Here is a 144179-nt window from a genome sequence, read left to right as displayed (position 1 = left end):
AGGAATGCAAAACTGTTTCTGTCTTCATTCTCCCACTGTTTTTCTGGATCCCTAGTCTCCCCTCCCAGCCGGAGGGAGGAGAAAGAGGGCTGGAAATCTCCCTTTAGAATGTTTCCTAGGAATTAATTGGCAGAGGGAACAAGGAGTTCCAGCTTCCCACGTCCGTCAGCTCACCACCTGCTGCAGCGTCAATTATGTCTCAGCCCACGCCACGCCCGAAGGTGGAGAGCTACTGTGTGGTGCGTGTTGATGTGGGTCCGCAGCCTGGAGACACCTTCCAACGAGCCAGGGATGAGAGGTGAGCAGCCAGGGAGGGCCAGTGCTCCATGCTATCAGCTGCCTACGAGCCCAGGGCGCTGTGTAACCCCACAGGAACTCCTAGGCTGAGTCTCTACCTCTGACAGCTCCCTGAAATCACAAGAATGCCTACGGATATTTGTTCTAACTCTTCCAATCGGTATTGAAATACTTTCCAAATGAGGAATAATGCTGTCAGCTATTACTCTGAAAATTAGCATATGCCCGCCTGCCCGTTCGCTTCTTTCACCAATGAAGTCAGTTACATGTCTCTCATATAGAAGGCTTTCCAGATCCCAGAGAATAGTATTAGTAATGGTCCGCCTCCCCTCCTCACACATACAGGTTTTCCTTGAATATTAGAGCTGAACATGAATAACCTACTTTAAAGAGAATTTATTCTGCAATACTGGTCAGTAGACAAGGAAGTAGAAATCCTTAAATAATTGAGATTAGTCCTCAAACTGCAAGATGTTTATTAAGAGCCCAGAGATCCTTTTGTTGTTATTGTTCATTAAGGATGAACCAAACTAGCAGCTAGTATAACAGAGGTTTCTCTTGTTTAGATAAAGCTTACTTTGCAGAACGCTAAATGCATAGCTCTGAGCAGGCAAGGCAACCGGTCACATCACAGACGTTAGGCCCTTCTGCTGCTCTGCCTTTGTCTGAAGGACATTGTAGCCACTGCCTGGCTTTCCCTTTCCTTTCAAGGAACCTACATTTAAATGTCACAGCAGGCTCTTCTTCCAGGTGAAATCCTTAAATTCTGGTGTTCCTTGAGGTTCCCGTGGAATCCTCCACCTTTCCCCGTACGTTCGTTCTCCGGAGGTGACGTCAGCACTCCTTTGCAGTCAGTTGCTGTTTGGAATCAGTCTCTTTGATGATGCATGCCAAATCCGTCTTCAGCCCTATGTGTCTGTGTCGAGTGAGTCTAGGCTTGGGTGGTGGGAAGAGCAGGGCTGAGGTTGGATGGTGACTATTGTCTTTGTGGGTTGAATGTGTGTCGCTGGGTAGGAGTCTGATCTCTTTTCCCACATCCTGAGTCCTGTCAAGCCCTGTGCTCTCTCAAGATTTAGCACAGCACCCAACAACTTCAAACAGGAGGAGTGAGTAAAGAAGGGGACTTGAGAGGTGTGGCGTTCCCACAAAATGCTTCCAGCACAACCAGATAATGGCTCCAACTATAGCAACTGCAGTTATTTACCATCCATCCAGGGCACTCCCAGTCTTGGTTGTACAGTAGAATAATCTAGAGGCTTTTTATAGCCAAAGAGGTTCAGTGTTTCTGAACCAAGATATCAGGATGATGTAGGAAGGCCTGCCATTGGCTTTGTTGGTTGCCTGTCCGAAAAACTAATAGCTTGTGAGGAATCAACTAGTTGGTTTGTTTTTCTGTTAGATCACATCTCTAGCATTCAGTAGGAAAACTGCGTCATTCGTGTAGTCACTGGTTTAGTACCACTGTCACAATGGCAGGTGACTGCTGTGTGATAAGGTTAGTCACTGCCTGCTGTATGAACCCAATTCCTACATTTTTTGGTTTGTTTGTTTGGTTGGTTTTTTTTTCCAAGACAGAGTTTCTCTGTGTAGCCTTGGCTGTCCTGGACTCATTTTGTAGACCAGACCAGACTGGCCTCGAACTCACAGAGATCTGCCTGCTTTTGCCTCCCTGAGTGCTGGGATTACACATGTGCACCACCACACCTGGCTGTCATATGTATTTTCTGCTAAATTTCAAAATGTGTGTGTGTGTGTGTGTGTGTGTGTGTGTGTGTGTGTGTGTGTGTGTGGTAGATTTTTGCTGATCTACTAATATGTGTGTATGTCTTGGATACCCACTTCATTCATTATTTAAAACAGAAAGCATGATTTATTTAACTGCGTTGAGGTTGAGGAGGAGCACAGTGATGAACAAAATGGATGAATGTCCTTGCCCTCACAGAATTCAGTCCTTGGAGGAGACGGTCCATAGACGGGATGGATAAGTAAGATTTAGGATATGGCCAGATGGCAGCAGGGCTATCCTAGCTATGCTAAGTACCTATTGCTGTGTAACAAATCTCCTCCAAACAGAAAGCCTTAGAAGAATAATAACATATTTGTTCACAGCTTCTGTGGGCTGTAAGTCAGAGGGTTGCTCAGCTGGGTGTGTATGGTTCAGACTTTGTCATGAGATGGAGTAAAACCTGGCTCTGTGCTAACATGACTTGCTAACATGACTTCCTGGGGCTGGAAGATGCTTCTGTAGGAGGGCCTCAGTTCTTCTGCAGATGCTGGCTTCCAGGAAGGAGGAGAAAGCCACACCCCTGTACGTGCAGCAGTCGTTCCTGTACATTCTATTAAAAGAAGAGTCCTTTTTTTTTTTTTTTTTAGTCACACAAAAGTTAGAGACTATAACACAGCAGAGGGATGAGAAGTGAATAGCTGGTGAAGGCTGGGTGACATTGGTGGCAGGGTGACAAGGAGAGAATTTACCAAGAAGGCCAGACTGGAGTGGAAGTTTAGGAGAGGCTGACATGGTTGGCCTTGGGGTACAGGTTAAGTCAGGAAGGTAGCTAGGGGCCATGGGAGGACCAAGAGCAGGTCTTCAGAACTCTTGTCGGGACCTTGGTTTTTCCTCTGAGGGAATAGGAGTTAATAGAAGCTTTTGAGGGTGATAATTTTATGTTCCATGCAGTATAAGGTATAGGGAGCAAAGCAAAACCAAAGAGACCAGTCGTCAGCTGGTGGCAGTTAAGAGCGAGTGGTGGCGTGGGTGTGGTGACTGTATGGGCACAGGAGACATGGAGGGTGGTGGCTGATTTGAAATGTAGGCTTCAAGATTTGGTGGGTGTGGGCTGTGAGGATAGAAAGGAAACCGAGGACCACTGCAAGGGCTGTACACACTTGGCGTATGCTGTGGTGCTGAGGGAGTACTGTCTGTCTCCAGACGCTGAAAGCACAAAGCAAATGCAAATCGACTGTGAGGATGGACTTGTTTTTTTTTTTCTCGAATCCTTATAAACCAGAAAATAGACACCAAAGCAAACATGCACTCCTTGGCTTCTCGTCTATTTATTTATTGTCTATTATCATCCAGAAAAATTTAGAGAAAGAATTGGGCCCCAGAATTTTCCCTGGCCATTACGGCTGGTGACCTAACAGGGCCAACAAGGATAGTTCCTAAAAGTGCCTATAAATGACTAAATGTCTATGACATCAGAGAGCAGAACTTCAAAGAGGGCCTAGAAGGTGACCTCCTGCATGAAAAAGGTGTTGTAAAAACGTTATAAAAAAGAAATCTATACCACACTGTCCTCTGTGCCAGACAAAGTAGGATGGTCTTGGTCATTCAGTCAAATGTTTCCCTTTTTAATGCTTGAAAATTAATTTATTTACTAGGTACACCTATTTATTAATAGCCTGATATGTTCTAGGTGTGTGCTGGCTAGTTTTAAATATCAGCTTGTCAGAACTGTGAAGAGAGCCTGAATGAGGCTTAGGTAAGATTGGCCTCTGGATATGTCTATGGGGGATTGTTTTGATAGATGCACCCAGCCCACTGTGGGTGGCACCATTCCTTGGGCTTGCAGGCAGGTGTGTGTATGTGTGTGTGTGTGTGCGCATGCATGTGCCTGTGTGTGTGCGCGCACACGTGTGTGTGTGTATGTGTGTGTGTGCATGTATGTGTGTGTGAGTGTGCACATGCATGTGCCTGAGTGTGTGTGTGTGTGCATGTATGAGTGTGAGTGTGCACATGCATGTGCCTGAGTGTGTGTGTGAGTGTGTGTGAGTGTGTGTGAGTGTGTATGTGAGTGTGTGTGTGTGTGTGTGTGTGTGTGTGTATGTGTGTGTGAGTGTGTGTATGTGCATGTGTGTGAGTATTGTACTGTGCTGGGAAGGAGAAAGCTAGATGAAACAAGCAAGTAGCATGGGTCTGCTTTTTAACTGTGATTATGTCACCAGCTGCTTCACCATGACTTCCCTGCTGTGCTGGACTTTCACATGGAACTGTAACTGAATGAACCCCTTTGTCTCTCCTGCAGTGGCTTTTGGTCAGGGTGTTTGATCACAGCACCAGAAATGAAACAAGGAGAGATGCTATCCAAGATTCTGACTTGAGGCAGGCATAGAATTAGGTTGAACCACATGAAATTGCTGACTTTGACCACTTGGGGTCTACTAAAATGCTACTTTCGTATTGTTCAAGATTCTATTTTATAAAAAATGCATGTGCAGGCTGCCTGCGCTATACGCCGCTGACGCACATACTCGCACCCAATGATTGAAGGTCCCTCCGCCTTCAGTCTGTAATCATGCTGCTCTGCTTAATGACACCGTTGTTCTTATTTCTGTACTAATGCTTGCCACCCCTGCCTGTTTTAATTTCGGCTCCCTTCCCTCTTTTCCGGTCCTCTGTGTAAATGGAACACAGCTGTTTCCTGTCACCTGTGTGCCCGGTGTCCCTTCATGTACTTGAAGCTATCTGTGAGGTCGGGTTATGAGGTAGGACTCGGCCTGAGGATGTCCTTTGTCACTATGCACACCAGAGCTCAGCCGGTTAGAGAAGCCGGGTCTGAGCCAGATGAGCCAGCCATAGTGCGACGCTGGGCCCCAGCTGTGGGGATCTTGCAGGACCACTCCATCTAACACGTTTGTGACAAGCATAAGCTGCTGGTAATGGTGCCTCGGCCTTCAGGGCAGCTTGAGGCAAGGCCAGTTTCCTAGTGGCGGCCATCATTTGATAATGCTCTACAATTTCTTACTTCAGAACCCAAGGTCTGTGCGCCCACCAAACTGTCTCTAGGCGCACCGGCAATTTTGCTTAAGACTGCAGCAAGACGCGGTGTGTTTTCCTCCCTCCCTTGAATTCACCTGCATTAAAAAAATAAAAATAAAAATTCCAATACAACATATGCTCAGCTCTGCACTGCTCGCAGACGTAACATCTTATCACTCCGCTGGGAAGTTCCTCTCCCCCTATTCTGCAGCCTTTTTTTCATGCTCTCCAACTTCATTTTACATTATCTTCTTCTAGACAACAGCATTCTCGAAGCTTCTCCTGAGTTAAGTAACACAGTTACACCGGAATAGCTGCAGGATGTGTCCGGACTGGAAACACAATGATCGCGCTGTGGGAAACAAGGAGGCCATTATTTTTGCTGTCTTACTTAATTAGTATTACGCACAGCACGACTTGGGTCTGATCCATACCCAGTTTATTGGGGAGAAACACTATGAGGTAGAAAGAATATGTGCAGATATTGAGAAAAAAAAAAGCAAAGAGATTTTTAGGGTTGGTGGTGGTGGTACATAACCAGCTAACTGAACGGAGGGGGCATTACCTCGCACCTGCATGCTCAGAGACTCATCAGATGGCCTCAAAACCCATTAGACTGTGCTTTCACTCTTTCTTTATTACATTTGGCGACAGGAGCAGTGGCTGATTCTTACAATCTCTATTGTTTGATTGCATCCAGTGCCTCTCAGAAATCTGGGTCCCTGAGTCCAGTTCCAACTCCAAATGGAACTGGTGCAAAGGGAAGGACGGAGCTGGCAGGTCCTTGCCAGGCAGGGAATGTACTCCATTCAAAGCGCATCTCCCTTTAATGAGGATCCTGATGTGGCTCTCATTCCTCTGCAAGTACCAGGCTGCATCCGGAGTGATGGCTGCACTTGATGGATAATTTATGCAAACAGAACACAAACAAGAAGTCATTAAGCCACCCAACAAGGGTCCTTGACTTTTGCAAAACCAAACAGTTATTCTGATCCTGATGAGTTTAATTTTACTTTGGGTTGAGTACCGATGAATACATTATATTTAAAATAAATATAATATTATCAATATTCATGATCAAACTGAATGTCATTTGGTGTGTTTCTTTTTAAGTTATAAGCAGAGCTTGATGCTCGTAGAATCACAAAATGTGCATATCTGGGCCTTTAATCCTATGCTAAGCCTGTTTCTCATACATCCTAGGGTAGCCAGAGGAGACAGGAGAAGGAGGGTGATGCTTTATTTGCACATCTGTAACAACTTGATTTCCCCTAATTTTCTATTGTCTTCTCTAGAATATATATAAATGTAAATTTGATATAAGGAAACAATAACCCAATGTACAATGTAAAGAAAATTGATGTTGAATGTGATTTGGCTATCTAGTGATTAAAAGCTACTTACAAGGAAATTAAAATGTAAAAAGAAAAAAAAAACCGGCATAATGCCTTTGTTGTAATTCAAGGACCATGTAGGTGTACAATATTTGGATGTCAGTTTACATAATAGGCTGTGTTTCCCCATGCTTTCCAGATGCCTGGCAGTTTATTTTAGTAATTTTAATTTTATTAGAACAGCATCCTATGATTCGGTTGCTTGTGTGGCAATTCTAGAAGCATTCACGTGAAAATCATTAAAGCCTAAATGGTCCTGGCAGGTAATCTCACCGTCTTTTCATCTTCTATCCCCAGGAAGGTGGCCTCTGTTGATTGTTTAAAAGAAAAGAAACGCTGTTATCCTAGGTGCAAATAAAAATGATGCACCCCAGTCCTTTCCCAGAAGAAAGGGACCTGCAAGCCTCAGACGTGAAAGCTTCCCTGGGAAGGACTTTTGCCTCCAAAACAACAGGAGCCCTCAGGTCCTTCAGGTTCAGTCAACCCTTGAAGGAACAAGGCCCCACCAGCTGTGATGAGCAAGCCTCCCTCACTGAGGGCTAGGGCAGCTGTGCCCTGTACAGGCACTTCTTCTGTCACTTGAGAGGGACACAAGAGGCAAGAGAATCTGGCAACTCAGACCCTCATTTCAGGGATGGACTCTCCTGTGGATCCCTGTGTGAGGCAGAAGAGGCAGAGAGCTGGGGAGGATTTAGTGATGAAGGGAGGCAAGCCATCACTTCCGGGGTTTTCTCCAGGGAAGGGGAATAAAGGAAAGTATTATTAATACATAGTCTAAGAGGTGGAATGGATTTCCAAGAACACACTGGGCAATGGACAGGGATTCTCGTGGATCACCAAACAGCAGCGGACCCTTGATGGATGTAGATGACGTGGATCACTGAGGCTATCCCTGATTTAGAAGAAGGAGTGCCAACGCCTGAGCATCGATGCTAAGGTTGATGTTTACCGCCTTATTCATAACATGCCTTAGAGACTATCTAAAATACCATGTGCAGATTCAATGTCTAGATTTTTGTCATTCTTGTGAGTTTAAATGTTTAGCCAAAGTCTCAAAGTAGTTTGCCTGCAGATAGATAGCCAGGGCCAGGCATTGAAATTTGTCTTATTAAACCATTGACTTAATACCGAGTCAAATATGCCATCATATAGCTTCAGGAGTATCTCCCATCTACCACTTTAAAGACATTTTCATTTAACTTATGGCCCCCCCCCCGCCCCGGGAGAGCTAATATTCATGGGCTATCCTCTCTGCCAGTTTCTCTTTCATCTGTGTGTCTTAAGCCTTCGTATGAAAGTTGGAGGGGACAGGTCTGGAGGATGTCTTTACGGTGGCTCAGAATTTCCATCAAGACTTTTCTATAACAACCGGTGCCCCTTGACCCTGAAGCTAGAGGCAAGAATCTCAGATGGAAGAAGGAAAGGACCCTACCCTTCTCCATTAAAGAGAGGAATAATGTACTACTAGGAATAAGTTAATGAATTAGAGAGAAAAAAGATAGGTCTACCAGAAGATGTGGATGTAGTTTGCTTTTAAATTCATGGCCTGATATCCTATGTATATCTACTTATCTGGCAATATATTACTTCATCTCTGCTTGACGTTCCTTGCAAGTATATGGCTACGTTTCCTGGGCTTCCTTGGCAAATGCCATCTGAGTGCATTTGGTCGATGAGAATACTGACCAAACTCTGGGCCCTTTCTTTCTACCACTTGCAAAAGGCCTGTAGTTAAGTCAGGATCACAGCATTTCTGGCATTCATTTCCAGAGTTCTAGCTTGTCATGGCTTCTCTGTCAATAGTGTCAACACTTGCCGGGCAGCTTCTGAAATGGTGACTCGTCACCCTCTCCCTGTGCCCTTTCAGGGAAGGACAATTGCCTCTTTCCGCTGTGACTCACCATCCCTGAGTTTCTGCACCTGTTTTGTTTCTTACATTTTCAGTTATCTATGCAACCAGTTTCACAATTGAACTTATTCTTCTTGAAATACGGAGAGATGGGGGATTGGTTCTTCTCTGTGGGGGGCTCTGCCTGGCTGATTTGTTGGGCGTGGATGGGTGTACCATTTCATGGCACTTGAGTGATGGTGTGTGCAGCTCATTATGTTAACGGATCTGGACTTACAATGCTGAGTTTTGAGTTCTGATCGTACACCAAATGCATTTTGTGGATGCTCTTTCTTTGGTGGTGAAACCCCACAGTACACTACACCAAGCCTAACTTCTCTCTTTGTCCCTGTAATAGTGCTTCCCACATATGGAATAGGGTTTAGACTTTAATAGACTTATTGAGCGCAGTGCAAATATCATGTATGATCTGTTTCATGTTATGACTTATTTTAATTACTCATCATAAATGCTCCCTATATATAAATACTCATTATAAATATAAGCACTCTTTTATGCCGAGTCCAGGCACAGCTTCACCAATGTTTTTCAACATAATGATCCTGGCAAGGGATAAAATTTGGCAAGCAAGTCAAAACTCATTTTCCACCCATGATTCCAAGTCCTAACTTCTTTTTTAAACTCAGAGAGTAAAGTCTGAGAGGCAAAATCTGTGTACGATGCAAGGGAACAGACATCTGTATCTTAGAATGATGCCAGCATGTCAGCATGCTTCTTCATAGGTATGTCTACGCTCACATATATGTGCACATATATACATGAAATTATGTTTTTATATTTAGATATCGCTATATATCTACTATATAAGTATATACATATTTATATGTAATTATCCTTGAGCATATATAAATAAAGATTAGGTGCATACATCTGCACTTAAGCTTATAGAATTTGGTTGGGAAACTCTGCTGAAGAGTCGACTACTCCAATATTTTCATTTTAAGGGTGGGAACAAATGGGCTTCATTTTCTGAATAAAATGCTAAGTGTGAAAATTCTATGGCAAAATGGGAGAAAAAAAATCATCTTGACCTTTTAGAAGATGCTTGTTTTGGTTGGAGAGGGGCCATCACCCATTGACATGCTAGTTTTGAATGTCTATTTGGCTGATTATTGCACTTAGCATCTTTTTCTTTCCCACTCACGGAGTTTGGAGAATGGAAAAAAAATGAGCCTGCCAGTTGTCATGGAAGATAGAGAGAATAAGAAACTCATGGGTGACTCTGAGTTTCTCTTAAAATGTGCCTCTCTGGAGTCTGATAACATCAGCTGCTTGTGTTGGTCTGACTTGTATTCTTCGCTACCTGGGCCTAAGTGGAGGTTAGGAAACCGAGGGTGGCATACAAAGAGAAAGTCCTGACCTTTGCTGCTAGTAGTCTGCCTACCTGTTGGTTTAAAAAAAAAAAAAAAGAAAGAAAGAAAGAAAGAAAGAAAGAAAGAAGGAAAGCTGTAGCGGTCGATTGCCACACATTTCCCATGTGCTGTAAAAATGAAAGTGTTTGAAATGGGGAGCAGGAGAGTTGATCTGTTTGGTTACATTTCCCAGGGACAGGCCATGGCGATGGATGCGATCCAGATGTTGCTAAGAGGAAGAGCTCCTCAGAAACCAAGGTCCAGATTTCCCCCTAAAGCCGTGTCCGGTGCGTTACTTGCACTCCATATGTCCTGGTGAGTCTACCCCTCTGCTCTGCCAATTAAAGGCATCATTGCCTTCTCTTTTCGTTGTTGCTGTTGCTAAGTTTTGACTCCCTCTGTCCTGAAGCACTTCCATTTAAGTGCTTCTTGTTCACGGTGTAGGGCGGCTCCTGAGCCGTGCGCGATGGAGGGGCATCAGTCTCACCAGCTTCGTTGTCTGCTCTGGTTTGGTGAGATGGTATGGGAGACAGACATTGCTAGGAGGTAAACGTGTCCTTTGAAATGCTACTCTTTGCTTTTGTGACAAGCTAGAGAAGAAAAAAAAATCTGTGGTAGATTTTGTACTGGGATGGGGGAGAAAAAAGCCAGGGGTGACTTTTTGGCAGAGCTCTGGTTTTCTCCTTCTTCTACAAGCTAACTTTCAGGAAAGGAATACCCCGGACAAGAGCGCCAACAAACCTCCTTTATGTCTGTTCAGCCCAATAGACGGTTTGGCTGTTAGTGGAGGCACGTCAGAACCTCATTCGGACAGAAGGGGCAGCCTCAGAGGCTCGGTGCTTCACCAGGAGCTCACTGGCCAAGCAGCTCAAACCACCATGACCTCCAAGTACTGGTCCTCATTCTGAGAGTCCACTTGCCCCTCTACTTCTTGATCATGATCTCACTCATGGACCAGTTTAGCACTAACTTGCCTCAGGGAGAAGAGGACACGTCAGGGTAACCCTAACCCTTGCTCATGCTCACTTTTGCTCTCACTGGACGTGGTATGTCTTTGGAACTGGGATCAGCACCAGGAGATGTAGCGATGAACCAAGCAGAAGCCAGCATTTTTGTTACCAAGCACCAGACCCGCTGTATCTTTCAAGATGATGACTATCAATTCCTTCCCTTCTTTTCACACACAGGTTTGGGCAGACCCCACAGATCTGATTTCAAACAATCCCCCAATGACAATCCCCTTCTCCCTTTACTCCCACTAACCAGGCCTTTCAGTGGTTCCGAATTAGCTGAGCACATGCATTCTTGGAGGTCTACCTTTAGAAGCTGAGCGCGCCTTGGATCCAAGTTCTGTATCATCTGTTAGAGTCTTAGTCGAGTAGAAGCACCCTGGAATCCTCAAACCAGATCCTTGGCTCTGGGCGTGGCTGTGACTCTCAGACCCCACAGTTGATGCCTAGCTTATCTCTTGCAACAACTTTCATGAGCCCATGCCAGGCCAGCTGATGGCTGTGCACCTTCTCGGTCTCCCCAACTTTCTGAGACCCCCCCTCTATGTACAGTTCTGCCACCCTCGGGAATTCCATCATGGCTTCCCTGAGGGGATTCCTGTATATTCAGTACTCAACTCAGTGACATCTGCTTTGTTTTCCCTATCCGTCTTTCCTTCCCCACAGACAGGACTCTTCTGGAGCCCCCTCCCCAGAGTATGAGCAGTGAGCTCATGTCAGGTGCAGCTATCCGCTCTGCTTGCAGAATCGCTAAGTAGCTAATCTGTTAAACTCCTGATATCCGAAGTGTTAACAGTTGATAAAAACTTGATAGGTTTTGCTTTCCAGATGACAGTAACATTTTAATAGGAGACCTTGTTACTCAGATATAGAGGGGAAAGATACTGACATTTCAGTGGCATAATTATAGCTGATAGAGAGTGCTGGTGGGGACAGTGGGGGGGGGGTGGCTTCTAGTGAACACAAGATCTCTTCCTACCTGTTAAATATGAAATATGTGCCACACAACAAACATGGTATAAGATTTATTGTAGAAATGTGAGAAAGGAGGAAATGGGAAAGGGGCACCCCAGTGGGACAGAAAGCGAGAGAGCAAGAGAGAGAGAGAGAGAGAGAGAGAGAGAGAGAGAGAGAGAGAGAGAGAGAGAGAGACGAGGTGGGTTTGCCCTTTTATATCCTAAGCAGGGGCATACACACTTGGCGGTCGGCAGCCTGTGATGACATCATAGGTTGCTAGGCAGCCTGGAGGCAGGTATGTGAAGCTGTTTACATGCTAACACTACCCAGAGTACAGCTGGAGCTGTGTGGAGCATTAATTTGCCGTATATTTGTGTAGTGGCTTGATTTATACAAGCACCTCGATATTCTAGGTGGATGGTGATGGTAACATTCAGACTGTGTCTGTGTCTATATGACACCTGGAGCTACAGCTTTCATCTGACCTAGCCATGTTGTTTGTCTTTGCATTAATTGTTAACAAGCAAAACAACAAGAGCTAACTTGCTTTTAGTTTATGCCAAGGAATTTTGCTGTTTGTTCATTTTCTTTCTCCACAAGTCCCCTTCCCACACCCCAAGCGGGCAATTAGAGCCCACTTTGCACACAAAGAAACTAAGGCTTAGAATAGCAGTGTGCCTTGTCTTGGGTCACATGGCAACAGTCAGGAATGTTGGCTTTCACATGTTCTACCTTCATGTGACTAGAGAGCAGAACTCTTTGTTTCCGAGCACCCCGCCCCCTGCTCCCTGCCCTCCCCCCCCCCCCCGCTCCCTGCCCCCCTCCACTCCCCGCCTGCCCCCCCCCCCCATTTTCAAATGTAAAGCCAAGATTTCTTGAGCTACCCAAGTTCATTCAGAGCTTATAGAACCAGGAGGCAAATAACACCAGGCTCTTCCTCCCAAGTACACCTGCTGGGCTCCCCTTTAGGCTTCTCTCATTTTTCTTTCTTGATCTGTCTCTAGCTCTTTCTCTGCCTTTGTCCCTCCTTCTGGGGACTTTCTCACTTTCTCCAGGAAAGTCTCCATTTATCTTCCCACTGTTGTAAAAGTTCACAATGCTATGGGACTGGAGATAGTGAGTGAGGAAGAACATTCACCATTCAAACATGGCAACCTGAGTTCGGATCCCTAGCACCTACATAAAACCCGAGGTTGGCCATACAGGTGTGCCCATAACAACACTGGTGTGGGGAAGAGGAGGAGGAGGAGGAGGAAGAGACAGACGGGCCCTTGGAGATCACGCCTAGCCAGCCTACTGGAAACAAAACATCAAGACCAGGTTCAGTGAGAAACCCTTTCTCAAGGCTGTGAGACTGACAGAGGAGGATACCTCTGCATGTGTGGGCTGAAGGGCATGCATACACCATACACACACACACACACACACACACACACACACACACACACACACACACAGTGTTCACAAAGGCCATTGACACCCATTTCTTCCCATACTTTGCTCACATGATCATCCTTCAATCCTACGAGGCTGATGTTCTGCCCTCTACTCTACTGCCACAATGAGTCTTAGCAAGGACAGTCTGGAAGATGGGCAGATGTTGTCAGCGCAGCCTGGTGGCATGAAGCAAGCCCAGGATGCTTTGGGATGAAGGAACACCATTGAAATCCCGGCTAGGGGGGCTGGAGAGATGGCTCAGCAGTTAAGAGCACCATCTGCTCTTCCAGAGGTCCTGAGTTCAATTTCCAGCAACCACATGGTGGCTAACAACCATCTATAATGTAATCTGATGCCCTCTTCTGGCCTGTAGGCGCACACATGCAGGTAGAACACTGTGTAGGTAATAAATAAATCTTGGAAAAAAAGAAAGAAAGAAAAAAGAAAAGAAAAGAAATCCTGCCTAGGAAACCTGGTGATTCTTCGCTTTGGGCCAAGCATAAAGCTATTCTACAATTAGGATTGCTAGGACTCCTCTCTATTTCCTGAAGGCTCATTTCTCTTTAAAGACCATCTTAGACTCTTCTGTGCGCTCACTTGGTGCAAGGCCCCCGCCCCAGCCCATCTGATTAAAGCTTGTGCAAGTACACAGCTCCCACTACTGCTTGTGCCTGTGGTCACTGAGGTCTGTCTGCACTTTAGGCATCCGAGCATGGCCATGAGGGCTGCTGGCTGACTGTGACCTCGCTGTGCACGAGAGGCTGCTCAGCCTTCGACAGATCAGCTGGAGCCCAAGCCTGTCCTTTGCTCAAAGTGGGCCAACCGTCTCCAGACAGATCCTCTTCTCTTCAGCTTCTCCATCTCCTACAGAGCTCCTGGCTGTTATCCCTCATCTGCACTCTGACGCAGTGCACGTGGCTCCTAAGACCACCCCCTTCCCCTTTACTTCCTGTAAACTTAGTGTCTTGGATTTTGTTCTTCCCAGGATCTTAGAACATATAATGATAGATGAACCAAAGGGGGTTTGACACTTGTTGGTGCATTATCTCTCTTCTTATCCCTGCTCCCCCTTTCCTTCCATTATATATATATATATATATATATATATATATATATATATATATATATATATATATATATATATATATATAATTTTTTTATTGGAGTTGGGTAGCTAACTCCAGGGCCTTGGGCTTGCTTAGGCAAGTGCCCTACGACTGAACTAAACCCCAACTCCTTATCTGTGGGTTTTTTTGAGTTCCAACTGGCTTCGTAGTTTTGTAGTCCACACTGAGAAAACCTGTTATAGGGGCCTTCACTATAATCACCCACAGGATTCATTACCACCAGCCTAACGTGTGAAAATTGGTGATGGCTGGGTTGAGTTCTGGTTGCCAACTTGCTCAACCATAGGGTTCTGCATGGTGCTTGCTGCTTTGTGTCAACATAGGACCCGGATCACTGGCCTCACTCGCTCCCTGCGTGATCCCTCTTCCTCCTCCAGGCTTTGCGTGGGACTTCTGCATCCGTCTCAAGCCCTCCATGCTAGTAGTCTGCTGGGCTTGGATGCCTCCTGCACACTGTCTGCCCTTTCACAAGGTCTTTGCTTTGGTCCCTTCCTTGTGGTCTCCACTCCCAGGCCATGGCAGATATGCTCAAGGGCTTCTTGTTTTCATGGATAACATACCCCCTCCCCCTCTCTGGGTTGTCTCTTTGCTCCCCTGGGCTCATGTAAAGGGAAGTGTGGCTTCCTCTTTCTGCTTGAACATTCTTGGATTGTCTCCAACTCCCACATCTCTCTGACCTTTTGGATGCCCCTAATCCTCCCTGCATACCTGTTTGGCATTTACTCACTTGATGGCTCGGGATGCTTCCCGCACTGCACTGAGGTTTGATCATTTGTGTGTCCCTTTGCTTTTGCTAGGTCCACACCTTACCTCTTTCTTTAGTAGCATTGGTTCCTCAAGACTTTTAAGCCAGACAGAACTATCATCAGTCTTTCTTGAGTAGTGGGTGGGGGAGGGGCAGTGATTATCCATTTTGATACAAAAGTGCCTTTGGATGCCATTCAAGTCCTCGGATATAACTATGACAGAACCTTCTAGTACACCCTACAAAGCCCTCTAGTTTTTCACTTAAGTCTTAGCAAAGTCCTATGGAAATAATCACTACTGCAATACCAATTTTACATGTTAGGAAAACAAAGTGCAGAGAAATGACATAATATTATGGAGATCCATATTTTTTGCAAGTGGGGTGCCGAGATTTTTAGTTCAGTAGTATGTCAGAGTATGACATTTTAATTACTACCCATGTATGGTTCAACATAACCACAAGCGACCTCCTTGCTAGCCCATAGATTTGTATACTGTTATCCTATTTATAAGCCACTTCCATAATTTATATCTTATTTAATTGTCTCAATAGCCCTCTTGTTTTTATGACTTGGATCACATGCCCTCTACTGCTCCCTGAGATGAAGACTGAAGAAATCATGTTACTTTCATTTTTTGTTCCTGTTCATGTATGTGTGTGTGTGTGTGTGTGTGTGTGTGTGTGTGTGTATGTATGTATGTGTATGTATATATATATATATATATATATATATATATATATATGATACATAATGCCATCTTCTTTTACAGTCTTGGTTATTTTATGCAGCTTCGGATTCTTCCTCTTTCTTGGAAAGTGAACATCTCTAGCTTGACTTTTTCCTGGCACAGAGTAAGCATTTATGTTAGTGTGGAATGAACCTAGCTGTTAGCAACAAAATACTCCACAGTAGCTTAAACTAACAGAGATTTATATTTCGTAATAACGTTAAGAATTCGGGAGGCAGGCAGCTGCTGGTATTTGTTTAGCAGCTGAACAACATGTGGCCTGGCCTCTGCAGCTCCCTTAGCCTTGCCACTTGACGTTGGCAAACTAGCTGCCGTGGTGGTTCCAGACGTCTTATCCTTTCAAGGCAACGACAAAAGGCGGCATCGCCTCTTCCTCCCAGCCCATGTCTCATTAGCCATATTATCTTGCTTTTTGTTGTTGTTGTTGTTTTTTTTTTGTTTGTTTGAGCTTTGAGAGAGGCTAGGGAAGCAAATTTTCAGCTTGTAATATTTCAGTATAGCTGGGCACGGTGGTGCATGGCTTTAATCCTACCACTCAGGGAGGCAGAGGCAAGGGGAAATTGAGGACGGCCTGGTCTACAAAGAAAGTCCAGGACAGCCAAGGCTACACAGGCTACAACCCTGCCTTGAAAGAAACAAACAAAAACAAAACAAACCAACAACAAAAGAAAATTCATTATAAGGGCAATAGGGGGGGGGGCGGAGGGGATGGGTACCCGGGAAAAGGATAGCGGACAGCCAACAATTCTATGATAGCACGTGCTGGGTCTTTTTAAATGAAGAGCTATCTCTCTATCCCCCGAGTCTTGAAGAAGTGAGTTAATCAACTTAGGTTTTTGTTTTTTTTTAAATTTTCAAGTCACACATTGTCCTAGTTAGTTTTGTGTCATTTTGACACAGGCTAGAGTCATCAGAGAGGAGGGCACCTCAACTGAGAAAAGCCTTCATAAAGACTGAGCTGTGGACTAGCCTGTGGGGGCATTTTATTAATTAGTGATTGATGGGGAAGGGTCCAGGCCATTCTGGGTGGCACCACCCCTCCCTGAGCTAGCGGTCCTGGGTTCTATAAAGAAAGCAGGCTGAGCAAGTCATGAGGAGCAAGCCAGTAAGCAGCATCCCTTCGTGGCCTCTGCATCAGTTCGTGCCTCCAGATTGCTGACCTGCCTGGCTCCTATCCTGACTTCCTTTGAAAATGAGCAGTAATATGGAAGTGTAAGCCACACCCTTTCCTCCTCAACTTCCTTTGGCTGCGGTGTTTCATCACAGCAATAGTAAGCCTAACTAAGACAGGCATATAGTGCTCCCTCATCGTAGAAAATAAAGAACACTGGATAAAGAGAAGATTCTGGCCTCTCTGTACCTCAGCCACTGAGGAACAATTCATACCGTGGCAGTATGGTGCGTAGGTGCACTTTTGCAGGTAATTCTAAGAGTGGAGAGGTATGTTACACACACACATTTATAGTTATTTACCCATGAACATATAGCAATTCTCAGTTCACACTTCTCCATGGATCTGCCTTAACAATAGGTTGGAATGGCTTTTCATTGTGGCTTCTGTGATTTGCTCCTTTTCCATTTACAGTGGCCAGTGTGACTTAGGGATCATGCTATGCCAGCCCCAGTAACCTTCTCTCATTTGTTATCCCAACCCCAGTATAGTCCCTAATTGGATGCTCGTCTCTCTGAGGCTCTTTTGTCTTTGAATGTGTTGCTAATGTTGTTTGGACTGATAGCTTCATTTTCAAATGAGGGGAGTGCAGAAGGGCAGAGTGTCAAGGACTGACATTGATCACACACTTAGTAAAGTGGTGTGCTGCTGAGCCAGGTGTCAGGACCTCGCATTTACCCATTTCCCAAAGCTTCCCGGGGCTATGACAAGCCATATAGTGGGACTCCACAAGGAAGCTGAAGTCAACTGATGCTGCTCTCCTGGAAGTATTAGCTGGCATCATGATCACATATCAAGGACTTCTAACCAAATAGCTGCCGTAGATGTGGTCATCAGTTTCACAGGAAAACAACAACAAAGACCTCACCTACTTCTGAAGTTATTTTTCCATGGCTTCTCAGAAGGAAGTAGTAGTTTTGATTTTGTTTGGGAGTCAGTTTCCTAGGTAAAGTGTGACAGCAAAGCCAGATCCTCAGGGTTTTCTACTCTCCTGAAGACGAGCGTGGGAGCTGTCAGGTAGGGAGCAGGTTCAAACCAGTGTTCACATCTGACAGCGCACATGTTAACACATGTAAAAGGCAACACGATCGCATAATGGTGTACGGAAGCCTCCAGAATATCAAATCAAAGCTCAGCAGATCCGTCATTTCTGGGGGATTGACAAGAAAGAGCCACCTGCTGTAGCAACAGCCTCGTGCCAGTGCTCCATGGGCATCGCTGAAAATGAATGTGAGAGCGATACCCTCTCCTGGGCAGGTGGCTCATTCTCATATACAGAGTAAGATGGAGGTCATCAGAGCACAGTTGTTAGCTGATTCAGACATTAACCAATGCCAAGCCAAGGTGACTGATGTGAGGCTGTAGGAGAACTTTCCCTTGACCAGAGCTGCTGCTTACTAACCAGAAGGAGACAAATTCTGTTGCAGGGGGAAAAAGAATTTCCCTTCTGTTTCTTTCCAAGGCAAAGATTATTTACATAGACTGAAATGTTAATTTCTCTCAGAAATCAAAGCCACGGGCAGACTGTTAAGCAACATCCAAGCGTGTTATTAATATTGGATGCCCTCTTGTTCTGGTAGAGCCATTTTCTTCCAGGAAACATATGGAAAGCATTCATGCTTGTATTAACATGTATCTGTGTGTTCACAATCAAACATATAGATGTTTGACTTTGTGTTCAGTGAATTGTCAAATTTCCTTTTACAACAGATTCAGAAGAGAAAATGCTGCCGAGAGCAGAATGCTGTACAAGGGAAATGAATGAGAGTGTGGCTACCGAAGCAAGGATGACAAAAGTGACTAGCTAGGTCATGGGCCCTACGGGAAGACCTACCACTATTGTTTGGCCAAAGAAGCATAATAATGTCGCTGCCAATGTCATATTGCTATACTCTTAGATCAGGGCCAACTTAGATTAGGGCATTGATCAACCTTCATCAGACAAGCTGCTCCTTGCAGGAAACATAATTAAGAGACCCACAACTCAACAATGTGTGAGAACGAGAGACTTTGGAGTGCTCAGCTCTGAACGGATGCCTTTATTACACCCCCCTCCACAGGGCTCAGGAACAGGAAGCAGAAAGATTGTCAGAGCCAGAGGTGCTGGACGACCCCGAGGAAATAGTGCTTCCTAGACACTGGTGCACGTATGAATGAACTCACAGAGGCTGTGATAGCACACATAAGACCTACACACACTCAAGCTGATTCCAGTATGGAGAAGGAGAAGTAGACATGAAATCCCATACTTAGCCAAGAACCTATTTGAAATTCGTAGGTGCCGGAATGGGGGAAATTCGTTTTCTTCTATGGAGTGGCACTGGGTATATCAAACAAACTCCAAGCTGACCTCATCATCAGGAGTAGTTGGCCAATTCACACTGGATTCCATGTAATCTTTGTGTGTGCTGTTTTGGTCTCTCTCGCCCTCCCTCCCTCCCTTCCTCCCTTTCTCCTTCCCTCCCTTACTCTTTTTTTAAGAGAGAGAAAGAACCTGAAGTTGGGGAGGGAGGGAGGGAAGGAGTGAGGGATGAAGCAAGGGTGGGGCTGGGGGAGGGGGAGGATCTGTGAGGAGTTGGGGAAAAAGAAAAAATATGAACAGAACATATTGTATGAAAAATTTTAAATTAAAAAAATAATTTATTCAGATTACATCTCAATTGCTATCCCCTCACCTGTATCTTCCCATTCCCTCTCCTTCCCTTTTTCACCCTATTCCCCTCCCCTAGACCTGTGACAGAAGGGGGACCCCACCTTCTGACCACAGCCTATCAGGTCTCATCCAGATAGCCTGCTTCCCCTTCCTCTGAGTGCCACAGGCCTCCCCACCAAGGGGAAATGGTCAAATCAGGGGCACCAGAATTCATGTCAAAGGCAGTGCCTGCTCTCCACACAACTGTGGAGAATGCTGTCTATTGGCTAGATCTGAATAGGTTTACTGCATGTATTGTCCTTGGTTGGTACAACAGTTTGTTCAGCGCCCCACCCCTGGGTCCAGATCCACCAGCCTTGATGGTCTTCTTGTGGTGTTCTGGGACCCTCTCAGTCCTTCTATCTTTCCATTTTTCCATACAACTCTCACCTTGAGTCCAATAGCGAATCCTGATCCCCCACTGAGTGAAGACTCTAAGAGGATATATTCACGTTGAGCTAATATCCAATTATAAGTGAGTATATACCATGTATGTCTTTTGGGGTCTGGGTTATCTCACTCAGGGTGATCTTTTCTAGTTCCACCCATTTGCCTACAAATTTCAAGATTTTCTTGTTTTTAATAGTGGAGTAGTATTCCATTGCGTAAATGTACTGCAGTTTCTTTACCCATTCTTTGACTGAGGGACAGCTAGATTGTTTCCAGATTCTGGCTATTATGAATAAAGCTTCTATGAACATAGTTGAGTAAATGTCCTTGTTGTGTGGTGGAGCTTCTTTTGGGTATATGCTAAGGAATGGAAAAGCTGGGTCTTGAGGTAGCACTATTCCCAATTTTCTGAGAAAGCGCCAGATTGATTTCCAAAGTGGTTGTGCAAATTTGCACTCCCACCAGCAATGAAGGAGTGTTCCCTTTTCTCCACGTCCTCGCTTGCGTGTGCTGTCACTTGAGTTTTTGATGTATGAAATTCTTAAGAACAAGAGCAAGAACAGTGAAATCTATCTAAGTATGAATGTATGGAAAGATTGGATTATGTCATAATTTTGACACATCTTTGTATTTGTTGCATATTGTTCTACCTACATTTAACTAAAATCATTAAATAAAATAATTCTCCTGCAGCCCAAAAAAAAAAAAAAAAAAAACAACAAAAAAAAAAAAACAAGAACAAGAACAACCCGACAAAAGTGACCTGGGGAATGACATTTTCAGACTGGAAAGAAAGCTAGACACCAGCTAGGAAGGAAGGGAGATGTTTTAGAAATGGGACTACACTATTAGTCACATGATAGTCTCTGGGGTACTTTGGTTTGGTCTGAGCATCCCCTTGGGATGGTTGATGAGCGTGGACCAGCTCCTCACCTTGTTAATGCATGAGCCCACAAAAGTAAACAAAGAGGACAGTCTTTGTTTCTAGCATCTCCTGAAAGCACTCATTTCTGTTCCTCGGGACAGTAGAATTCCTGGATTACACAGTTTTTCTGATTTTAGTTTTCTTGAGAAACCCCCATACTGTTTTCCAAATTGGCTGCACCAATGTACGCCGCCCTCAACTCTGAGTAGAGTGCCCCCTTCCCCATGTTCTCAGCACCACGTTTTATCTCTCATATCTTCAATATTAACAGATCTACCATGTGCAGTTTCAATCTCTCCTATCCTTACATATGCTGAGCGGGTTCTAAGGATATCTGCCAGTCAATTGACTGTTCTCTTTTGAGAACTGTCCAAACCCTTCACCCAACTTTTCAAAACTGTGGTCATTTGCATTTGATTATACAGATGTTTCTTTCTGGAACTCTCCTTACCCTTGTCCTTAGGATCTAGCAGCACAATAGTCCTCCTTCTTTTACTCCTCTGTGTAGGTAGGTATCCCTGTTCTGCCTAAGCCAACCTACCTTCCTCTGTGTAATTGAAGTTTTAAAGAATCTCCCTGAATGCACTGCAATGATTGATTTACATATCTGACTCCTTTACAACATTTGACTCCCTCAAATGCGTAGGTATTTTGTTCACGTCTATCTTCAGCGTCTTGTGCACTGACATTGAATAGCTTTTTACAAATCTTGGGTGGGTGAGTAGCTATACACGTACGTGACAAGCTGAGAACGTGGAGGCCTGCTTTAAGATACCTTTCCTATGACAGGGGCTGAGGGTAAGGTAAGGTATAGATTAAGAAAACATGCAAACTGCTGAGGTACAGGGATACACTCACATTTTAGAAATCAAGTGAAATAGAAATACAACCAGGCGGAGAAAGGGGGCAGCATGGAGAAGCAGAGACCCCCTAAGAGGATTATATCCAAGAGGATGGCTGCTTGCCTTTGGCCTCTTTATGGCTCCTGATGGTGTGGCTGGCTTTTGTCCCATGGATGAGTGCAGGAAGCACTTTCCTGCTGGAGGGTAAACCAAAGGCCGCTGGGTCTCTACCGTGATTCCAAGTGATGTGTGGCAGATGCCTGAGGCTGGGGAGGCAGCTTCTAACTGCTGTCATTTTGGAGGCCCTGGGCTACTCTGGCTTAGAAAGAGAATTGCAAATGATTTTTAATTCAAATGAAATAATGGAGGGGCATTCCCCTGCAGAGCAGCACCTCCTGGGCCGACATCAATGACCATAGACCTCTAATCACACCAGGCTTATCATCAAACTAGAGGCTGACCAGTCAGTGCTGAGAGTGAAATCTGAGAAGGCCCTGCAGGGGTTTGTTGAAATGACAGGACTTGGGTCCATTCTCAACAGATCACTGACCTTCTACCTTGCTATGAGAAGCACTGGTCTGGAAGAAAACCAGCTTAATTGAAAGCTTCATTTTCCTTTAACCCATAGGAATGAAGTAGAATAATAATTACAAGAGAGATGAGTTCAGCGGTGCGAATATCCTGTTCTGTTAAGTGCTTTTAACCCATGGATGTGCGCATGGCCACAGAACATAGGTTCAGATCCTAACCAGGGTATCTTACATGTCTGTGGTTTTTTTTTTTTTTTCTTTCTGATGTCTGGCTGATGGACAGTGTGCAGTGGATCACGATGCTAAGACTGGGTCTTTAAGAGGAAAACTGGTCAAGGAATGAGAAATTCACCAGAACACACGTACTGGGATGCACCGTGGGAAATCAGAGCAAAGGGGCAAGATCTTTGTAACTTTTATCTTGTAGATTTCTGTGGAACTCAGAATCTTTTAAGGGTTTTTCACTATGGCCCATAGAATGGGTATGTGAGAATGGCTTCATAGTGTTCTAGAAGCCAAGGAAACTAGAAGCCGGAGTCAGCTGAAGGCACGGGGTTTTGAAGTGAGCATCTTTGTTTATATACCGTGTCCTTGGTGCACGCTAAGCAAACAGTACAGAGTGCCCCTGTACCCCAGTTTCTCCTTACAAGATTGGCTTAGTAATAATGCCTAGCTCATCAATTAAAGGTGGATCTCTAAAGGATTGGTTTTGATACTTGATGATGAGCTAATTTGAAAGAATAGCATTGGGCTTGATTTCCATAGAATAGCAAGTATACTCTTTGTGTGTGTGTGTGTGTGTATATGTGTGTGTGTGTGTGTGTGTGTGTGTGTGTATGTGTGTGTGTGTGTGTGTGTGTGTGTGTGTGAGAGAGAGAGAGAGAGAGAGAGAGAGAGAGAGAGAGAGAGAGAGAGAGCCACATTCCCTTTGAATAGGCCCTCACAAAGCCTCAGATGTGTCAAGTGCTAGAAGGAAGACCTTTATTTGGCTGCAGAATGAAAGGTCTTTATGGAGAAGGTCTAAGCCAGGCCTCGCTGTTCTTTCATCTGAGACAGAGCTCCAGGGCAATCTCCTGACCACTGGGAGCAGACCTGAAAAAGTGCTGGAATTTTTCTCTGCTAACGGACTTGCCAGCTTTGGGAACATGTGCCAGGACTTCTCCCAGGGCTCATGACAGGAATTTCCTTATTTGTACTGAACTTCACAGTTTGTGAGCAACCCTGAGTACTGAACTCCCTCAGGTAACTTTCAGTTCCCCATCACATGGTGGGTAGGTATTTTGCCCTCCGCTGAAAAGACATGGCGGTGAGTGCATAGGAGGCTGGGAGACTCTAAGAGACCGTGCCTTAGAGTGAGTGTTGAAGTCCAGCTATACTGTGAAAATCTTCGGTCTTGATTACTTCTGGGGCTGTCCACTAAAGATAGACCCAATGCAACATGCTTACAGCTAATGTCATTGTCTAAGGTACAGGTAATGGCCAACCCACGCCCTATGGGCCACATGCAGGCCAGGCCAGCTATGAATGTGGCTCAACACAAAATGGTGATGTTACTTGAGGGATGAGACTTTTATTCCAGGGTGTCTGTTTCCTTCTTGGTGTTGCTGTTTTGTTTTGCTTTTTTGGTAACTTGATTGGGCAGTTACTCCGGGGCGTGGTGATGACAAGAGGCTGAATGTCTCTGGAAAGATGTTCAACCCTTGACTCATGAGGTGAAGCATCCCTCCCAATTTAAGCTTGATATTCCTGGATCCCTTTGGGTCTGTACGTTAGCTAAGCTTCCTGATGTTGCTCTAGTATAACAGACGCTGAAGAGGAAGGGTAGGAAGAGGCACATGCAGATGGACCCACCCATTCACTCCCAGGGCAGCTGTAGTGAAGAGAAGCAGGGTGAACAGGCTGGTGGGGGTGAGGGTGGTGGTGGTGAATTCAGCAGCATTAGAGGGATTGGATGTAATAGTTACTTGTCAATAGTTCAAACATTAGCGGTAGCTTGGAAAGGTCTCCCTATGCCTTCTCAATTCCCATGAAAAAGAATTGAGGCTATCGATAGGCTCACAAGAATATTATTATTTATCGGAGTGACCTTTGTTGCTAAGTAACAGCATGATGTTCAGACTGTATTAAAAATTATAATTGGCATGAGCTTAAAATAATGTGCGCGGGCATCGTAGACATTAAGCCTCATGGCAGGGATGTAAATTAGCTGGAAAGGTTCATGGGGGGGGGTCAGTGCAATTGTCAGATAATGCTGAACCAAGTCAAATTAATTTCTAATAACTTGTGGAAGGTAGGCAGCTGAGAACCAGGAAGCTCTGGAAACTGTAGGAACTGCAAAGCCTGGGTGTCAGGCTGGAAAATATGGAAGCTCACCCGTGCCAAAAAGCATTAAGACTTAGAGTTGGAATTCAAGGAGTGACGTTTCCTAGGTTCAGATGTAATCTAGTTACAAATCCCATTTTCTTGACTTTGCTGGGCAGAAAATTAAGTCATGTCAGAGGGCTAGAGAGGATCCAGTACCCCCAGGCTGCCTGGCTGAGCACCGTCCCTGAATTTTAACCAGGGCTGGAATACATTCCGGTGTCAGCAACAGGTTAAGTGTTGAACTGATCATTAAGAAAGAGCAATTCCTTCTCAGCAGGCTGGGAAACTAAATAAGCTAGATAGGCAGAACAGCAGGTAAATTAAGATACATCTTGTCCTTTCACCCCACTGTGAAATGGAATCTTAATGTACAGTAGGCCTTGCAAGGAGACAAGGAAACTCCGGTAGTGGAGTCAGACAGGAAGTGGTGACCACAGGAAGCCTGGATGAGATCCACTTCGAAATGCCTTGCTGCCTATGTCAGTCATTTATTTTGTCTTATTATGTTATATAAATTTATTATATTCTATATAAGTATATTATATTATACTTTGAAGGAGGAAAAGCTTGTTCTGGTCAATGGGGTCATTGCTTTGGGACTGTGGAAAGGCAGAAACATCACGTGGTGAGAGCAGGTGGTGACACTTTATGGTGGCCAGGACAGGAGGTGGGGCATAGACAAGATGTCTCTCACAGAGCATCTCACTCATAGTGATCTACTTCCTCCTTGTAGCCTCAATTCCTAAAGTTCCCATACTTTCCAAAATAGTGCAACTAGCTGGGAAGCAAGCCTTTAGCCCATGAGCCTGTGTGAGTTATTTAATATTCAAACCCACAACACTATATTCTACATTCTATATTCTATATAGAATATAGACTCAAAAAGGGCAGAAGCCATATTGGCTGGTTAGCTATCATGTACTCCTGAAATGAAGAGAACCTGGCTTTGGAGACCGGAGCCCTTTGTGAGGTTTTCATCTTATTTCATGCCGGCCTGTCCATGGCAACTGGAGGCAGTTGAATTGGATTCTAGTCTCTAGTTGTGCTGAATAAAACAAAGGATTTGTGTAGAGACTCATTTAGCTCCATCCCTGGACCATTCTAGGAACTTCCATCCCTGTTACCCAGGTATGGGCTGTGGGATTGGAGAGTTTGGGAAGAGCCACCTTTCACTCTTGAGCAGATGCTGAATACTCACCCATTTCCATGCCCTTCTCTTGGCCATATGATCAGGATACACATACCATCAGTACAGAGCTGGTCCCCAACTCACATGTGGCAGGTATCAGCACAGTAGGAGATGCCTCTGCTATGGGATTTTGAGCAACATACAAGCTCAGTGGGAGACTCTATCATTAAGCACAAATATGTACTGATGATTTCCTGTTCTGTGGCTTTCGCAAATGAACATAGCCCATCTCTTTATCTGCAAGAGACAAATCTTCATCCATATCCCAGTCTGACATTTATTTAGCTGCTTGATCTTGGGCAAGCTACTTAAATTCCCTGGTACTTGATGTCTTCCTGGATAAAACAGGCATAGCAATAGACTTACCCAGAACGGTTATAAGGATGAAATGAGTATTAAAGCATATGATCAGAGTGTGCATGAAGCCAGCACGCACTAAGCCCTTCTGTATCCCACTTGATAGAATACTTGCCTAGAACACATGAATCTCTGGCCTTCATCCCTAGCATCTCATAAACGTGGGTGAGGTGGAGCCTGGCAATAATCTTAGCACTTGAGAGATCAAGGCAGGAGGGTCTGAAGTTCAAAGTCATCCTGAGATAGATATAAAGTTTGAGGCAAGTCTGGGATACATAAGACCCCCATCTCAACAAAAACAAAACAAAACAAAACACCACTCTTCCCAAGAGCCTCACAAGCTTTATTTGCAGAGCATTGAGATCAATGAACCCTGGACTTGTTGTGATTTTGTGATTGGAATGCCAGGAGTATTGTTTTCTGGTCCTGGAATGTCAAGAGTTTGGAAAATGTCTGCTGGGGTACAATTCTTCAGAGTTCTGATGGTCAGATGGAGTCTGTTTCTATAGGTCAGGGTTGCTGAGTGCACCCACACATTTAAGACATCTGGGTTGAATATGTTTGCGTGCCACTTTCCTCTCGTGTTCTTTCTCCCCTTGCTCCCCTACTCTCTGCTCCAAGATGCTCAGGTATGTGGCTTACTTCCGTTGCTATTTAACTCCTTACTGTTTGAGTTCATTTGGTCTAGAATAGGTGTCAAGTGTCCCCCAAAGATCCACATGTTAAAACTTATTCCTCAAGATGACACTATTGGGAGACAATGGAATCTTTAAGAAGAAGGCCATAGCTGAGGCCACTAGGTCACTGAGACCTAGTCATCAAAGGGGATTGTAGGGGCCTGGTGTCTGTCTTTCTTTTCTGCCTTTTGCTCTCAGGCCACCGTGAGGTCAGCTGTGAGCTTCCTCCATGAGGTGCTGGCTGTCCACAGGCCCAAAGCAAGAGCCACCTAGTGGGCCACACTTTCAAAACCATGAACAAAATAAACCATTTAGCTTTACAAATTGATTTTCTCAGACATTTGATATAGTAACAGAAAGCTGGCTTAGACAAGGGACCACGTATACCTGTTTCCCAGGTCACTGACTGCCTTGAATGAAGGTCGGAGAACTCAAGCTCTCCTTTCTTACGTTTTGTTCTCCCCATGTTCTGGCATCCATGTAGACCTAAAAATGCAACAGTAACATTGCTAATCACTGAGTACCAATGCATCCTTTGTGTCCTCTCTAAATCCGTGTCTCACTTTTGGAAATAACCATCTTATGTAACCTCATAAGGTTGGTGGACATAGCCTATTGAAAGAATGCTTCTCTAGCATTTACAGGGTCCAATTTTAAGTTCTTAGCACCAAACCCACCACCACCACCACCACCACCACCATCCCCTCTTCCAATGCTACCACCACCACCCCTGCCCTTCATCCCCTGTCCCAATACCACCATCCCTTTACCCCCCTCCCACACCATTCCCCTGCCCCCCCCCACCAGTATGACTTGTTAACTTAAAATTACTCTATTCTGAGTTTTCTGAATTACTGTTCAAATCCTCATCATGGCCACTTGTAAATATAGCCATGCATTTAGCCATCTCCTAATGAATTTCTATAAGCCTGTTGGAATTGCAAGGCCCTTGGTTGCTTCACTTTTATGGCTGCGTTACTGATAATATACAACTAACAGGTTTGTTGGGAGGATAAAGATGACGACATATGAACAGTCTTTGTAATCCATACGTCTCTGTACACACGTAGGGCACCGGTTATTACAGCTACCTGCTTGACTTGAGGGAGCCCCCAAAGGCTTTCATTTCATGCCAGGGTGAGATTTTTATGTCAACCTCTGAAATGTCTGAAAAACCCAGAGCTAGAGGTAGCTAACAGGTTCTTTGTTGTTGCAGTCCTTGTGTTACTGACCTCTCCGCTGTGACAAGAGGCCACCTTCAGAGGCTCGGTGCTGTCCACATACCTGCAAACATTATTACTTCCTGAGATTTGACCAGGAGATTGTAGGATATGGAATCTCTTGGGTGGCAAATGCCAACAAATGGCTTGACAGACCCAAGTTAAAAAAAATTTTTTTAAAAACTAAAATAAACATGATTTTTGATCTCTATGGTTGTTTTAGTCTGTTGCATTTGAAAAGATCAGTTTTTTCGGGGGGTTGTGGAGGAGTTGGGTGGAGGAGTAGAATGCATTTGAGCACATAAGGTAAAAATTGCCTTATTGGCTTTCCTCTGAAATTTTGGCAGAGCGTAGACATATTTCAGCATTTATTGCTCTTTGAGTGATTTCCAGCTTTGTTCCAGGAAAAATACAATTAATCTTGTAGAAGCCACACTATCTGTCTGTACGAGGCTGGCTGCTTCGGATGTCACACAGGGTCTCCAGCTCCTTTTACTCGTCTCTGTGGCTGCGGGTGAGTGTGACGTACACCGCGAGAAGCCCTCCTGCCTCCATTTGTGAAGCTGCAGAGCCTGGAGACTTGCATGGGGTGGGAGTGTGGGCACTGTGTATCCAGCTGTGCTCCACCAGCCGCAGGGACACATCTGGGAAAGGAGGTCTGAAGGGCCTGCCCGAGAGGGTAGAGGTGGAGGGTGCAGAGCATGACGTGCAGCGCGGTAGATGTGATGCCCTTTGACCCTGTGGTGGGTTATGGGGAAGATTGCCATCCTCATATTCTTGAGACAAATGCCCCTGGGTCTCTTCCTTTCACATATGACTTCTCATGGTACAGTGCAGGAGCACGGCCCTTTATCAGGTCTGGGCTAGCTGAGAGATGCAAGAACAACTGGGACTATTTCCCTTCTTTCTGAGCTCATTGAAGAGTTGGAGAGACAGCTCGGTCATTAAAGGGTAAGGCTTACACTTCTAGACATCAAAAAGTCAGATCCCAAGAGCATTGCAGGGCATGGTTTCAACCTGAGTCTCTATCTGGCCTCAGCTGGATTGATCCTGCTGTCCCAATTTTTGCCTGTTTTGATCCTATGCAATAAAGAGTAGGCGTTTTCTATTCTTCGCTGTGCAACTGAGTCAATCTGTGATCCCCATTAAAGCAGTGGCCAACGCCTCTGGGCCAGGGTTCCTTGTGTTAAGAACGTGGTCAGGCCTTGCTTTATCAAACCTCATATTGTACGGTCATCTTGGCTTTTCCAAACCAGTACTCTGTCCTCCTACCAAACAAAATAGATTGTGATTATTTTGTTCCCCCCCTCAATAAAAATGCTAATTTTCCTTGGCTAATTTTGTCTGCAGAGGAAGCCCTGGCCCCAGTCTTCACAGCCGTGTTATACGGCTAACCCAATGACCCTGTTTCCACATTTGTTCCTGTCTTCAAGCTGACGGCTCCTGTCAGCTACTTTCTCTTTACTGCATTCCACCCTTTAATGCTTTCCTCTTGCTCACGTGGTAAAGTCTGAAGTATTGAATGGACCACTCACAAGGCATTGATTTGCTGCTTTGGCAATTCTTCATGTCACCAACTCTTCCATCCTTCCCTGGGATGCCACTGTGGACCTTGGTACACTAGGACATCCATGTAGACTCTTTCCTCTGCCTGAATTATCTTGGCAGCTAACTGCTAACTAACTTTGCCTCACAGCCCCTGCTTATCTTGGCCTCTCTGGTCAGGTCCTCCTCCACAGATTTTCCTGACAAGGGTTCTGCAAGCTGAGTACCGCTCTAGATTTATAGCATCATCTCAAGGACAGGGAAGCTGTTATCACTGGTGTCTATCCTACCAGACCATGAGTGTTACCAGACCAGCATGTAACCTGAGTTTACCATAGGGCCTGGCATGTGAAAAATACATAAGAGATTAATTGTAGAAGAATGTTAATTTAGAACTTAGCTGATCTAGCAAGAGATCTTATCCAAAGACCTTCTAGGTCTATGTGGTCCAGCTATCAAGAGATCACATCCAAAGATCTTCTAGTCTGTGTGATCTGGCTGGAATACAAACGTGCCTTTAATCCTGGAGACAGAGGCATATAGATTTAAATTCAAGGCCAGCCTGGTATGGAGTAAGTATCAGGTAAAGAAAAGCTTAGTTCCAGGCCTAGTGATGCATGCCTTTAATCCCAAACAACGATCTAATTGTACCTTCCTTCTGCAAAATAACTTTATCTTAAGTTAGTGTATAGAAAGTGTTTGAAAGTGATGTCTAATTGAGTAGCAGAAAAGGTGACTGACTAATCAGAGGCAGTTTTACAGAGTGAGTAGGGAGTTTTACCAGGACAGTAATAGAGAGATGGGTTGCAGAGAGAGAACTCAGGTGAAGATAGCATGAGCCAGGAAGTGAGAAGAAGCCAGAAGATTAGAGCAGATTGCTGAGTTAGTTAGAGGTCAAGCAGAACAATTCCGGACTGAGAAAGAAGCCAGATTAAATAAATCAGCTGGGAGAGGAATTTGAGCCAAAACAGTTGAGTTGAACCAGTCAGCCCAGAGCTCAGTAAGAACAAGAAAGGGTGAGCTTATTAAGCAGTAAGTCTCAGAGGCTGAAACATTCTAGGACTAGATTATATTGTACGGAGGCTAGAAGCTTCCAGGACTAGGCCTAGGTTAGCAGAAGGAGGCAGTTAGCCTCCCAGACAACAACTGAGCCAGGAGAGTAAAATGACTTTTACAATTAATGCTAAAGTGTGGAGAGAGGAAAGGCATAATTGAAGAGCTCTAGCAAGCCCAGGTCTGGCAAACCGGAAGCTGGCAGCCTTGCCTTTCCCCATCCCTTCTCCCTTGTAAACCATAGTTATATCTCTAAAGCTAGCCACTGAGGGCTACTCACTTTATTTGACCACTTCCTCCTCCTGAGGCTGACCACCGAGGTCCACCTGTCAAAGCACTGAAGTCTGGGAAATCAAAAGCCCTCTTTGACTCACCTAATTAACATGCCCAATGAAAACATCCAGCTGCATCCCAGCCCATTCTAACACAGACCTCCCTCTCTTCCCCCTTCAAAGTCATCTGGCCCAGGATTTCCCTGGTCTCCCCATGTAGTAGAACTTCCTAGGAGGGTTGCTGAAGAAGAATCCCAGGTCCACCATCTACTGGTCAATAGGTCTAAGGAGAATCTGACTTTGTAAGTAGTATGAGCAGCTTGATTTTTATGTAGTAGGTATTTGGGGTTTCGGATGCTCAGTCCAGGTTAGCAACCGCTGACCTAGAGACCCTGATGTCACTTTTTCATTACCATAGCTCTGAACGCTTTGTTAACATGAGACTGTCCATGTAAGCTCTTCTCCCTTCTTAAAAGGTTACACTTTTTAGTTTCATGTCACATTTATGTGCCTTTCATTTGTTTGTTTATTTGAGACAGAGTCATACTTTATAGCCCAGGCTGGCCTAAGTTCACCACGATTACCTCAAACTTTCCAGCTTCCTCAATCTGCCACACGCTGGGGTTATAAGCATGTCCCCTCACACCTGGATTCACGCCACATTTAACTTTGCTTTTACTTTTCTATGCCATCTTTATTTGTTTTAGGTGTGTGTGTGTGTGTGTGTGTGTGTGTGTGTATGTGTGCACATGTGTGCACGTGTGTATGTGTGTGTGTGTGTGTGTGTGTGTGTGTGTGTGTGTGTTCCAAGTCAGGTCACCGGGCTTGGTGGCAATTGCCTTTACCCACCAAGCTTACATCTCAAAGACCCACATTTAGTTTTTCCAAAGTGCTCACACATCTCTAATCTCATTTCTGGTCATGAAGACCCCTTTAAGGCAGTGGAGCTTTCCCCAAGTTGTGCTATTTTAGCTAGATGTGGAAGAATAGGGGCAAGGTGGCCCAGAAGGATTCACTAAAGGTCCCACAGAGTGTTGGTGGCATCACTGGCTCCACAGGCCTGATGCTCCATGTACTCTCTTCTGGGAGACGCACACATTTAATTCCAGAATGCCACACACCTTATTTCACATCTTATAATGTTTAATTTCTGCACTAAACATTTGCAATTAGCCTTAAAAAGAAATGATTGATGGTCTTCTCATTTTTAAAAAGGCTGCTGTACAGATACATAAAGGTAAGAAGCTGCTAGGAGAGGTTTTATGGCAGGTGGTTCTTGGCAGCAATCGCTTTTCTTTTACGGCAGTCTGGAAATTTTCCTGGGTAATAACTTTCTTTTCTTTTAACGGGCATAACATAAAGAGGTTCTAGGTAGTTGGATCATTATCAAATGATTTTCCAAAGACAACCATAAATTGTCAGTACCATTCAGGCAAAACGAAGACGTGCTCACCATCTGGAAATCCAATGGATAAATAAAGCATTGACTTTTTCCTTTCTTGTTGGTCACGATAGCCCGGCTCCCTGAAATGTAATTCCTTAAGAGGCACTTAGCCTGGGGAGCTGGGAGGAAGACGTTCTGAGAAAGGTATTCATGCAACTTCTCCGAGGGGTAAGGCTAAACTGAAGAGGCAGAATGTTTCCATTCTGAAAATAATCACAAGGGAAAATCTGATGGGACTGAAAACAAAACATAGTACTTATGTATGCATATTAACTAAATCAGAATTTTGCACCTTTGCTGTGTGAATATCTACAAGGCTAAGCGCTATGCTTAGCATTGACTGGTCCATGGAAGAATATCATAAATATCATATATATCTATATCTATATTTTATTTAGGTGTCAGGGACTTCAGGGCCACTGTGAGCTGTACAGTGAGTTCTAGGACATCCTGGACTACATGGTGAGAATGTGTTAAGAAGTTAAAAAAAAAAAACCCAACAATAAAAATAAGGAAAAAGAAACTATAATTACTGCTTTATTGATTGTCATTTATTGTATCTTTTATTCTAGGCACTGTGCTTTAAAAACTATTAACTAAGCCAATTTTATAATTGTGTTGAAAAATCTTTATTTTTAATTATGTGTATGCATGCACATCTGTCTGGGGAATGTGTGCCCATGAGTGCAGGTGCCAATGGAGGCCAGAAGAGGGCATCAGATATGCTGCAGATGTAGTTAAAGTTACAGGTGGTTGTGAGCGGCCTGTCCTGGATATGGAGAACCAGATTCCATCCTGTACAAAAGCAGCAGGGGCTCTTCGCCACTGAGCTATCTCTCCAGGCCCAGGCTCAGCCAACTCTTACAACCTTGAAGTGCCCATGTGATTGTTAATTTCATTTCCTCAAGTGGAGGTAAAGTAGCATCTCTAAGGTCACACAGGCAGGAAGCAATGATGTTGGGATTTAAACCCAATCAGCCTGGTCCCAAATTCTGGCTGCATCAACTAGTGAGCTGGTGCACTGGTACAGCAGCTTGAGATGAACCTCCCTTGCCTGAGAGGATTTCTTTCTCTCTGAGAAGGAGGCATTGACGCTGAGACTGAGAGTGGAACCTTGGGTGGGAGTGCTAGGACTTACCAGAATGTGGAGGTGAAGGTCAGGAAGGCAGCAGGGGATCTAGAGCTGGAAGGAACTTGGAAGGCCAACATGCATAGATTCTACACACGAGAGGACGAGGGCATGGATGTCAGTGCAGGAAGATGGACGGGATAACGAGATTCCTGGCTGCAGGAAATGTTGAAGGTGGCAGCCTGTGGTGAAATGGACATTCTTCTGTGGGGGATGAGGATGAGACGTGAAGCCTCTTGCATGAGAGGCAAATAACGCTCGCTCATGTGAGCCTGTGTGTGTGTGTGTGTGTGTGTGTGTGTGTGTGTGTGTGTGTGTGTGTGTGTGTCTTTGTGTCTGTGTGTGTGCATGTATGTAGAGTATGGACACCGATGTCCAGTGTATTCCTCTATCACTTTCTACTTTGGTTTTGAGACAGTGAACTGGAGGCTATGTTGGCTGGCCAATAAACTCTAGGGATCCACTTGTTTGTGTCTGCCAATTCCAAGATTGCAAATCTGTGCCAGAGCACCTGTCTTTTATGTGGGTGCTAGGGGTCTGACCTCTTGTCCTCATGTTTGTAAAACAAGCACGTTAGCAACTGAGCCCTACTCCCTACTCCCAGATTTCTTGTCCTTTTACTGTCACTTACTCAGCCTGAACTACAGCAAGACTATTTTTACGTTGTGGCCCACGTAGAAAATGACAATATTAGTTGGGCACGGTGGCACATGCACTCGAGGAGGCAGAGTCAGGCAGAGCTCTGTGAGTTGGAGGCCAGCCTGGTCTATAACATGAGTCCAGGACAGTCAAGGCTACACAAAGAAACCCTGTCTTAAAAAAAAGTGACAATATTCAGATAATAAGAGTACCTTACATGGAGGCAGCAGCTTGTGGCTAGTTGTGTCCATAAGACTTTAGGTGCTTGAGGCCCCACCCAGATGCCTGGACACCTGAGTCCATCCCCAGTACTTGTCCCATGAGTAAAAATCTGAGTTCTAAAATCCATGGGTGCACTGTGATTGGCTTCCCTCGTGGGGCTGTCCAATCCCATGTTTTTAGTTCCCAGACTGTGCTATTCCCTTCCTTCCTGGTCCTGTCTCATGCACCTTTTGGTGTATAGGAACATCTGGGCCCCTTTAGAAGTGGAATCCATATGTAAGAATTCCCTCTAACCAGGTTTTATAGTGTTCCACGTAGATCTTTATTTGTAAGCCAGCCACATAGCCATTTTTTTGACCATCAACCTTTTTCTGTTGGACAAGATTACACTTTCATTAAGTTGTGAGGGACTGATAGGCTATTTGCTCTCCTAAGACGGTAAGAAGATTTGCCTTGTGAAAGAAGAGTTACTTAACTAAAGGGACACAGTGACATTGTTGGGTAAATGAGGTGGCCTCCCTCCACCAGTCACAGGGAGACACCGGGGGTGTTATTTTACCACACACTGCCTGTCATTTCAGCTCTGATGGGTGATACAGTAATAAGTCCATACTGTGAAGACATTTTATGATTGTGACTTATACTCTGCTGTCTGGGAGTCTTGGAGCCCTGGCTGTAATTAGGCTCTTACAATTGCTAAACTGTTGCACCAAGAGTGACTAGTGGGACATATGGGAAAGATGGTGGTATACAGTAGATCTGATACCCTGGCTGTGTTTGCAAGTGAATGACTGCCTGGCTTAAGGGGTAATACATTTGGGAAAAAAATCAGTTCCAGGCTGGGTAGAATGTCAATGGCTACCCTTTATATGGAAGGAAGTGAACTGAAAGGCCTGAGATCCAAGGAAGGCAAATTTAAGGACTCCAGCAGGTAGTGTACCAGGGGTGGACAGGGAGAAATTGCTCACCTGGTTTAGAAACTGTACTCTGTGTATGTTTGAATTGCGTGTGTTTTGTATGCAACTCTGATACCTCATCTCTCTGTCTCTATTTTGACACATTGGTGCCAGATTCTGATTGATAGGGGAACATTTGGCCATGTTTCTTTATGTGATGGAGTTTTCCAGCTAGAGCCCTCCCTGACAGAATTGTCTCTGGTCGTTTACATACCCAGCTGAGAGAGACTTAGCAGAAGCATGCTTTCCATCCCAGCATGGACTCAGCCAATAGCTTTCCTGTGGGAAGTTTGACTTTAAGTGGAGGGCAAGGCAGTAGTTAATTGCTTAGCTCTGCTGTTCAGCCTCACTTGCATATGGGCAAGATGCCTCCCACCTCGCCTGCGCTCATGCCTTCCTCACAAATTAGACTGACTGCTATAAAACTCTTCCTTCTTTAAATTGATCGTAGGGGCAAAATTAGTGCCATATTCTAAATGTGATCTATATTCTGCAATTAATGCCATGGTCTGTGAATGTTCCGTAAGAACCTGTCCTCCAGGTGACTTCACTTCTTCCTGCGTTCTGGGAATGACCACGCACTGCCATAAACTAGACCTGCTAGCAGTTTCCAGAAGCTCCACTGGAGCGATTAGCTGAGATAAAACACGACTCAGTCTCCACCCAACCTGTCTAAGGAACTGTGAAGTTTCCACAGCCTCACCTATCCCTACCCTCCAGGAACTGTGACCAAAATCTGCCCAGCCTAAAAACATAAAAACCCTAAAATTCTTCTGTTCGGGGTTGCTTCACTCCTGTGGGCAGGTGGACCCCAGCGCGCTGGAACATTAAAGCCTCTAGCTTTTGCATCGACCCGGTCTCCGTCTCTCTCATTTGTTGCTTCCCAGCATAGACTCTCCTGATCAGATTCTTACAGCTTTAGTCCTGACATTTTATCACAATAAGAAAAGTAACAAATGCTTTAATAATAACCTCTACAGAGGAGCCTTTTGTTCCCTCCCTCCTTCCCTCTCTCCCTCCCTCCCTCCCTCCTCTAGTATTTCTGTCCCTTCCTCCTTCTCACTCTGTGTCAGAACATAACCTTGTCTGTTGAGCTGTCTGAGTTTTCTAGTGGGCACTTAACTTCCATTGTTCCTTTAGTTGGAAGACACAGCTAGTGTTTGCTGTGGTGTACAAGTAGGAAAAGGATACTACGGACAGGGACGTGTCTCATTCGTCATTTAGGATGAGCTCTTATTTATGAAGTTTCTGAGCACATCAAGCACAACTTCCAACTATTTCTAGGTACTAAAACAGGGGCCCAATCCAAAAGTCAGCACATAATTGCTCCATAATCATTATTGTTCTTAGGTTATGTAATATCCCATTACATTGATCAGTTTTCATCACTGTGATCAACAGTTGTAACATCGACAACTCGAGAGGGTTTTGCTCCTGGATTCCAAGGTGTCAATAATCATGACAAGCAAGTGTGGCTGAGGCAGGGCAGTTCACATCATGGTAGATGAGGAAACAGGGGGGTGGGGGTGGGGGTGGGGGGTGAATACAGATCTTTAGATCTTTTTCTTCTGTTACACCCCATGTTAGTTACTTTTATGTTGCTGTAATAAAAAACTACACCCAGAAGCAAGCAACTGAGAGAGAGAGAGAGAGAGAGAGAGAGAGAGAGAGAGAGAGAGAGAGAGAGAGAGAGAGAAGACTATATTTGGGCTTCCAATTCCAGAGTTCATTATGGCGGGGAGCCATGACAACGAGGAGTAAGTATGGTGGTGGAGCAGGAAGCTGAGAGCATGAACTGGGTGTGAGGTAAGGCTAGACACACTCGAAGTTCACTTCACTGAAATACTTCTTTCAGCAAGGTCACACTGTGCTTCCTAAACCTTTCCCAATAGTTCTGGCGCCCAGTACCAATTGTTCAATTGTCTGAACCTATGGGGGACATTCTCATTCCGACCACTCCCCCCTCTCCCCTTTATTTCATACAAGCCCTCAGTTCACAAATGATGCCACCCACGTGCAGGGCAGGTCTGAAATGCTCTCCAGAACGCGCGCGCGCGCGCGCACACACACACACACACACACACACACACACACACACACACACACACACCTTAATCTCCTAGGTAATTCTAAATCTAGTCAAACTGACCATCAAATTAGCCACCAGGAAGTGGTTGGTTCTGTATCATTATTTTAGCTCTGGAGCCTGGGGGCTGCAGTGAGGCAATTCTGCTTAGCTGGTACAGCAGAAGGGCTTTGCTGACCTGGGTACTCTAAGATGGATTGGCCAGGTTTCTTCTCCTTTATATCTCTCTCACATTCCTCGCTTTCCAGTAAGTCAGCATGGGCAAAGCCTTTACATGAAGGTAGCAGAGAAGGCAGCAGGGAACTGAGATATCTAAAAGCCTGGGCTTGGAAACAGCATACTGTCACACTTCCTTCCTCTCCTGGCCGACGTGAGTGCCATAGCCGAATAGCAAGTGAGTGCAAAGATGGGTGAAGAATTGGAGCCGAGACTGCGACTTGCTGCACTAGTGTGCAGTAAGTTCATTAACTGCAGTATGCTGTTTTCTTCTTGGTTGGAGTGATAAGGAATGGAAATAGAGATTGCAGGAATCCAGGCCAAAGAGAGGCGACCCACAAGGTCAATGTTAGTTTGCCTTGTGTGCTTGTTATGTGCACATATATACAGCGTTAAACGTAAAGGAGACACGGGCACTTTAAAAATTCCAGCCAAATAAACCTTCCCTTTGTTTTCCTGGGTCATCTCCATCCCCCACTCCCCTACAGATAGTGTGTGCGCTCGTGCTGTAATTTATGCTTTAATTCTTACCTTAGCTTATTTACTCAATTAAAAAAGAGATTCAAGCGTAGAAAACTCCATCACTCATCATCCAGTAAGATTTACTCTAGAAAGGGGTGCATATGATTTTTGCAGGCTCATTAACTATTCGTTTTTTTAATTGCATATTCTGGATGCTGTTGGTTTATGTAAATGCTTCTTTCGTGTTCAAAGTGACCTTGTTTATCACCTCTGAGTCAAAAAGAAAACTATTGCTTATTAAAGAATGAGGCGACAGGTCACCTCTTGAGGTTTTTCTGAAAGGGCTGTCACCAGATAAACTGGAAAAGTTTGATTTAATACCAACTGGTCCTTTTGGGTCATGGAAAGAACATTTATTTTAATAACTGTTTGCAGGCACAGGCCCTTGCCCTAAATAAAATGATGTAAGTATTAGTTTACAGGCAAATTTGAAAGGAAAAAAAAAGTCAGCTAGAGGAGAGGATTAGGTGAAATTCCTTAACAGATTTTTTTTTCAAGACTGCATGGACTCTTTGTGTCTGTCTTGAGCGTGTTACACTTTAATGAGATTATTTTGACGTTTTCAATAGGTTTGAGCACCATGCATAACAAAGATTTCTTTCTGTTGCCCTTTCCTCCTAAGGAAATGTCTTTCTGTTGGGTTAGCAGTTGATAGTTGAGTTATTATGCCCAGTTGTTTTGATTTATATATTCCAGTCTGCCTGTAGCCTTTTCTACATGCTGCCTGCCCTGGGCTTTGTCTGCACATGGATGCAAGTCAAGCGCCTTTCTTCTCTCCCCACATAGTCTGTTTATGGCATGGATTCCACATCAGTGTGCGTTCTACAGCTTGCTCCTCACACACACAGTCCTCCAGCTCTAATCACTCCAAGGAAGTGTTGGTAGATGTGGCTCTCTCAGGGTAGACTGTTAGGCTGAAAGAAATACTTTATGCCCAAGATCCCAGTTGTCTTACTGTTAAACTGAAGATTTGGGTAAATAGTTCCTTTCAGAGCTTAACATTCTTAGGAGCTCTCTAGGCTCCACCCTCTAATGCTGACTGAGCATTTCCATGACAGTAGGAGACTCACCAACTACCCTGAGCTTGTTCCAATCAGTATAGGGATAGGATCTGCAGGTCTATGTCAAGGCCTTTCCCAACCTCACTCTGCCTTGCATCTCCACTAACCCTTCCTTCTTCCAGACTCTTAGTATACAAATGTCTGTTCTTTGGTACAGGTGTGTGCATTTGGTAGACTGAGTTTACTTTAGTCTCTTCCTTTCCCTTCTTCCCTCTCCTCCCTCTTTTTCTCTTCTTCCTTAATTTTTTTTATTTTCTGCCTTCTGTTCCATTCTTTTCCTCCCTCCCTTCCTTCCTTCCTTCCTCCTTCCATTTCTTTCTTTCTGTCCTCTCCCCCTTCTCTCCTTCCCAGTGGATCGAACCTAAGACTATGCAAGTGCTACTACACAAGTGTTCTCTACCACTGAGTTACATCTCTATTTCTTGTTTAATTTCTTTTATTGGAGTGAGGAATTGCAGAGTCTCCCTACCTAGTAGATCCAGACTGGTCTCTAACTCAATGTGTAACCTTCTCCTCTTCACTGATGGAGTGCTGGGATCACAGACACACATCGCCATCCTAGGCTCATCATCATTTCTTGATGTCAATGAATTCCTTGTGGACACGATTGTAGCTTTTCTTTCTTGTTACTTGATGGTAGTTTATTTAATGGTGAGGCTACACTATGCTCCAGACACTGCATGTGAGTTGGCAATGAAATGTGTATCCAGAAAGATATAGAAGAAAAGCAGGTTGAGTTTCAAAGATAATAAAACATTCCCTCCTTGGTCACCAATATAAGTTTCCTGCCACTCTGGTTTCCTTTTGAAACAACACCATATCCTAGGGGCTGTTCTGTTCTAAGGTGAAAATTATACTCGTGAGTTCCACAGTTATCTCATGCTAATACCTGGGGGCTGTTTTTAGAGTTCAGTGGTCTGGAGAATCTGTGGAGGGGTACTTCATGCATTTGATAAATCCAGCAGCTAAAACATCCACATACATGTGCACATTCACTGTAATTTCGTATGTATGCATAAATGTGAATGTGTGTGCATCTTCACCTGTTCATGTGTATATTTGTTACACACACACACACACACACACACACACACACACACACACACACACACGCAATGCCACTATCAGTAAGGCTTGTAATCTGTAATCAGGGTTTAATTGCAATGGTTCTCAGTCCCTTTGGGGTTTCATATCAAATATCTTACCAAATACCTTATCTATAAGATATTTATATTATAATTCATAACATTAGCAAAATTACAGTTATGAAGTAGCAATGAAGTAAATTTTATGGTTGGGGGGCACCACAGCCTGAGGAACTGTATTAAAGGGTGGCAGTGTTAGGAGGTTGAGAACCACTGATTGAACATCTCACGTCTGGATTCCAGAGCTGGAAAAGTGTGAGGGCACATGTATGGGTATGTGTGAGTGACCGTGTGTACATGCATGTGGAGGCCATAAATTGACATCAGGTATCTTTCTGCATTGCCCTCCGTGTTGTACACTGAGGCAGGTTCTATTGATGAGCCTGTAATTCTCAGATTTTTGCCTGGTCCAGCTAGCCGGCTTGCTCTCCACTTCCCAAGTGCTAAGAGTCGAGGTGGGTTGATATGCTGAAGACCCAAGTGCCATGGTATCTCCTTGTACCACAAGAACCGCTGCTTCCCACAGAGCCCTCTTCTGAGGCCTCTCAAGTTATTCTGACCCCTCCCCACCAGTATGGAGCCCGTATCCTCACTACTTAGTATGCTGGTATTTAATGACCATAGGGCCGAGACCATGCTCCAGGCTTGGCCCTCAGTTTAGTGCTACTGGAAGGTGGGGGTTTTAGAGGGAAGGCCTACAAGGAGGTGTGATGTCATGGGGGCAAGCCTGTGGGGGAGTGTGAACACTGCTCTTTCTCTGTCCCGCTTCTCTGCTCTGAGGAGGGCGGCTTCCCTCGGGCACTCCCACCAGCATTCACTGTGCTGGCATATGGCTAGAGTCGCGGTTGGAAACCTATAAACCTGTAAGTTCAAATAACCAACCCCCTTTTCTCTATAAGGTGATGCATTTCAGATATTTGTCACAGTAACAGAAAGCTTACCAGCACAAACCATTCTCTATCCTTATTTTTAATGGCAACTTTGTCTTCCTTAGATGATGTACTCATGTTACTTAATTGTGTGCTCTGAAAATTTCCTACAGATTGCCCACTTTTTTTTGACCATATTTATTTCTTTTCTGTCTACTAGAGACTTTGTTAACTTATAGAGCTTATAGGATTCACTTTCCTATGTTTGTGGTTGAGTAAAGATGGAAGAACATCAAAAGAAACGCAAGGCTAGAACTCTCATCCCTAAAATGCCTTGAATTTTCATGACGATGCTTTGATTTTCACAGGTCAGAGATGAAAACACTTGACTGAGCCTTAAACACTTTAGCTCTTTGACACTTCAGGCCTTTGCAGCTTGGTTTCCGCCTCCAGAGAGTTAGTACTGCTTCCCTCTGTAAGGAGTGCTAATTTATATTAAACATTCAGAGCAATGTTAGCATGCCCTGGACATGAATGCCAGCCATTATCCTTTGTGCCCTAAACTTCTTTTGTCTGTCACCATGGAGCTGCTTATTTCATTGTCATTTTAGTGTCTTTACAAATTTTGTACTTTGGTATTTTTAATTTAAATACATTTGCACAGAAATTTAATTTTCACAAATTATAATGGTTTTATGAGCGTCACACAACCTATTGGCTGTTGTTGGACATTTATGTTTTTCCTCACTTAAAGAAAACCTGATCATAGATATACCTACAATTAGAAGATTAACACAGTTTTCTTTTTAACACTGACACATGTAGGTAGAGTATATGACACTCAATACCTGTTTATGTTAATGTGTAGTGATATTGGGGTTTAGCCATAAGCTTTCATTTCCAAATAACCAAATCTTCACCACTAGTTATTTTGAAGTATACAATGAACTGTTGCTAATCATAGCTCATTTTTATATTGTCAAATATTAGAAATTATTCTTTATATCTAAGCACACCACTGGTTTTCCTTCCTTTTTTTTCTGTTTTGAATGATAGTCTTATAATAATTCCCAGAAGTGATCTCTGCATTAATGTGTATAAGTATCTTATGGGTCATGTCTATGTTTATGATGCCTTCTGATGGAGTATGCCAGGAGACATGGGTGTTTCACAGTTCTGGTAGCATGGAGAAAGGTTTTGGCAATTTAGCCATAGGGTCTGGTGTTTTAAACAATCTCTTGGGAGAGGTAGTGATCCAGGAAAGAGGAATGACATCAGCCTTACCTTTCTCCATACTGGCTGCTCCTTCCTCACCAACACAACATAAAACAGACAAGGTGGCTGTGGAGCTCAGCTGTGTGGACTCACTCCAACTCCCTCCTCACTGCCCACTATAATTCTTTCTTACTAGCTCACTCCTTGCTTTTAATTTTCTTTTTGCAACTCACGGTGTATTTATAAAACGAAAACCTCTATCAGAATGCAACTTTCACTGGAAAGAAAATGAAAACAAACAAACAAACAAACAAATATTGTGAATCTAGTCCAAGTACACACTGATTTTGGTAAAATTCACTGCCAGACAGTCTATAGTAATCATGTCTACCCTTATTAGCCCCAGAGACACTCAGTTGCAAGGTAAGAGTTTAAACAATAATTTTAGCTGAGATTTTGTGTTGCTATCTGGGTCATTCCACATTTTAAGTCAGTTCTCTGACTTAAATACTTTCAGTTCTCTGATGGGTGGAAGCTTGGTTAAAAGCATCTGGGACTGAGGTGCTGGGAGAATCAGCTAACACTAGAAGCAGCTGCTGAGGCTGTCCACACACAACTGTATTAGTCTACACACTCCTCATGGTCCCTTGGCCAACAACTCTCCACCAAGCTGTTGTTCTTCCAGGAAGAACTTCTGAATAGCTTCAACATCCCTAAGGTCAGGTGATTTGGACAGATCCTGTCTTTCCTCAGCAAGCTTCTAGTTCTTTCTTCATTCTCGAAGCTTATTCTTGAAGCCGAAGTACGTGCAATACAAGAAGAAGCAGTATCCAGTATCGAATGAAAAGGGTGACACACACACACACACATACACACACACACACACACACACACACACACACACACACACAAACCTGTTGCAGTAGTCTATTCCTGCCAATCATCAGCCTGGCTGAGCAGTGGCTAGCCCCAAGTTCTTGGAAGAGTGTGAGTTGCTCACAGCCACTGATTAGGACCGGAAAAACTAGCTCACTTCCTCCTCATGTCTTCCCAGGCTGTCCTTGGAGGCCTGCCTTTGGGTTCCCCATCTGGTTTCCTGACCTTCCTCCACCCCTCTGATTGCCTCTCTGGCTGTATCCTCATTCACTTGCCATCAGGAGGCTCCTAAAACGCTGTGTATGGATGTGAGGAACCATACTCTCTGCCCTGAGGAATCCCCATCAGGCTTTTGGGAGACGCATAAATTCTTGATTAACGATACATCTGCCCAGCAGGTAATAAAAACAGTCTCTTGGGTGCAAAGAGCAAACACAAGGAAGGGGCTGAGATCCGAGCACTGCACAGTTAATGTCTTAGGTACCACAGGGTCAGGGTCAGGCCTCTATGCTGAGCTGCTGTTTCTCTAGAATAGCAGAAGCACATTCTTAAAAACACACACGGAGGAAGAGAGCCATTCATAAGTATTTGTTAAAGTAGGGCATAGCCACATATTATGTCCATATAATTCCACTTATAGGTATAGACTCCACAGAAAACAGTGCCTATGATTTGCCCAGAAGCATTTGCGAGCATGCTTATAGCAATGTTATTCATAAACCATAAACTAGAAACAGAACGTGCATCTTGGGAATACAGGCAAAATAAAGTGTTAAGTATGCATACAAAGGGGCATTATTCAGAAACAAGAGTGAGCTCCTTAAGCTACTTGCTTCCGTATGGGTCCACCATGAGTCTACAGCTCTAATGATGAGGAAAGGCTGCCAATCACAGGGGAGTCATTGAATCTGTTCATCGTCAGCCTGGTGCAGAGCTGACTGCTGGAGTTTGGGTAAGGCTCTAGTGCCTGATCTACCCACCGGATGTGAAAAGCTGAGCTCTGAATTATGACGCAAATATCTCTGCAAATACAACAGACAGAGGGGATTGAAGAACTCAGCCTAAGGGGTGTCCTCATAATCTACTCTTTGAAAGTACTTTTGTTGTTGTTAGGCTGCTTCTGGCATCACTACTCACCAGTTAACGTGGAAGATGATAACTAGCCATGGCATCAGTGTACACATCTGCTCTTCTCACCGTCTCTAGTAGGATACAGAATCATGCCCTGTATACCCTGTTGCATCTACCGCTTGCTTTGGTGCCTGCTACGCTGATGATGATCAATATATTTAGAGACACTATTTGCTAAGGAGGGAGTAAAGCATTTCTGGGATTTATGTAACTAATAATTCAGCCAAACAGTTATAGAAAAAAAATTGCAACATAGTTAGAAATCAGGGGAGTACTGAGTGGCCCCAGGAGAGTTAGCTTTCTGGGAGCAGACAGGGCTGTTTTCTCCAGTATTTCTTCTAAAACATGTTAAAAGAAAAGGCCAAGGCTTAGTTAGGAAGCATTTTCTTATCTGCAGAAACTGTGCTACGTACTTGTGAAATAATCTCACTTAACATCCGCCCTCCTAATGAGGTGTATGGTGTTTAATAAAATTAATAGTGATATGTTATTGAAGCCATTTTACAGATTAGTAGTTTGAAGTGAACCAAGGTATAGGTCCTCCAAGGTCACATAGCTTTTCCTGAGTCAGAAGTGTTGCTCCTTCGCCATCTGGCTTCAAAGCTTAGATTCAAAAGCAGAATGATAGCTTCTAGTAGAAGGAAAGAGGCCCGTGAGGCCTGGGAATGGAAGACAGAGGCCGGGTTTGGCAAAGACTAGAGTACTTAGGTAGATGATCAGGGCAGTACAGAGACAGGACATGCAGCATGCATCAATACTAGTGGTTTTAACTTTTTTTCCTGCAGCAGGTCCAGTGCTGAGCTCTTGAGGTACCAAGGTGATGGATACGTGGTCCCTAGGACTTGGGTCTTAGGTAACAATGCCGACCCCAGCTATTGGAGTCTGGATCAAGAGCTAAGTGAGTCTTGAGGTAAGAATAAATAAGTGCTGCCCATTGGGTAGATCAGAGTAGGGGTTTGATTTTTACTACTTGTATTGTCCTTGGTTAGTGTAATAGTTTGAGCAGAACCCCCTGGTTCCCGATCCACTCGTCACGATGTTCTTCTTGTAGGTTTCTAGGACCCTCTGGGTCTTTCTATTTCCCCATCTTCTATATTTCTCTTGCCTAGAGTCCCAGTAAGATGTCCTCACATCTATTCTAATCCCCTGGTAAGTGAAGACTTTCGTGGGACTTGCCTTTTGGGCTAGTGCCCCATAACTCTGTTGCCCCATATTTGACCACCTTCCCTTGGTGGGAAGGCCTGGTGGCACTCAAAGAAAGAATAAGCAGGCTACCAAATGAGACTTGATAGCCTATGACCATATAGGAGGTCCCCCTTGGTCATAGGCCTAGGGGAGGGGAATAAGGTGAATGCAGGAGGGAGGGAGGAACGGGAGGGTACAAGTGATGGGAATAACAGTTGAGTTGTCATCTAAATAAATTAATTAAATAAAAAAATAATAAATAAGTGATGATTTTCTGAGCTAGCCACTTCTTTCTCTCAAATCGCAGGGTAAGATTAGCTGTGAGTGAAAGGTCAAGTGACTTTACCATGGAGAAATATGCCTTGGGATATGGAAAGAATGAGTTTCCATGAACTTCCTACTTGGAGATATTTCTTCTGTTCCTTTTTAGCCAATCTTGGTGAGTCTTTCAGGCAAGATTCCCCATCCTTATTCAGTAAAGGGATCATTGTGTGGTACAAAATAAACCAATTGTAACACTAAGTGGCATGGCATGGACAGAAAGGGCCAGGGAACAGCAATACCTGGTAGACGCCTGGTAGCTGTTTATATGTCTTCTACTACTTCAAAACCTATGAGGGACCTGGCTTCTCTCGTCTTGTTTTGTGCCTTGACAGCTGCTCCTCATCCTTTAAAGATTTCTGTATGTGTAAGCTATATAGAAAAAGTTTCTGTTGCTTACAGGCAGTGAGTGCAAAGGCTGTACATTTAGGACAGTGAGGGGAACAGGTTATAGTTTGTGCAATAAGGGACCCTTTGCTCTTTAATGTTGTATCTCAGTGTCTACTTTGATGTCTTACTGATGCTAAGTCCTCAGTGAATGTTATCTGAATTTTAAAAAAAAGTGTGAGCAAATGAACAGACATGTCATCTCCCATCGTTTGGCCACTGTGGTCATGTAGACATGGTTTAGCACTGGTGACAAATCCGATAAGGCAGTGTCTCTAAGCCATCATGCCAATCACTCTAATCCAGCCAAGAATACTTCCTGTTTTGTGAGTAAAACAAAGCACATCTTCGTTTTTATAGCAGCCACCATTTCTCCTGAGAGAAACAGGGTTATTGTAATTCCAGCTTAGCTGAAATATGTAAGGCTTACTCATCCTGTGCATAAAATTGATAACTTGTGCATCTGGGACTGTCTATCTCTTTCCTATTAATCCATTTTAGACTTTATAAGTCAACTGAGCATTCAGCTTTTGAAAAATGATTCTGGAAAATCGTTTTGCATAAGTACTAGTAAATACTGGCCTGTGTTCCTGGCAGGGGATGGAAATAGTCCATTTGGTCTCTGGTGGCCCCAGGAGCAGAAACAGTGGCTGGAGACTTGGCGGAGTTTGGATGGCAACAAGCGTGCACTGGTCAGTTTTACTTTCCGTTTAATGAGGATGATTCATTTTAGAATTGCACAAGGGAGGACCACAAGGCAGCTGAGAGAGATGCACAAATGCATATCAATAGAATGACTGGGAGCAGGAAAATGGTTAGCTTTCTTCTTCGGGCTCACGAATGTGGCCAGTTGGAAGGTTCTAATGAGGTTATTAGGTTTATGCCTGTAGACTGTAAGCATGGCCAAGCTGTTAATCTTTTTTATAAATTGTGAGCTACGGGATATTTTGCAGCTATAAGATGACAAGGATATTGGCAACTTCAGCCTGTTTAATTCCACCACCGGCCATCTCTCTGTGCTGAAGGAATGGAAATTGAGGCTCCTTAAAAAAAAATACCCAATCGTTTATAGACCCGAGAGACCTCAAAGTCCATATAAGCTGACCAAGCACCATAGTTTAGAAAGAGAGAACCATGATACTGTTTTGGTTCTGGGTATGTTAGGGTGTGGAGCTGAGTTCAAATGAGGTCTGTGGAAACACATGAAAGGAAGATGAAGATAATTAACTAAAGTAAAAAGCAAAAATTTCCATCAAATATTTTGTGGCAAAGACTTATGATACAAAACTAGGAAAACAAAATGCTGCAATTTTCTATTTGCATGTTTTGTTAGTGGAGCCAGTTTGTTTAATTTTTGAAGAAATTAATTCTTTATAACTGATCCTCCACTAGTGCAAATTATTTTATTAATGATGATGCTTAAAGTTAAAATTTTTTTCTTACCTCTTTAAGTAAGTATTTAAAGCTGTACGCCAGCTGCATGAGGTTAAATGGTCTATGGATTAATCCTGTAATATCACACACACCACCCTGGTTGTGATGTGCATAAAAACAAAACAAATAAGGACAATTTGGTGTTGGAAAGTAATGCTCTTGTTGGACTGCATTAGGCCTAGCAAGTGATGGAGGCCAATTTTGGATGCGATAAACTGGAGTCTAAGAAAGGCTCTAGGGATGTTGGTCCAGATGGTGGGACTAAAGGCAGTGGCATGGTAGAAGGGAGCCTTAAGGATGGAGACGTGGTCCAAGTTATTTTCTGAAACTGCAAGTCTCACCCTCAATTTCTCATTAGTCCAAGCAACACTAAAGAATCAGGAAGGTCTCCAGCTTAGGGTTAGTATGTTTGATTCATCTGACGAGAGTAACAAAAACACACAAAAAAGGTCTGAGTAACTGAATTTGAGTCGTGGCAAAGGACACCAAAATCAGGAAGCCAGAATCCAGGTAAGAGTTCCTTACCTCTCCCTTTTTCTCAGACATGAGAAGGTGTACACACACACTTGTATGTGCCAACACAGACAGACACATTCACGGACACATGCATGCATGCGTATACCCATACAGGTTGAATTCTGTGATACTGCCCGTGTTCTGATTCTGATGTCCTGGGAGGGTTCTGGAATAAGGACCATTTCTTAGTTGGCATCTGGCATCCAGACTCCTCCTACACGCTTTTGCTGTAGCCATGCTGATCACAATCAGAGAGGGTTCTATGCTGACTCAGGAGAAGTTGCCACATGCCAGCTCCCTAAAGATCTTTAGGTGGGGGCATGTGCACCACTGGGTGACACCATTTGCTTTGCCTGAAGTTTCCAAGAATAGGATACAGGGTGGTCAGGGAACACCTCAGCTGTCCTCCCAATTATTTCCTTCATCTCCATTTTTAGGGAATTTCTTTTCCTTTTCATATATATATATATATGAAATAGATATAGGTTAGGTAATTCTTTAACAATGTTTGTGGCAACTCTCACCCTCTCTCCTTGACAGTGGTGCTTATTAATGTTCCCAGACTTTTTTATTTTTTAAATTATGGAAAGACCAAATGATATACTCTTGATAATTTGATACAATGCTTATTGACTCATTAGAGCTATTACTATGAAGTGTATAAGCTGAGTGTTGAAAAAAAAAATCCCTTTCACAGTAGCAGGGCTGCAGTTCACCACATGAGAGAATCTTACTTCCTCTGAAGAAAATGAAAAGAATATGGGGTAACATTCCAGAAAAATGTAGAGCGAGGAAAGGGCAAAAACATCATTTCACTTACATGAGGTATCAAACTGATCACAGTCATACAGATAGAATCTAAAATTGTGATGATCGGGGCCGAGGGGAGAGGTGTGGGCTGTTTAGTGCTGAATGGGGACAGAGCTTCAGTGGGGAAGATGAGAGGTCTGGAGACTAATGGTGGGTGATCACAGGTCAGCACTCGATGCTGCCGAAGTGTGCGTTCAGAGACGGGGAAAACAGAAAGTTGTGTTTTATATATTTTATATCCCTTAATGTGGCTAACACAATTGAAGGTAAAACAAAGGCAGAAGGGCAGAGGTCCACGGGGACCTTTAGCAAAGCCACATTTCTCGTGGTCACCTTCCTTTCTCTCCTAGGTTGTTTCTATGACAAGATTCTTGCTGAACATGGCCTGGTGGAAGCCATACTCTGAGGGCTTCTTAGCAGGTCTCTCTAGCTGTGACTCCATGAGTGACATCCACAGTTTCTCACCTTAAACGGGAACAAGGTGAGACAATAGGGCTTACCAAAGAGTGCAAAAGGATCACCCTTGGTTTCTGGCTTCTCACCGCTAGACCCGACTTCCCCAGTGATCCTTTATTTACTATACAAATACAATAAAGCAGTATTTTTTGAATACCTTTTGAAATGCCCTCTTGAAACCAGCATTTTCCTAAAGAGATTTATTAAGTTCTAAGACACTGCCAGCAACCACTTTTCATATAATAAAATTTGCCTCAATGAAGGTTATTTTAAACACTTTGGCTTTCAAGAATTATCTGTAAAAAATATGAATATAGTTTCTCCTATTACCACTGAGGCCCATGTCACCTGAGAGTACTTTCTGAGAATATTAACATTATAATATCACCCTGAAATTTTTCATTAAGAAAAAAGTCATTCTTCATATACCTAAAGCAATTAATTATTAAGTACTACAATAAGCTATTCCAATCTTATTCAAATATGCTCCGAAAATACCAACCTAATAGGACCTTGTTCTGGAAGGAGTTCTTCGGCTTTCAGCAGAAGGGAAATGCTTTTGGAATGTCAGTTTGAAGAGGGCTTCAGGCTTAGAATGGGTTTATAACCTCCAATGTCTTATTAACTTATATGGCACTGACTGGGCCCTAAATTGTCTTAACTCTCCATTTTCCAATCTTCAAAATGAGACTGATGCTAATTCATATCCAGTAGAATTGCTGGGAGAATTAGCAATAGTGAGGGGACTCTAAAGGAGATACGGAGCTGCGCTCTACCACTGTCTTCTTGTTCGTTTTTAATTTCAATCTCTCTCTCTCTCTCTCTCTCTCTCTCTCTCTCTCTCTCTCTCTCTCTCTGTCTCTGTGTGTGTGTGTGTGTGTGTGCAATATGTGGGAACAGAATTAGTAGGTGAAAGACAGCATTATTATGTCTATTATGTCTAACACTAAGACCAAGTGGAAGAAATTGTGCATCATGTCAGTCAGAAGTAGGAGGAACGGATAACAGGGAGAGCCCAGAAATGAGTGGGGAGCTGTCATGGGGCTGCGTTAATTGAGGCAACATAGTTATAAGCGCATGTCCTCTAAATATGGTGTCTGCTGCTTTGGTCTTGGGTGGAGAGGTTGCTAGCTCAGTAATTGACTAGACCTGTCCATGTGGAAGGGCTGGGGCTTGGCCAAGTTGAACTCTGAGTCATCCCTAAACAAAGCGGATGGGTGGGTGAGAGCTTTCAGAGTACTCTGAGGCATTCAGATAGTATTAATTTAATGCACATTATTTGATCCAGGTAGTGTTGGGTATTACAGGGGACACATTATGGGGTGCTATAAGGAAGTAGTAGAATCCCATAATTTCAGAGACTTAATAAGCCCAGTGGTCAAACTAGTGCTTGGCATTCCTTTCTAGAAGGATTCTAGGCTGAGTTTCACCACTTAATGTAAGCCATAGTGACTCAGAAATGAGTCCCTTCCCTGTGAAGGATGAATAATACTGGTTTTATAATGCCTGTGGAAACATCTTTTACATAATCCTATCATAAGATTTGTAAATGCTAAGACTGTCATGTTGGACAGAAGAATAAAAGATTCAATGAAACTAATGGGTTGTGGATGCTTTGGCTTACATGCTGCCTTCAGGGTAGGGTCTGTCCCAACAGCAGGACCTTGGTGAGGACCAGTCCACGTTATTTGAAAGTTGAATGAAATCAGAGTCCCAAGTCCTCATTTCCCCTGGATGGGGAGGCCTGGTGGCACTCAGAAGAAGGATAGCAGGCTACCAAGAAGAGACTTGATACCCTATGAGCATATACAGGGGGAGGAAGTCCCCCTCAGTCACAGTCATAGGGGAAGGAAGTAAGGGGAAAATGGAAGGGAGGGAGGAATGGGAGGATACAAGGGATGGGATAACAATTTAGATGTAATATGAATAAATTAATAAAATATATTAAAAAAAAAGATGTACAAGGTTGTACAAACACAAGCTACTGATGCAAACCAGACCATCAGTGGCTCATTCGAATGTCCTTCTCGAATTCGGGTTCGAAGTCCTTTAAGTCTGTGACAACCTGTATTCTGCTGGGGTTATGCATTTTACCTACTGCTTGGTTTCAGATTACAGCCTGTAATGCATCTTTTGCATTTCCTAGGCTTGGAAACTTAAGCTCAGCCCTCTTTGTGAGCATGGATTAAAGAGACAGGGATAGTTCAATTAGGTCCTAGCCAGGTATGTAAGGTCTCAGAAGAATGGCTTAGCCACCAAGGTGGGACCGCCAGCAAGCCTGCTTTTACCACATTGTTGAGAGGCCTGGTTTAAGAAGCTAATTTTAGATCTCTTTAACTAGCCATTCTTTTCCCATTAAGTGGATTCAAAAGATGCCCTAACACAGCCTCAATTCAGACTTTTACAAGGTGACGGTACAATTTTTTTCCAGTCACACAATTGGAGGAATAAATTTGGCTTGCCTGTTAATACTAATATTAGATGCTTGGTGTTTTAATTTGTGTAAACTCCCCCATCTACCTGGCAAGCACTTGGACACACTCCCTTTTCTCCATGGATCAAGAGGGAAAAATAAAAACTAAAATATTTACCAGTTACTGCTTCATTATAGAAAATATACGTACGATTCTCTAGAGGCAAAAGAAATGAACTACTAAAATGTTAAAACCATGAAGCTAAACTTTCCTTAATTTGCCCCAAGATATGCACGGGACACCTTCACACACTCTGGGACTCGTGTCACACACTATGGCAGAGGCTTGCTTATGAAGGTGCTCACATTCTCAGAATACATGCAGAGGGCATCCTCTGCTGAATGGTGTTGGAAGGGTTAGGTAACAATTTTAAACTCCCTGTGGTTGCTTTGATGATCGTGCACGCTCACACACACACACACACACACACACACACACACACACACACACACACACACACACTGCTCTCTCTTTTACACCATGGGCATAATTATTATGGATGTTGGCTATAGTGTGTAGCATCAAGACACTACCAGACTGTAAAAAAAAAAAAAATGGAGACAGGGACATGGTCATCTCTTTGTTTTGGTTTTTGAGTATAAAACATTCTAAGAAGTAGAGTGGGATAGCTCCCATCCGGGGAAAGTCTGAACTAAAACTTAAGGTTCTTTTGGCTATGGGTCTTGCTTTGTTGATTATATTGTATCTGTTGAGGAGAGACGAGAGTGTATTGACTTAAAGAAAAACACAGAAAAAAAGTCATTATTTACTTTATAAAAATATTCATAACTGATTTCTTTAAACCATGGGATCTTTGGGGTCCTTAAAATACCTTGCCCCATCTCTCTTTCCCAACTCCTTCTCTTTCTTCAGCCTCTCTTTTTCTTTCTTTCTTTCTTTCTTTCTTTCTTTCTTTCTTTCTTTCTTTCTCATGTAGCTCAAGCAAGCTTTGGCGTCATCTCCAGCAAGGCTGGCCTTGAATCCTCATCTTCTTGCCTCTATTTCCCAATATTACTGATATTACAGGTATGTCTTACCATGATACAGTATAATATAACTTATAAGCCACTAATAGTATCATTTAGAAATACAACTCTACCAGCAATATTTGTTTATATAAGAGGATTGAAGGAAAGGAGGCTTTTTTCCCCCTTAATGGTAGAAAAGGGGGCAGGCCCTGAGATAACCTTAAGGTGGTGCCGTTTAGCCAATCCCCTTCTTGTAAGGGCGTGGTCTGTGTTTAAGAGAAACAAATATGTTATTATTCAGATGCCGAGAACTTGAATATACCCAGGACTTGTCTATCTTGTTTTAGAAATGACGGGGAAGAAAAATCAGTAGGGACTTGAGTTCTCTTTATGACTGTTGCTAATGCTGCCTTTTGAATGCTGATGAAAGAGACCATTTGGTTGCTTAAGTTGGATAGGAACAGAGGAGGCATTTAAAGCATCAGGCAAGATCAGTCTACTAACAGGATTAGTGCAGAAGGCGGTGACCAAAGAGAACAGAGGAAAATGAAGAGAAAGACCAAAGAGCTTGCAACAAAGTAAGCCCATCCTATTAAGAGCTCAAGCCTGTGGTCTTGCTGACACCATTGCATCACTGAGACGAGCTGCTTGCAGGGTGTGATCAAAGGTATGCCCAGAGAACACTGAAACGCTCGCTTGAAAAGTGGAGGGTGCAATTTATAAACTGTTTTCCCCCTAAATGATGTTGAGAAACAAGTTTTGTGAAAAAAAAAATTCCTGTCATTGACTTGACAGAACTAACCTGTTTGGTTTGCTTCCACAAAGCTGGGGACAGCGAAGAGTTCTGAAAGCTGTTTTTCTTTGCTTTTCAATGGCCAGCTGTAAATTTTGTTTTCTACTTAGCCTCTGTCTGGACACGACAATCTCAGAACTTCAGAATCCCCATTCAGAGACTTTCATGGATCTCGGGGTGGCTTAATTGAACACACCCAGGTGTCTGGAGTGAGTCTCTTCGTTCAATGATCATCACCGTTTCTTCAGTTCTCAACATTTTTCCTTAAACTGATCCCATCTGGACATTCACGGATCAATGTGGGTGGGAAATCCAATTACATCAATATTTTATTTCCAGAGAAATAGCAGGCAAGAGGGTCCACGGAGACCCATTACATTGTCAGAGCTCAGTAGAACCGAGTGCTGTTAAATAAACCATTGGCACATAATCAGCAACCATTTATTTTAATGCAGAATGATCTGCTAACAGTAGATAGAAACCATTCAATACCATCGACAAACAGATAGCTCAGAGCCTTAAATTAGTTAGCCTATTTTTGTAATGAATAGAGACTTAATTTGTGTTTCCTCATCCTGGGAACACGAAACAGAATTATATCATACAGTGAATAACGGTTTGAAAGATTTTAATTTAGTTTGGCACTGTGAGTTCTTCTAATTATTGCTGACTCTTCACGTGGCAGAGACAGTGACCCTGAGCCCAGGGGCAAAACAGATGCTTCTCACCTGCAGACTCATTATCGAACTAATTATTCTTCAAATGATTTTATAATATTCACAGGGAACCCGGTCCTGGGACTATAAATAAAGGTTTAAGTCATTTATAGTATGCTTGTCGGCTCAGTGCCCCAAATTCATGTTGGAAATCTTGTGTGCCCTCATCTACCCTGAGGTTAGTTCTTCACATTTTCAGCCCTGAGTATGAATTCCTTCTCTGGACCATTGCTTCCAAACCCCAGAGTGGCCCAGTTCTGCTTGTGGCCTGAAGACTGTTAAATCTATTGATTTCACTGGTGTGGTGGCGCATGCCTTTAATCACAGCACTCGAGAGGCAGAGGCAGAGGCAGAGGCAGGTGGATCGCTGTGAGTTTGAGGCCAGCCTGGTCTACAAAGCAAGTCCAGGACAGACAAGGCTAGCACTGAAACCCTGTCTGGAAAAAAAAAATCTATTGATTTCAGTTGCCAACACTTGGAAACTGACATTTTTGCATAAGAATCTTGGTTTCTGCATTTGACAGCGACTGTCTGGCCATGCTGGAGTCCTGTGCTCAGGACCTGACAGTGACCTAGTAGTGAATGATGAGTGTCCTTTTCTCAGGAGCAGGCACAGGACTTTTTCACAAGCAGAACAGGGGCTGGTGTCAGTTGCTGGCCATGGTTTCACGACTTTCCCCAGTCATTTTATTTGTCCCCTGGTTCTCAGGTTTTAAAGCATCCTATGGGCTTAAGGAATTCTTACTTTAAGAAGTCCCATTTCTCATCCTATCCAACATATTTCACCCATGTTCCATATTAAGTATGGAATTTGAGGGACTATAAAAAATTTAAAGTAAATTCTTATAATTTTACTTTAATTTTTTCCATTTTTAGTATTTTAGGCTATTTGGATATAAGGTAGTGCTATGTGTGTGCGTGCACATGTGTGAGTGTGATTGCTTGTTCTCTATAACCATGGGTTTTGCCATGCTCTCAGTCAAATTACCAAAAGGGGGGATTTTCAGGTGTCTTACTATAGCTTCAACCCAGGGCAGGGTTCATTGTTCCTTTTAAGTTGATGGTGAAACAAAAATGGACATCAGAGTCACAAACCCTAAGCCCCTTCATTTTCTCTCATTGCTGTTCTAGATATAGAGATTTTTTTTCAATTATTCATGTAGCCAACACACTGTAGCTGTAAGGACAACAGTGTGACATCACTAGCAAGAAATTCTCAGCATGTTTCCTACTCCATCATGGCATTTGTAGATGCCTTAAAATGTCTTTTCTATTCCTCATTGCCTTAAGATTGTGTTAGTTATGAGACCAACAACTAGGATCTACAAACACACAGTAGTAAAGAAGCTCAAATATTAAGTGAACATATTTCACTAGTGATTTGATAATTGCATTCTAGTATTGGTTTTCTCTGTGGTTTTGTGCAATTTTTTTTTGTTCTGGTTTGCTAAAACCATTATTGTGAGAAGGTGTCCACAGGCTTTGTGAGACTCCTGGTTGGGGGTGGTTACCACTGCATCATTAGGAAACCTATGCAGGAGATGAGATCTGGTTAAATGACACCCCCCACCCTTCAGGGGCTGGGAGGAAGAAGGCACAGTGCTGAGGAAAGAGCTGGAACCAAAGGTCCTGTTAGCAATGGACCTGAGGATCTTAAGAAGAGAGAGAAACTGGTGAGGTTAGTCAAAGGTACGGAAAGCAGAAGTAGGGCCAGTGGGTGGAAGAGTGGATTCTAACTAGTGCAACTAGACGTGTAGATGGAGCTCATCTGGGACGTGGTAGGCCTATAGCTGTGGACTAGAAAGAGGATTTGAAGGAAGGTATTTCTAATGCAACTCTCCTTCAAAGTTCTACATGGAAATGGAATTATGAAAGATAATGACATTAGGGTATAATTGCTAAAATAGCTTCCCCAACTTGTTAGCTAAAATATATGTGCTTTATTTACATATTAAACAACAAGACTAGGTGATGTACGTCCCTGTCTCTGTGTATCTGTTTATTAATGCTCACACAATATTGTATATCTGGAGTAGAACAAATTTGGAAGACTGCCTTCAAATCACTACAAAGCTACAGCCTCCAAGGCAATCTGGCACTGGGAGAAGGAGCGCTCTAGGAATTTGTGAGTAGAACTTAGATACCATGTCAGTCTCTACATCCATCACTGCAGACTTGCCACAAAGGTGTCCGAACTGTTGACGAGGAAAAAGAAGCAAGAAGAGTCATTTCAACAAATGATGCTGGTATAACTGGAGTTCAACTCTACCAAACTCAAAATTGATCACCTCGTGGAAGACTTAGGACAGTAAAAATTGTCAGAAAAAAAGATTATAATTGTATATTCACTACGTCTAGTTTGGGAGCAGTTTCTTAAACGTGACACTAACAGCAAAAAGAATAACAATTGTTCCTCTACTAAACGTAGACTTTATTAAGATTAAAGCTTTTATGTTACAGCTGCTAATATGACTCAGCAGGTAAAGCTTGCTGTCAAGGCTAAGGGCCCAAGTTTGAGCCCTAGAGCTCACATGGAGGACAGAGAGAAGTAATTCCTGCAAATTGGCCTCCATTTGCTTGCTGTGATATGCATGAACCATCCCATATACTCAGTGAGTAAACAAATGTAAAACAACATTATTTGCTAATGATGCCTTTAAGAATATGAACTGGCAACTGTACAGTGGAGGAAGGCATTTGCAAGCCATGCGTGTGCTGAAAGATGAACATTCAGGACATAGGAAGGCTTCTTGAGAGAAAAAAGTCTGAACAGATATTTCTGCAATGAATATATGAAAATGACCAACAGATGAATAGGTACCCTGCATCATTAGAATTCAGAAAATGCAAGTCAGAAATCACAATTGGCACTTCACGCCCGCAGCACAGCTATATGAAAACGGCAGACGTTGGCAGGTGTCAGAAAGGATGTGCAGACACTGGAACCATAATGCGTGCCTGAATGGGAGTGTGAAACGGTGCAGCCACTCTGCGAAGACCACGTGACAAGGTCTCAAAAGGTAAAACCCAGCACTGGCATGTGACTTAGCTATTTTTTCTAAGTATCACCTGCCCAAGAAAAGTGGAGAACATTCCCACACTGAAACTCATGTTCAGATGTTCACGGCAATGTTATGCATACTAGTCAAAAATGGAAAACGGTCCAAATGTCCATCATCTTGGTGTTGATTGGCACACCAGGACAGGAGGATGTCACTGGACAATGGAAAGAAACAGTGGGGAGATGTGCTGTAACTAAGGTGACCCTCAAGAGCATTATACTGCTTACAGTCAGCAAAAGTAGCTAGGACAAGATTCCATGTACAGGCAAAGGCTCCCTTGGATTTGGATTTGAAGAAGCCGTAGAGAGGGATAGGTGGAAGAACTCAGGTCTTCTGTGTCCGGGTCTCGGAGGCGTAAGACCTGCAGAGAGAGAGAGTGGATGAAGACACGGGAAGTAGAAGGTCTTAGAGGCTGAACTGATCTGTCTCTTGCACGTTCTGTCCAGGTTCAGGCATCTACCACCACCCTACAGGAAGATGGTCTTAGGAAGCTTCTGTACGGGCTATGTGGGCTCTACCTGGCGGATTCTCTCATGAAGAACTTAGGAGATCAAATTGAAGTTTTAAGCTTGATACTCGATGTCATGTGCCTTTGCCAGAAAACAAAGAGAAGTGTCCAGGATTCAGGAAGCACGGTGTTTCTGAATTTTCTCTTCAATTCTAGAAACGTTCGCTATTTTAAGGGCTCTTGGAGAGTAGTAGCTACTTTAATCCCCCCATGATCCTATATAGGTCAAAAATCATCTCTCTTCCTCATAAGCATTTCCTCTGAGCGTCAGGTGTCTGCTTTCAAGTTTAAAGCAGCCTTTTTAGCAGCATAGTCTCTTTTAAATCTGGATCAGAAGGTGAATGTTCTGGAGAGGATAAAATCACCTGGGTTACCATTGCAAGACACATTCATGCATTTAAAGATCCCGGTGTTTCCAGTATAGGAAGCCCACGGTGTAAAATCCAGCCCAAGCTGAGAACACTTAGTTTTCCCCACTCTGGTTTCCTTGATGAGAACTAAAAACAGATATTTGGAGAGGATGAAGTTTCATTTCCAAAGAGGTCTTCTTTTCCATCAGAATCAACCGCGAACCTGGTTCCTGGGAGACTTGTGAGATGTGTGGCCACCTTCAAAGACAATGCTGGCTCTGCTGAAGGTTAGCCTGTAGCATCCTTGTTTTATTTCAGAAAGTGTATAGGCACTGTGCGTAGCCAAGGGAGCAGGAGAGAGAGAGAGAGAGAGAGAGAGAGAGAGAGAGAGAGAGAGAGAGAGAGAGAGAGAGGAGAGAGCAAACTGCAGGTTCAGACAAGAAATGGTAAAGCTGCCTGGGCAACTGAAAGCTCTTTACTCCCATGGTGAAAGCTACTGAGAAAGCAAGAGAGCAAAATTCCTTTGAGGGTGGGCGGGTACCTGGTCAGAATGCAATACTGAATCTGTACCCTTAACCTCTTCAGATTCAACCTGAGGGAGGACCAGAAACCAGGAAGATAAGCGCAGCCTTCGTACCGGACTACACCAACCATGCAAGCAACTAGAGGCAGTATACAGCCCAAACGCACATGAGCATCAGCTTTAAGAACAAAAACAAATGCTTTTTATTGATTCTCTGTGAGTTTCATAGCATGTATCCTGATTCCATTCATCTCCTCATCCCTTTATATCAGCCCTCTGCCACTGCGACCCCTCCAAAGAAAATAAAAACAAAAAGAAAAGTAAATGAAACAAAACAAAACATAAAAAAAAAAACCCACTTCATCGTGGAAGCTGTAGGGTATCACAGTGTGTCCCACAGTATATCCGTTTGTCCACATTTCTTTCCTTGTAAATGTTCATTGCGATGAGTCATTGGCCCAATTTGAGGTTTCTGCTGGTTTCTGCTACACCATCAATGCTGGATCCTCACTGGGACTCCTCTGGGATATTGTGCTGTCGCCCTGTGTCCTGGAGAGCCTGTCACCCTGGATCTTTAGGACTGAGTGTCCCAGCAGTTCTTAGAGGAGGCAGATGTTGGGGTGGACCAACTCAAAGCCCTGGATCTGGGCCTGGGTAGGGGTCGAGTTGGTTAACCTGCCAGCTCTCCCACACCCATGCCATCAGAGCCAGCTCTACTGTGCTGCCCAGTTGAGCTGCTCTCTGTAGTGGGCAAGGGGTGAGGCCAGCTCTGCTGATGCTTTCATGACCTGGGGCCAGCTCTTCTGCCTGCCTCCAGTGGTGAGGTCTTGGAAGGGGCATCTGTCTCTCCTTCACACAACTCTTCCAAGCCCATGCCTTCGGGCCAGCTCTACTGGACTGCCCAGGCGAGGGAACACAACATTATAGGCCAGACCAAGTTCAGATAACAAATTCTTTGCTTGTGTTCTATGTGTCATAAGGCAGTTTGTATATTACCATGCATTATTAGTATTTAATAATTATTATTGATTAGTATTTGTTGGAAGAGAGAGTAGTACTGGCAGAGCTGGGACTAAGCCTGGATTCTGTATTTTATAGTAAATATAATAGCCTAGGGTTGCTTTGTGAATGAAATGAGCTGGTGTGTGCATTGTTTGTAACTCATAAACATGGTATACTATGTGTCCAATAAATATTAACTACTATTATTTATTGAGTTCCAGTTACATTCAGAGAATGTACCAGGTCTTAGAGAGATAGTAGTAAATAAGATAGAAAAGGTTGTGCTGGGCATAATGACATATGTCTTTAATCCTAGCACTCAGGCGGCAAAGGCAGGCAGATCTCTGTGAGTTAGAGATCAGCCTGGTCTACATATGAAGTTCCAGGCCAGCCTGGATAACACAGTGAAATCCTGGAGAGAGAGGGGGAGAGAGAGGGAGAGAGAGAGAGAGAGAGAGAGAGAGAGAGAGAGAGAGAGAGAGAGAGAGAGAGAGAGAGAGAGAAAGTTGTTGAACTTACAGTTGATTGGACTCTTATCGTGCCATGGCATGTGTGGTCCAGAGGCAGGTGACATCATTCCGACGCAATCTCAGTGTCTACTTCCTCTGCAATGATAGTAAGTTGATTGATTTATAATGAAGATGTAAAGTCTGAGTGCATAGCCATAAAAGTAAAAGAAGAATCCTCAAATGTGGGCAGAATCATGGCTGCCTAAATGAATCCCTCTTGCTATGAGCAGTTGATAGTGGGGAAACAAGCCTGGCTGGCAGTGGCTCTCACCTGGGAGATGCTGAGTATGACTAGTTCTTTGGCTTGTGGGTAGCTGTCTTAGCAAACAGAAGGAGGCAGTGGGGTAGGGGGTCTTCCAAGGGGAATTGCAGCTGTGACCCAGTGGAATTTTCAACCTTTATTGGGAACGAGGATGCGGCTTCACCATACATTGCTAGTGTTTTTCTGGGAGATAGGGTAGTACCACAGAAGTCAAGGGTAGTCTGGAAAGCTGGGAAGGCCTTTGGCTGGTCGTCTGATGAGTGATGTTGTTGGAGTTTGAAGGAAGCAGTTTCCTCAACTTGACCAGTTCTCATGCGTTGAGAGGGACTTCACTTGGGATTATAAGGACATTCGATTGAAAACAACTTGTAATTTTTTTTTTTTTAGGTTTCCAGAACATTCTTTTTGAAGTCATTATTTCTTGTCACTGTGTGTGGTGTTGGTATGAGAGTGCCGTGCTGTGTGTGTGGAGGTCAGGAGACAGCTTTTGGAAGCGCATGTTTTCCTTCCATCCTGGGTTTTGGAGATCAAATTTAGGCTCTCAGGCTTGCATGGCAAGTGCTACTGCCTGCTGGCCTGACTTCCTGCACATTCTTCTTCTGGCCTGATTACTTTCCTTGGGACACTGTCCTCTAGCCATAAGCCCCTGCATTGAGGGGCGTGTGAAGGACACATCATAATTAACACACTCATTGAGATTCTGGTCTCGGCAACCTGGGGCCTTCACAGAGTTAATCCTGAGAAGTTGAACCAATTATCTGTGATCATTTGTCCACTCTTTAAGGAACTAGGATCTGTCTTAAGAGAAGTATAACATAAACCAAATAAAAACATATGAATTAACCTACAATCAGGCATGCATAGAAATGCATAAATTCTAAAATGGCCTAATGTATATATGACTTTCCTCATTGTTTCTTTAGCTACTAGGTATTTAACTTTCAAGGACTTTAATTTATCCTATTACATATGAGATGCAGACAATCATATTAAGTTCAGCAATGGATGGGCTTGCATCTTTACATATAACCGTGGACATAGCCTAATATCTTTTGAAACTGTTTTGTATCTTGAAAATATGGGGATACCAATGTCCATTTACTGGATTTTAATGAGACTTATACAGAACATGCTGATACACCCACAAAATGGTTATGGTGTACCCCTCAAAATTTCACATGTCCCTTCCCACTAGGAGAGTGGATGGCTGGACACCAAGAGCTCAATGGTGGTAGGCTGGATTGAGTTATTAATATGATCTGTTACAAGTCGTTTTTTCGTCCCTTTCTCCTGTCCTGTCTCGTGTAGAGTTACCATTTACTATGGTCTGGCTCAAGAGATCTATCTAAATTACAAATTGAGAGTGTGGCCATGTTATTCCACCAATTTAAAAGCCATTAATTACTCCCAGTTGCACACTGAAGAGGCTTAACCCCTTACTGGCTTATGTGTCTGACCTGCTTTGTCATCCTGGGCCTTACACACTGTGGCCCCGAGATGGTGCCTTGCTTCTCTACTTTCTACCCCATCACTTAACCACCTTGACAACAACCCTAGAACACCAGGCGTCCGGGCTGATGCTTCCATGCCGCCATCCATGCTGCCTGCTCTATCTGACGGCTCTTCCAGCATCCCTGTATGAGGTTCATTCAGCCCCATGCCTGTCTCCTCCAGGAAACCCTCCTTGATTTCCAGGTCCAGGTGAAGGGCCGGGCACTGCAGTACATAGCTCCCTGGTCTCATCTTTGTCAGTCTCTTCCTGCCGATCTTCCAATGATCTGCTCACTAGAGTCAAGGGTTTGAAAGCGGATACAATGCCTTGACATACCTGTCTCCCAGGAGCAGAATAAGGTTCTTGGTGCTTAGTGGCCTTTTGAAAAAAAAAAGGAAGAAGAAGAAGAAGAAGAAGAAGAAGAAGAAGAAGAAGAAGAAGAAGAAGAAGAAAAGAAGCTACCCAGTAATGAAAACAGAAGATTTGATGATGTGACTTTGTTGAAAGCTGGGTTGGAGAGCTGAAAACCCAAACATGGAACAACGAAGGAGCCAGGAACAGGAAGAGTGGGATGTTGGTTGCTAGAACCCCAGGAAGGTTGTGGATGCGTCAAAATCATGGTGCTGGAGCACCCAGAAAGAAGCTGGACACAAGCAGGGTCAAAGAGCGAAGGACTGGGACTTCTGCTGCCAAAGATGACGCCTAAGGCAAAAGAACAAGAAAAATGATACCATTTCCCCTGGTTCCCTGCCCTTCATCCATCTTCCTGCTGGGAGCTTCCCATGGCTGGAAGTATTATGGACATTGGCTTCCCAGTGATAAAAGTGTTCTTAGAGCTCTAAGCCCGTTGTGAACACAAAAGAGAGATGAGAAAGAAAACTGCCTGATGTTCTACATGTAGTCATTAATTTTTTCAACCAGAATTTACTCAGATGAATTGAGGCATCTGGAGAGAAGCTGGACCCAAGCAGGGTCAACACGCAGAGGGCTGGAACTTCTGTTGCTAAAGATGATGCCTGGAGCAGAAAAACAAGGATGAAAATGCCATGGTTTCCAACCCGGCCCCTTTCCCTGTATCCCTCGTGCCGAAGGCTTCTGTGAGTGCAGTTTCTCGTGACAGTTCACATGACTGTGGCAAGTACAGCAGATGACGGTGACTTGTAGATAACATCCTCATGGATGTCCCATTGTGTCCACTACCAGGGAATTTGGACCTCCTCTCATTCTTCTTTCTAGAAGGACTCACAAGAGCCAGAATGGCATTGTGGGAGTATAGAAAGAGATGGTCCCTGCAGCTGCATCACCCAAGCTTCCATATTGAAGATAACTATGGCACTTTAGTAGCTTGCAGGGGCTGAAAAGAGAAGGGCGTTGTGGGAAGATTTGCTGTGAGAAAATGGGTAACGGCAATGTCTACAACTGCTGAAAGAATTGGAGGGAGATTCCAGACACCTCAGGTGAAAAAGACTTCTATTTCAAGCATTTAGGTATTTTAGCTTAAAGGATTCTTTCATGGTATCAAACTACTTGAATAATGCCGTAACTGTGAATTTAAATGTCTTTCAATAGATATCATTACTTCTGTCATACTACAAGGATAAAGATGTCACGGGAACAAAATATTAAGCAGAATTACAATCCTTGAAGAGTTTAATCTATGCATGGGCTTTGTGCTACTTCTGTGTTTCTTAAGTGTATCTGCATTGTTTTTAAGCTGCATCTAGAGTATTCCTACATGTTTCTAAACACAGAGAATACACATAAACGACACATTTTGTGTTTGTTTTTAGCACCAAGCAAAGTGCCTTTTTGTGTTAATTTGTGCTTCACAAGTTATGCAATAATTATTTTAAAGAGTTACCTTTTTAAAAATATGACTCAATTGTAGATAATAACCATCTACATTCAGAATTAAAATCAGAAGAGTCAGGTGTGCTGACACATGGCTCTAATTTCAGCATTAGGAGGCAGAAGGAGGAGGGTTATGACTTTGAGGCTATCCTGGGCTACCTGGTAAGAGTTTATCTTCAACCACCACCACCACAACAATGACAAAGAGCTGTGTCTAAAAGTATAGAAGTTAACAAGTCTTGCTTATACTGGTGATTATTTTATCATGTGGGTGTTGAATGCAGATTTCATCCTATTGTTAACCTCTACATTTGGCATGTGAAAATACGTAGATTTGAGAGCACTCGATTTGCCTTCAGCACACCACTTACCGGCACATAAAAGGCATTTCCTGGTCTCTTCACACATCTTCTGCTTTCGCCCAGTGCCCACAATAGCACCCGACACAGAGAAAGCTCTTACTAAGTACCTGTTGGCTCACTCACTGAGTTCCTCTCTGCACAACTCTGGAATGGGTCGTGGGAGCAGATGAAGTGAGCAATCTCACTGGCAAACCCTTTCCATGAAGAACCTGTCCGGTCCCTTTCCATTCCACCCAGGTTGGCCAACCTTTGAGGAGCCACTAATGCAACAGCTCTCAACCTGTGGGTCGCGACCCCTTTGGTGGTCGAACACAGGGGTCACGGATCAGATATCCTGCATATCAGATATTTACATTACGAATCATGAAAGTGGCAACATTATAGTTATGAAGTAGTAATGAAATAATTTTATGGTTGGGAGGTCACTACAATACGAGAAACTGTGTCAAAGGGTCTTGGCATTAGGAAGGTCGAGACCCACTGCACTAATGTATGCGGGTACTCAGGGAAGAGGGAGCCTGTTCATTGCTACCTGTTTTTCAGCGTTGCCGACAAGTAACCACTATCAATTATGGCATGTAGATGAGGAGACAGAAGTCCTGTCTATATGGCCATATATTCCAAGACGTCTAATCTGTTTGCTATAGAAAGGCCAGGCTCTGTTATTGATGAATCAGTCATTCGGATATCTTCTATACTAGAGGATATCACCTAGGTCTCTTCTCTCTCTGCATAATGGTGTTGCACACAGAGATGGGTGCTGGGCTGTATATTGCTAAACTCTATAAGCATGTTGAATATTAATTGCTACTGCGGTGCACGGAAACATTACTTTCCCTCTTTGTGATAGACTGTTAAGTAATTTATAAAGGATGGCTCAAGCCCTGTCTCTGCAGCTGGCAAAACTCTGCTAAATCAATCCATATGGTTGGCCTCTGCATGAGAAAATCAATTGTATGTCCTCCATGGGTGAATGGTATGGGGCATCTGAGCCTTACCGAGTTCTTTCTTGCTGTAAATGGACTAGCCCTGGAGGGTCCGTCTCCACATACCTCAGGAGGATGAGAGTAGAAAGAATTAGAGGGTCAATTTAAACACAAAATAAATGCTTATCTCAATTAATTCAAGCGAATTGAACTTTTCCTAGATTTTTCCTTTCTCTGTGTGTTCTCCTCCAGGATCTGAATAATGGCCTTAATGCTCCATTATGCTTTTGTGGCACAAATAGCATAGGTCAGAGAGAACAGAGCTTCTAATAAAGGCGGGAGGTGAAGCCTGGGGCCAGGCCAGGGACACGGGCTGGAACTTTTAATGCCCTGGAGAGGAAGCGTATAGGAGCTGTGATGCCTTCTAGTCCTTTCCTGGTACAGCTTCAGACCTCACTTTAACCCAGCTTATCTCCGTTATAGTTTCAACAAATTAATTACTTCAAAGATTGCCATCAAGGGCGACTTTTGAAGACTGTGGGTTTAACAAGCAGCTGACTTCCCGTTCTTTGTGTCCCCAGCTTTGCATATGGGGGGAATGGTAACATAACATCATCTTGATTTTTTAAGTTTTTTAATGTCTTTTGTTTGTTTTTATTTTGTTTTGAGACAGGGTTTGCTTTTCTGCGTAGCCTTGGCTGTCCTGGAACTCACTCTGTAGGCCAGCCTGGCCTTGAACTTAGAGATCCTTCTGCCTCTATCTCCTAAGTGCTGGGATTAAAGGTGTGCACCACCACTGTCCGGCCAGCACCTTAATTTTAAAGGGTCACATCTATTTTCCAAACAAAAAGGTGAATCTTAACGGCAGCCTCAGAGGTTAGCTTTCTTTTTGCTTCCACAAGTGATATTTATGTAGAGTTGTAATTTGAGATAGAATTTGATTCACGTAGATTTATAAAAATTTGGCAACTCTTAGGTTTTGACAGAGGCTTAATCGGACAAGGCCTTGAATTTTTTTAATGAGCAGTAGGAAAAATGGATGTTATTAGCACACTGTGCTTAAGTCACACACATTCGTTTTCCAGTTCTTCATTTTCCATAAGCGAGTATGAACTGGGAAACCATGGTGACCAAAGTTCATACTCATGTCTTGAAGAGAGCCCTTGGTTCTGGAATAACTCCTCTACCCAAGCCTTATTCTGACATCAATGCTCTCTCCTTTATCAGAAGAGGGTCAGAAAGGTACATGCCTCCTACCGTTTTAGTGATATAGCCAACTACAGAATGCATAGTGTATAAGAGGGGGTCACATGACGAAGGTACCATTTATTGGATCCCTTTAGTCAGGACAGTTGGCCAAGGATGGTCTAGAATCCAAGTCCGGTGAATGAAACTTTTCTCGTGCCATTTTAAAACGTATCCTCCTTCCTTTGGGAGGCTGGGATGTTCCAAGCCTGCATTACCTAACGATGCTTTTCTTAGGCCCTTCTAGCCCACTTTCTCTCACAGAGTTCATGCTGTCTAAAGGCCACAGAGGGAAGCAGTAGGCTCTATGGGGAGAGGAAGTGAGAGGAAGCTGAACAGACTACCCGAGTCCCAGGATTCCTTTGCTCCCGGAGTCAGCTCTTCCCAGTCACCCCTACTGCCTGCACCTAGTACATGATGGCTGGTTTGAGTAGATTTTTCGTCACTCATAACTAATTCAGTCTAATAAACACACACGACACTAAGCATGAAGCGCTGCCTCATTTGACTATGGAGTATCCCAAACTCTCAGCTTCTTGAGAGATTCAGAGTTTCTGAAAAGATAGAGCAGCTGTGGGATTTCCCCCGCCTGAAGGAGAGGGTGAGGAGGGACCTTTATCCAGAAGCCTCGGAGCCACTTTCCCTCTTAACTGACACCGCAATGTTTTCCAGGGTTTTAAGATACGACTCCCCCGCCCCGCCCCCCCCCCCCTCGGTTCCTCTTTTCTTTCTCAGGGAGCTTTTAACAGTTGCTTCTTTAATTTCTTGTTCACATCTTTCCCCCCTTTGTATCACGTCTTTTTAGATACACATGCATGAATGGCATTTCTTACTAAGCCACGCTGACTACCTTTCATCTTGGTGACTGGACAAGCAGCAGTTCTAGAGGGATACCCAGCCGCTATCATTTGATGATTGGGTGACAGAATCTTTGATCTGCTCCTTTGTTCCCTGACTTCTACAGACTTAGGACTGTGTTTTGGGAAGATTACTCTTCTTTGAAGAAGGCTTAAAGTCTGATGCTAGCTTTATATATATATATATAATTTCCATATATGAGTACTGTATTCACATCATTTCTCCCCACTGCTCATGTCTCCAACTCTTTCCATCTTCCCCCTACTCCTCAAATTCATGGCCTTTTGTTCTTTAATTATCGTTTTATACACACACACACATAATATTTATGTATGTAAATTATATATGTATATATATATTTTATTTAAAATACTGCCTGCTGAGTTCATTTAGTGTTGCTTGTATGTATTAGGCTTGACAGTTTGGGATATCACCTACTAAGGGAAATGGAGCAGATGGATTCTCACCCTCTCAGCAGTCATAATTGCTGGTAGCTCTTCATCTGGGTGTTGTGAGATTTCCAGGATCCACATTGTGGTGTTAGTATTTGTTGCAAATTTTCAAGTCTTGTTTAGACAACCATACTGTTGAAATTTCATGGGTGCAGCTCCTCTGTCAAATACAGAAGACACCGTCTTGCAGCAGATGCCCATGTTGTCCGGTTCTTACAATCTTTCCACACCCTCTTATGCAATGTTTCCCAAGACTTATATACAGAGGTTGTATTGTAGATGTATCAAACGGCGTTAGGCGCCCTAAGGCCAGCTGTTCTCTGGATGTTGACCAATTGTGGTTTCCTGTAATGGTCTCCATCTGCTACAGAAAGAAGTGTTTTGATGAGACTTGAGCGCTACACTTATCTGTGACTATAAGGACACATACTGGCTTAGGAAAGGGACAGTGTAGCTTCTTCTCTTGGGTTGTGGCCTTACTGGGCAGATATTAGGCTAGGTTTATCGTGTCAGACATGAATTCTTTCCTACTGAGCAGAGAGTTGTTGGCTACCCTTAGGATTTGAATGCCACTATCGCATCTTTCAGAATAATCTTGTGCTTCTGGTCTTTGTTGTGGTCTGTAAGCTTTATGGCTGCGTAGGGCTATTGATGTCTTTTCTCCATTGTATGGCACCTTCTGGTACTACGAGAGCTAGTTCTCAAGGAGGAGACTCCAAGGTCAGTTCCAGCTCAATTTCTCCAAGACTTCTGTCTAAAGCACATAGTGTCTTGAGCTAAACAGTCTTACCTTCAGTTCCCAGTAAACAAACCGAAAGCCATGGCAATAGCCTCTATTTTTAGGGGTGTCTCTTGGAGTCCCCTGAACAATGTTAAAAGAACTTGCACATGCCTGACATCAGGGTTTTTGTTATATAGTTAGACACATAATACACAATACAAACACACATATATGTACACACACATGCCACATATGTGCCCACACATACAAGTGAGCATAAATGCACAGGCACACATACGTGTGTGTATAATTGTGTATAGTTCTAAGTTAACATAAAATAATATGATTTCCTATGGCTTTTTCAACCATCCTTAGGGTAATTTATTCCTCCTCCCTTTCTCTTCCTCTGTGTTGCCTTCCCTCCCACCTCCCCCACGTAAGTCTTCCCACCCGGTTTTCCCCATTAGCCCTTCATTGCACCTGTGCCATTAAGTTTGCATTATGGCCTTGGAAATGTGAGTTACAGCTAGGGGGTACTTAGATGTCAAGGAGAGGGTGCCTTCTGTTTGCCTGGTTATCCCCTACCACCATCCTTCAGGTGGCTTAGATTTCTGTTTAGTAATGTGTTGGCCCCTTTAGGGGGCATGTAACAATTTTGCTAGCTACCAAGAAGCAACATAGAGGGAAAAGCCTTTTGACGTGACTGGAAGTCTATAGGTTATCACCCATATAGTTTCATGATAACATTTATAGGGGCTGAACACGGTTGAGTGGACTAAGTGGCTAGGAAGTTCAGCTTTGCTGTTTGGAGACCTTGGGCTCTGAACACGATACTTAATGTTTTCCAACCCTCAGGCCAAAGTTTATGAAGTGAAGGGCATGGTCGTGCTTGCTGCATAGGCTCGCTGTGTGAATCACAACACAGATGAGACAATAAATACGAAAATACTCTGTTGATGGAAAGGAGTGGCTCGGATACAAGGCATGACTGTCAAGATGCCATGCTTGGGAAATAGTACCCTCTGAGCATGTAATGCGAAAGAGAAATCAACTCTGCAGGGTGGGGAGTGATTTGAGACTCCTCGCCGCCCCACCCCCACCCCTGCTTTCGAAAAGAATTTAGGAACCAGCAGTCGGAGGAGGTAGAAGATGCTGTTCATAATTTTGGTATTTTTTTAAAAAATGAAACATTTATGTCTATACTACTGGGATGCATAACATCTGTGGCTGAGCCAGGCTGTGCATTCATTGTGAATAATTGTAAGCGGAGAAGGTAATTGTTATTCTCCATAAAAATTGTTAATAAGCACTTACTAGTGTGACTCATTCAGAATGTTGGTTGAGGTTGTATGGTTTCAAGAAACTGTGTGGGCGTAGAAACCGTTCTGCTGGTCATTGCAACTGTGCCTGATGCTCTCCCTGGCTGTTAACAGGGTAAAAGCTTTCCTCTCTGAGGTAGGTAGACAGTAATACCTAACACACATACACACACACACATACACACACACATACACACATACACACACATAGACACACACACACACACACACACACACACACACACACACACACCCCTTCCCACACAGATTGCCAGGTCATTGGAGTACTGTGGCTTCTTTGGTATTAATTAGGGCCATTAGGAATCATTTCAGAATTTGCATACTCTGTGGGTTGGCATTGCCTGCACCATGAAGACTGTCACTCCCCTTGGCCAAGAGGTTAATCATACTGGTTTCTTAGCTATGCAGATTTATCCATCTCTAGCCACACTGGGACAGTAGGGTTAAGAAAAAGTTCAGACTCAAAACTTCATAGAGAAATGTGAACTGCTAGTCCAACTGACAAAGCCGAGAGCTGCTTGGATGTTCTGGGCATGTGATGAAATAGCCATGGTGATCCATGAGGATTCTGGGGCTTTTGTCATGGATAATTGTGTTACCGGAACAGCTAAGTAAAAACTGGAAGAGTTCTGAAAGCAAAAATAGCATCTTTCTTACACAGTTTGCTTTCCAGATAAGCCTTGAAGGCAGGTTATAAAGAGAAGTCTGAATTTACTTCAGAAACATGTTCCTGGTTTATTTGCATATGCAAAGGATGCATCTAGCTACAAGGGGGCATCCTGGACCTTTATTACAGGGAAAGAATGCAGAAGGGTTTTATACAAGCCAATTACAGAGAAATCATAGAAGTATTTGGCAAAAATAAATAGATAACTGGCAGGATGGGCAACAGCGAGTAAATGTGCAGCGCAGAGCAGGACTTCCTTAAGCACCTCTGTAAGAAAGAAAAACAGTGAAACTAATGCCTAATCCTCTAGCTGAGTCTGGTTAAGAAGGAATAAACAAGTGAATCCCATGGATGGCAAATTATTCTTTTGCAAATTATTTTGTTTTCTAAGTATCTAATCCTCATTAATGCCACACCGGCTTAGCACACAGCCTTACCATCTCCTCAGGGGAGAGAAAAGAAGGGGAAAGAGGTAATTGAGAGAGGATCTAGACAGAATGGCACTGGAAGGGGAGTGGGGCAAGGGGAGAGAAAGCCTGGAAGGAGGTGGAGGAGAGACGCTACCTGGGGAGGATGGTCCCACCGAGGACAAGAGTCCAGAGGGAGCCTCTGTTTGAGCCCAAGGTTAATTATGAATTCTGCTGTTTGGTGGTTGGGTTTGGTTGTGAATTAATGTCTAAATGAGTTTAGCATGCTTCCTTGCTTTCAAGTTACCTCCGGGCAAAAATATTTCAATTTCCCTTAAGGTCTATCTGTCCTATATTCTCACAGTGTGCTTTGTCAGGGATAACCTCCAATCTGATGAGGGAGAGTCATGACTACTCTGTCATGGAGGGCCTTTTGAGTCACATCCATCTTTGAGGAGTCTCTTATAACATTTTCTTTCTTTCTTTCTTTTCCTGAGACAGGGTTTCTCTGTGTAGCGTTGGCTGTCTGAATTCACTTTGTATACCAGGCTGGCCTTGAACTCACAAAGATCCACCTGCCTCTGCCTCCCAGAGCATTACAATGTTTACTATGTTCAAGAAATGAAAGAGCAGATCAGAGGCCACAAGTCTAGAGACAAAGTCTTTTCCATTATGAATATCTTACCATATACGAACACTAGACACAGAACGTGAAGGTTGCAGTCAGTTTCCTAATAGATCTATTATGGAGTAAAAGAGACCAAGGGAGAGATATATACTCAAGGTGCTTTAAGGGGTAGATGACTCAGAAAGGCATGCTGCTCTTAAAACAGCTTTGAATGAAAGATGTTTCTGTTTCTACCTGCCTTCCCCAGTCAAGGCTGCCTAGGCCTCTGACTCAGCTAAGTGTTCCCCACAGGGCACAGTTGGGCTAGTCCACAGTGCTGTGCAGGGGTGTGTGACTCTGTACTCTGCAGGTTAATTCCCTGTACCAACCTCTGAGCTACCCTGTGGTGTAGGACGGGAGACAAGTGAGTTAGCCCTTATGAGGTACTCAGCATATACCCTCTTGGATGATAGACTATAAAAAACAGGTTTCTAAAGGACTTATGGAAATGAGTTGAACAAAATTCTACATGAGCCTAGGGCATGAAGGCCCAGATAAAGGCTGGGTTTTAGGCAGGTGTGGTTAATACCATCACTTGGGAGGTAGAGGTAGGAGTATCAGGAATTCAAAGACAGACTTGGCTATCTTGCCAGTCGAAGGCTAGCCTAGGCTATATGAAAGTTTGTTTCAATAAACCCCAAATGTATTAAATAGATAGATAGATAGATGAAAAATAGATATATACGATAGATAAATAGATGATAGATAGATAGATAGATAGATATTAGATATCTAAAATAAAAATCAGGGTTTGAGCTTCTTTTCAGTGACTCAAGAGAGTGCCAAGCAGTGAGTGAGCTGGGTGGTGCTTTCTGCCTCCCTGAGATGGGAAGTTCCTAAAAGTTGTACAACCAGGTCTCTGGAGGGAAAGTCCTTAAGCAGATGGAAGAAAGCCTAACCAAGGGCTAGAAATGAAGCCTGGATTAGAGCAGTGGCAGTATTCTCAAGAACCCATGCTGTCCAGACTGCTTCAGGCTGAAAGGCAGGCTCTATGGAAACCCAGCTTCTCTTTGACCTTTCTTCTCTGTGGATTCCCCAGGGGCTTCCCTCCAGCGATAGAGTTTCTAGAGTGGTTCAAGAGGCACACGATAGCTGACTAGACAAACAACTGATGCTCTTTTAGGTGGTTGAGAAAGAGCACAACCCACCACTCACATTCAGGCCATCATGAGAAATCAGATAATGAAGCTATTTTATGGACACCATCATGAGATTTCCTTGGCAGATTTCATATTGAGGTCAGATTCCTCACACAAACACAGTCTTTTGGGCATTACTGCAGATTACTCAGTGTCACTGGTGAAAGGGGTCTTAGTCTCTTGAAAACAGCTATAGATTACATTTCTGTTCCTGTCTCTCTCTCGATAGGTACTATGGAAGACATAATCATTGCCACCTTGGTCTTGATCTATGAAATTCAATCTAGCCACCAAAAATCATCAGTTTTCTTTCTTTGGACCACAGATCTAGACCAGTGTAGCTCTGACCATAGATTGGCTTTTTACCGTTATTCTGCATGGTGCACATGTTGGGTCTGTGTTTCTTTCTCCCCAGTATGCATTGGTTCCTATGGATGAAAATGCTCATCACATATGCACTAACACTTTTGTCCTTCTCTTATATGTTCAGCTTCTTTTTGGAAGAAACATTAAAGTCATCCATTGACATCCAAAGCAAACCCTCAGGCTCTCTTGGGGTTTTCTTTTGTCTATGTGATTTTATATACAGCTGAAGGTCCAGAGCATGAGAAAAGCACATACTAGCAATCCTAGGGGCTTCCTACAGTAGCTGGAGAGCTGGGTAAGGCAGAGTAGAACACATACCCTTATGTGGTTTCAACCTGACCACAGGTTTCTTTACTCCTAATGGTACTTTGCTTGGACTTCTGCCTTGGGGGGTTGTATTGGCCCTACTTCTTGATAAAACTTCTCTATTTAGTCCTTTTCAGAGTTGGCTGCAGAGGTGGTCCAGACACATTCCAAGGGCTCCTTCCTTTTCAAATTCCTTGTTCTCCGTAGACTGTGGTGTTTGAGGTCAAGAAGAGCCATGATGGCTGAAGATGGTTCAATCAGCAAAGGGACATTTTATAGACGGAATAAAGTGCTTATGAAAAAATCCCTTGAGCATAAACTACTGGGCTTGAGTCTTAGGAATTCCTAGGGAACCACTACCCCTGTAGCTACCATTCACCCAACCCGTGATTTAGGATTCAGGAAGCCACCATCACTGCCATGACCCTGTGCTTTCCATGCAGGCAGAGGAGGGACTTGAAATCTGGTTGTAGGAAAGTCCCATGTTTCCTGAATCGTGTTGCCAGGAGTAGAGTGGCAAGAGCAGCAGGTGGGTGGGCATCACCCCGGTCTTGTATTTGACCTCCTAGGGGATGCAGCTGTGCTTCAGCTACACCCTTTCTGCAGGAGACGCTGAAAATAGAGCTTTTGTGTTTCAATCTAACAGGGAAAAGGAGTTTCAGAGGCGATTGGCAGCATCTACCTCCACCATGGATGGATGGTCTTTGCTGTATTTATTATATACATGCTCAATGCAATGAGCTCATTGCAGACACATATATTACAGAAAGTGGCTCTGAAGATGATCTATGTAATATATTATATAAAAATATTAATTATATAAAATATAAAAAAATATTTTAACAGGTGGGCCAAGTGAGGTCCAGAGAAGTGACCTGACTCTTTCCTGGACACAGCTCATTCTTAGTGAAGATAGGACAACACTGGTCTTGTGGCTGTAAGTAATTTCTAAATTGGTGTTTTGTGCCAGTTTGGGAGTCTATGGACCCTTGTGTCGAGCAATCACAGAAAAATGTGACTCACTCACTACTAACTTTACTTGGAGATTTAATTAGAGAGGAAGGGGTATTTCATACAGAAAACCAAAGCCGCGATTGCGTAACCGCACTACGAGATGTCCTGTGAGGGTAAGATGGGGCATGGCAACCAAGTTCAGAATTTTCTTCTAGTGCCTGTTCACTTCTTATTTCTTTAGAGATCATTTTCAAAGAGAGATGCAACCCTCTCCTGCTCCCAGTGCTTTTCTTTTTCAGATATTGTCCTAATAATGTATTTTGGTTGAATGACATATAAAAATTACTGTAATTGCCACTCAAATGCTGCTCCTTCTGGGAAATCTTTTCTTTCACTGTGTTGTAATTAATCGCTGCTTTCTCTGTATTTCCAGTGCACCGTATTTACTGCTGGATTAGGGAGCAAATCATTATGCTTTATGGTAAACTCTGGATATGCCTGTCTCCTCTGTATCATAGGGACCCTTCCTTGGCAGACACTGACTCTAAATTATCCTTGAGTGCCTAGAAAAATGCTTTTCCTAGGGAATGAAGAGATGGTCGGAGGAGAGAATGCTCTCACAGGCTCTTGTCTCCTCTCTGGGCTCAACATAACATGGGGCGTCCCTGGCCACCGCATGTAGCAGAACCATATGACAATGCACAGATAATGAAAAAAGCAACAGTAGCTCATGACTGAAGCAGTTTAAAGGTCATGTGTGCGGCTCCACCCTTCCCTTATTTACTTTGATGACTTGGGGGTGGGTGGGTGGCTCCCACATTGAAATGACAGAGCCATAAAATAAACCAGAATAGCTTGGAACATTGATCCAAACTGTAGAACACAGGCAGTAAACCTTTGGTGGACTTTAGTGTTTATTACTCCATGGCAACCTGGGTTTACTAATACTGGAGATCGAGAATTCACAAAATTGCACATGCAGCTCCTAGGATAACATGATTTGTTTGGACCTTCTATTTTCTTCCTTGTTATAAGCTTACGTAGACATTGAGAACACTAAAGGAGAATGTATAACAAGTTATTTAAATCCTCAGCAGCCATGAAAACAGGTGGGCATAAAACATCACAAAATTCAGTTGTTCCCTTACATGGCTCCAAAAGGACAAAGGCCATTTGGAGAACAATGGCTCTCCCTGCAGAATAGAAGACATACTTTAACCGGAAGTCACTGTGCCTTTGATACCTTAAGGGAATTTGCGACCTGACCAGTTCACCTTCTTCACCTTGGCACATGGTAATTTTCCCTTAATTGGGCTCCAGGGAGTTCAGAGAGATACCAGTTGACTCCATGAGATTTCACACCTTGTGTACAAATTTTACTTTACTTAGGTATGTTGGGATCTTGATACATTATTACAGAGGTGCATTTATTTTTTTATATACACATTGTCACACACACACACACACACACACACACACACACACACACACACACACACCATTTGTAGCTTATTTCTAGGAACTGAAAACTCTAGCTGACCTTTAGGCAAAATATTTCTTCTCTATACATACCCATTTACCTTTCTGGAAGGTGGCGGTAATACTTTTCTTCTCAGCTATGCAGAGATCAGAAAGAATACCTGTAAATGATCTGGCTCTACACTAGGAAGTCTGTAAGTATCTAATAAAAAATAGTTTGTAGTAAATGTCTATCATACATTTATTTAAAAATACTTTGTTTAAAAATACCTTATGTAATTTTAGATTTTAGTTGGCCCTCACAGGGATTCTTCTGGGTAGGTTGTATTTTTCTTCCCATTTCTGTTTTTAAGCAGAAGAAAAATGAAACTTAGAGAAGACCCACAATGGTCTGTCCAAAGTCACAGAGTAGGAAGTGGTAAAGTTGAGGCCAATGACTGTCACTTTGATGTCACAGCTAGGAGGTACCTTGAAGTGGTTCTTAAAGAGCAGAGCTGGGAAGAAAAGGAGTTAGGGTCAAGAGTATAAAGCCAGGAAAAAGTAGGAGGTGAGCAAATGGCTGCCATTGCTGTGTTATAGCCACAAGTTGACTGGTCGTGACACCCAGCTTATCTATTTTCAGTAGATGTCTGGCCACCACCAGTAAGCCTCATTCACTCAGCATCCACAAAGAAAGAGGAATTTTCTGGAACCATGCCGGGTATGCTTAATGGAGAATCAGAGGACTTGAAAATAAAAGAAATACACATTTCTGAAAATATATATGTTATATATATATGTGGTGGTCTGGTTATAGTCACTCACTGGACGGGGAAAACCATTCATTCTATATTAAAATGGTAGAATGAAATATGGCCCTTCTCCAGGGTACAATAAAACAACCAGAGGTTTGCACCTGAAAGCAAACATGTCTCACATCCCACAAACTTCTTCTTCTGGGATGCCAGAGAGCTACAGTGCTGGCTTAGTTCCGGAGAGAGAGAGTCGTTGTTCCTATCCGTATGCAGTGTACGCTCAAATTAGCTTCTCTTATAATCAAGCTGGAAAACACCCGCCTCGTTACCTGCCCTCCTGCTCGCTGCATTCTTCTGATATAGTTATTCATTTCAATTAATGGGAAAGCGGAGGAGGTGAGCTGCCCATCCATTTTGCCAAGGATTTGGGAATAGGATCAAAGTTGGTTTTACTTCAATAGAGTCCCTAGTGAGCTGTTAATTACTTGAGTTTCAAATCTGATGGCATTTGAAATAGAATATTGAATTACACCTGTGTTTGGGGGTCAGTTTATCTTCTGATATGAAGGTAGATTTGTGGCAGGAAGGAACGAGAGGAAATGAAGTTAGTTTTCTTCCTGTGTTTGATGGGGGGGAGAAAGGCTTTGTTGCTGAACTATTCCTTGGGGTTTCACATACTGAGTTAAACCAAGGGGGAAAATTATGTTTCAGGAACTTCAAGCAAGAGCAGACCTTCAATTATCCCTCAAGCAGATTCAAATATGTAATCTTAGATTTGTTAATATGAAAAATGACTTGCGTGCTCACAGTGGTGGGAGTTGAGTACGCGTGGTGATCAGAAAGCCAATCTGGTAGAGAACAAAGCAGAATCAGTGTTTCTGATTTAAAGTTCTTTATTTTTCCTTAACAACAAGATTTAGAATTTCATGAAAGTGAACATAATGTTTGTTTAGGAATTTACACTCATAGGAGGGAAATAACGTATTTGGAAATATTTCACTTGCTCACTTATTTTTGAAACATGCCCACCTTCCTCCTGCTCACTGAGCTGCCTAAGCCTTTCCTTGCCTCAGGGTTTTGGCTCTCTGCTCAGCTGTTAACTTCCTAGCTCTGACTGTCTTATCCTTCAGGGTCCAGCTCCCTTGTGCTGCCCCAGAGGCTGTCCCTTCTATTGCCTTTGTGGCTCCACTTTATTTCTCCCTACAAAATTTGCTCATCATATATGTATATGTATTTGTCTGCTACGTTGCTTGGTCTATTATGCCAATGAGAGCAGAGACCAGGGTGATCTACACTCCTGTGTTGTTAGCTCTTAGTACTGTATCTTCTGACCATCTCATATTAGGTGAGTGATTGATGAGAAAACCAGAGTAGACCATGCCCCCTTTCTTCTTTCCTTCCTTCCTTCCTTCCTTCCTTCCTTCCTTCCTTCCTTCCTTCCTTGATTCCTTTTGAGACAGGGTCTTACTATGTAGTTATGTAGACCAGTCTGGCCTCAGAGAGCTGTCTGCTTCCCAAATGCTGGGGTCGAGGGCATGTGCCACTGTACGCTATCACACCTTCTCTTTCCATACAGCACTGCTTAAGCCATTTGGCGGAAAGGATTTTCAAATTCATTCCCCACATTCCAGGAGTCTACTGACATTGACACCCTGTATGGATTCTGCCGTCTGGCTGGAGAACATTTTGACCACACCATGTTTTTGCCAGCAGAACTGTCAATACAATAAAGCTGTTGCAGCTTTGTTTTGTGGTTGGTGTGGTTATTTCAACATTTTTTTTTGTGGTCTTTTCTCTTGTCACCCTTCCTCTTTGCCTTTATATCTGCTTATTTTGCCTCTATATCTACCTCACAAAAACTGCTGACAATTTCTCTGATGGGTTAGCTAAGAAATGAACACAAGCTACCTTTCTTTTATCAAATTCACAATGGCCCTTACCGGTAGAACTGATAGCAACAAAATGAAACTGACAGTGACTAAAACGACTGGCGGTGGGATGTGTTATTGGGTATAAAACTGATGGCAAAATTAAATCTTCTTGACCAAATTCAGACGTGTAAAATTTGATCTGAGAAAAATGTGGACCTTGAGAAGATAAAGAAAACCTAAAGTGTTAGGAGATATAACTTCAAATCTGATATGGCTGGAACACTTAATTTTAAAACATTTTTAAAATAAAATTTCTGAGGAAAAGTACGGATGATGATGAAATGATGTCAGTGAGATAAAAATAATGACAAGATAGAGTGCTTCTATCATTTAATCAGGAGAAGGGAAAGTTGGGAGAATCTCAGCTGGTAAGTCTCTCAAAGTACAGAAAAGCCAATTCGTAACAATGAAGAAACAAGAGCTATCCTTTTCTTCCATAATGAAAGGAAAGGTCTGAGCTCAATGAGTACTTGTTGTCTGCAGGAGGCTGGGAAGTCCTTCAAGGCCTTACTGTGAACGGAGTTTGAAGATGGGACACTGGGGAAAACTTAGTAGTTTCTAGGGGAAAGTATGGATGACTCAGGAGTCATTGCCTTTATAAGGATTGCTTTTCATCCATGTCTCCACGGTTCTGTGATTTTTGAATTCTTGTTGTGGAATGAAGTCCTGCTATTTGGGTAATAGAACAAAAAGGTCTTGTCGAGAGGCCTTTTTTTTTTTTTTCATTTCAGTATTAAAACTTAGGTCTGTATTTAAATACTTTACAAATTGTTGAGTGCCTGGGGCTTGAGTTTGGACTCTACAGGAATTAAGCTTTCTAGCAATTATGTTTTTGTATATGGAGTGCGTTGAATAAAATGGTTGCTGTGGTCACTGTTGATAAAAATTGATTTAATTTTGGAGTAATGGAAGTTTTCACTTAAGGGGAAAGAGCTTAAAGCTTGAAGACATAGAAGTGAAACTCTAAGAACAAAATGGTAAGCATTAGTTTTATGAGAGAAAACATACAGGCTGATACAGGGAATCACACACACATATGGGGCGGGGGAGGGGAGAGAGGGGGGGCAGAAGGAAGAGGGGAGTTTACTTGGGCTATCAATCTTATTTTTTTTTAAAATGGTGCCAGGAAAGGCAGAGTGGGAGACTTTGTGGAAAGGAAGTTCCCCAGGAGGAAGGCAAGAAATGACTCCAAGTTAGATCAAGGTCAGCTGGAATGGAAACAAGATGGCGGGCACCGCACAGTCTCTTCCCTATGAATGGGGAAGCAGTTTTGCCTTTTCTGCCCGATGACATGGAGGCATCTGGAAAAAAGTAGTGAGTCTGATGAAGAGACGCAGAAGGAAAGGGGGAAGAGCACCTAATAAGAAAGAGACTGAATGAAAGAGAGCCAGAAAAAGAACTTTAGATGGTTTCTAAGCCATCGCCTTCTTTGAAATCCTGGGAAATGCTAGGAGACTTTACAGCTCAGTGAGTGTAACCCATGCTAACTTTCGAGAAACTAGCTAACAACCCACTCATGACTGTGGGTGAGGTTAATGGATTTTTCAGATGTAAGTATCAGGAATTCTAAGCTACTGTTGGCTATCTCTTAGGATAATGTTAAATGCAGATGGATAGTATAGCAATTTTTGTTAATCAAAGCTTGTGGTAAGAATATTTGTCTTATGTTTAAATTAGAGAACAGGAGGATAGAATATATGCCACCAGTCTATGTGCCATGACACAAACTCCCTGGAGGGGAATCATAAAGCTTTACCCATGTATGATCTCACACCAGGAAGGCAATGGATATTTCTCTCTCCAGTTGGCTTTGAACATTCCTATGAATTTCATTTAAATATTGTAAGTTGGTGGTGGTAGACAAGGGAAACCAATTAGGGCTAGGAAAATCTATTATTGCTATTTGTTTAGGATTATTCTAGGGATTACCAAAGGGGCCAAGTGAATATTTTTAGCCTTGGTGTTCTACTTCTGAGGAGTCAACCAGCCTCAAGTTGGAAGCATTAAAAAAAATCATCTGTATGGAATGCATGCAGACTTTTCTGTGGTCATTATTGTATAACTAACATGCAATGAAACTATTTACCCAGCATTTACTCTATAGTATGTATTTTAAGTAGCCTACAGATAACTTGGGGGTCATAGAAAGAAGGGCATGTTATATGCAAATACTATTATGATTTATGTGAAAGATTTGACTATCATAGGTTGGTCCTAGAACAAGTCTCGATAGATTCTAAGGGAGGCTATATAAATGCATACATGTTCATGCACACACATTCAGTGTTTTGTTTTTTGCCCCCCTCCCCAGCTGCCATGGTCCTACCAAATTTCCTATAGAACTGAGTAATAATTTAAGTGCTCACTTTAAAATTTTTAGAACTAACGTGTGTTTACTATTACTTTTTTTTGAAGCCAACGTTGAGTAGATTATATCTTTCTTTTAATACAACTATTCAGACTTCAAGGCTCTACCCACAATTCTCATTTATCTGGTAGAGGATAGCTTTATTTCAGACAGATGATCTAGGCAGCAGCATCTTGAGAACACAAAATTGTAAATTGATAGTTTATTGCTCTTTTTTTTTGCCTTGGAATTCATATTTTATTTGGAAGAAAAGAATTTAAAAATGACCCTAAATAAGATACTCCAGCACTATGTATTCTTACACTAATCACTTCTTTCAGAGAGGCCTGCTTTATTGAGGGAGTTTTGGGTACCATTTAGAAAGTGGGCTGCAGAAAAGTTAGCCTACTGATGAGCCTAAAGATGAGACTCTAAGCTGTTTATATTGATCTGATGACATTGTCTTATCTTCACTGCTGTACACAGGTTTTAAAAAAATCTCCATATATACATTGTTTAAGCCTTTTTTTAACATATGAAAAATAGTGTTGACAAGTAAATCTAATATTGGTAGGATTATAGCACATGAATATGCATGACAGCTATGCTCCCCCCTCTGGATTTCCTGGTGACTTCTGCAGCACTTCACTCTCAGGGAAATTTCAGCATGGAGGGAAGGAAAGTTTTACCGCCAATTTGAGCCTCAAACACAAGATGAACAGACGTCTGTTGCATTAAAAAAGGACATAGGCATGCATTAAATCCCTTATGTCTTACTTTTTAATGATGCAATTGTGAATTATGTTCTTGTTGCATTTGTAATTAGAGGCTGCGGCAGATGGTGAGGACTTATTTTAAAGCAACGTGTCTATTAAAATAAGCCACACTGCCAAATGATTGTTCACTGTAACGGCATCTTTACACCCCTGAAACACTCCGATGCTTTGTTGATGTGTGGTTGATTACCACAGCTGATTACATATGTGCACATATTTGCTCGGAAATGTATCAAGGATATTGGATATGTGCAATACTTTGTTTTAAAGTGTGTGTTATCACTATTATAGATAATGAAGCTCTCAATGAATTATTCAGTCACACCATCTACAAAGAGAATGCACCCAGTTCGCTTCTCAATAAAATTAGGCATGAATCTTTCTAAACTGTTGAGCCTCATTCTCCTCACACAGTGGGAGAAGCACCACCGGGGAGTTGCTGAGGATGGAAAAGTTTCTCTCGCCTACAATGATAAGAAGAGGAGAGTGTAAGGGTGAACTCAGCCAATGGATCAGGGTGGTATTTCTGGCTGAAGCTGAGACTGAAGAAAGGCCCTGAGAGCCTGTGGAAAACGAGAGACCTTAAAGTATGTAGTAGAATGCCTTCAGCGGAGGTCACAAGCGACACCCAAATCTCACTGACACATAGTCACATGGATTTCTGTGCTCTTATCAACATGCCTATTGTGGATCATAAAATGTGTATGTTCATCATAGTGTACAGGGGAGAAACTCATGAGATCAAAGTGGCATCACGATATGCTTCTACATCCACCTCACCCATGGGAATGAATATTTGGTGTAGCCTTCTATTTTCCTGTAGGAGTCACATGACATACTCATGCATCATTGGCTAAAGGAATGCATGTGATGAAGCTTGCCACTAGAAGGGCAGATGGGTGCAGTCCTGCTATGTGCTTAGAGAGGACATAGTCCTGAGGTGAGCTGCTATGAGGATGCACGCCTCTGTGATGGCTCTCAGATGTTCAACAGAACAACACATGCCTCTAAGGAAAGGTATGTGTCACTAGCGGGGACAGAGGAGTCCAGCTTAGTATTTTCTAATTGGTTTTTTCTTAAGATGACTGTGCAGGAATATGGATTCTATCATCAAGTCTGGGAGAGTTTGAGTCAGTAGTATTACATAAATTTGTTTACTTGGAGCCTTTAACTAATGTCAGCGTGGCTGCCGCTGAAGCCACAGCAGCATGGAGTATTTCTCAAGACCACAGAATCTGTTCTTCAGGAGGCCATATCCTCTGGATGCACATGGAGGAGTCTGCTTGGATCTCGTCATTGGTGCTTATCTTAGTTTTTCTTTTTCTTTTTTCCTGTTGTTATAATAGGATAGCAGAGAACTGGTTAGTGTGTGTGTGTGTGTATATATATATATATATATACATATATAAGAAAGTTACTTTTTAAAATTCTGGAGGTTTGGAAGGCCAACGTCAAGAGACTTACATCAGTTAAGGGTGTCTTGCTGGGGGGACTTAAGAGGAGTCCAGGGATGTAGAATATGGTGAGAGGGCGAGACAGAGCAAGCATGCCCGAGAGAGCTCACTTTCGCAACAAAGCCCCTCCCTCAATCACCCATTAATGCATCACTCCATTAATCTATTAATCCATTAATCCGCGGACAGCTCAATCTGTTCCTTAGGTGATTCATGACCTAATCATTTCGAAAGGCCCCACCTTCAAATGCCATTAACACATGACTTTGGGGATTGGATTTTCAGAAAATGAATTCCGAGGAACAAATGTGCAATGTGTGGCAAAGCCAACGATGGATTTAGTCATCACCTAACTTTGGGCATGTGCGCTCAGATGCTAGGAGGATGGTGTGCCTAGAGATAGCACAGTAGCCCCACCCTGTGCTCCAGCGCTGGAGCCTTTGTCTATACATTTCTTTCACTCAACCATTTCTAACTTGTATTTTTTTTTGTAACCAATGTAAGGGTTTCCCCCCTCATTTTTATTGGATCTTTGAGAATTTCATACAGTGCACTTCCTTCCCTTACTCCTCCTAGATCCATCCTCTTCCCTATCCACCCAACTTTGTGTCTTTTTTTTTTTAAACCCAGGAAGTAGTTTGTGTTTCCCATGTATTCTTGGGTGTGTGGCCTTCATCCTTACCCACCAGAGGATGGTCCTTTAAAGAGATTTGATTCTATCTCTCCCAGAATCTATCAACTGCCAATAGCTCTTTAGCTAGGGGTGGAACTTTGTGCACATCTTGCCTTTCCATGCTGGAATTTTATCTGGCATAAGCCTGAGCAGGTCTTGTAAATGTTATACAGCTATCAATGAATTTATATGTGCAACTAACTCTGCTGTATCGCAAAAAACACCTTTTCATTTTAGCCATCCATGCTTATAGTTCTTACATTCTTTCCTCCCCACCTTCTGCCATGGCTACTGAGCCTTAGAAAAGGAAGCTATGATATACATGCTCATTTAGGGCTGAATCTGTTATCACTTATTCATTGCATCAGTTGTGAGTGTCTATGTTAATCACCCTGTACTACAAGAGATAGGCGTCGTTCTTAGATGAGGGTTACACCAATGCACGTATTTGTATATATAAGGATAAATTATTAAGAGTCAGTTTAATATTATTTCCATTTAGCAGAGTAGTAGTAGTCATTCTGCCCTACGGTTTACGGCCTTCCTAGCCATAGGTTCTTGGCTGTGATAATGGTGCCATATAGGAGTTTCAACTTGGAGAGTAGACCTTAAATCCAATCAGAAAGTGATTGGTTACTCCCATAACATTTGTGCCACTCTTGGACCAGTGGGCATGTCTTGCCAGGACAATCATTACTGCTACTCATAGGGTTCACATAAGATTAAGATTGGTAATACCTTCTGTTAATTCTCTAACTGATGCTAACTCTAGATTAGGCATGGTGAAGTCTAGACTTGATGCCTGGATATCTAGTTTAGGTGTGAAACGCCAGAGAACTGGTGCTTCAGGGAAACCATGACTGGTAGATCTGGTGGTGGTGTCATCTGTAAGATCTGGACAACTACTATAGCCAGGCCCTCTCCTAGCCCTTACCCTCACATCTCCCTGGCCCAGAATGGTAAGAATATGTTTTTAGGTTGAGTTTAACGTTGTTTTTGCTTTTTATTCTTGAGACATGGTCTCATTATTTTGTCCAGGATGGCCTCAGGCTCCTGATACCAAGTGATCCCTTGTCTTCAGTGTCCTGAGTAATTGCAACTATTGGTGTAGATCACCCTGATTTTGATGGCTGTGGGGACCGGTTGGACATTTGTGATAGTCAAATGTATATGTCATTCACTTGAAGATGTGAGAAAAAGAACTGAGTCAAGAACCACAGTTTCATAGTGAGGGATAATCTGGACTGTGACTGAGAGCAGATATGTGTAATCATTTTCTATCAAATAATTTCATATATACAAAACACTTAGCCCAGGAATACGGTAGGTACCACATATGCGTATGCTGCTACTTTTGTTACCTTTTTGTTATGCTACCAAAACAGTAAGAGTAATGACATCCAAATAGCACAAAATATTTTCTAGGTATTAAATGCTGTGTTAGGTTTATAGGTGATCTCATTTGGTCCTTAAATCTCTGAAATGTGGCTACCATTGTGTTTCCCACTTTGTAGTTTAGGCTATTTAAGTCTGGCAAGTTTAGTGTGTATGTCTAATGTGAAAACTATGAAGACGCGTAGCCAAGACCAGAAGAGCCGATGCAGTAGGCACAGTGTGTCTTAGCACAATTCTTCCTCACAGCGGCTGGCACTGTCTGGTCTTTAAAGCACTGCCCTAGCCATACCTTTTACATCCCACAACAACAAGGTAGAAGACGCCTTCATTTTCAAGAATGAAATGGAGTCATTGATCTAGTTGAAGATTCCATTACACAAATGCATCTTAAGTCCTAGTCTATCCTCTTTCTATGATATCTCTCTTTTTTTTCCCTACCCTTTTATTTTTCTCTCTGAATTTTCTCCTCCGTACCTCTGCATCTCCAAATCTGGATTTGTAGTATATGAACAAGATAGTAAACAATTTCTTGGGATAAAACAACAATAACAAATTCAAAGAAGATGATACATCCTTTGTGGCTTACAAAGGATGTATCTTACTATATTAGCCCCAAATCAATTATTGCAAATGCTATTGAACCCTGCAGTTTATTAACTTTTATCTATTGCCTTCTATGTGTTAAATGTTTAAGACAATTAAAATATGCAAAGCACACGCACAACACACACACATACACACACACACACAGAGAGAGAGAGAGAGAGAGAGAGAGAGAGAGAGAGAGAGAGAGAGAGAGAGAGAGAGAGAGAGAGAGAAAGCAAAAGATCCAGACGTCACAAACTCCAATTAGATAAATATTATGGAGGTCTTGGATAGCCTCAGTCACTTAGCCCATCTTTCTTTTGTTTTCTTTCAAAACTTCCCCTTTATCACACATTTAAAATTAAGCCAGAGCTGGGAGAAGAGACTTAGAGACCACAGACAGGTATGTGAGGGATAAGTATGCAGAGAAAGGGGGTTGACCTGCTTGAGCATGCTTCACTGTATGGGATGTTAGCGTTCCTTTACCTGTGGAGGCCAAATGCTAGCACAAGCTGGAGGTTGTCATAACAAGCCACCAGGGATGACTTCACCACAGTCAGCAGGCACAAGAAGCTTGTCTTGAGTCAAGGTGAGCAGGTCTCTTGTTACCCAAGTGACAACATGAAAGGGAAAGGCCTTGGATTTTAGCACTTGCCACCAACATTTAAGGCAGGACAAAGTGGTAGCTGTTTTGCATCTAGGGTTAGGAAATGTGCGTGGGAGGCAGGGGATCACAAGTAAACAACTTGATGCTGGTGTTCAGCAAGCAGAGGAGCCTTAATGTCATGGGTCTTCCAAGTTCTTACTAGAATACTAACCTTATTATTTTATAATAGATTGCTTAAATGTTGGAAAATTTTAAAACGCTGTATACAAGACCACAGTGGTCAGTTGATTTTGAAGATATGCTTTGTTTGAACTGATCAGTGTTTGTTAAAAAAAAAAAAAAAGAGTATTCAGTGCTTACATCAGCATCAGAATTTGCACTCTTCAAGTAGTTTATTATTCAGAGGACACCCAGAGGTTGTACGTAGATGGTTCTCGAACGTTTGAGAGTTCTTTAGGGGCAGGAATGGGTCTGTAGGTGGGTTCTCCTATAATGTCAGTGTTTAAGATAATAATGTTCTGCCCGTGTTTTTGGCAGAAATGTCTAAGTTCAGATACTAAAACATACCTACACTTTCTTGATAGAAACACTCTAATTATTCATCTAGCTGGAACTATGTGAGTTGCTGGAGGATTGAGGTAGCCTTTGGCTTGCCTGTCATCTTCAAGTGAGCAGTACTGTGCCTTCGCTAGACAGTCTAAGGGGCATCTTAGGTAACAGGGAGAAAGTTAACAGGCTAGACCTGAGTGTCTACATCAAGTCTCAGATTTCCTTTTTAATTCTGGCTTTGCCAGTAACGTCACATCAGCCTGTGACTAATGCTGATTCTCTCTGATTTTGGTAACTCGTCTGGAAAATGTAGAATTTGGGGCGCTGATTCCCCGAGGCCCTATCTCGCTTTAAAATTCTATGAGGCTAGGAATATGGTTTTCCATCAATGAAGAGTCACCTAGTCGACCTTGGAAATCTCTTCATGCCAATTAATCTCTTTCTTCCTTTTGTGGAAAGTGAGCAGAAAAGGATTTCATATTCTAAGCCATGAATGTGTCACCTTGAAACTCTTGCCCCACTGCTTGATAAAAGCCAGTCTCAATCCATCTGTTTCTGAAGCAAGTAAGTGCTCACATACACAGATACATGCACACTCACCTACAGATGCATGCTCATGCATGTGTGTGCACACACATGGACATGAGTGCATGCACACACACACACACACACACACACACACACACACACACTCCCCAAGACCTTGCTGACAGTTACTTCTTAGGTCTGCAGTTGCTAGGTAAATCACCTGTCATCTGTCATTACAGAGAGGCTGGGGAGCATGGGGAGGGGAACGTGGGTTTGACCAGGGACTTCACACTTATGTGATGATTTTCAGAGCAGCCCTGCTGGGCAATCACTTTGATTAGCACAAAAAAACCTTTGCCTATTCTTGCATCGCAAAGCCCCTGTGGTATTCTAGCATCTGTGGGGAGGAAAGGGGCAAAGTCTGTCCGAGCTGTTCTTCCTGTCATTGCCTCCTTACAACTGCCACTCCCGGTGACCTTGCTTATTTCCCCATTCACGGGAGCCCAGAATGTCATGATATTTGCCCCTTTGGCTGGCTTTGGTCCACCCTGACAGCAGCAAATCTCTATGGGGTTTGGGTTGATTTTGATAGAGTGCCAGGGACTCATTCCAAAGATGCACATACGTTCGTGTCTTTTTTCTTCTGTGACAAAGAAGTCATCAGGTCAGGCATGCAGAGCAAACAATGCTGTGAGCTCCTCCCTCCTTCATCTCAAGATGCTGCTCCCACTGACCAGCCTTGTGTTCCAAAGGACCATGGCAAAGAATGACAGAAGGTAAATGGAATTTCTTTGCTCTGTCACGATTACATGCTTTTTGATTTTTACCAATTGAATGTTGCCAAATTCTCTAATTGTACTAGAAGAATTTCTAAAGGTTCATAGATGACTTAGTAGGGTAAAAACAAACAAGGGTTAATTTTAAAATTCTCTCTCTCTTTCTCTCTCTCTCTCTCTCTCTCTCTCTCTCTCTCTCTCTCTCTCTCACTCTTTATCTCTCTCTTTAATTGAGATAGGGTCTCATGCAGCCAGGTTGGACTGGAACTCTAAGTAGTAAGGATGACTTTAAATTTCTTATCCAGAAAAATTATATATACATATATATATACACACACACATATATAATTAAAACATATATATCACTTTTCTATTTCAATTTCCTCCCTTCAGGCCCTCCCAAGTTTCCTCCCTCCAACCCCTTCCATGTGCTCCCATCTCTCAAGTTGATAGCCCCTTTTTGTTTGATTATTATTGTCACACAAATGTATAAATACAACCTTCTGAATCCACTTTGGTTGTTCCTGTGTGTATATGATTTTGATTTTGGAGCTCATCATGTTGCTTTGGACTCTGTTAGGAGGCTCATGCTTGGGAGAGGCTAATTCTGCCTCTCTGTGCAGCCGTTAGTTGCCTGTGGTTCTCTGTATATGGTTAGGACTCTGAGGTTTCCTTCCTCTTGAGTTGTCTGTCCGTTGATATTGTCATTACTCCAGGCTTGCTTATAAAGCCATTTCTAGGAAAGATTGCTTGGCAGCAGGCTGGCTGGTGTTCCGGCTCTTACAATCGCTCTGCCCTTTTTATGTAATGCTTCCTGAAGTGTATGTTCAAGACCTGTGATGTATAGGTATCCATTGGGACTGGGCTCCTCATGATCCATTGATATTTGTGTTGTGTCCATTTGTGGTTTTTTTTTTGTGACAGTCTCCACTTGCTGTAAAAAGATGCTTCTTCAATGAGGGCTGGTAGCCCCATTTATCTGTGGCTATAAGGATAAGATTTAGAATGTAGTCAGGAATTATGCTGCCCTAGCAAAGTCGTGGTAGTAGAATCCCTTCTAAGATACATGACTATGCTGGGCCTGGGAAGCTGCCTAGATTTTCAGAACTAGGCATGATTTTTCTCCTGTTCAGTGGGCCTTACATCTGATTAGACTGCTGCTGGTTACCACCACCATGGGAGTGACACTGACTGCACCTTTATGGATATCTTGCCGTGTTGATGATCATTGATATGGTTCATAGGTGTTACCATTGGGTAGGACTGTTCAAACCCCTCACATCTGAAATAGTATTTTCTGTACCATTTCCTAAGTGTGTGGTGTCTTCAGCAATAGGGGCTCTTACCTTCAACCTCTGAGATCTAGCCAAGGGCAACAGCAATAGTAGATACTATTTTGGGAGTCACTTGGCTACCGTGAACAACCACTGGAAAGGAGGTTTCTGTGCCTGGTACTAGGGTTTCTATTAGTCTATGGTTCTTATGAGGAGCACAGTCAGCCCAAAACTTTCATTCTATATATTCACATATATATTGTGTATAAATGTGTGTATATGTTTATATGCATTGTGTATAATTTTATGTAAATATAAAATAATATGATTTCCTTTGTTTTGTTCTGTATGACTGACCTCAGCCCTCAACCCAGTTGGAGTCCTCGCCTCCTCATGTTTCTGTTTCCCTTTTCTACCACCTGTGTCCTGTTACTCCCCTCTCAAGCACTCCTCTACAACCTCTACCTATGGTCCCTTTATATTTCCCTGGTTTCTATGGTTACCCCACATTGTATACTTAGATCAAAAATTTGGAGCTGGATGAAAGAGAATATTAGTGTTTGTCTTTTTACATCTGGGTTAGTTTACTCACTATAACATTTTCTAGTTCCATCCACTTGTCTAAAACTTTCATGATTTCACCTTTCTTTACAGCCCACTTAGTATTCCATTGTGTGTAGGGGTCACATTTTCACTACCCAGTCATTTGCTGAAGGACATTTAGGTTGTTTCCATTTCTTGGTGATGGTGGTTTATTTGTGGAGTAGGTTGGCAAATCCTTTGGGTCAGGAGTGGTATAGCTGCGCCATATAGTAGCTTAATTTTTAGTGTTCTGACTTCAAGAATGGCTGCCTCGATTTACATGCCCAGTAACAGTGAATGGGGGTCATCTTTCCCTATATCACCACCAGCTTGTGCTAGTGACTAAAGGTCTGTTTTAATAGAAAGAAGAACCAAGAGGCAAATGAGTAGAAATTAAAGAAGTTTTGTGTTATATCAACGAGGCCTACATAGTTTCACCAGAACTGAACCAAGAACAAGAACAAAGCCCTAGTCATTTGTGCTCACTACTTACACGTGGATTACTGGCTGGAATTAGAGCAAGCTCCAGGTCGGTGCTAATTGGATTAGCTCCTTTCAGTCTGCCCTTGATCTGCGCACTACATGCAAGCCCATCATTTATAGGTGTAATCTTGATGTAAACAGAAGCAGGGCTTGGTGCTGCGGGTTTAGGAAGCTGAGGTCACAGAAAGGAGATGGGCCCTGCCTTGATGGGGTGTGGAGGTTGTGTCCTCCACCAGAGGAGAAACAAGAAAACATTACTCAAGATCCCACAAAAAAACACAACCCAGCTGAGAGAAAAGGCATGGGCTACCACTGAAGGGAGTTGTTCAGGCTCTTGTATGGTAGAAATTTCTGGAATGAGTTTTTCCCCCTTTTACTTGAGAGAGGCTTGAGGAGAAGAAAGACTGCATTTCAGAGCCACTCACATCTAGAGTGAGTGGACTCCAAGTAAGGGCAACTTTTTGGAAGAATGTCGTAGAGAGTGTAAACTTGCTTTCTGAGGGAGGGAGTTACTCAACAGCACTTTGAAAGGCAGAGAAAGATGAGGAAACCCTACACCATACACTTGAGGTACTGAAACTTAAGACCGAGCCAAGGACTGCTTAGACTTTCTTCTCATCTGAAACAATGGACAAAGGCTGGGGAAGATAAGCAAAGGCTTACTCCCTGAGGAAAGTCAACACACCCGATGAAATTAGTATTTTCCCTTTGCTTGCTTGTAGATGTCAGCTTTGGTTCCTGATACTATAAAATCTCAGTTTCTTTCTTTCTTACTTTCTCCTTAGCTGAATCTTGCTAAGGACAGAGGTCGGTTCTCACAGGGTGGAATTTGGTGGTAGCTCAGAAGTCTTGGTAGTTGTGGATTCTCGCCCTAAACCTTTGATCTCCCTGTGAGGACTGACACATACCAACAATCAGATTAGCCTGTGGTCCACTGCCAATTCCCAGGGGCACATCTGCCTGCATTGACTTGCTAGGGAAGACTTCCCTCCTAGCCGGCCAGCCAATTCCCAAACCTGAACCCTGTCATCTGATCCCCCTCCCCCCATGGGTGTTTCACTTGTCCTGACACAGGGAATGCCACTCTAGTCATTTTGAGTAAACAATTCTGCACAGTAGAGGCGGGGCCAGATTAAACAACAAAAGCCTGGGATTATGTTGTTTGTCTGGCACCTGCCTTCCCTGGGGTGAGCTCACTGCTTATGATGACACCCTTGCAGTCTGATCTCTGGAATACAGGGTGGTGCTAACCAGCCTGTGGGTTCTGTTGCAACTGGGAATTCACCTCTTTTGCATGCCAATCACAATCATGGAGTCCTTTTAAGATTAATTATTAATTAGCATTAATACACTCATTAATAGAATGTGTTGATAAGCCAGTCTTTAAACTGCATTTCTAAGGATGTATGATTTTCATTCTTCATTAGACTTGATTGCTGGAGAAGCAGGGATGACATCACTATATAGTCTTGTTGTTATTAGAGTGAGTGACAAGAGAGATCCGATTTTCAACTTTATAGTTAGTTTTAAAATGTGAACTATGAGTGAAAGTTACTTTTCTGTCCGATTCCTCCAATGTAGGTTATTGTTATGCTAATTCAGGTGTATGTCTTCCCAGACCTTGTAAGTATATGAATCTTGTGTTCTTTTGAGCAAATTGGATAGTTAATCCTTTAATCAGTTGTTGAGAGATTGCTAAAAGCTCAGGCAGACAGGACCTCTAAGCTCAGCAGTTTGAAGGTCATCATTGTTATTCATTTAGTGTTTCTCCTTTGTTTTCCTCCCTCCTATTAAATAGGGAAGTAAGCCTAATCCTTCAGCAGAAGAACACTTATGGGAAGTAGGAGGGCGGGAGCTTGAGATGAGAAAGGCCCTTGGGGTGCAGATGATGGATGGTGCTACTTAGGAGAGCAGCTCCTTGGCCCAACCTCCTCCTATCCGCGCTCTTCGTCCCCTCTGATAGGTAGGCACTGGATCTTTAGTGAGTTGACCGTGTTGTCAGCTCACTCTTTCTAATTTTCCAAGCATTTTTGTGGATTCTGCAGGTAAACTTTTGTCAGTAGGTCCCTGAAAATCTTTGATGAGACTCGGTCCGTTGCCCAGGAATAAATCTGGTAGAATTCAAACTCAATTCTGTCCATCCACATCTATTTCTGACTGCCACAGCAGGAAGAGGTTGAAGTTCGTGGGAAGGGCTAATGCTGCTGGTAGAAATCTAGCTTTCTCTGTGTGGGGAGACCCAGGCTTGGACACCACTCGATTTGAGTTGATGATGCGACTGTGGCCAGGCCTCACCTGGATACCTGTCTATAAGGTGTGTTCTGAATTGACTGATATGACCAAATGCCCACTGTTTTTTAGTTCCTTTTCCTCCAAGGCCTTATTACATATACCTTAGGGGGACCTTTAGAGGGTTGCTTGTCTATTAGGAGATTGAACAGTAGCAACCAGATGTGGCTTCTACTGTCCACCTGACCAAATGAAACAATGTGCAGAAATGCAGTCATGGGACTTGAGAGCCTCATGTGTAAAGAAGATTTTTTTAAAAAAAATCATCTTTTATGGAGTAAGATCCGGACCCCAGTCTGAATCTGAAATGACTATGGAAAGCATAGAAAAATGATGTTTAGCTCTTTCTGACCTAAGTTTATTTCTTTTCTTCTTTTAAAAAAAACTTGCTATCTAAAATCCATGTGAAGTCTCGAGCACCTCACCTGGCCTGGCCTCACAGAGGCCCACGTGGCTTAACAACTACTCTACTTTGGGCTTCATGTCAAGTAGATCGAGCTATTCATTGAGTTGTTTGTTAGGCTTCTTCAGAAAGGGAAATTTCTTGGGGGAAAAAAAGAATGTCTCTGGAATATGCAACTATAGTGCTGGGGATAGTCATGGGTTTAACTCCGGGTGGCGGGGTGGGGGTGCAGGACTCCCCCCGTTGTGCAGTGGGGTCACTTACATCTACAGAGTCCTGCAAGTTGAACCAAGTTGTCCTACTATAAGGATAAGCCAGAGTGGGAATCCCAGGCAGCTCTGCTGGCCAGAGGTTCTCTTTCAGAGATGGACAAGTAATAATATGAGTTAGGCCAACAGGAGAAGATTTTAGGGGTGATTGGAAAGGGAGACTTTCTTCTGTTCATTCTAATAGGTGGTTGCCAGCCTGAAGTCAGAGGAATAAACTCACGAAGAGCACTTGTCTAAGAGCAAAGCCAAAGCAGAGGAACGTAAAGGGAGTACAGACAGTTGCAGTTGCACCACTGAGGACATGACTCAGCCTCTGAGTACAGCCATTCCTGATACCAACTGTACCGACAACGTTTAGTTACACGAACAATGTATTATGGGGGAGTTGGTTATCACTTGGTGAAAAGTCTTCCATCTCAAAATTGAAAATGGCACCAGCCAAGGACAATACGTGCAGTAAACTTTGAATCCCTACCCAGATCTAGCCAATGGACAGGACATTCTCCACAGTTGAGTGGAGAGTGGGGATTGACTTTCATACAAACTCTGGTGCCCCATAATTGACCACTTCCCTTGGATGAGGAGGCCTGGTGGCACTCAGAGGAAGGATAGCAGGCTATCAAGAAGAAACTTGATACCTTATGAACATATACAGGGGGAGGAGGTCCCCCTCAGTCACAGTCATAGGGGAGGGGAGTAAGGGGAAAATGGGAGGGAGGGAAGAATGGGAGGATACAAGGGATGGGATAACAATTGAGATGTAATATGAATAAACTACGAATAGAGAAGGTCTACATTATTGTTCTGATTTTTGCCAGACTTTCTGGGAAATCCATATAAAGCAAAGGATTTCTTTAATCATTCTCTTATGCGTTGTTGGACCATCACAGTAGGTAGTAGTTATTTTTCTTCCCTCCTTGCTACCTCCTTTTTCTTCCAATATAAACCACACCTGTCCTTTATCATACAGGAGACTGAAGAGCAAGGACAAAAGTTTTGAGTGTTAATATGCAGGTGCATGTGTGTGTGTGCATGTGTATGTGTGCATCTGTGTGTGCATTTGTGTGTGTGTGTGTGTGTGTGTGTTTGTGTGCAGGTATAGGCTCAAATTAATTCCAGAAATATAAAGCAAGCTTCAAGACTTAAGCAAGAAATTCCTTTAATTCCTTTTCTTGTGCTGTGGATCAAATCCAGGGCTTTGTGCATGTTGGGTAAGTGATTTCCCACTGTGTTATGTCCCAAGGTCTTACTCGAGAAATCCTTTAGACAGCCTTATACATCAAGTAAGAGTTACCACTCTTCTGTCACAGGCCAGCGTCTTGCCTCTCAAAAGTTAGCACACTAACAAATCACCTGAGAGTCTTATTGAAAAGTAGATTCTATTTCAGAGGTATTGGGAGGGGTCAGACAGTCTTATTTCTTATTAGCCCCTTAACAATTTGAGTAGCAAATAAGAAAGGTGTGTGTGTGTGTGTGTGTGTGTGTGTGTGTGTGTGTGTGTGTGTGTGAGAGAGAGAGAGAGAGAGAGAGAGAGAGAGAGAGAGAGAGAGAGAGAGAGAGAGAGAGAGAGAGATTAGGTCTATCCAGGATGTCAGGTTAGAGCACGTAGATACATTCTGCTAAATCCCTGACGTGTTAGATGATGAAGATGTATTTTTCATGAGCAAATCTCAAACTGTATCTTTACCTCAACAAGAATGAGGCTCATAAGTACTCCTTGATTGATTGACCAAGAAAGGCATGGATAAATGTTATAACCCATGAAAGGAATGGGGGGGGGGCAGTGCAGTAGAACCAACTTGAAACTTGGAGCAGGATGAGAGCCAGTACTTTAGGAGAGCTACCAGGATGCTCCCCCATCCCCAACAGTTTTGAGCGGATACTGAGGAACATGTAAGAGAAGCCAGTTGTACCTTTGTGTGATGCTTACTTTCTTTTGTCTTATCCAGACTGATCCACCAATCAGGGAATAGAGCCGAGGCAGGAGATAACTCTAGAGCAGGTCAGCTGGGTCCCATCAGAGCCAAGTACTTGTTGCTGTATTTCTTTTCCTTTCCTTCCCTCCTACCGCCCCCTCTTTTGAGAAAGGATTTCTCTGTGCAGTAGTCCTGCCTGTCCTAGACCTAGCTCTGTAGACCAGGCTTGTCTCAAACTCGGAGAGCCACATGCCTCTGCCTCCCCAGTTCTGGGACCAAAGGGGTGCATCACCATCACGTGGCTTTGCTGGATTTCTCTAAGAGGATGTTACTATGCAGAAGTGGTGTTAAAGAACATAAAATTTATTGTCCTAAGGGAGACTACTGCTGTAATGAAACAGAACTGTGTTTCAAAAGCATAAACAGTGTGGCCAAAAGCAAGTTAGGAGGAGAGAATTTGTTTAGCTTACAGGTCCACATAATTGCTCATTATGGAAGGAAGTCAGGACAGGAAATCAGCTGGGGCAGAAACCTGGTGGGCAGGAGCTGATACAGAGGCCATGGAAGGGTGCTATTTACTGGCTTGCTCATCATTACTTGCTCAGTCTGTTTTCGTATAGAACTCAGGATCACCAACCCAGGGATGTCTCCATGAGTAATGGGCTGGGCCCTTTCCAATCAAACACTAATTAAGGAGATGCTCTACAGGCTTGACTATAGCCTGTGGAGGTGTTTTCTTTCTTTCTTTCTTTCTTTCTTTCTTTCTTTCTTTCTTCCTTCCTTCCTTCTTTTTAAGTCAAGAAAATTTATTATTACAATTTTTATTTCCATTTTTATTTGCATATTTTATGTCTCTCTATCTCTAATTTCAATACATTGTAACTGTCATATTTTATCTTTACTTTTTATCTCTTTGCCTTTTTTCTGTATGGTATTCTGAGACTGGTTAAGACCAATGTTGACCACATCACATATTTAAATTTCTAGTGTCAATTCTCTATCATGCTCCATGTGCAGATTTTAATTCTATCTTTTGGTCCTTGGCTTAGCCAGTGTTCTCTATCATCGATTACACTTTACTCTTCCATGTTCTTAGATGAGGTTATCATCTGTCAAGTGACTCTAGCCTAGTGGTTCTTAACCTGTGGGTTGCAACCCCTTTGGCAAGCCTCTATCTCCAAAAGTATTTACATGACAATTTATAATAGTGGTAGCAACAAAAATAACTTTATGGTTGGGTTCACCACAACATGAGGAACTTTATTAAAGGATTGCAGCATCAGGAAGGTTGAGAACCACTGCTCTAGCCTGTGTCAAGGTGACATAAAATTAGCCAGCATGTTTACTTATTTTAAAATTTCATATCTGAGCCACAGGACTGGGCTTTGCCTGTCTAGACTAATCATATTACTTTGTTAAGAGGGAGACCACAGCCGTAGTAGAGTTTGACTTGCTTCTAACACACTGAGTTTATTGTGAGGCTCAGTCTTTCCAGGAGGAGCTTTTTTTTTTTTTTTTTTTTTTTTTTTTTTACAGGAAACGGGGTGGGGTGAGGGTGGTGGGTGGTGGGGTGGGCAGGTAGTGAGATGAGTGGCTGAGACTTGATGCCTTCTTCTGCAGTGAGCCAGCATTTGACTCCTTCCATGTCACTCACTAGTGGTCTTGGAGATTTTTAAGTTTTCCTTATGTCTGTTTCCTCATTCATTCAAGGGGAATGGTGGTATTAACTACCACAAAGCCCTGTTGTGGTGGCAAAACCGAGTGTGCAGCAGGAAAATCTGTTAGACCAGTGTTCCACAGCAAGCACCCAGGAAAACAGGAGTGGCCTAGTCTGTTTGCACTACCCTGGCAAAATACCATAAAGCACACTCTCTATAAAGGACAGACATTTATTTCTCATAGTTCTGGAGGCAGAGATGGCCATTGATCAAGGTGCTGTCAGAATCCCTGTTTGGTGACAGCTCATTTCCAGCTTCACAGGTGATGTCATTCCCCCATGTCCTTTCATGGTTGAAGTGGCGGGAGTTGTTTTCTGGGTGTCTTTCTTAAAGGAGTTAATCCTATTCATGAGGGCTCCATGGTGCTACTTTTAAATCCCATCAATTTGAATTTACAAGCCCGCCCCCCCCCCCCACAGACCAAATATAGAACACAACAATGTCTATTATCCTTAGCATGGACCTGTCATGATGTGGTTTCGAGGCTGCTGATAAGGAACCCCCAGGGGTCTTCCAGCTGTAAGCCTGAACCTCCTTGTCCTACCTGCCGTCACTTCACACTCTAGCACATAAGTTAATCACGGCCATTCCCCTAAACACAAATTTCCCCAGCCCTTCAAAGCAAAACAGATTACATTTGACAGTGTGGCTTAAAACATCAATAAGCCTGAAAGAGTAATCATGGCAGTCCACTAGCATACCACAGCATAAATGTCAACATTATATTCTTCACCAAAATAGGAGAGGAAGAAAGGTCAGAAGGCTTTTGGGACTCTGGGTGGTAGGGGGAAGTTGCTTAAGCATTGCTTAAAGACATCTTGCTAGGTACTTTGGAAGTGAATTACTGATAATCCTAGAAGGTAGGAGTGATTATAAATTACCTGTTTACAGTCAAGAGAGCCAGGGTTTACAGAGCTTTGGAGACTGGACCCAGTGTCTCATAACTCGGTACTAGTAATGGTTTGAACTTGGAAATTGGACTCCCAAAGATTCAACTGTAAACACCTTACAGCTTAGCTCAACAGAAGTATTTTTTAGATAGCGTTTAACAGAATTAGCATGAGATGAAGAAGATTCCCAGTCTCCGAGTCCTGAATCTACAAGCCCTGACCGGCTCTGCTGCCTGAAAGCTCAGTCTCAGCCCTCCAGTCCTTTCTCAGTAGAGTCCCAGGGTCTCTCTGCACGCGCACTTCTCAGTTCTCCAGGGAGTCCTTGGCTGAGCCCTGAAGCACGTGGAGTGCCAGAGATTCAGGCGAGTGGGCTGTGCCACACAGCCAGGCTCTCCTGAGTGGGCTCTTGACAGGATCCGTCTCACAGCGCGGAAATGTATGTGGAACTGCTCTCTTGGAATGCTCCAGAGCTGAAAGTGAACACTGGCTCGTGAACTGGATCCCCCTGTGACAGTCACCTCATCCCAGCTGTACTTTTCCAAGGTCTCAACATGAGTAAAGGAATCTCTCTCTCTCTCTCTCTCATTCTCTTCTTTGAGACGGGATCTGACATAGATCAGGCTAACCCTGAACTCCCTTTGAAGCTTAGGTTGCAAGCTTTCAATCCTCCTGCCTCCACCTTGTGAGTGCTGGTATTATAGGCGTGCAGGGCTCTATCATGTTTCTGCAGTCCTGAGGATCAAACCGAGGGCTTTGTTCCTGCTAGGCAAGCATTTTACCATCTGAGACTCATCTGTAGCTTGAAAAGCAGTGCTTAAAAAAAAACCCGCCATCTGGAAAAATTGATCACAATAAACACTGAATATTTATTTAATCTTTCTCTTCCTCTACCACCATTCCAGAAGCAACTCAGTCAAGGGATCAGATTTTTGCACATGTCCAAAAGCACTAGAAGAACATAGTGCATATCAGGTATATCTTGGTGTGCAAACAGTTAAGCTCTGCTACTTAATTCTTATGGAAATTCTTTTTCCTTAGGACTGCGATAGCATCTCAGATTGGAAATAGTGATTTATGGCATTTAACCAATTTGTCCAAATCCATACAACTAATAAATGACTTTGGAATCAGATAGAACTTCATATACACTCTTAACCCTGACAGTAGCTGCAATGGTTTGCAGATGGTTTCAGGGTATCAGCCAAGGGTTCTTGATTGGGAATTTTGCTCCTTAATGGGGTGATACTGAGAAATGGTGAGAGCCTTAAGAAGTGGGGTCCAGAAGAAGATCCTTAGATCACAGAGGGAGTTGCCTACAGAGGAGAACAAGTTGGCTCTCCTGGGATTAATGAAGACTGTTGAGAGTGAGCTATGATAAGCTTAAGCTTGACCCCAAATTGCCTTCTGACTTTGTCTTTTGTGATGTGACTTCTTCCATACACGCTTCCATCACTTGGCCACTTGCCACCATGAGCTCCTCCCCAGAGCCAAGCTGATGCTGACATGAGATTTGCTAATTCCCTGAACTGAGAGTCAAAGAAACCTCTGTCCTTCCCTAAGTCAACCAGCCTCGGGTATTTCACTCAAGTGTTGGAAAACAGGCTGAGAATGAAAGAGTTATCTGTGCAACTTCTGTATGCTGCTTGATGTTGCTGAGTTTTGATTTGTCTATAAAATAACCTGGCTAAATAAAACAGTAATGGTCATGGTCTGAACATGGTGTCCATAATATTACATGTGCCCAACTTGTGGTACCTACACTGTGACCCCCCATTTCGTGCTTTACAGTTCTTAACTGTTCTCATGACCCATTGTCTGGCAGCAGCGAGCAGTAAGCTGGCTGCATTTTGTCAATGCTTAAGCCCAAGACTTGATTATTGGAATATTTAATCAGTAGAGATAGATATCTGATAAGACATCAATTGAGTGAGCGAATGATGATAATCTCATGAGACTGTGGAGTTCATTGGTCAATGAACTTCTAAATTTAAGTACTGGGGAGCCTTGGTGAATCATCTCAACAACGGCTGCTCAGACTGGACATGGAGGAACCTACCTTAACGAGCATGCTTAGACAGGAGTGCTAAAATGATTCTGGGTGTAGACGGATGGCCCTGCATTTGTTCTTTGTACATGTGTGTGTATGGGTTTGTGTATATGGGTTTGTGTGTGGACATTAAAGGACAGTGTTGTTCCTCAGGAGCTCTGCATACTGTCATTTGAGACAGGGCCTCTCAGTGGCCAGAATCTCTTTCATTAGGCAGAGCTGGTTGGCCAATGAGTCGGAGGAATCTACCTGTCTCCACCTCTTCAGTACTGGGTATCAAATGTATATCATCATACAAAAGGTCAACACTTACTCACTTATTTGTTTATTTATTTAGCCCTCATCCTTACTATTTTATTCATTTATTTTTTAAAAAATATTTTTTGGAGAACTGATGGATTTTACAGAGCTCAGGGCTTCATGCATGATATGCAAGGACTCTACCAGCTGATTTACACTCTAAGCCCTCATAGCCTTTCTTTTTTTTTCCATTTATTTATTTATTTATTTATTTATTTATTTAATCACTTTAAAGCTTGGTCCTAGCCCCCTTTCCTCCTCTCCTCCAAGTCCTATCCTCATGCCCCCTCCGCCTATTTTCCCTTTCCCCAGAGAATGGGAGGCCCCCAATGGTACCAACTCACCCTGGCACCTCAAGTTGCAGCAGAGCCAGGTGCATTTTCTCTCAGTTGTCTGAGGCCAGACAAGGCGTCCCAGCTAGGGCTTAACATGGACCCAGGGAATCAACTCAGGCCCTCCTGCTGGTATGGCAAGCAATTCATTGACCATCTTCTCACCCCTGTAGGTAGGGTGTGCATATGTGCATGTGTGTAGAGGCTAGAGGTCAACATTGGGTGTCTTCCCTAATTGCTTCCCACCATGCTTTTCAGACAAGACCCTTGATGAACCTGGAGATCACTGGTTCAGTTAGATAAGTTGGCCTGTGAGCTCCAAGAATCTGCTTGCCTTTGCCTTCCTGGTGCAGGGGTTCTAGGTGTGCCCTGCTGTGCCTGCCTTTTTATGTGGGTTACAGGAATCCAAACTCCGGACCTCATGCTTGGGCAGTGTGAGATTTACAGGTGGAGCCCAGCTTCATAGGTGACTTTTTGAAGATACTGATTTTCAGAGAATCAGGAAGTTTCTTGGACCTTCCCAAATTTTTTCTAAACTGCCTGAGTTTTAGGCCTTAGAAAATGATTCCTTTGGCTTAATTAGTGTTTAGGACAATAAGATTGCAATTTCAAAACAAACATAATACTAACAAAAAGAAAAAAAATATCTGCAAACTCCCAGATGTATGCCTTTTGATTGTTTCCAACACAGAGAGAACATATGATATAGGGTGCCTGTGGTCTGGATCAAGGGAGGTTTTCCAAATCACCTTGGGTTCTCTCCCTTCCCAGATGCATAAGGGGAAAGAAACATTCAGATGAGCTTAATGGAAACTTTTTCTGGCCTAGATTTTAATAGTAGAGTTCATCACTTCTGTCTGTATTCCTTTGCCCGAATTCAGTCACATCAGACCACAGGGATTCTGGGAAATGTAGTACCTAGCCAGGACACCGCTTTATTTATTTGCTATGGTGTCTTGAAGCTTGCTATGAGAGTAGTTTAGCTTCAGTCTCATAGCATTATTCCCGTCTCGGTCCCCACAGTGCTGAGACTTGCACCACCACATCTAAATGCGTAGGCTCCTATTTTTCTCATGACAACTGTGCAACAAATGAAGAGGAACTGAAATATATTGTGAACTATGAGCTGTCTTTACTGTTCTTTGAAAGGGGACAGGGCCTTGAAAGAAAAAGGAGGTTCAAAATAAACAGTGATGTTCTTGCCAGGGGAAAAAGATCCTTAATCAGAATGTGCGTTTGTGTGTTTCTTTCTTTCTTTTTAAAAATATATTTATTAATTTATTCATATTACATCTCAATTGTTATCCCATCCCTTGTATCCTCCCATTCCTCTCTCCCTCCCTTTTTCCCCTTACTCCTCTCCCCTATGACTGAGGGGGACTTCCTCCCCCTGTTTATGCTCATAGGGTATCAGGTCTCTTCTTGGTAGCCTGCTATCCTTCCTCTGAGTGCCACCAGGCCTCCCCATCCAGGGGACGTGCTCAAATATAGGGCACCAGAGTTCATGTGAAAGTCAGTCCCTACTCTCCACTCAACTGTGAAGAACGTCCTGTTCTTTGGCTAGATCTGGGTAGGGGTTCAAAGTTTACTGCACATATTGTCCTTGGCTGGTGCCATAGTTTGAGCAGGACCCCTGGGCCCACATCTGCCCATCATAGTGTTCTACTTGTAGGTTTCTAGGACCCTCCGGATCCTTCTATTTCTCCCTTGCTTCACTCACCTAGAGTCCCAATAGGATGTCCTACCCTCTGTCCCACTTTCCTGGTAAGTAAAGACTTTCATGGGACATACCCCTTGCGCTAGTGTCCAGATATAAGTGAGTATACACCATTTGAGTCTTTCTGCTTCTGAGTTAACTCACTCATTATGATCATTTCTAGTTCAATTCATTTGTCCACAAATTTCAGGAATTCCTTGTTTTTAATAGCTGAGTAGTATCCCATAGTGTGAATGTACCATAGTTTCTTGTTTCAATTGTGTGCACGTGTGTGTGTGTGTGTGGTGAGTCTACTCACATCTGTGAAGATCTGTGGACATCTTGCAGGAGTTACTGCTCTTATTCTGTCACGTGGGTTCTGAGGATGGAACTCCAGTCTTCAGGCTTGGTGACAAGCACCTTTTTCCACTGACCCATCTTGCTGGCAGCATCGTAGACTTTTCATCCATACTTGGCTCTTGTTGTTCTTCCTGCCTGCTTCTCCTTGTCTCTTTCCCATCTCCTGCAGCTCCCACTCAACTTTTGTATCTCATCTATTCTACCACACTCACTCAGTCTCTTTAGAGCTCCTTTTCTTTTCTCTTCCCAGTTATCTGACCTGTGCCCACATCCATCCATAATTGGAATTCTAAATCTAGGATCCACAGTACAAGAGAGAATATCAAGTTTCATCTCAGAAAATGTTGGAGTAGGTTAAGAGTTTCCATAGGTGAGTGGGATAGGGTGTCAGAAAGGTACCTGACAGACTTGTCTCTTATGGACTCTTGACTGTAAGAAGTAAGGCTTGGGAAAGAGGACAGCGGAAATGAAAAGCAGAGACAAAAAGTCACCCATGTCTCCCTTTGCCAAGCACAGTGGATGGCTGTCCTCCAGAGGAGCAAAATGACCCTGGTGGGCAGCTCTGCAACAGAGCACTGCCAAGCCATCTGGGGGCTGAGCTCAGGTGGCAAGAGCTACGGGGAGTCGAAGGACATGTTTTCTCCTTATTGCTCTTACTCCTCTCTGAAGAAGAAAGGAAGGCTCATTATGTCTCTAGGTGGATTTTATAGTTCTGGATTTGAGCCTAAAAGTTGCATGTGGTTTTCAAATAGTAATTTTATCACACCCCGTGATTACTTCCATTATGTGTGGCTAACATTGAGTCTTTTCAGATTTAGTAGGGATATAAAAGGTTTAAATCAGCCCAATATCAGATGTGTCTGGGATTCCATTTCTTGCCTGCACAGTGTAAATAAGCACTGATGAAAAATATTTCAGTTCCAAATCCTGCCACCCCAAATCCTACAAATATGCACATTAAAGCCTCATAATTCCCCCAAAGCCCTTTTACTTGTAAATAACACTATCTTGTTTTCCATCTCAGATTTCTTCTCCTGCAATTACACAATATTTGGTTTCCCCCTTTTAGGCAATTTAAATTAAAACTTATTTCATTTCATAATTACAAACATTCATTCTGAGTAAAGACTAATCTAACGGGAATTCGGTTCCAGTGATCTTGTGATAGCACAGCCATCCATCTCCTAGCTAATGCCTTCGCTCCAGCCCAGCTAAACATTCGCATTTGGAAAGTTTTATCCTTTTTCCTTAAAATAATAATGCTTTATTAAGAGCACTGAGTGATTTGATTTTTTTTTTTAAATAATGACTTAAATCAAAGACTTCAAGGTATAAAGAATTTAAAGGGTGAGCCATTCCGCCCTCTTAGTTTGGGGGTTGTTTTATAACTCCCGTGAGTTCTAGAGTGGAATGTTGCTTGGAAACTGTTCATTATTAAGTTAGTTTTCAACTGTTTCCTGGAAAAGCAGAAAGAAAATATTCTTTGTCTGGGTATCTTAATAGGTGATAATTTTGAAATATTAGATAAAGTGTGTGCTATTGCTACTCTCGAGTATGGGCAGAGTGAAAATGAGCATGTCTGACTGATGATTCAAAGATAGAAAGTTAACACCTAGGGACACACGGCATTTATTAACTAAAAAATACATTCACAAAATGCCAAAGGGAGCATTTGTAGGATAATCACTGTCTATCCATTATGGCAAAACAACAACAACAACAACAAAAAACAAAAACAACAAAACAAAACAAAACAAAAAAAACCTTCTCACAACCAAAATGTTTTAAAATAGTAGATTATTCTGACGGCTCCAAGTTCTGGGGCTAGTGATCTTGGCTGGGTGGCTTCTGTTTGCTGAGGTCCCTCCTGTGACAATAGTTACCTTGGCAGCTAACAGTGGAGACAGCGTAAGGATTTACTGTTCATACACCCCCACTGAAGACTAGCTACCTAAGGGCTGATGGCCGCTTTGTTCAGTGGTAAACTGGCTTTGTCTTCTGCCATGGCACAGGGGCCTCCTGGTGTGACAAAGCCCTGGCAGTGTCCACTCTGTTCTTATGTTGGCTTGTTTTCCCTCAGGGAGAGAGTGCCAAGTGACCCACTCAAACCTTGCAAGGGCTTCTATCCTGGCTTTGAAAGACTAGAAAGTTCACTTCTGCTTTGATTGTAAGAACACCAAGGGGTCAGGAAGCTGCCCACATCCCTGAACAGAGAATGTGCAGTTCATTAGAGGACCATCTACACGTCAAGCATCTACCTGGTTCCTCTTGATAAAACAGTCTTAGTTTTTATCACAGATAACATAATTAAGGGCCTTTGTTCACGGAGAACCACTCAAGTCTCATTGTGCTTTTACAGTGCCCAATGGATTAGCCTTAAGAATTTATTAATCAGTGCATATTTTCAAAAGTATAAGAGCTTAGCATTCTAATTCTTTATATGCTCCTTATATTACAAATAAATTTACAGGTTACAGATTTAACAAATTATATTTTCCCAAACATGTAAATAAGAGCTGCTGCAGAAAGCTAAGATCCCTAAATATTTAATTAATACTGCAAGCTTAACTTACCATATTCTTGTAAATGTTTAATGCACTCTACAAAGCAGAGAACGTTCATATGCCCGGACGTATAGCATACTGCTCAAGACTGACGCCAAAGCCTGGTACAAAGGCGATAACGCCTCTTTTATTTATTCATTACCCCCATCCTCATTCTGTAGGTTTTCTACCTGGGAGATTAACTAATGCATTTATCCATCTAGAGTGACCTTTCCTACTCACTGAAGTTGTGCGGTAGATGAGCATCCTTTATCCCTCCTGCCCCAGGTCAGAGCTCCTCATGTCGGTTGCCGTGGTCTCTGAAATGTGTCCTCCTACCATTTATGTGTTAGAATTGAGTGAACAATGGGGTAGCATTACTCCTCTCATGTCTACAACTATTACACATTAAGGATAAATAAATCAAAATAAATGGAGCTGAAGTCTTCACCGTGTGATTATGTCATGAAGTGGGAGTCCCCGTCGTCGATGAGGTTAGGCCCGATAAATGGGTTTGAAGACGCAGGCTTGTTGTGTTCACATCTAGGCGGTTCCTGTGAAAAGCGCTACCACTCCTCGGCTGACAACTTATCTTGGATTTCTCAGCCTTCAGAATGGTGAGGAATAAGTGCCTGCTGGCTCCAAGTTACCTACCACGTGTCATTTTGCTACAGAGGGACCAAGGCACCTCTCCCTGTTTCGCTTTTCCTCACAGTGCCCTCAGCAGATGGTACTCACATTTTACTGATTTTCCTTTGTGTTTCTTTATCTATGTGAGACTATAGCCCCTGTGCAGACAGACACGTTTTGCTCACTGACGTACTCTCTGTTTCTAGAGGAGCAAAGGATGCACAGGAGTTCTTCACCAAAAGTTGTAGAGTGAGTGAATGGTTGTTATGTCTGAACTGGGATATTCACTAGCGTGTTAGACTCAGGTGTCTTTTGGGGGGGGGGATGGGAGTAGGGTGGGGGTAGAAACGGTGAGTTAGCTACCCGGTCACACAGGCTGGGATCTAAGCCAGGTATTGTCCAGGAGCTACTGACTTGTTTGAATAATTGGTTTTGATCAAGGCAATAGTTTTTATTCTTCTTGACCAAGCATTCCTCCTGAATAGCCCTGATTTATATCCTGTCTTTATGGGACCTGGCACAAATCTATGTCAGAGCCGCTTGCTATGAACTGGGGCATCCAATTTGCCAGTCACAACCTAAGGCTTTGGGTCAGTTTGTTTCCCTGAAATAGCAGGTTTCTTCCTCGTTGGCTGCCAACATGTGCACAGTAATATAAGACTTACACCACAGGGCTGCACGGATTAGACAGTTAGAACACAGAAGGTGAGCGGGTCAGTAGCCCACACACATTGGGCTGAATATATTCTTACAAACGGTGCTGCTGGCCTCACTAGAGACATTTGTTTTCTATGCTAGAGTGCAGGAACAATTCTTCCTATGTCTAAGTGATAGGACATGTTACAGGCACTTTGAGATAGTTCCTCAACAGCTTGTCCATTGCATATTTTGCTCAGAGGACGGAGCACCTGCCTCTCTAGTAAGGTGGGAAACAGATACAGGACAACGGAAGCAGGAATGGCTGCCAGGGAAGAGCAGATTTATCAAAACTCGAGGTCCCCTTCTGCATATATCTTTGGTCTATAGATTATTTGAACTAAGTTCATGGGGAACTAGTATTCATTACAGGGTATTATGTCCTGACTTTTGCTTTTTTTATTCCCTCCAGCAAGTAACTCGAACTTGTATTTAGACGCTGTAGCTCAGAAAAGTGAAGAAATTACCTAAAAGGTACATTTAGGTTGCTGACATCACAACCAGAGACTCCTCTTTCTTTGGCTGTCTCCGAACCGATGGGCATTTTCCATACACTTGTTTCAAGTAGCAGGCTCCAAGTCTGTTAAAGACGACAATTATTAGTACATTCTTCAGATGTTCTTATGGCTTTATCAGGACACTTATCATTTCAGTCTCACTTAAATAAACGTATTCTTTATCTTCTGCTTGATTCTTATTGAGTAAAATTTCCAAATAAAAGAACTTATATTCAGTCTAGCCAGATACCAGGTGGCAGATATAATAGATGCAAACGGTATTTTTTTGTTTAATTAAATATAAAAAAAATTATATGTAAGTGGTTCATTTGCTCATATAATTATATTAATACCCCAAGAAGACATGGTAACCAAGGTAGAGACAGAAGTATACACTGGGTATTATAAAGTTGCTTTTACTGATGGTTACACTTTGTCCTTCGAAATCTTTTCAGCTTTTAAAGTCTTTGGTTTCCTAAAGCAATATTGTAGTCAAGAACTTCTTTGTATGTATTAATTTGTTAGTTTTATTTTTCATCTTTTTTTTTTTTTTGGTTATTTTAGCTTTACGGTGTATGTTCTGTGCACTCTTGGTCATGATTTTGACTAATTTTTATATTAATGTTTTCTAGCTTATTTGTAGGAATTTTTTTTAACACAATAGGAAAATTGCCCTTAACCATTAGACCTGTTAACTGTTTCTAACATATTATGTCACCACCTTTCAACCTGTATGACAAAATCTATTTTCTTAGAAAAATTACTTTGTGAATATCATATCAAAAGAGAATATAATCTGTTGTGAATATTAGCCCAAGTCTTCTGGAAAACAATACCTAATTTAGTAAATGAGAGGCCAGCCCTAGAAGGCATAGTTATGTAATTTTTCATTAAGCAAAAGTATGACTGTATTACAGACTACAAAGCAGTTTTAATAGAAATTCCACCCAAATTAGATTAAAATGAGAGGATTAGAGTAAAATGTCAGAATATACATGGATTTGAGATTTGGTACAGTAAGGAGAGAACTAGAAAAATATATATATATAAAGTATTCTTTTGTCTCAACAAAGTCACATTCCAGAAAAGGACCCTCTCTGCTAACAAAGCAATCTACAGAATGAACTTTTAAAAACAGTTATTTCTCACAATTACATACCTATAGATGATATTTTTTGATTAAAGCCCTCTCATTCTATTTTCTTATCTATTTTCCTCTTCTGCTGAATTCACTCTTTTTCTAAAATCTCCCTCCTATGTCCATATATTTTTGTATTATTTAGTGATCCATTCATTTGCCTTCAATGCAAATGTATGAGTATGGCTTTGGGGGCTACGGCTCCACTTCCTGTGCAACAATTAACTGCCTATAGCTCCTTGGGGAGAGGTGGTGCCTTATGAGCTCCGCCCCCATTCATGATGCAATATTGATGGGACCAGTCTTGTACAGGTAGTCACTGCTGCTGTGAATGCTAGAGGGTAGATAGGGGTGTAGTAGGACAATGTATTGCCTGGGAAAGGTAAGTACTAAGTAATGTGATTGGCTTTACCATTGGAGAACAGTTATAAGAGGGTTTCTTTTATTCCTATTTAGACTTGAGTAGTATATTTGACTCCTCAGCCTCAGTTTCCTCCCCTATAATATGGGAGTGAAATGCCCATACTGCCGCTGTCAAGATTTACACGAGCTAGGATGCATGAAAAGCTCACCCATTGCTATAAATCATAAGTTGTTTGCTCTGACAGTCCATTCATAATGTGGTTTTCAAATAATGAATCCATTAATCAACTCAGTTACCTTCTTCTGAGGAAATGAGGCATGGGGTGGGAAGAAGACACAGGCTCTGCTTTAACAGGCCTTAAAAATCTCATGATTATAATTAGCATTTGTGTAGCACTGTAGGGTTTGGGGACATTCTTACCTTCTGTGTTATCTGTCCATTCATTCATCCAACCATGGAACTATCTACCCCGGTGATAAATCAGACATAACCCTTGACTTCACAGTGACAGACAAGCAAGACACTGCCTGAGATATTCATAAGTTTTAGCTCTTATTGGGCAGAAAGGTAGCCTGCCATAGGATGGAGGAAGGTGTGGTGAGAGTGTAGATATTGGGAGACTGGTTGGAGAATGTCTCCCCGAGGCAGCTGAGATCCCAAAGGCCAGTAGGAGTTGGCCACAGGTCGAATAGGGAAGGGTTAACTCTTGAGGAGCAGTCTCTATGCCCAAAGGTCCTGCAGGAAGTAACTGCAGAAAGCTCTGTGCAGGCGCTTACAAAAGGCAGGAAGTACACCGGACTCGGGGTGGCTAGACGGTGGTGGGATGACGGCACCTTTACAGAGGGGCTGACAGTGCCACGCGGAGTGCCACGCGGAGTGCCACGTGGAGTACCACAGATTTCATTCCACGTACAATGCAAAGCCCATGGGGCTTTTAACCCAGAGATTGGTAAACGATGAGGAGAGATCACTTTATTACCGCTCAGAGAACGGATGGGAAGGACAAGTGTGGAAGGAGGAAACCACTCAGGCAGCTGTTGGGTTGGCCGGGAGTGAGGGATTTAATTACGACCAATGGCTTCCATTAAGCAGAAGAGCAGACACATCCACTGCTCGCCAGCTGAACTAACTCATTTGATCCCTGGGGGCCCTGGGCTGTGCAAGAGGAGGTGTGATTCCCAGTGGCTTTGAGGGTTGAGTAGAAATAACCCTGAGATGTAAGTAACCATACTGTAGACTGATTTCAGCGGTCACAGGTTTATCTAGAGGACTGGATTCAGTGTTGGTCGGCCAGGGCTACCATTATCCAGTATGGTAAGCCTGGGGCTCTTGGGCAATGCCGTATTTTCCCCACCATCCTGGAGGTGGAAGTCTGAGATCAAGGTGTTGGTATGGTTGTTTATTCTTGAGGGCATCCTCTTCTTCCCACCTCTTTACATAGCCTAATACCTCCCTCCCTCTCCCTCTCCCTCCCCTCCCCCTTCAAATGGCTTCCTCCTATTAGGACATCAACCCTATTGGACCAGGTCCCATCTTAATGCTGTTGTTTTCATTTCATTGCCCCCTTAAAGACTCTTCCTCAAACACAGCCACATTCTGGGGCACTGCCGGTTAGGACTTGAGGGTTGGGCACAATTCAGCCCCAGTCAATCCTAAAATAGAAATCTGGTTTGGGGGACTTGGGTATAATGAAAGTTAGGGCCTAGATAACTAATTTCTGGCATATGTTGGCATACTTACATTTTCCTTGAGATGACAAGGGAAAGGAGGTGATTATGCTTTATAATTAGTGTCAACTATAATGAGTTTAATACCTACACAAAGGATTCTTTAGTGAGTTCTCTAAGGCCTTGTGAGACCACCAGGCTACCCCTCAGCAGTCATGTGACTTCCCTGCCTTTCCTTAAGAGTAATAATAATTTACCTTCTTTTCACCTAAGCAAATTTGGGGGAAACGCAGTTAAAACTAAACACGAGCTATTGTTGATTTTCTGCACCTGCAATTATGCACGCCTTCCCACTTTCCCAGTTCTAGCTAAGGGAAGACATCACTTTTCAGGCATGGTCTGTAGCCATGATGGCTAACGGTGGTACCTCCTCTACTGGAGCAACAGTGGAGCAGCCATAACTGTTCAAGAGGGAATAGCAGCTGGACCCAGCTCATGAGCATAAAAAGAAGACAGGTGTCAGTGAGAGAAGGCACTCAGGTCACCACGGGACAAGGGAGCCTCCAAATCTCCCCATGATCTCTATCTGTATTCATATCTTAGGTCACAGGTCACAGGTCACAGGTCACAGGTCACAGGTCAATAGTTCTTTCTAGCTTTTTCTTCCATTACTGGGGAGAGAGGTCTTGTTTGTTTCTTTTTAGCCATTGTGCCATGTATCCTAGGCTGGTTTCTAACTATGATACGACTATAGATGCCCTTGAACTTCTTTTTTTCTTTCTTTCTTTCTTTTTTTTTTTTTTAAGATTTATTTATCATGTATACAGTGTTGTCTGCTTGTAGGCCAGAAGAGGGCATCAGGTTACATTATAGATGGTTGTGACCTGCCATGTGGTTGCTGGGGATTGAACTCAGGACCTTTGGAAGAGCAGGCGGTGTTCTTAACCACTGAGCCATCTCTCCAACCCCAACCTTGAACTTCTGATTATCCTGTCTCCACTGTCCAGGTGCTAAGATTACAGGTGCGCAGCATCATACCCTGTTTACTTGGTGCTGGGGAGCGAACCCAGGGCTTTGTGCATGCTAGACAAGCATTCTACCAACTGAGCTCCATTCCCAGCCCGAGAGAGACTTAACAATAAGTGTAACTCAGTTGACCTTTGACATTGGCATGTCTCTGGGAATTTTGGATGAACTGGCTGTAAGACTGATGCTAACAAAGCCCACATGTATCTCCCAGGCCAGCATAATAGGGAGTGTTGATTCTTTCAAAAAGTCTCATGCACCTCTAATGAGTTATCACAAATTGCAATGAGGGACCGCTCTTGGCATCAGCCTCAGGCACATTTTGCAGTGATGAAGTCTTTTTAGATGCTGGGCTCTGGCCACAGCCTGTGGTGTTAGGCAGGATTCAAAGATAAACAAGTACTTGCTGATCTTTCGGACATCATCCACTGACTATAGCTAAAGTTGCTCTGTATTTGGCTTTTCCTAAACAGGACAGACAGAAAGAGACAACAGATGTTGGCTGGACCACTGGTAGTTGTGTGACTTCTCTGAGCTGTGGTTTCTACTCCTGAAATGAAGGCCAATAGCTCTTTGGGTTTGGTAGCTCAGTGAGCACCTCAGAACTGAATGACTGTTTTCTTCTTTCTTTCATCTTCCTTCATCCCGCTTCTTCCAAGCTCTGTGTCTTGGAGTCTTCCTGAGTTAACAATTTAGGTTATGAAAATTTATAGTATCTTCACATAAATTTAGCACACTATTATCTGCTTTGTTCTGAAACCTTGTTTGTAACCATGGGAAGAAAGTTCTGGGTCTTTGTATAGAGTTTTTATGTATGAGATTTTACAAGTGTTAGGAGACTGAATAAAATGATCATGTTTTGAATTCTTAGCACAGGGCTGGTGAGGTAGCTCAGGGGAAAAAGGTTGTTACGCAAGTCTGGTTACCTGAGCTCAATTCAAGGAGCCAGTAGTGGAAGGATAGACAGAAACCTTTTAAGATAGTTGTCCTGTAATCTCCATGACACATGTGTATGTGTATACACCCACACCCAGGCATCAATAATAATGAATAAAGATAATTTTTAGCACAGTTTTAAGCATATATAAATACTCAACGACTGTTGCTATTTACAACATATCACATAATAATATGTTACTATTCCTGATATATACTAAGAATATATAGTATAATATATAATATATGAGATATGAGATTTAATATATTATGATACATAATATGTATGAGATATACCATGTAATATATAATAAAACCTTCCAAATAGTGCCTAACATAGAGAGAAATAACTCAGTAATTGTTATTAATATTTTTTCATGTTATCATAAGACCCCTTTACAACCCTGGCCATCCAACCAGCCCTTTGCTTTTACAGGAGCATACTGACCTAGCACCAGACTTTGAATAAACATGAGCCTTTACCCTATGACCTTGATTTCAGCTTATTTCTGCTGTCTCCTTTGCTCCTTTATAGTTTCTCTATCCTTCATAGTTCCTGGCTTCTCAGCTTTGCTTTTACATCCCCAGGTCTGTGCTCATCTCCACCGCACATGGCTCATGGCCACCCGGATCATCCTGTATCAGTGTGACAACTCTGCTCACCTCTTACTCTATCCCTGACCCCCACAGGCTTCTGTCTTTTTCCTTGCTTCATTGGGCTTCCCAAAGTGGCTTTGGATAAAATCTGGCCATGGTCTGGATTTGGTCATGATAGAGTCCTTGTTTTGACAAGTTGCTTTCTTACTCATTCTCTCAAAACTTTGATTTGCCACCAAATTCCTTCTTGGACACCGACTTTTACTCCTTCAGTGAAGGACCTTCTTTTCTGCTAGTTTTCTTGACTAATGGGAGGATTTTAAGATCAATTCACGTTGTCTCCACAATGAGAAGGCTGCTAGCCGCCACTTGCTCTTGTAGTGTTAACCATCATGTCCACCCTGACTCTGTAATTCTCTGGCATTTGCTTTTATGGAGATTGCTTTGCAGTGCCTGGTCTGGTGATTAGAGGGGCATTAGCCCAATGGGTAGAGATCAGCGAGACACCTTTGGCAAAAGCAACCTGGGTCTTTGCCAGAATGTCTAGAGAGGTGAGACTACAGCTCTTGCCAAGGCCCTGAGTCCCAGTGCTGGCCCAAGAACACTGCTGGTTAAGGAGTTTCGGCAGTCCTAATTTTAATAAACGTTTGATTGTATAGTTAGCTTGCTACTTACAGTGCTCCCCTCCGCTCCCTTCCCCTCCCCTCCGCTCCCCTCCCTTCCCCTCCCCTCCCCTCCCCTCCCCTCCTGCCATTTCCCCTCCCCTTCCTTCCCTACCTCCCTTCTTCTTTCTTTTATTGTCTTATTTTCTCTTCAGGAATCATTATCTCAGTATGTAGCTCAAGCTATCTTCAGATTCCTTCTCTTTTTAACCGCTGGGGTTATAGGTAAGCTTGGATTATGTTTAGTGATCCCTACACTATTTCTTTTTTCTTAAATTATTTATTCACTTTATTTTATGAATATTTGCATACTTGTATGTCTGTGCACCATATGTGCACCTGATGGCCACTGGTTTCAAGTCCACCATCTCTTATATTCTAATATTAAGGGTTACTTAGGTGTATATGCTTTCACTTCTTATCAAAGTAAGCTTAGTAAACAAGCAGGAGCCCTAGCTTTCCGTGATGGAATCCCCTCTTATGTAGGGGCTTTTCACTGACAATTAATACAACCGTGGTCATGTTGTGTGCATCTCTTGAGATCTGAATAGTTTTTTTTTTTAAATCCGTGCAGAGAGATGGACAGAAAGCATATAAAAGAAAACACGCATATACACTTCAGCAAAAACAAGCCTGCATTATCTGGCAAAAGGAAGCCTTTTAGCTACTCCAGTGCTTTCTGAAAGCTTTCAAGCTACAGAGAGAGTAATTTTGGTTTGTGCGGCTGAGATGCTGGATCGGAGGGCTGCTTTCATTGGTCAGGGAGGAGTGATAACTCACTGTGGTACTTCTCCAGTTATTGGGCACTTTATGTTAATAACTCCTGATGGCTCGAGTGTTTAGGTGTATGTTTCAAACTCTGTGTAAAAAACCATGCCATTAAGAATTTAAACACATTCTAATTTAATTATGGCACAGGGCTGGGTCCAAGTGATCCTGTGTTTTTGTTGGCTAGTTTTAATACTACAAATTTTGAATAGGGAGAGATTTATTTTCTTTACTCTTTGCTCTTTTTATTCAGGATCATTAAAAACCCTAATCATTTAAAAGGGTACACATTTGGAAAATGGAGTGCAATTGAAGTTGTGGAAAATTCTATTTCTCTTCAATGCGATTTTGTTCCGTACTTTGAGATGTGCCAATGTCCTCCTGTCCATGGTGAACTGATTACTCACTTTTTTGTCCTTAAACAACTTTTCCATCCTTAAATAGGGGCATTGAGATCATATATTTATATTTTACACTATTATCTAAAATGGGTGAAGCTATCAAATAGATTATTGTATAATTTCCAAGTTAAGTTGGAATATACCATATAAAGAGAACAACCTGGGTCCTAACTTTTATGTTCTTAATCAGGCAACTGTAAGGAACAGAAGAACAGAGGGTAATAAGTGGCATTTAAGCTAAAACCTATCTATCTATCTACCTATCTATTTATCATCTATCTATCTATCTATCTATCTATCTATCTATCTATCTATCAATCATCTATCTATCAATTTAGTATCTATCTATCATATCTATCATCTATCTATCATATCTATCATCTATATCTATCTATCTATCAATCAATCATCTTTCTGTCTATCTGTTATCTACCATCTATATCTATCTATTATCGTTCTATTACCTATCTATCTATTATCTATTATCATTCTATTATCTATCTATCTTGATCATCATCATCATTTATATGTCATCTATCTATTTTCATCATACCTATCTATCATCTGTCAGTCATCATTTATCTATCATCTCATCTATCTATCTATCTATCTATCTATCTATCTATCTATCTATCATCTATCTACCTACAGATATCACAAAGATGATTACAACCATGAGCTGCACTTCTAGAATTCTTCTTTGCAGTCCTCTGATAACCCCAATTTACAGCCCTTGATAAGCAGCTGTGGTTGTTTAATTGGAAGACATGTGCCCCTCCCACAGGCACATGTGCTTGAACACTTGGCCCATGGTTGATGATGCTGTTATGCGAGACCATGCAACTTTTAGGATGTGGAAGAGCCTCACACATCACTGGGGGTGTGCTTTGAGAGCTTATAGGTCAGCCCCATTTCAAGGTCACTCTCTCTGCTTCCTGTTTGCAGTTGGGTTGTGGTCTCTCAACTTTCTGTTCCTACTACTTGCTGCCATGATGGACTCTTCTTATACCTCCAGAATTGTTGTAAATGGCCTTTGGCCATGGTATATTATTACATCAACATAAAGGTAACAATGTAACAACATAACTAGATATAATTTATGGTAATACATTATAAAGCCACAATGAGGAAGAGAGGGACTGATCCTGAATGAAGGTTAGATTTGTAGACTCTGAGTTTTTACCTTCTGAAGGTGAGTTCAGTCCTTGGTAATCTGAAGAGCATGAATAAGAGATGAGGAGGTTAATTCCAATGTGTAGCTTAGATGCCTGATGACCATTTTAGAATCAGTTTTATTTTATTCATTCTTTTCTATGTACAACCATGAGCATCTTGCCTTCCCTAAATATAGTAGTCAGTGGGCTCCCTTAGTGCAGATCTTGGGTCTTTGACCCCTTTGTGACTTCTGATTGAGAGGAAATAATGAAATGGTAGATCAGTAGGCTATGACAGTTATCCCAATGGTTTTTGTATCATAACAATTTATTTAGAAAGCAAATCGATGTATCATCCTTATCTCCTCATACTGTGTGAACTGTATGATAGAGGGTGGGGCAGGTTGGTTGAGAGTATGATGATGATCAGATACAGATTTCAAGAGGGGATTTACCTTCTTGGACTCATAGTCACAAACATCTCTAGGGGAAGGCTCAAGTCTTTGAGGAATCTCTCTTGTGTTGATAATTTTGAGTGGCAAGGAAATGTATAGCAAAGAATACAGTCCCCTTTGGAAAAAGAGGAGTCCATTTCTCCAGTCTTTTTCAGAGGTCACCCTTTGCCCTGCCCCAACAGTGGAATCAGTGCTGCGTACTGATGGGCCTAAGGGCAGCAAAGGCTACGGAAAAGACCTGTGACATTTTTGTCTGATTATCTCTCAAAAGTCCAAATGCAAATCCAACAGAATGTATATTTAAGATCCATTTTCTATCACATCTTCTGACCTTTTGTTCCGTAAGAGTCCTTCAAAGGCAGAGCCTGTGAGCTGGTACCTGACACAGAACAATTCACAATCACTGGATAAAGGAAACTAATGAGGGATATAGTTTAAAGGAGTGCTATGTAGACTTCTGACACGGCCTGCATATGAAGTTACAATGCTGGGTTGAGAGGGGCTAGCACATGTTTATTGACCAAACAAGCTATGTCCTTAGAGGGTACCAGGCACCACTCATTTATACTTCAGCAATAACAATACTGCTAGGGTGGGGGATGGTATGTCCTCTGCTTTCATCTGAGCCAGCCACTTATTATAAATAATTTCTCATATGGCTTCAAAACCTTCATGTTTTCTACTTTTAATAAATAAATGCTGCTTCATTAAGTTGCTGTAGCATATGGAGGCTTGTTGGAAGATGTGTATCATTGGGGCTAAGCTTTGAGAACTTATAGCCAAGACTACTTCAACACCATCCTCTCTGTTTCCTGTTGGTGGGAGTAGACACTGTATTGACTCTTGCTGCCAATAGTTTATTGTGACCAAAAATATCCTAAATTTACATGGCAGACACCATGGAGGAGTGCACCAATTTTCAACTCAACTTTACTTATATATTCTTCTCAGAGGTCACTTTCAGAATATTACCTCCCACATCGCACATCCCCCTTGCCACAAACACCCGCAGTCATTTCCTGAGGCTTGCCACTGTAGTACACCAAAACAGTCAGGAGTAAAGCAGAATACTCCAAATGCTTCCCAGATGTCTGAATGTGTGGCATAACTGGGCACCAAAATGATTAGAGTTTTCATTCTTCAGCCAGCTGTTTTGGCAACTTGCAAACACAACTTTAATATAGTAAATAAATCTCTTTCTTCCACCCCAATAGACAAATTTATAAAGTATTTAATGAGCATGTATTATATGCCAGTTGCGGCAGTGAGCATTAGAGGATACAGAGCCGTAGGAATTATGAAGCCAGTGTGAAGACATGCCTGAAAAGTATGCTGATTGTTTGGGGGGCAAACACTGCAAGTATTTGCATTTTCACACATTTCATAAATCTATAAACATGGTATAATAATTACACCCTAGACTATGTGTCAATTATCTATTAGAATATTTTTTCACAAGAAGACAGAACATAGACTTAGGAAAATAAACAAGTCTCAGTCTATAAGAAGGGATGGTGTGCTGAGTCTCAGCCTATGAGACAAGGCGGTACCCTGAGTCTAAGTCTATGAGAAGGGAATGTACGCAGCTGTCTTCTTAGAATTTCATGCTTTACCTCCAGGCTGTGGGGATGAAGACTCAAGTTGAGGTAAAGAAATAAATACGATATCTCAACAAGTCTCCCAGGCGGGGTTGTCTTTCTGAGATTTATGGTTTCAGTCACACAATCTCAGTGGATGAGGCCTACCGAAACCCAGTCAATCACTCTTTATTCAGCGAGGCTCTGAACAAAGTGCTGTCCCAACGGCTGGAACGTACTCTCTCAACCTCAATGGCGATTTAAGTAGGTGTTTAATAGGAAGCATTTAGAAGGAATGGCCTAATTTATATGTAGGATCTATAAGTAATAAAGGCCTTTAAGATTGTGTGACTGTCCTATACTCCCTTTCAGAATGAAAAATTGATGACTCAAAGGAGAAAAGTGATTATCAATGTGGCAAAGCTCATAGAAATCAAAGTGACAAAGAATACAGTCCTTGCATCTTAATCCCCTGCTTCCTGTCTTCCTGTTCTTATTCGTGGTTCCTTAGTGAGAAAACAGATGTCTGGAGGGGAAGGAGTGGTGGCCTCTGGGTGCATATTCCTTTATTGAACACCCACTGTTCCCTGGATATCACTCCTTTGGTAGATTACAAATAGGGCCACTTAAAAAAAAACAACCCATCCTTTATCTATCCTATTTACTATGTGTCTTCATGGCTTTTCTGTTGAGAGAAGGGATATGGTCCTAGTCCTAGAATTTAATCCAGTTCTTGAATAATTTGAATCAGTCAAGTCTGTGACTGGCATTGATTAATAGAGGTTGGCTGGGGTCTCTGTAACAGTCCTACCTCTGAGCCTCAGGGGACTTATGTGCTACATCTGTGTCTTGGGATATGCCACCACCTTAAGAATACGGTATGGCATCCAAACAACAGCGTCATCCCATCCCTCTCATACCAGATGACAATAAAACAGATTTCAGACTTGTGACTGAAGTTGTCCTAGACCCCAGCCCTACTTCCTCCCTGAGTGTACTTTTAGAAGTAGGCACAGAAGAAGCCAGCCACATCTACTTTACCTTAACCAAATGGTCCAGCTGGTGAATGACAAGTGCTGGCTGCTTTTATGGGTCAATCTGGGGTGGTTTATGACTCCACAGTGACAGAATTAGTGTGCCTCTAGATCTGATGGTGTTTGCTCCTGACCCTGCCTTCGTTCTGGAATTCTAAATTCTCTATTTACCAAGTCTGTGTTTCTGCAAAAACAGGGAAGTATCTGATACTTACCTGTCTTTAGGTTAGCCAGCTAAGACTTATGCTAACCCTGAGGGAAATCTTTAGAGGTACCAAGCAGGCGGTGTCACCCTCATGGTTTTTTAGATGTACCAAGCAGGTAGTGTCACCTGCGTGGGTTTTGTTGTGGTATACTGGCATCTCTCAGAGAGAAGCACATAGGAAGACATGGCGAGTAGCTAATGAAGGGGCTGTGCAGTGTGGTTCAGAATCCAGTACTTAGATTTACTGGTCCTTTGCTTAGCAGTCTCCTTCCCCTACTCCCATACTGAATACCTAGACTATATAATGGTTATCCTGAGTATGCTCTTACTTGGAGATGGAGCCTTTGAGTAGTAATCAATATAACATCATAAAAGTGGCATCCTCATGACAAGTCTTGGAAAAAAAAAAAGAGGCATTGGAGAGCTTCCTCTCTCTCTTCTTGCCTTGTTAGGCCACAGGGAGAAGGTAGTCCTGAGCAAGTTAGGAGGGGAACCCTCACATTGGTACCCATATCCAAAACCCCCAGCCTCCATAATTTTGAGTATGTAAATTTCTGTAGTTTAAGCCACCCAGCCTGTAGTATTTTGTTATGGTAGCCGGAGCTGACTAATACACAGATGTTTCTAGTTATACAGATGTTTAGCATTGCTTCAGGGGAAAATAATTTGAATGATTAAATGTATTTTTCACCCCAGATGTTTTGGCAATATGGTGATGTAGCTAAAATGTACATGTGGGGAGACTCCTAGGCTGTCTCATAGAGTAGCTTCTGGGCAAAAGGGATGCCCTAGGAGGGGCCAGAAAAAGATGCTTCTCTTTTAGGCAAAGGAGGCATGTGGGGTTTTTCTGGTTTTCATTTTTTTTTAAAGGAAAGTAATAGGATTCTATATGCAGTGGGCTCAGTGATTTACAACATATACACAGCCTCTTGCTTTATGCTGCCAACAAATGGCATTCAACAAGTGCCTGTACTGGTTTGCTCTTTTCCTTCTTGGAGTTGCCAGTAACCACTATTGAAGCTGCAAAAAGCAAAGTCAGGGTAAGGTCAGTGAAGGAGGGGCAGGATAATAGAGTGTCCAATGATGACCTGAGATATTTCCTAGTGTCCACCATACAATGATAGAGGCTGCATTAAGGCATCCACACTAGGAATGGAAAACTGCTGTACCTGAAACATGTCTTTTCTAAAGCTCAAAGATCCTGTCAGATGGTATTCTTCTATCTGTGTGGTTTAGAGAGGGAAGTTCTCTGCATAGAGAGGAAGAGCATCTGCTACAGGGGTGGCAGATGCTTTGTATAGACACCAGAAATCACATGTTCATTGTTTCTTCCTTCTTTCCTTCCTTCCTTCCTTCCTTCCTTCCATCCTATCTTTTTTGCCAGCTATAATTTTTGCAATGACTCAACTCTACCATTGTTACGTAAAACAACCACGGAAACCCCCAGATGAATGGATCAGGCTATGTTTATAAATTTCACTATTTATCAAAGAGCCTGTAGGTCAGATTTTCCCTGTGAATTGCAGCTAGCCAAGGCTATTCTACTCTGTTCAATGAATTGATACATCCTTGGGGCTTTGAGCAGTGCCTGGAATATAGTAATCTATTTATCACATTGGCCATTGGTTTTCTTTGCCTGATGTGGAGCAGGGCCACAAGGTCTCTGCGGTAAGAGAACTGTAAATTGAAGACTCGATCCAGTGGAAAGGACGGCAAGCAGTGAGCAGGGAGAAGACATACGTATTTGACAGACAGTGGCTTTAAGTAGTGTGAATCGTAAGAGCTGGGGAGAGGGCTCAGCCAGTAAAATGCTTGCCACACAAGGAGGAGTTGAGTTCATTCACTAGAGCCTACAGGGGAAAAAAAAAAGGCCAGGTGTGGTGGTGTGTGCTTCTAATCCTAGTTCTACGGTAGTGAAGATAAGAGAATTGCTGGGATCACTGGCCAGCCAGTCTAGCCTAATTGGTAAGCTCCAGATCAGTGGGAGATACTGTCTCAAAGGAGGTAGAAGGCATTCCTGTCTTCTGGCTTCCACATTCACTCATGTATGTGCACATTCAACCCCTGCCCAGAATATGCTCACAGAGCATGCATTCACAGATTGAAAAAAAAGGAGTGTGCTTCTGTCTCGTAGCACCATGAAATTAACACAACAGCATCCCATCATGAGATAAGCCATCCTCCCTTTCTTTTGCATGTGACTTTAGCTTTACAGAACAGCATGCGTGCATTAGTGCATTGGAACCCCTATACCCAAAGCATCCATCAGGAGCATGCCGCCATCATTGTGTCAAGGCAAAGGCAACAGTACTAATGCCCGAGGCTAAATATAGTTTTTTTCACGATGCAGATCTAGAGCCCACACTTACGGTGCTCTTAAGTGATTTGCAAATCTTTTCACTCAATGCTGGTTGCACTGACTTCTCCATCGCTATATGAGCTTGGTGCAGGTGCGTGAAAACATTCTAACATGATGAATTGCTTCTCCAAGAGCTAAAGAGGTAAATGATGAAAGAATTGGACAGAAAACATGTTCACAAGATATTTTATATTAGCTCCAAGGAGTTAGATCAAGTACTGTGATGTGTTACATGTTCAGAAGTCAGGAAATTCTAAATTATGGTTCCCAGTATGAACGTAACTCAGCCCCTTGCACATGCAATATTTTATATGGCTCTGTATGGTGTTAACTTTAATGCTTTAACATCCATGCTTAATGTGGTGACTATAAATTTAAATTTCTTGACTTCAGAGGTTATAACATTTTACCAGCCAGCTGCTTTGACAAACTTAGGGCATTCAAATATATCTGGGCATAATGTTTTGCAAAATAAATCTATACAGATGGTCCTGGTCTTTTTAAAATCACGTCACATGCATGTGTACATGTGTGTGGTACACACACACACACACAACACACACACATACCACACAAACAAACACAGAATATAGTCTGACTTTATATCTGTGACTTTGCTTAGGTGTGTCATGATGACAGAGGCTGCACAATTGTCACTTTCAGTGGTTTTTATATCAAATTATACATTGAGAAAGAGGAATTTTCTAAATTATCTGATGTAAAAAGTATCAAATAAGTCCAGGACTTAATGCCAGATGTATTAGTCACAGTGTCATGAGTATAAACAAAATCTCCTTACAGTTTGGATCTAACATGGGGTCAGATATGAGATTGTGAATTAAAAATTCCACACGGTGAGAGTATAACCAATTATTCACTGTACAAGGATGATTTCAGGGGCATCTATTCCTTTTAGATATGTCTTTGCTATTGAACACACATTATTTTTTAAAATATATTTTATTAATTTATTCATATTACATCTAAATTGTTATCCCATCCCTTGTATCCTCCCATTCCTCCCTCCCATTTTCCCCTTACTCCCCTCCCCTATGACTGTGACTGAGGGGGACCTCTTCCTCCTGTATATGCTCATAGGGTATCAAGTCTTTTCTTGGTAGCCTGCTGTCCTTCCTCTGAGTACCACCAGGCCTCCTCATCCAGGGGATGAGGTCAAATATGGGGGTACTAGAGTTCGTGGACACACATTATTAGATGAACAAATTGGTCTAGTTTCAGAGAACTCCACCTCTGTGTCCTGATCCCAGTATTCTCAGGGCTACAGCTGTCTCTGGTTTTAACCTGTCCTGGCCACTGCTAATAGAAGGGGCCATAGGAGCCAGGAGGGAAGCTGTGCTCTTAACTAGTTTCTGTAGTAATTAGTCCCGTGTTCCCTGTTATTGGAAGGAGAACTCTACCCCCATCATATACCCATAGGCATAGGCACAGTGAATGTGGACCAAACTTAATAAGCTCAGGTGTGCAGGAAATGTTGTTTTATTTTATTTGAAATGACTTAATATTAGCTCCTGGGATCTAAACCATCCTCTCAGACTGTGCTGTGTGCTGATCACAAGAGCCATGTGTTAAATATCAGGATACTGAAGAGAAGGAATAACATCAGAAAGAAGATAGGGTGTACCACACAGGCACCAAGAAGGATCTGGAATGTCTACACCAATAGCAGACAAAATAGGTGAACAGATACATATATCTATCTGGGCTGGGCTTAGCCCATGGCTGTAATCTTAGCATTTGGAAGGCAGAGGCAGGTGAATTGTTGTGATATGAGTTCTAGGCCAATCAGGGCTACGTAATGAAATACGGTCTCAAAATTTTTAAAAAAATAAATAAATAATTTGAAATGTATTTGATTTTTAATCTTAAACATTAATTTTTAAATTAATTTAAAGTCATTTTTACAATAATAAATATAGTATTTCTGGAGCTAAATGCAGGCTTTTAATGCGGTTTGAGGTGGTAACTGCAAAAAATCATAATTCTAAACATATAGATCTCATGATGCAGCCTCTCAATATATAAAGCTATACCTACACTGAGATAAAGGAGACGGTGACACATTTGTCTTCAAAATTTGATTTGAGGAACAAGTAGCCAAAGTATTAGAATAAGCAATTATTTTAATATAATATTTCAAACACAATTATTAGAAACTCCAAATAAAATATATCTAAGGCTCTGAAGGAATCAGCTATTGTTATTTCCTTAATTGTCTTTCAAGTGTGTGTGGGACACTTCTTTACCAACATGGACCATGTTTTCTGGGATAAAACAAGTAGCAACAAACTTTAAAAGATTACCGTGGCATATCACGCATTTTCAGCCATGGTGAAATCAGGCTACAAGTAAGTACCAACAGATAACTAGAAAACCAGAGAAAATTTTTAAATAAATAATGTAACTCACTTATAAGTAACCCATTGGTTTTGAAGAAATCACAGTGAAAACAGAATACTTTCCCCCTGAATGATTAAAAATACAATATGAAAGTTCTGGAACAAAACTAGCTAAGGAATAAGAGGGAAACCTGCAGCCTTCAGTGAACACACTAAAGAGGAGGGAAAAAACTGGAGAGTCAGAAAAAAACAAACAAACAAATAAACAAACCAGAAACTGGAGAGTAAGGATGTTGTACTACGTCTCAGGAAGCTTTAAAAAAACAACTACAGGGAGAATTAAAGGCAAAGGAGTTTGAAGGAGGAGCATGGAGACCAATCAGGAGATGGGTTAAGCACAGAGGAATCATGCAGCGGAGAGGACCAGCAAATCCAAGTGTAGTCCCAGAAGTCACTTACGAAACTGAAAAACCCCTAAGAAACTAACAATGTCAGTAAGCACAGATCACCAACATCAAGAGTGAGGGGAGGAGACACCGGAGAGGTACTGTAGATGTCACAATTTAATTAAAAGCGGATGATGTCATAAAGAGCAACATCTGAAGATGTGTTCTTGTAGATGTCACCTGATCTATAATTCCGATGGCATGGAATCACAGTGGTGTCAGAAGGGCCATCCCAGCATCTCTTCAGTTGGCCGGCCTTCTTTGATGCTGTACACATGAATTCAGATAAAATGTTAATTTAGCTATGGAGAGTGGATGATGCTAGGAAAGAGTGTTTAAGAGTATCTTGTGAGCTTACGGTGGACAAAACTTTATGAAGAGAAGATGAAAGCTGTGAACCAGAAAATACAGGATTTCTAAGTTGACACATATTAAATTAAGAGTTTCTACTCATCAAAAACATTGTTAAGAAATTGAATCGTCGAGCCACTAAATACAAATGTTTGCAGAGCAAAGTCCAAGGAAGTTCCTTTTTCCAAATTAAACAAACATCAAAAATAAATCTAAGGAGCCTGGGAGATGGTGAGATTGCTCAGTGGTTAGAGGCACCTGCTGCTCTTGCGGAGGACCCAAGTTTGTCTCCCAGGACCTGTGGTGGAGGGCTCACGTGCAACCAAAACTCCAGCGCCAAGGGATCCAATGCCTTCTTTCCATCTTCTTTCCATCATGGGCACCTGCACTCAGATGCACACACCACTTAGGCTCATTCCCTATAGACATACACATATTGAAAATGAATACATCTTTAACGAAAACCCAAAATCTAAACAGTCCCTGTGTTAGTGTCCTTGGGTTGTCATAACAAAATGTGTCCAAATGAATGCCTCAAAATGTTATTCATAAGGACAGAAGTGCTGTACGTTCAAGGTTCTACTTTTATAATCCAATTTATCCTTATTCACTCCTTCAAGGCCTCCGAGGTTCTACCTCCAAATACAGTTCCACGTAGAGCGTCAGCAAAATAAATTGGGGGGGGGGGGAAAGGTTCAGTTTACAGCAACTTTAAAATCAATTTAGAAGAATTGTTGTCAAAAGACCAGAAAGTAGAAATAGGTCCAACAGAGTAGCAGGCTGTAGTTTGCATTTTAACTGTTTCCAAAATAGTTACGTGTTAGTGGCTTGGTTCCAAGTCCACAGTGCTCTGGGGGAGGGGCGGACCCTTTGCAAGGCGAAGCCTACTGGGGAGTCTCTGTTATTGGTAGTAGTTTTTGGATGAGGAGAGGGGAGCCCAGTTTTTTTCCTGCTCTGAGGGGCAGTGCCACACCCTTCTACTATAAAACAACCACTCAGTCACAGACCAAAGAAAAGGGCCAACTGGCCATGCACTAAAACCTCTAAAACTCTGAGCCACATAACCCCTTTTCTCTTGTTAAATTGATCACCCTAGGTATTTGTTATAATAACTAAAAGCCCCTAACAGAGAAACTAAGAGGATATCGTTGCACACCTGCCAGACTGACTAAAATCTAGAACAACAAACAACCCTCTACCCTCCCGCCTCCAGCCCCCCCCAATCCTGATAATATCAAGTGTTGGCAAAGTTCTGTTGCAATGAGGCTTTTCATACACCATGATAGGGAATATCAATTGATAAAAATGGATTGATATTATCAAAATATGACCCAACCATACATTCTCTAATAGAAAATGCCTACGGCAATCCAGTCATGCAGAAAAAAATGTTTATAATCGTATCTGAGGGTATTAGAGTTTTTCTAGTTGTGGCAAGTTAGAAATGACCCAAGAGCCTATTAATCTTAAGACAGATATATAAGTTATGATGCAGACACAAGTGATTATAGAGAAGTAAGGAACTTTTCACATGAAGCACAGATGCACATGAAAAATGTAATAGTGAGTAAAGGATGGCAGACCATGAGAACAGTCAGTAGGACATGACGGTGTAATATTCAGTTTTTAAAAAGTGATATATGGTAATAACAAGTCAAAGGAAGTCTTTGGAAAGCTGTAATGACACAAGTAAGACTTCCTTAATATTTTATCATGTTTGGTAGTTTTACAGGCATATTAACTGTAAGAAGTTCATTGGTCTACGCATTTAAGACTTAGGAACTTCATCCAGGCATGGTGGTGCACGCCTTTAATCCCAGCACTCAGGGAGGCAGAGATGGGTGGATCTCTGTGAGTTTGAGGCCAGCCTGGTCTATGAAGTGAGTCCAGGACAGTCAAGGCTACACAGAGAAACCCTATCTAGAACAACAACAACAACAACAACAACAACAACAGCAACAATGGCTTCTGAGACATGTCAGAGTTCATTCGAAACTGTTCAGGAGTGAACTGGCTGCCAGTGGGATGTGCTTGTTCCTAGAATTGGAGAAACTGAGGCAGGAAAATCATCAACTGAAGGTTCACCTGGGCCATGAGTGAGAGCCTATTTCAGCACATCAAAAGCAAGTTGTCAAGAATGTGTGAAAGCAAACCCTTCATCCTGTCCTCCCTGAGCATTTAGAGGGCAACAAAGAAGAAACCGGCCATCCTGTGTTGTCTTTGGTGCTGCGACAGAGGAGGATCCCCTGATAGTAACTCCACATGGTGCAGCTGCTCACCTCCCTCAGATCTGTCCTCTTGGTGAATTGCTTGTGGAAAAACACAGGAATGGGTCCCCAGCGCTGACATTTTACAACACACCCCTCCATCTAGGTCTCATTAACCTGCTCTTGAGAACTCAGAAGTAAAAAGAAGAACCCCCCCCCCCAACAGGAAGTGGCAAACTCCTAAGCTGAGTTCATGGTGCACCGAGGGAAAACCTTAGCTATTTGTTGTTTTTTTTTAGAGAGAAGAAAGTGGAATCCTGGATTTTCATTGGCTCATTTCCAATTCTGCTGAGTTTTGCATGATATTGCTTCTACTTATGAGAAGATCCATTTTCTGTAGCTTGCAACCCAAATAACAATAATTATAATTTTTTAAAACCTCAAAGAGTTGACAGTAACCATTTCAAACAAATCCCATAATATCAAAAATGACTGGATGATGACATCGGGGACTCTGTACAGTGATAGCCCTTGACAGGTGTGTTTTGGTATCAGCCCGCGCCTTCTCTGCAGGTACTGCTCTTCTATTTAAATTGAAGAACATCTGAGCACTATATTTAAACCTACCCGTTATGTAGAAGGCAACAGGAAATTGCTTTTGAATAATGGAAACTACCTCCGCGTTCTGATAACTTCGATTCTGAAGCTCTTTCCGTTTGTTTTTTACACATGTGTACAACCACCCCACAAAATGCTGAGCAGGGACATGGCTTGCTATCTGAGTTTAATTCTGTTCTGGTAGATGATTAGAAGGAGGAATTCTTTTTAATTATATCTCCAGCACAGTAAACAGATGGAGCTGATGTCTTTGAATGGCATCACAGTTGCGCACTGTATGGTACATCTTAATCTTAAGACCAGTGAATGAGGGCGTTACCAGTTTTGTGATAACGAAGCATAGCTGTTCAGAGTCTCAGCTTCTTTTTCTTTTCTTTTTTCCTTCTTCCACCATCAGGTATGCTATCTTACTTCCTCTCATGCCAAATTTGAAGTTAATATGCTTTCTGTAGCTTTCTTTTAAGAAATGTACTTGAAAAAAACATCATATATATCTATATATCTGTATATCTATATATATGCAGTAATTTTGAGATATTGTTGATGGGATTCAAGTTATTTTTAACTTGATTTGGATTTTTAAAAAATATGTATGCAGTAAAATTTTTGTTCATGTATATGTGTATGTAGTCTGTGTGTCTGTTATATGAAGGTGGTGCCTGCACGGACCACGTGTTTGTGATCTGCCCAATGTGGTTGTTAAGAGCCAAACTTAGGCCTTCTGCAAGATCACTACATGCTCTTAACAGCTGAGCCATCTCTCCAGCCCCTAATTTTTATTCCTGCTATTTATTTGGTGTATGTGCTCTTGCTTTTTTTTTTTAAGTATTGAAAGACCTATATTACAGTTTTTAATACTTGGTGAATCAAGTTATTCATATTCCATTTCTTCTTTTTCTTAGACTTGGAAAATCTTTACTAGAGCTTTTAATTCTTGTCTCCTTTAAATAACATCCATCTTGAGATCTTTAGACTGTTTTCTTATTGCTCTTAACTTTAAGTGTTTTTGAAATCAGTTTCTGGTGCTTCTTTCTGTTATAATATAAATGCCATTTTCTTCAGCATACAATTGTTAGCAATCAGAAAATATAAAATGGAATCAAACAATGCTCCGTTGTGTCTTTGTTTTCCACACAGCTTTTATTGGGACGGCACTAATATGCTGTCTTCAGTTAAACAGGTAAAGCCAATTCTTTTTTTTTTAATGGGAAATTTTGCTTTTCTAAACAGCTTTGAGATACAATTCACATCCTGTACAATTCAGTCATTTAGCATGTACAGTTCAGTGGTTATGCAGCATGTTTACAGAAATAATCAGCTACTGCCACACTTGGTTTTACAATGTTTTCTCATTTCAAGAAGAAATATTTAGTCACCTAGGCATTGTTCTGCTTTCCTCCCTTCCTCCTGGCCCCAAGCCATCGTCAGTCTACCTTGTGTCTCCAGGTTACCATGGTCAGACTTCCCTAAGGACTGTGACATAGAGTATCTCAGCTTTCTTCACTCTCTTCTTTCACTTAGCGCAATGTTTTCATGTTGCAGGAATATCGTAGCACCGGTCAGCACTTCATTATTTGTATGGCAACATCTCATTCACTTTTGAGATCTTTTTGTTTATCTATTCCTCTGTTACTGGACATTTAAGTTGTTTTCTGTTTGGCTGGTGTAAATATTGCCACAGTAAACACTGCAGGATAAGTGTCTGTGCAGACACGTGTTCAGTTTTCTTGTATATAAACGTGAGGGTGGAATTGCTGCATCTCTGGGGAATCATTTGAGCACCAGCTAAACGTTTCCCAGAATGTCTTGATTCACTAGGAGTGTTTAAGGGCTTTTGAAAAAAAAAAATCAAGTCTTTATTAAAGTACACATTTGTTGTTGGAGGAACAAGCCATTTTTATAACTATGCTTGATACTTTCATAGATTAAAACCAAAGGCCCCTTTGGTCAAGTGTTTTCCTGTACACTAATAATTGTGTTAGGATTTTTATACATTTGTGCTCCAACTTTAGCCCCGGTGCAAACCTGAACATGAAAATTTGAGTCCCATCATTTTATAAGGTCTTCAGAGGAACTGAGCTCAAAGAAGTTGTCAGCAAATAAATGACCTAGGACTTGAGAACAGTAGAAAAATGTAATATTCAAAGTGAAATGAAATGTTATGTCTGTGTCATTCCAACGCCTGAGCTGTTTTCATTTAGGTACATATTTGTAAAAAGAAAAAAAAAAGTCAATCTAAAGGATAATACATGAAGGCGCATCATGGAGGGACCAGTACTGTTGGAAATATTAGGTTCACTCCTTGTTTGATTTCTCAGTGGATGTCTGATGAATACACAATTATTCAGGAGATGCATTGTTTCTCAGGGTTGCTGTTGAGGCACAGCGGCTTCCTTCTTGGTGTACTTTGTGTGTTCCCATACTCAGTGCTGCAGATTGACTTTTGCTGAGCGAAGAAACCCATAGTCAGCACAGGTGACTGTGGCATCGCTCCAGAAGCCATGTGCACCCTCTTCCCATGTGCCTTCCTTAGGCTCTGACATCAGCATTGTTGAGGATGAGGGTGCTTGTGGTCTGTGGGCTCAGCAGTTGTGCTTGGGCTGAAGCAGCTGTCAGCTGAGGGCCCCGGAGGCATTCTCATCACAAAGAGATCAGATGAGCTCATCACCAGGAGGACGTTGGAACTTAGTCTACTTCCTGGGCAGAGAGGAGCTCTCTTCTGGGTAGGATGTAATCAGGCACCCTCTTCTGATCAATTTGCACGTGGTGGTTGCATCTAGTAGCTTTGCCTACGGTCTGTTGGCATCCATCAGCTAATTGACTGAGTGAAAATTTAAGGGAAAGGGCCTGTATTTTTTTATGGGAGAGAAGAGAACTGTCTTCAATGAATAGTATCAACTGCCTACACTTTTATTTCATGGACCAAATGATAAAATCATATGATAGTGATGAGGGCAAGAAGGAGGCTGGGGTGATCCTGCAATATGTCAGTGTCTGAACAAGCATTACCAAACAGGTAGAGATGCTTTTTGTATATGGGGGAACAGATAGAAGCAAGAGGTATACATTCTGGTCTTCTGCCCAAATCCCTAAGAGAATCAAAGCCTGGATTTTGCCATGTTGTCTTCTCTGCCTGGCTTTCATTTGTATTCAGAGTAGGGATATGTCCAGGATTCACACAAGGAGACCATCTCTGGATGAGGAGGAAAAAACTCACAACTTTGGCAGACTATGTAAACAGAATGTCTTAACTTTGCCTGTTAAGGCATACAGTAAAGAGAGATTTCATAAAATCAAACTATTCACGATGATGGGGCAGCCAGAGACACCCCATGCAGCGTGGGGTTTATGAAAACATATACTCAGAGGAATGCAGAAGATGTGATAGGGGTTGACAAATTTGTTAAAGTATGAGTGTGTACACACACACACACACACACACACACACACACACACACACACACACACACGAAGGTGAGGCTTGGTGAAGGTGCAGAGTGCTGGGATGTCATGGATGGACCCGACCTTCCCTGTGTACCATTTGCCTGGTTTCTTGAGCTTTCAATGTTCTAATTCATAGTGTAGGATTAACACAACCAACCAACTCGTATCAAAGTTCTGAGAATGGAATGAGACCACACATCCAAGGAGATAAGCGTGGTGCGGTGCTCACTGTCAGGGTTGCCTTTGGTAATGAAGGCTGGAGAGCCAGTGAGACGGATCCCCGTGGAGTTGAAATCAATGCGTTAATGCAAGAAGCAGGGCCTATTTCCGGCTCTGCAACCGGCAACTTGGGTAATTTGGATTAAATTGGTTCCCCTCTTTAGATCTCTAATGCCCTCTGTATAGACGAAGTGATTGAAGATGATGGTCTCTGAAATTGTAGCCTAAATTTTCAGTTTATGATGGTATCGTAAGTTCAAATCCCTGTGGGGACTAGGCAGGCAATGCTAATAAGCCAGGACAACTAAGTATAGGAAAACTTGACTCAGCATCTAGGGGAAGTGGAGAGGAGTCAGGATTCTGTAGATGAAGTGCCGATGCCAAATGCTACCATATGGATTATGTGCTCGGCAGTGTTATGCATTCTGGCTTTCTCTGAGAAGCCAGGAACCCATGCTTCCTTATAAATTTTATGACCTCTGGAAGCTGGCAACTAGTTCAGGTTTTGTTAGTTTGCTTTAAATGCAATTTGGGCCACTGTGTTTTGAGCCAGACAAAATACACCTGTGGCTCATTGATTTGTGGCTTCTGGTGTAGCACAGGGAAGTCATGACTGAAATCTGAATAACGGGGGTCTTCTGGGCTACTTTTAAGAAAAATGGAACCACTCTTGTCTCAGGCCTGTCTCTTTTTCTTTAACTGATTAAAAAAAAAAAAAAGCTCCTATGGAGCTTGGGAAGTCTAAAGGCATGATATTGGCATGTGGTGGGGGCATTCTTTCTGTGCCATGACATAACAGAAGGCATCACATGGAGGAGCCAGTATGTATCACAGAGAGCTCATGTGTGTAGAGAAGCCAGTCCTTGATAAATTATGAATCCACGAACTCATGAGTAGCTCTGTCTATTCCTAAGGGCAGAGCCCTTGTCACCCACTCCCCTCTGATAGGTCCCAACATGTGGCTTTTGGGAGTTAAGGTTTTTTTTTTTTTTAAGATTTATTTATTTATTTATTATGTATACAGTGCTCTGCCTGCATGTACACCTGCAGGCCAGAAGAAGGCATCAGACCTCATTATAGATTGTTGTGAGCCACCATGTGGCTGCTGGGAATTGAACTCAGGACCTCTGGGAGAGCAGTCAGTGCTCTTAACCTCTGAGCCATCTCTCCAGCCCGGGAGTTAAGGTTCTAATACATGGACTCCAGGGGACTTTCCCAAACTGTAGTACCAGTGACCTCTGCTTCTCTTATCATGGCTTCCAGGGGTAGGTGACTGAACCTGCCACCAGCAGGATTATCTTCAGGTAGAAAGAGGACTGACACTGCGATACTGTTTCTGATATTTTCTGATTTTTTGGGGGGGATATTTTAAGTTGTTTCAGAGTGTTGGAAGTAGCTTAGGACTTCTGAGAGTACTGAGATGAACGTGCTTATGTTCTTTCCAATTTTTCCCCCTCCTCACAGGGTTTCATGAATCTCAGGCCGGTCTCAAGCTTGTTATATAGACAAGGATGACCTTGAACTCCTGATCACTGTGCTTCCATCTTCTTAATGTTGGAATTAGCAACATGTATCACCACGCTTGGTTTTATATGGTGCTGCGCTTGAGCCTAGGACTTGACGCATGCTACCTGGGCACACTACCAATTGAGTGACACTGCAGCTACTTAAGTGACTTTTGAAATGATTACACTCCACAGGTGTCTCAATGTCAAGGTCAGAGAGGAAAGGGGAGTGTGGAGAGCCTTCATGTCCTAGTTTCGTTCTGTTGAGATTATAAAGTGCTACATCCAAAAGTAACTTCGGGGTGGGGGGGGGGAAGGTTGATTTTTTTAAACTCAGAATTCCAGGTTACACTTCATTGTGTGAGGGAAACCATGGCAGTGGGGGCTAAAACAACTGGTAACCTCCTAGCTGCAGTCAAAAGCAGAGAGAACTTAACATGCGTTTTCTTGTGCTCAGCTCAGTTTCTCTGATCTTATGGAGTTTAGAATGCCCTACCTAGGGGATAGTGTTGCCTATGGTGGGCCTTCCTATAGCCACCAACTTAAGACAGCCCTTCCCGTAGACATGCCCACAGGCAGAGCCGACATAGGAAACCCTCCATTGCGACGTTCATCCCAAGTGCATCTATGCTGTGTCAAGCTGGCAACTAAAGCTAGCCATCATATCTTTCATCTGCTGTTTTTGACACGCCATTTGCAAGAAGTAATTTGGAGACAGGCGATTTGTTCACTTTGTTTGGAATTACCGTGGTGGGGTTGGAGACCCTGGGAGAGACAAGAGACTTCAAGGAGCCCATCAATGTAGCATGGACCCATGAAGAATTGTTTAGGAGCCAGGCTCTTGGTGCCGGGAAAATCTGTCTGGAGGGGGAGCTGTCAGTGCCTACAGATGGAGATTCATTTTGAGTCCACTGACTAGCTTCAAGAAAACATTGGTCGGACTCAAACTGAGGGAGCCATGGCCTTCAGATCATCCTGCAGTTGGCTAGCTGACCAAATCAATCGATTTTTTTTTTTGTAACTGCTCATTTTCATTTGGCATCATAAAAACTCAACCTAAATAAAGCATTAGCCTCTAGAATGTGTTTAAATTGAATTTCGGGATACTTTGGCATTTGTCCAGTTTTAAATAAGTTCTGATCTAAGTGTATCTAATCTCTAATCAAAGAATCCTTTGGATATGGAACATTCCCGTTAATAATGATACCTTAGACATCCATTAAGTCTGGACATTAATTTTATGGAAATTCTCTAATACATCTCCATTAGGATTTTTTTCTGGGCAAAATTAGTAATAAAAGCTTTTAATAAATGTCATAAATATCTATATTCAATCAGACTATTACTCAAATTAAAGCCAGACCAAAATAGAAAATAGTTACCTCTGCTAACGGTCCTGACCTTCAGAAGGCATTTTGAAGAAAGAAATTATGTGTTCTGTTATTACTCAAAATGCGTTTATTACAAAGAATAATTAGCTAGAGGGAATAAATCAGGAGTTATTTGACTACAACATGAATGCTCTGGTTTTGAATCTGTTTCTAGTGGCTTTTGCAATAAACTCTGTGGACGTTCTGCCTATACTGTAAAGAAGGCTTGGCAGCCAAGCAGGTCACAATTTGAGGCTTGTGTTCTTCTGTGGCCTGTCATGAGATTCTGAGTGAGTTATTTACATTTTTGGATCATACCTTCACTATCTTTTAAATGAATTTCCAAGACCTAATGCCTAATGGGAGTCAGGTAAGGATATAGCAAGAATGAAAAAATTATTAACAATTAAACAGAGAGAAAGAGAGAGGGAGAGGGAGAGAGAGAGGGAGAGGGAGAGGGAGAGAGACAGAGACAGAGAGACACAGATAGGCATACACATGGTGTGGTGGTCAAAACACTCTTCTGGGAAAAACAAATTAACCAGGTTTTTAACAAGATTTTCTAAAGCGGGTCACGCGCTGCATCTAACCAGTAGGTGGTGCTCTCTAAGCGGAAGCCATTGTTGCCATCCAGGATGGAGGGGTGGGAAAGAAGGCTTTTATTCTCATTACCGTGTCGGGGAAAATTTCATATCTTTTCCTGTCTTTCTTTGGATATTCCTTTCCCATAGTCTGTGTAAAAAGTTAAGTTAGAGTGACAGCGGAAAGGAATGTGGATGCTCCCATCCCTTTGTTTCCATTGGAACCCTTAGGAAACAGCAGAGTCTAGCATTCATGGCACAAACAGCCGCAGGAAGCAAGCCGGCACCTACAGAAGTGAAGTGGGAGGCCCCCCTGTCCTCACTGATCCGTGGGTGCGTTCTTTGCTTGGCTTTCTGACATCATCTTCAGCCTTGAAAGTCCACATTTCTTGGGTCATCCTTGAAGTTCTTGCAATGCGTTAGAATTCATCTAACCAAGGAGTGCTTAATCTGTTAGCAGCCAGTGGAATCCTTTCATTAAACAAAGCCTTACAAGAAAAACAATAAAGGGGATAAAAATGCCATGGTCCTGGTTTTAAGAGTGGAGGGTGGAGGGTAGGCTATTTTCCTTTCATCTTCCTTCCCTAACCTTACCCACTCTGGTTCCTAAGAATAATAGTTAACAACACCACAGATAAATACAACACTTCAAGAGGATGATTGGTCAACTCAAGGTTACCTGGATAATACATGGAGTGGCCAGTGAAGACACGGATGTACTTACCTAGGAAGATCTCATTATCCTCAGCTCCTGTGCTAGACTGTATCTTCACTTCCTGTCTTCAGCCTTCCAACCTCCAGATGGAATCTCAGGTTAGCAATATGAGTTCAGCAGAATCCACAGTCCACACATGTAGATTCAGGCGTGGAGAATGGACATTAACGCCATCAATGGTCTGGTATAGAATATGTAACTGAGACTTTCTTTCAGAATTCTTTCTATTTTTACCTAACCGCTCAAGTTCTATCTGCCCCAGTTCTGGATCTAAACATTTCAAAGGTTTTGTTGGTTTGTTTTATAATTATCCACGGTGCCCTCAGCATTGTTCTGAACCCTGCTCACTTTTACCACAGCTCACATGTAGCTAGCACATGGGATCCTGGGCACTGGTGGAGCTCTCTTTGCTGTCTGACTCAGATCTGAGAACCCTCTGGCTCACCTGTTGGTGGACCCCTTCCAGATAGGTCCAAACTCGACCTCTTCCTTTGGTGTAAAACCAACAAACTTTACAGAGGAACAAGATTGAATTTAGTTTGTGACAAAGAGGAACATTGGAAAGGTTGGAACATAAAGCTAAACACAATATATCTATATGTATATCTATCTATATGAATTAGCCACAATGTACTGTAACTCAATACATTTTCACATTTGATACGTCCCCTCTTCTTGTTCTCCTTTTAAATGTAGGCTGTATTTGGCTACCAAGGTGAGACTGTGACCATATAATGGGGGAAGAGGTCCCCTTCAGTCACAGACATAGGGGAGGGGAATAGGGAGAAATCCAGAGGGAGAAGAGAAGGAGAGAGGGAGAGAGGGAGGAATGGGAGAATACAAGGGATGGGATACCAATTGAGATGTAATTTGAATAAATTAATAAAAAATAAATGCAGGCTGTATTTAATAAGTAATTTCCCTGATGCAGAACAATTTAATTTCCATATCTTTTACTCTTTATAAAGAATATTGTTATAAGCAATGCTATTGTCAAGTTTTTCTTGTGTTATTAGTTGGACCTACTCCTGAATGTTGCAAGGTAGTACACTAGAAAAGCAAAATTTCAAGGCCTGCAGAGAAAAGAGAAACGTTGGGTGGGGGCACCTCTGTGACAAGCTGGAGACCTGAGTCAGAATAGACATCTGGGAGGAAAAGAGGGGAACTGTAGCTGGGATTCCTAGTGGCAGGGGCCATGGAGACAGAGGATACCCCCTAACTAGACAGGACTCCTAGTGGAGGGAGAACACCAACCTACCCACAAAAGCCTTGATCCAAAACTTACCCTGTCTACAAGGCATGCAGGCTTAAAGATAGAGCAGATAGAGATTCAGGGAATGTCTAACCAATGGCTGATCCAACTCAAGACCCTCCCCTCTGCCTCTCCATGGAAGAGAGCTAACCTCTGACACTATGCTTGCTATGCTTGCAGATAGGAGCCTATCACTGTCGTCCTCTGAGAGGCTCCACCTAGCAGCAGTTCAAAATAGATGCTGAGACCCACAGCCAAACATTGGGCAAAGCATAGAGAGTCTAGTAGGAAAGTGGGAGGAAGGATAAAAGGACTTAGAGGTGACAAGAGCTCCACAAGAAGACCAACAGAGCCAATTAATCAGGGCCCCGAGAGTCCTGTGGAGTCTGAAGCACCAACCAAGGACTATGCATGGACTGGGCCTGTGCCCTCTACGTAGATGTAACCAATGGGCAGCTCAGGCTTCATGTGGGTCCACTAGTAGGGGGAGCAGGGGCTGTCTCTGACATGGACTCTGTTGCCCAGTTTTCTATCACTTCCCTTTGACAGGACTGCCTTGCCAGGCCACAGGGCAAGAGGGCAAACTCAGTCCTGACGTGACTTGATGAGCTGTGGTGGGTGGGTAGGGGGGCTCCCTTTTTCTCAGGAATAGAGGGGTGGGGGAGGGGAAGGGAAGGTGGGGCTGGGAGGGGAGGAGGGAGGGGGCTACGGCTGGGATGTAAAGTGAGGAAATTAAATAATAGAAAAAATGTTCAATTTTAAGGATTTTCAGTGTTTTTTTTGACTATTCTCTGGTCTTTATGTTTTGAACTATATAAGCTTTCTCAGTCTTTACAGAGTAGGGTTTCTTTCTAGCGTATTAAAATCTCTCAGACACCTTCCTTTTTTGTGATTAAAAACTCCCATTATGACCATAGCTGAATAAACCCAAGAGCCATATTGTTCATTCTGACCCCAAAGATAGTTACCAGGAGTGGGCAGGGGACAAATTAAGACAATTTGAGAAGAGCTAAGAAGCTCTCCAGTTACTAGCTTTATTCTGTCATAGTTATATGTTCAGTGTTGACGTGGGTTGTAATTGTTGAGTTTTTGTTCTGTGAGTCCTTCAAGTAAGGTGCATTTCTTATGTGACAGATAAGGAGCCTAAGGTCCAGCAAAAAGGCATGCTGCCCCATGGCTCGTAACTACTAATACGGCTTACAGTGGCCTTCAGTGAGGACTACGTCCTACTTTCTTGAATCTGTGACTATGCAACAAATGCATTTGGTCCATGTGACCTGAGTACCTGAGCTGCGTAATATGACTTTGGATGACTTTACAGAGTCACCGTGGGAGCCTATAGGATCAGTGAAGTAGGCTTTATGATGATAGACATGTGCTGAAGGGATTGCTGAGAGCAGCCGGGAGCCAACTGATGCAGGTGATTGCCCGAATTGGAAAAGGCACGGAACCGATTCCGTTCCGAAATATCCAGAGGGAGAAGTTACCCCTGGGGCCACACAGTCCGTGAAGCTGCCACCCAGGGGATCCTTGAAGCCCTTATGGCAAATTGCTTTCTCCCACTATTTCTGGAGAGCCAAAAAACGGCTTTAGTCAAGGCAACTCGGTCAGACAGAGTTCTCAACTCGTTGGATAAAGCTGGTTTGGAAATGAAAGCTTTGCTACCTACACGCGTGCAAGCTGATCTATTCCTGAGACTCGTATTTGACTGTCAACGGGAGTGGGTGTGCAACTGTCAAGGCAGCTTGCTGAAATGACAAGCGGATAAGATTGGCACCCTGTGTCTTCCTGACTGATGTTAATTATTCCTCTGGTTGGAGTGAATACAACTTTTGTTCTAAAGTAGCTAATGATAGCCTTCTTATTGCCCCCTTTTAGTTCCATGAGGGACATATCTGCATTAAAAAAAAAATTCCATTACATATACATCTGCGGTTACTCTCTTATTTTTCTAAATGTAATTATCCAGCTAGGCTAAATTATGGAAAAGAAATTATAAAAATTCTTTTTTTCTGCCAACTGAATCTGGCCAGCACATTTTTGTTGGTTTGGATGTTGGGACTAGTTTCTTTTTATTCTTTCTTCTCCCCTGCTCCTAAGACTTACCGCCACCCCAATGCTTTTTAAACCCAACACACTTTTTAGTACGATTGAATTTTCTTAAGGTGTTTTCTTGGGCAGGGCACCATTGCCAAGTACTTATCTGTACATTTTCTGTAGGAATGTGGGTATTATAATTCTCAGATTAATTTTGAGTTATTGTTGCATAGAAAACAAGAATACACATGGTAGCTTTTATGCAATATGAGTTATTCACAGAATGAAATCATATTTAAAATTATAACTGGGATTTGGGAATGTGGTATTAACTAGGCTAAGTAATACATAATCTATTTTTAGTGAGAGTAAAAATAATTGCAACAATTCTGAAGAAAATTGGCTTATGCTAAAAAGGGCTTAGGTAGAGAGCTGGCAGTTAAAGAATAAAAGACTCTAAATTGTTTTTGCTTGTTCACTTGGTCACAGAACCTATACAACATGGTTCTCAAGCGTTAGTGACAAGAGTGAACAGTGTTCAACTGCTCCTGAATAGTGACTGACAATGCGCAGGACATGGAAACTGAAATTCACAAGCGCCTTCCACCCTGTGTTTGAAACATAGGTGGATGATGCCCCAGGATGCTTTGCAAAATCCTCAAGAAATGAGTTCAAATGGAGAGGCCCCCCTGCTTTCTGTTTGTGCCTGTAAGTGTCAGATGCAACCTGTGTGTCTATCACGGGAGGAATGGCTTTGGAAATTCTGTTTTATACTTAAGCCACGTGCTGTATTTCCCTGTGCGTCCTGTAGTTTTAATGCCTACCCACTCAAGTTCATGCGTTAGAAATATGATGCCCATGTTTATAGGTTGATGGTATTTGGGGACAGGGCTCCATATTAGGGCTATCTGAGGTCACTTTGTAAGGAGGTAAGTAGAGACCAAAGACCTCTCACTCTCTAAATGTGATGTTGTTTGCCTTATTATCACATGGCAAGAAGACCCAGACCAGATGCCTGTGTCTGGTCCCTGTACTTCTCAGCATCTTGTAGAAAATATGCATTATGTAGAAATCACCAAGGCAGGATACTCTGCTATAACAACGTAAAATGGACCAGGGCAGAGTCTGAGGAATAACTTTGGATGGATAAGTTAGCATCACACTAGGAAGTATGTGGTCTAAAGGAAAAGCAAGGAAAAACCCAGACTAGTCCCGGCTCTTCCCAAAGAGGCTGCTGCTGAGGCTCCTGGCTGGACCTAGAATCCCAGTTCTGCTTACTCTGTGGTGTTGCTTTAACCCAGTGATTTTGGTTAAGTGGTTTCATTTCATGTATTCTAGTGGCCTAGTGTTTATAATGGACCTAACAGTCGTATTGCCATCAAAGGGCACAATGAGGCTGAATGAGCTAATATATGCAAAGTGTTTAGACCAATGGCCACATAGTATATACCTTGTTAATAAGAACTGTATTCTTTTTTCACCTGTCCCATAAAAAGTTTGTCAAGTGGAGACATAGGATGCTCTGAGGGATGTGCAATGCTTCTGTGGTGCCAACAGAAAGAGGGACACAGGAAGAGCTGAAAACTGGATTTGGGCCAGTAACTTGAGTCAACCAAAGTAAAAGATACACCTTGATAATGTTATAAAATGGCAACGCACTATGGCAAATTTGGGAGTGACTCTCTTCTGATTATGTGCCCCAACTTAACATTGGGCAACATATAGTTGGTTGCACTGTCTGGCAAAGCATTTTTGTGGGTTTCCGAGAAGAACACAGATAGCCATTTCTGCTATCTAAGTACAACCATACGCCTGGCTCTTTAAAGTCAAAGTCTGTCACTGTGACTTTGCTCCCTCAGTGCCTGGTACCCAGAAAAGCTTGTAAACAGTGAGTGAGCAAGGTAGAGGGAATGAGCAATTGTGAAAGTCCTGGAGGGAGGGGAAACTACAAAAAAAAAAAAAAAAAAAAAAGAGTGCACTAACAATGGACAGTGCTCATACCCCAGGGGAGCTTTGATGACCCCAATCCATTGTGGCTTGGGTAGAAACACTTTTTCTCCAAGGGTCCCACAAGCCATAGAGGATTATTCCCTTTATCTACCTCAGTGTGCTCTGTTTTCTACACTTGTCCTAAAGGTTCAGTCAGCCTGGCTCCACACTGGCAGCCCAGTCTGCTCAAACAAGTTGCAGCAGTCAGTGTGCCTCTGTTCAAACTGCAGGGGTCCTTTCGTCTCCTCTCTAGCTCTTGGGGGGGGGGGATGGCTGGCTTTAAAACATCACAGGGGAGTTAGCCTGGTTCCATTCCAATCAAGTCACTGTATTGCGGTGCTTACTAGTCTTGGGTTGTTTTCTCTCATTCTTTCCCCCAAAGTGTTGCTTCTCAGACTCGGTGGCACAGGGTAATTAGCTGGGGGGGCCTTAAAACTGCTGAGGCCTGTGTCTAGCAACAGAGACTCTGTTGTAAATGGTCTGGAATTGGGCTTTAGAAGGTAACTCTGCATGTGTATGCGTGTGTGTGTGTGTGTGTGTGTGTGTGTGTGTGTGTGTGTGTTACATGCATGTAAAGACTGAAGATCAATGCCAGGTATTTTCTTCAACTGCTCTCCACTTTGTGCTTTGAGAGGAGCTCTTTTGCAGAGCCCGGAGCTCACTGATTTAATTAGACTGGCTGGACAGCAAGCCCCAGGGATCTGTCTGTCTGTGTCTCCCCAGCATTGAGGTTGCATGCACATGCTTCTGTACCTGACATTTTTTTTTTTAAATATATGTTTTAAAGACTAAATTCAGGTTTTAAAAACTGTTTTTTGCTTGTGTGACAAGTACTGTACCGACTAAGCCATCTCCCTAGCTCTTCTGTTGAATATAATATTTAGCCAAATATGAGAATCAAGGAATCAAAACATGTCTCATGTGGTCTTCTTGGGGACATGTATGTCCTTGGAAACAGGACCTTAAGGGTAGGAATGAAGTGTGTGAGGAGGCATTATGCTAGAGTTTTGTATTAACCCAGGGTCAGAGCTATTATCACGGAGGACTGAAGAAACACAGGATGGTTTCAATACAAGTGACAGTGCTGAGAAGGACTTGTAAGGAGTACAAACATTGTGTTCAGAAAAGCTTTGCAGTAGATTTCTCTGAGAGAGGCACACATGCTCCAGTTGCTGTCAAATAAGGATTACAGTGGATATACACTAAAAAAGAGCTACACATAAATACATATGTATGTAATATGAATATCTGCATACATGCATGCTGCTGTACACACCCACACCCACACACACGTTAGTACTTTCTAAAGCAGAAACCAGAAAACAAGGCTTGAATGGTAAGGGTCATGAAGTGTCTCTTTGTTGGACTGTGGGATTATTTTAATTAATTAATTAAAATAATTATATATTTTATCCCCCTTCCTCACCTCCCTCAACCCTCCTCCCATTCCACCCCCCCATCACTGCCTTTCAGAATTATGGCCTTTAATTCTTTATTTTTTTTGATACATATATATGTGAATAAATACATAAAGGCAGCCTGCTGAGTCCATTGTCTGTGTAATTTTTAGGGCCGACCACTTAGGGCTCGGTAACCGTTTAGGGTTCTCGTCTCTGAGAGAGTCTCATTCTCGCTCTCTCAGCAGTTTTTTTTTTTTAATGACTTGTAGCTGTCCATCGTGGGGGAGGGGCCCTGTGTGACTTCCCCATCCACGTTGGCATGTCAGCTAGAAGAGGGCCTTGGAAGAGGGCGTCTGGGGATCTGTGGGAGCCATGGATGTGGTGATGACCCTCTGTGAGCCATTCCAGGCAGTTCAGTTCCTGCAGACTTCACCCAGAAAATTCCATTGCTTTTATTGTCTTCATTTCCCTGATTGGGTAATACTTAAATGCTGCTCCATCTGCCAAAGGTCACAGATTCACCCAGGTACCAGCTCGACTTCCCCTTGAGGAAAGGCATCAGATGCCCTCTGCAGGGGCCTCCCTGTCCCTTATGATGCAGAGTTAATTGCTGGAACAAACATCATCTCCTTTCTGTCATTTTATAAGCCATGAACGTTTCTGCAGCTTCCAAACACTGTTGAGTGGCTTCCTGGGATACCGATGGCTGTGCAGTGTCTAATGTCACAATGCCGCAGGAGATCCGGAGATTGGGGGAGGGGATGGCGGGGAGGGGGGGGAGGGTAGTGAAGGGAATGGGGGGATGGGACACAACATCACAGACAGGGACTTGCTCCCCAGAATGTGCTTTTAAACACTTTTAAGTTACCCAAACTCCTGCCTTACAGATGCTTACCAGACCAGAAAACCAACTCACTATTAGAGACTGCAAATTTTATTGTCACTAAGTAGGTTTGGACTTAGTAAGATATTTCAAAAACTATCAGAGGGTTTCTACTGATGGGAGCAGGTATACCAACTGAGAGTGGGCGTAGACATTGAAACCCGGAAGGCATCCTGTAGTCCGAAATGCACGTTCATTTCACGCAGTGACTTTTCCTCTGAAGTATTGTTTCTACACTTTGATAGCCTTCCATTTTTTAAAACCAAATTATTAAAGTAGACTAAAGATGTACTCTATCTCTAATTATATGTGTACATGTGTGTGTGTGTGTGTGTGTGTATGAGTGCATATGGATGTGAGCAAATGAGTTCAGCGCCCATACAAGCCAGAAAAAATGTGCCAGATATCTTGGGGCTGGAGTTACACTACAGGTGGGTTGCACTAGAAAAACTACATGAGATACTACAATGCAGGAAGAAACTCCGTCGCTTTAAAACTCGCTCCAACAGTGAGACCCATAGGCTGGGTGGACACATGGGGTAGAGGCGCTGTATGCCACAGGTTAACGATATGACCGTGTGGAGTGTCTGTCTTTGTTTTGTTTTGTTTTGTTTTCCATGTTAATATCTTTGAGTTCTCTGGCTCATTTCCCTGGGGCTTCTGCTTTGTGGATTGACTACTCTTCAATAGTTTCCAGTCTGGGCTCTCCTTTCTCCTGGCTTCTGAGCTAATTACTTACTCCTGGAGTCAATTATTTTCTTCAGGGAAAGAAAGAAAAGTGCAGCCCCTGAGTGCTGTCAGCTTGGAGCTTGTCTGTCCGTATCAGCTAGAACACAGCGATCTGTTGGACATAAACAGTTTCTCAGAATATCAATACCAGACCATTCTTCTCTCTGATCATGGTTTGAGCAAGATAAAAACCACGGCCTCCCTGCCAACAAGTTTGAACACAGTTACAAACAAGAATGCTGTACAAACCAAGATGGCCAAATAAGCTGATTCCTGGGTTCATACGAGTGACTACAGCTTCTTCATCACTTATGTATCACTTTACTGATAATCTTACTTCTGCATTAGAAAAAAAAAAGATAGCCGAGACTAGACTTACTTTGCTCCCCGATAGTACCCCGTTCGCAACACACCTTGCTTCCCAGAACCTTCCTGAAAAGGACCTAATGATTCAGATGATAATATCAG

At 42.7% G+C, this 144179-nt stretch overlaps 1 long non-coding RNA gene across 1 annotated transcript; it reads right to left on the bottom strand.

The window, feature by feature from the left end:
- Positions 1-60485: 60485 nt before the first annotated feature.
- On the bottom strand, positions 60486-135705 carry LOC311595419. The gene is made up of 4 exons (XR_014778438.1): positions 135431-135705; positions 107236-107348; positions 67955-68300; positions 60486-60587 (listed from the first exon to the last, which is right to left on the bottom strand). It is a non-coding gene; the product is annotated as an uncharacterized lncRNA (long non-coding RNA).
- Between the last annotated feature and the right edge of the window lie 8474 nt (positions 135706-144179).

Source organism: Acomys minous, assembly GCF_964271855.1.
Source record: "Acomys minous genome assembly, chromosome: 4".
In the NCBI taxonomy this organism is placed as follows: Eukaryota; Metazoa; Chordata; class Mammalia; order Rodentia; family Muridae; genus Acomys; species Acomys minous.
Note: the sequence above shows the minus strand (reverse complement) of the source record. Positions and strands in the feature narration are given on the sequence as shown.